Genomic DNA, 144,179 nt, shown 5'->3' with positions numbered 1-144,179 from the left:
ATTAATACTAGTTTATACAGAATGCAGAAATTTGGATTGAACTAGATTAAGAACAAGTTTGATGCCGTACCTTGGCAGTTAGAAAAAACTGCTAGATACACAGGAAAGCCAAGTTTCAGTCGCTCCTCAAATACACTGGTGCAAAGGGTCAAGAGAACTGTCACACTGGAGAAATCTTGGTTTTCCTCAAACTTTTTATTCTGATATATCTTACCTAAATCAGAACATGTAAAGTGTCTTAGCCTAAATATAAGCTGATCTGTGCAGTGGAGAGTGCTAAGATCTTGCTCTGTGACTCAGTCAGACTGAAGATGTGGTAGAAGGGCAGCAGGACTCCTTCACCTGCTTCATCCCATCCCTGGATAATGAAAAAGGGTAGAGATAATTTAGGTGCTTGCCTGGGGCTTGGCTCAGCTCAGAAGTAGATATCACCTCAGACACATTTGTAGTTGAAGAACTAGCATGAATTATGCTAAGAGAGAGCCTTTTATGTTGGACTTAAGTCTTGTTTAATAAATCATAGTATTGCATTTCTGTGCTTGTCTTTTGAGATGGGTGCCATTTAAAGCAGAGCATTTTTAGGCCTATTATTTTGCCCATACAAGTTATCTGTAAGAAGATAGCATTTATTTACAATGTTAGTACTTTATCCAGCACAGAGCTAGCTCATGCTGGTACCTTTTTCTTTAGCACTCTGAGTATTTCCAGCTGGTGACACCAAATAGCCTCCATTTCCTCATGTGGAACACTCACCAGTTGTTTTGCCCCCTCCTCCTTTCCTTTTTATTTTTGCTGCTGGAAGGATGTGGGTGATGATTTATAGAGCATGTCCAATTGGCTCTGTTTGTCTGTGCTGGCCTACTTCATGCACACTGAGGTCAGTACTGCATTTGTAGGTAGCCATCCAAGGAAAACACCTCACAGGAGGCAAAAATGCTAACTAAGTAAAACAAACTCAGGAATGTGATCATCTGTTTAGTGAAGTTTTCAGCAGTCTTTTCCATTACACTTAGCTTTCAGTCCAGTTCTACAAACTCAGAAGTGAACATGGCATTGAAATAGCTCAGACATCCTCAAATATGTAGGAGACTTGATTTGTTGAGAGTGTTTGACCGGGGGAACAGGAATAGTTCCTTTTGAAAGATGGGATTAGCAATACGTGTATTTTGGTCCAAAATGTCCAAAGAAGAAAAAAAGGGGGGGAAAAAAAAAAAAAAAAAGAAAAAGTTAATTGAAAGCTGTGGGGTTTATTAAAGTTTTAAAAAGCAGAACTATAATCATGGAACAAAATAATCTCCTGTTGCCCAATTGTTTAATGCATAGTGGCCCTCATTACCTACTTCTGATGTGATCCCTAAGAGAAATTCTGCCGACATCAAGTGAGATTTTGATCTCATCCACAAAGCCCCAAGCTGACCCCTCTTTCATGTTTTCTGCAGTTGTAAGGTCAAAAGTATTTTTCACCATGATTCAGTGCATAGGGAGTGCAAGAATCTCCACTTCTGCACAAGGCAAAATGCAATGGCAAGCCCTCCACCAGCAAGTGTGCAGAGACAAGCCTGTACAGATGACTGTGCAGAGAAGAGCATGCAGAGATGAGCGTGCAGAGGCTGCTACTTTGGGGAACACCAGAGTGGATGGGGGAAGAATTGAAGTCACAGTTACAGCTTGCTTGGTAGAGCAGGCTGACCACAGGCAGAGGAGCAGGCTGTGTTTTTCTAATGTGTGGTTTCCTTGAATGGGTATAAAAAAGAGCACATGGGAGGGTAATTATGTGGAAGCATGTGATGCACAAAGAGTTTCACAGCAGCCGATCCGCTGCTGAATCCCCACAGCATGGAGTTACTGGGCCAAGCGGTAGAAAGACTGACAAAAATGACAGGTAAACTGGAAGAGATACATACCCCTCTGAATATCAGGTGGCATATGCTGTGCTCTTTACAAATTGCCTCCCCCCGCCCAGTCAGGCTCCCAGCCCCTCTTTGAGGTCCGGAGTCACACTGTTCCCATCTGGCAGAGCCTGAGGCTGTGCCTGGCAGCTTGCTGTTGCGGTGGCTGCACTCGTGTTTGCCTTTGCAGTAATTGGTTTGTATCTGATTTCAGCTCATATGGAAGGGTAGAGGGACAGCAAATTACTTGCAAGTAGTTCATAGACTCTGTGAATGCTTTTTTTTTCTACTTTTTTGCCCAGCTCTGCTACCCAGCTGAGGATTTATGCCTTCAAAAACAGAGAGCTTTTTTAGTTTTTTTTCTGTAGAAATCTACAGCTGCGTATATTCCGCACCATTATCTCCATCCCCACCTCTGATTTTATACTCACTTCCACCCCTCAGTTTTCTCAGTACACTTGCTTCTGAGACAGGAAAGGCAACTGCATTTTCCCGGTTTTATAAAAGCTCCACTGTTTTTTGTGCAATGAAACGTTTTTGACAGATGAATCTGTACCGGCAAAACCATGTACCATCATTTGTAATTCAGAATATTGGTTGCAACAGTCTAATTCTTAAAACCCTTACACAAGGCAAATTCCCTCCTAATTTGGAGAGAAAACCACTTCAGATAATTCAGAGGAACTTGATCTGATCTGTTAATACCACACTTGTTTTTTATGGACATTCACAGAAAATGAATCTACCAGGTCCAACTCTGCAGGTATGTCAACATTATTCAGGTCCTGGTTATCACAGAGGTGAACTAATCTGGCCCAAGCCAAGGCAATGAGTTTTGCTTTACAGGAGACTGTAGACCTACATGATAATGGAAGGAAAAGCAGGAAATTGGTAGGTGCTGTCAGATCCCCCACAGTTTTCTGCATTAGCTAGTGCTTACACAAGGAGTCTTATTGCCCCTAAATGTGTCGATGTATCAGAATCAGGGGGTTACATCCTACTTTCAGGTTTTTCATGCCGTTCGTTCTTAGGCAGGTGACAGGCATCTGCTAGTGATCAAATGGCCTTTCAGAAGTGTTTCCATAATCCAATCAATTCCTTTGAAACTTCATTATTTTTGGCCATAGAACTGTAGGTGCTATTGTACTCCATGAGCCAAGTCTGTTAGCACTAGATAAGAAAGACATGGATCAAATTTGCATTTTTACATGTGCAAATGAGATGTCCCCAGCATCCCCTCCCCCTCTTTTTCTAATGCTTTTCCTTGTTTTTTTTCTTTTTTCCTTTTTCTTTTTTTTTTTCCCCTGAAATAGTTGCCAGGTGGTTAAAAAGCTTGCTTTTCTCTGTAAACACCATGAAATATAACACAATTCATTGCTTTATTTTCAATGATATACTGGTTTCTATGTATTTATAAAAATAGTTGTGAGGCCAGAAAAAGCATCTACATGCTGGTCATTTTCTCCAGATTTATTGCATATATTATACTTTTTCTACTTCAGTGGGCTTCTATCTCTGTGCTGAGCAGTGTGAGTGCCTATATGACAAAACCCCTCATTTTGCACACATGCACATACATATGAAACTGAAAACCTGCTTTTAATTAGCATAGCCAGCACAATGGAGGCGAGAGTGGAAGCAAGGAGAGAATTTGAGATTTATGGCATCAGACATCTCATGTGAATGAATGTTCATGCCTTAATGTAGCTAGTTGCAGATAGAAGATAAGCTTAGGACTGAAAAGAAAGCTGCTGTTCCATATTGTGAATATACACACTTACATTGAATTATTTTTGGGTAACTTCTTATTTCAATCTAATTTACTACTTACAGCACGAATCCCAAAGCACATTGAATCATTCACACTGAATGCAGATGTGCACACACCAAGCACACATGTGGAAAGGTAAAACTTCTATTATAGATGAGAGGGGCTTTGTCAGCATAATGGCTGCAGAGTTAAGGGCTCCAGGTTAATGCACAACACATACAGAAAGCCCTGCAGACATCTTACTCTGTTCACAAAAACTCTCTTTGATAACTTGTCTTCATACAAAAAAAATGCATTTTAACCATATATTTCCTCTCTATTTTATTTTAATTTTAGATGTCAACTAATAACAGAACAATATACTTAACAGGAAGAAAATTTTTAGTATTAAAAAAACTGAATATCATTAATATTTTTTTCACATTCAGCTAAAGAGTAATTTAGAGAATCTCCGATTTCTGCTGAGAAATTGAACCCAGATACGGTTCAGCTATCTGAGTACAGCATTAGTAGTCAATAATTCTTGAGGACTTTTTTTTCTTGTGCTGACTTTCCCTGGAACTGTGACCAGGTTGTTTCTCCTCTTTGTTCATAAATGTTTTTTATAATACAGTGGATTGCATCCACATGTTCTGAACATCTGTGCATTATAGGTATTAAGGAATTAGAGCCAGGCTGCATGCTAATGGGTCCAAGCTGATGAAATTCAATGAAATTCATTCAGGATTCAGTGGCATATCCATCATATTTAAGTTTTTCCCAATATTGGCAAAGCAGCTTTGAAGATATGTGTTGTTAAATATGATTCTTAGATGAGGCTTACAGGTCAGCCAATGACTATTCAGGTGAACCAAATTAATCACTGGGGTAAATACTATAGTTTTATTAGCAGCAGTTAACTTCGTTTAATAACTTTCAACGAATGAAAGTTATTGTGTGCTTTTCAAAACTGAATACAAATTTAGAAAAGAGAGAGAATTTTTGTATTTTTCACCCCAAGAGTCAGTGTTGTTAGGTTACCTGTTTTGGGTTCAATAGCTAGATTAAGAATTGTCTGTTGGACTCTTTCAAAGTTTTGCCACTACAATATTCTACAGTTGAGGCTCCTTAACTGCATTGCTTGTAGTCTGCAGCAGCCAGACCTCTCACAGTGAAGCATGAAGCAAGAACTAGTCTGTGTGGTGAACAAAACAAGTATAGTTTTGGCATATTAATATAACTGAGTAACATTTTTAGAAAACAGCAAATTCAGCCAAAAATAGATTATGCCCTATGAATGTGAGTTGATCTCTCAGCACGGCTCCAAGTGGCTGAAGCTTGGCTGGTTGACTTGCAGAAGTAGTGGAAGTGCAGCTCATGCAGGAGGTGGGAGCTTGAATCAGCTCCTTCCCTGGCTGTAGCCTGTGGCATCTTCTAAACCACCTCATGCTATAGCAACAATTTCTTTCCCTGAAACTTTTCTGCTTCTTACAAAACACTGGAGCTTACACTGAGTGTAACAGTGGCAGTGATGGTGGCCAAAAGCATCCTGTTGCTGCACAGCTGCTGCCAGCCCAAGGACCAGAGCACAGCCTCAGTGACGGGAGATGGGTATTCAAACTTCTCTGGAGCCAATGGGAAAGTTGAGCTTGAATTTTTTGTATCCTGAACTAAACATAGGGAAGCACTCTCTGTTTTCTGCTATCTGTTTTCTGTTTAGTTTTATGATTTTAGACTTTTTTTTTTTTTCTGAAACAAAATTGATATTTCCTGTTTCAGGTAGTCTGAAACATTTTTCTTGATTGATTTTAGGGGGAAGTGGGCATTAAGACAATAAAAATTGGTTTGATCTGATTTTTTTTTTTTCATTCAACAGCCATAGTGAAAACTCAATTATTTACACAGTGCAGAAGATTGGTGACCGTGATACGGATCCAAGGCTGGAGCAGAACAAGTGCAGAATATGGCGAAATCCTGTATTAGTTCATGTCATTTATCAACCACCTCCTGAATCTGTGACATAGAAATTGGGTCTTCATTGGTAGAGTATGCTACCCAGGTTCTCTCTTTTTTTTTTTTTTTTCACTATTGATCCTTGAATGAAAAAAAAACCAAAAAACAAAAAACAAAACCAGTAGAAGTGCAATATATTATTATTGCTATTACAATATTTATGTACCAGGCTCACGTTAATGTGTCTTTCTTCAATTTACCTACTCAGCTTCTCTCTATAAATAGGAATGGACTAGCCCTAGAAGCCTGGCAATTGGATTGGCAAAAAAGAACAGATTACTATGAACATGGAAAAAAAGATGATGTTCTCTTTCTTGTCCTCTTCATACTTTTTATTATAGCTCATGTATATAACTACAAAAGAAAGATATTCAGAAGATTTGAAGCAACAAGAGAAGAGAAAAGGGGGGCCAGGAAGGAATTCACTGGATCATGATTTCACGTGGTTTCGCAATACGCACATTTTATCAGAGAAAGGAGTAAGTTAAATGAAAACTATCTCCTAGATATGGCTACGTGGAAGACATTTCTATAAGGAGAATTAAAAAAAAAAAAGTGATTTATTTATAGAAAATTAAGACATCTCAAAGATGGAGTCACCTTGAAAAATTTCTAATCCTTCTTTTTAATAGAAATGTGTCATTTTACTGTTCATGATAATATTCCATTTTGATCTAGTTGTATCAATCAAGATCAGAAGCTTGTGACGGAGTTGGATAATCCTTCATCTCTTTTGTTTAAAAGGCCTCCTTTTTGTTTAGAAATAATGTTGAGAACAACTCTTTGCACTCAGACATGTCAAAAATCAAACAGCAGAAGGCATTTTCTGTAACCAGATTTCTAAACCTCTTCTAACTGACAGTTTGCCCCAAATCCCAACATAGCTACTCTTCAGTATCACATCACAGACATCTCCTAGGTGCTCTCTAGTCTTCTTTGACTTCCTTTGATCGTTCTGCTACACAGATACATAGCTGGACTCAACTCAGTCCCACTGGTTGTCCATTCGCTTGGATAGTACAGACTGTTCTTACCTGCATTTTGTCCTTGGAAAGTAGTTTTATTTTATTTCAGCTGTCACTAAACAAAATAACAGTTAGTTTTTCTATGATGTAGCCTCACCAGAAGTGGTTATAGCCCAGACTCAATCATGACATGAATAACCTTTTACTGCATAACCAAGGAAACATGCCCTTCTTTTATACTATAAGGCTGGAGAAACCTAACTGACACCTAAACCTAAGCATCTATTAATGTAATCCTTTTAAATATATGCATGTTATTCTCATGCAGTTTATGAGGTTTCTTGCATGTCTTTGAAGATTTTTAATCTGCCAAAGCTTAAGCAAAGTCAAACAAATGATTTCTTTTTTTTTTAAATTATATTTTTCTGGAGGCCTTCTGAGGCCTCCACCTCTTTCTGTTGACAATATAAGACACTGAAGTAGACACTTCAGAAGGATTGCTTCACTCAACACCTGAACTTGATGTGTAACCCAGGGATCTTTTTTAGGCATCTTGACTAAATATGTGGTTTCAGAGTCATATTTAAACTTGAACCATAGACTCACTGTAAGGAGTACTGAAAATTATCTCCAAAGTTTAAAATATGATTTTACAATATGGTTTGGTTATTTCAAGCGAAGGTTCCTACTTTGAAAAATGAAGCCCTGGCATTTGTAATTTGAAACTTTTAGTTCTATGGTATCTGTAACTGCAAATTAAAAAAGGATATTCAGCTTTCAGATCTGTCTTAGACTTTATTAATATGATGTTGCAGATAATAAGCTCTGCCAGATTAGTGCTAGCTCCCTATGTTTGGCTGCTGAAGTACAAAAAAAATCTCTCATGATTTATATCAAAATACTCAAGTAATTACCATATTTAGATATGACAACTAAAATGAATGTAGAAGAAAGGCAGAATGGCTAGTAGGAGAGGCAAGCCTCTGGTCTGCTAATGATTTAGGTTTTTTATTTTTCCCAATATGAAATTATTTCTGATGGATAGGGGAAAGAAGCATAATAGGACTTTAAAGAGTGCAAAAAGAGAACAGAGTAGAAAACTGGAAAGTCAGGATGGACCCGATGGTTGAGAGGTGACAGCTTTTCTCAGAGACCATTTGGCATGGCCTGATCCTTGTAGAAACCATGTCCTCAGGGTGCTTGACCAAATGGACTGGACGGGCTGCTGCTTCTTGTCTCATGAGCAGCACAGTGCACAACATATCACAGCAAAGTGCTCTTGATTACTGTTCTCATATAGCATAGTATCTTACAGGTAGTTACAATGGGCCCTGAGGTTCCTCAACACACTCCTGGCAGACACTGGTCTGTAGCTGAGGATGTGGCTGAATTCTTTGTGGAGACTGTAGTGACTGCATGAGGCTATGTATGCTTGGGCAGCAGGAATGAAGACGTCACAGGCAGCGAATGTGCTCTTGCATCAGTGATATGTCAGTGCTGGCAGAAGGACATTTCAGATCACCTCTAAACATATGAATGCTACCTGGGAGAACCAATGTCCAGGTCTGACACAGTGTCATCTTCAGCAACCAAAACTAGCAACCCAATGCTGAGGACAATCTGAACTCACCGGTGGCCACTTGTAGTATGCAGCAAAGCAGAATAGGTCTAGGATGAGCGGAGATGGCCTGTGAGAACTCTTGTTCTTAGAGGTGACTGGTGATGATACCAGTTGGTAGCAGCAGCGTCAGCTATTGCTGTTTAGCCTTTTCCAGACCTTTTCCACAGCTTGTCAGAAAAATCAAGGTGAATGCTGAAAGACACTGTGGTGGCAGGTCACAGGATATGTAAGGCGTACAGGCAGGGCCTTGCCATGACACTTCAAGGGCTTGCAGGCTGCCTGTTATTGCTGCAGGACCCCTATTCAGTAGACACTATGGGCATGGCCAGGGTATACTTTGGGAGCAGCCAAATGGATCAGTGCCAAAGTGCCCTTTATGCTGTTAGCACTGAATTTCCACCGGCAGTTACTTTTTCTGACTATCCTCAAAAGCTGCTCATTTTTGACAGGGCTGACTGATTTGATACCTCTGCCAATGTTAAGCCACCTCTGGATCCAGCAGCTGGGTGTTGTTTTTCCTAGCTGCCCTCAGGGGCTCCATCTGGTCAAGCTTCATCATCAGTTGAAATACATAAATTCCTTTGTAAGCATGGGCTAACTTGAAAGGCAGAGGTTCAACACTCCTCAGGCAGAAGGCAGAACTGAATGGAGGTTTCCTACATTTTCAGAGTGTGCTCACTACCATGTAAGATGGTAGATCCCTCTCTGAAAGAAAAACGTGAGCCCCACACTTCATTTGTAATAGTTGGTCAACTGTACTAAAGGCAGACTGAACTCTGAAAGGAAAGGTGCATTTTCTGCTTGAAAGCTGAGTTTTGGCTTTATGAATCTTGTTTTGAGGTGCCTGAGTTTTCTCAGGCTTTGCCTAGGAACCAAGGCTTTCACCCAGGGTGGTGGATGATGCCATTGGGGTTGCTGTTTATCAGCTGAAGTGTCGTGGTTCTTCAGATCCTTCTTTGATCTCAATCTGAGTCTGAGTCTCTTATTCATGAAACTTGAATTCACTGATTGATACAGCAATTTCCATTTAATCATTCACACTAAGGTATTTTGGGTGTCCTGATGTTTCATCCAGCTGAGAACAGAAAATAACTGTTACTGTGATGGGGTGATACAAGTAATAACTGTTGATAGATGTTGACATTAATAGCAGTGATAGGCTAGATTGTAAATTAATGGTCTGTGTTGAAAAAGTAACTGAGCCTCTGAAACAGATTAGGAGGGAGCCTGTGCTAAGTCATAGGCTGCCCTGAATGAGACACTTTTCAGAAATCATTTGTGCAACCTGACTTGATGGGGCATCAGCAGGGGTCTCATGAAAATCTGGCTCCTCTGATCATGCACAGAACTGTTGGTATTATACTGCCCATGGCCATAAATGAAGACACCTTAAGTACATTTGCATATCTGTATCATGTACATAAAATAATATTGCCTAATTTAATGACTTTATTCTAAGTCTTGTGAGGTAGGTCTTCTACTTGGGATCTACATAAGAATCTCACAGCGCATGTTTATAAAAAAATGAGTTGTGTTTATCAAAGTTGAAGAGAAAAGCTGGAAAAGCTTCATCTAGGTGATCAAATGCTGCAAGTTGATAAAACCTGGAAGAGAAGAAAAGCATTTTAAACCAGTTTCACAAATAGTGGAGACCAAATTAATAATATATGAATGTTTGAAATGACAATATGGATGCATAATGTTATCCGTAAAAAAAAATGCTAGATGTGTATATATTTTAATTTTTTAATACTTTGATTTTTTGTTTGTACCTACAATAAATACATACAGAATTTGAACTGTACATTCATTTTCATGTTAGAGCTAGGAGTCCACAAATAACTCCCCACAAACAGCTGGTCTTTTCTTATAGAATGAGGTTTGAATCAGTTTCCTCAGTGGAAATGCATCTGGTGTGCAATGATTTACCACATTCTACCTTTATTTAACCCTATTGATTTTGGGTTCAACTGCTGTTGCACAGTCCTTGTAGTATGGTATATTCTCCTTTGCAATTAAAGAACAGATCTTTCTTTTATATAGTTTTCCCCATTCCATAGTTGCAATTTGAGAAGAACAATTTTAAAGGTATTGAAATTATCCAGCAATTATTTCCAGTGGGTTTGTTTGCAAATTACTTGCTGTAGCTAGTCTGACAGGATCTACTGTTGTGATAGAGAACAAAAATACTTGGTTTTGAGGGTGCGTTTTTTGACAAGGTGGCAATGCTATCAGCCCCCTACAATTGCTGTCCAGTTTCTCATGCTCTTGGGAGTGGGCGGATCTGTCTTGCATGTGGCTTCTTAGAGATGAAACACACAACTGGCTGGTTGCATTTCGCATTTATTAAAGTCAAAGGTCCTAAACCAGCAGGAGCTATAAAACCCCCTTGTACTGGCGAGCAGTCTTCCAGTGGCAGGGCCACTTGGCTCCATTTACCTTTAACTACTGGACTGGGAGGGAACTGAGTCCTGCTGGTTGTTGCCCCCACCACTGAAGATAAGGCTGGCCAGCTGACTAGAGGTATCTCAGTGAGGCAGCAGATACTGAACTCTGATAGGTCAGTCTGACATAAAATCGGAATTTGTGGCTTCTCCGGGAGTTAATAGAGCCTTGTACCAATTACAGACATCAGACCTTTTCTGAGGGGGCAGCTATGCGTCCTCCTCAGCTCCTCGGAGCTGTTTGGTAGCCTGCTTCTTGCTGAGATTGGCATCATACCACATTATTCATGCACATGTATGGAGCCAGGTTTTCTGCTGGTTTACATCCTCTGTGCTTGCTTACCCCAGCACAGGGTGTAAGCTCCTCTGTATATTTCAATAGCCTTTAAAATTCTGCAGTAATATAAATGAGCACACAAGATTGAAGGCGATGACAAATTCAGCCTGAACTCTTTCAATGCATGCCTTTTAAGTTCACAGTTTTGAGTTTGACTGGACAATATTATTATTTTTTCTTTCTTTTTTGGTAAGCCCTTTCATTAACAGTAAAATAGCATAAGCAATTCCTTGAGGAATTCAGGGTTTACCAAAGCTCCTTTGAAAAATGACAAAGTAGTTTTGAATTTTAGAGCTGCAATTAGCTTCACAGATCAGTCATAAAGCTGATTTACACAAGTTCTAAGAACAGATAGCTCCTGTAAGCTGTAATTGGAGCCATGGGTTCTAGTCTGAAAAGTCAGTCCCTCAGTTTCTCTGTATTTTGAATATCTGGCTGGTAAAAATCCAAATGAGAGTATTAACATAATGTTTAGGATCATGTATTAATCAAACAATAGGGAGAAGCCAAAATACTTCCTCACACAAGGCAGAAATAAAAGCTAGGTATTATATTCCTTATGAAGATGTAAGAGCCCCCCAGTCCACTGCTTTTGACCCTCAAAACTATTTGAAATTAAACTTAAAATAGAACTGAAAGGAACTAAAATTAAAAAGCAACTAAAAGGTTTGAATCCCCTTGTTCACTCAGTTATTGCCTTCATAAATCAAAACTAGACAGCAAATGAATTGGCTGTACTTACATTGTTGTTTGCTTGCCATGCAATTATGGGCCATGGCAAAGCAAAACAAGATGGTCATTGTTTCAACCAGACCTAGAGCCTTTAGGCTTATCCCTCACTGCCTTTTCTAGCTTTCTGGTCAGACTAGTAAAAGCAAGAAGTAACATGTTATTTGGCTGCTGCTTTATTTTCCCTCACTCTCAGACCCCAAATTGACTTGACTGTGATGTAAAGGGATTCAGTTTTGTTGTGGCAGTTTTGGGAGAAAGTCACAGAGTGAATGGCACCCTGGCTGAAAATGGTAAATGCCACGAAAATCAGTTGTTTTAAGAGCAAAAATTTGCAGGTATTTTTGGAGTGAAATGTATTTTTAAACATTTTCAACACAAATAATAAAAGCAAGACTAGCAATTGGCACTGTTATGCCTTCTAGGACCTTTTTATGACTTTTACATAATGGTTGCTTGACACTTAGAGCTGAAATGAAAGATGACATGGGCAAGTTAAACATACAGGCAGATAAGATGGATTACCCTGTCAGTGTTCCTCTTCATCATCCCCAAACAGCTCTGCAATTAAAAAAAAAAAAAAAAAAAGCCATTGTTTACTTATGTGAATAAAAAAAGGAGAGACCTGACAACACCATGAAAAACTCTGGGTTTTGTTATGGCTCCAGCCTTCTGCCTTATCCACTCTCATGGGCCCTCGAAGTTTACTGAGCTCTAAGCACAAGATCAAGACCTCTCATGAGCTGCCCTTTCAATTGCTAGCACCAATACGTTTTCCCTTTTCTGTATTTTGGTCTCAGAAACATATGGATGGTTTTACTTTGCCAATAGTAAGACCCCACCCTGAATGTTAGTTCGCTATTGTCATAGCTGTCGACTTGCACAGAAAAATTCCCAAATGTCAAATTGTGACTACTAATGTAAATCAACAAATTGAAGCATATAGACTCTTCCCCATGCCTTGGCAGCCCTTCTAAAAACAGCTTTATTTATAATCTCTACTGCCTCAGTTGCTCTCCTTTCATGATTGCTTTAATTGATTTTATTGAGGTTGTGTTCCCAAAGAACACATAAAGAAATATGGAAAAAAATTCACCAACACCAAAAATCACTTTGGGGGTGCCTCAAGTCTTATCTCACTCATTGTGTGATTTCAATATTAAGCAAAATGTAATTTTCATAATTGGGCATCTTCAAGCAATGGAAGATGTCCTGAATAACTGAGGGAGTCACAGGACAGTGTTGTTATTTACTTATTTTAAAGTACAAAGTTAGAACGACATTTCAGGAGTAGGTTTGTCACCCTTAATATATGGTAAATAATGCCACTACCTTGAATGGATTCATTGTGGGTTTTCAGGTAGTTTAAGTGAAAACACATTTTTGCTTAGATATTAAAACATGCTCATTAAATTTGCTTTTTACTGTGTTTATACCTCTCCCTTTAGCAGTGCCGCAGTGTCTGGTGTGTCTTTTTTTCTCTCAAACAGCCAAACAGCTCTGAAAAGGCAGAAAGCAATTTTACTGTTCAAAACTCCATTATCCCTGAAAAAGAAAAATAAACAAAACTAAAGACAAACCCATTCCCTCTGCATTCAGTCACCATGATGAGAGAAAATGCACATTTTTGTAATCAAAGCTGTATGAAGCCTTCAAGTTCTGTGGCATGCAGATGGCAACAGATTACTGGGTCAATTCACATGATCTGTGTTGATATTACTCAGTGTGATATCGTGCAAACATGTTTTTCTAAATATTTCCACTCACCGCTTGGCAATTTTCACGGAGGTACCTGCCTATTTTCACCTGGTTGGAATTACCGTAGCAAAGGAATAAAACTCGCGTCATCTGGAGCCTGCAGCGGGAGCAGACATCCTCTTCTGCATCCAGCTACACAAGTGGTAGAGATTACCCTTTGTGTGAGGTAAGATCTGCTGGGCTTGCTCAGATCATTCATGGAAGCTCTGGGAGCTAAACCCTTCGATCTTGCCTGAAACAGATTAAGGAAGTCTAAGACCAACTGCTCTGCCAGCAAAACCATGGGGACAATAGTGCGGGCAGGCAGAAAATGAAGAGTAACTGGGAGGTACCAGGGAGAAGAAATCTCCCTTGCATGGCTGGACCCTGAGGAGGATATCTGCCAGCAAACTGAATGACTCCAGAGAAGAAGAGCAGCTCTGGTGTCGGGAGTGAGGGCTTTCCAGTGCTGTCCCGCTGTCCTTGTACAGACGGACAAGGAGCAGAACAGTCTTGTTCATTCCTGGTCTGAGACAATACCCATTGAAATATATGGAAATATTCCCAGTAACGCGGTTGTGCTGAGCAGCCTTTGGCTAATCCTCTAAGACTGTTGACAAGGGCCAGTAGTTAGTGTGGGATCTGCGGTTAAAGCTGAAATCCTTTCACTGGTTTCACTGGAGAGAGGCAGGGAGCAGGGCACAGCTGGTGCTGGATGCAGCTTTGGGCCTTGTGGATGGGATGAGGAGTTTCCCTTTGCTCCTGGGGGAGCCAAGTCCTGCGGGTGATGTGCAGCAGCTGTGGTCCCCTCGCACTCACTGAGCGGCTGGCACTGACTGGGGAAGGCAGCTGTAATCACTAGCACCTGACATGCACTAGGTTTAATTTCTGACTTGGAGGTGAAATGCAACACAATTACTGAATCTGGTTCAAATTATAACCCAGCCTGGTTACGGCCTGCAAAACACAGTCCTCTTTGCTAGGCATTTGTCCATGATAGCAAGAAACGCTTAAATAAAGTTGCTGCATTGAAGAAAGCCCAGCAACTGCCTGGGAAAATGCTGGAGTAAGGACAGCATAGAGCCCAGCTATGGCTTCCTCCCAAAAAAAACATGCTGAAAGGCAGTGGTCAGCTGGAGCCTTGGCTGGAGGAAGTGTCCTTCCCACCGTGCCTTCCACGGGGCAGCATGTGAAATCCTCCCCATGGGAAGAAGGCCCACAGGGGCACACACGGGCATAGGGCAGGGGCTGCCCACTGCCACCTCTGCCCTCCTGGCACAGAGACCCAGCCACCAGGGATCCTCTGGGGCCAGCTCTGCTGGGCACTGTGACAAGGCCAGGCAGCATGGGGGAAGCAGCCTCCCCTCCTCTTCCTCACTGTCTGGACTTTGTGCTTTTCCTCTCCAGGGCAGGTCGAGTGCTGTCAGAGTGTGGCAGCAACCTGAGGACAAGTGGCTGTGGCCCCTGGCCCTGGGGCCACGGCAGAGCCAGGTGGGACCCTTTGGCAGGGAGGCAAGATCAGGGAGCACTGGTGCATCAGCAGCGTTCTCTAAGTAAAACCCCCAAATCCCAGGCAGTATTTGCAAAGCCTGCCAAGAGGTGAGGCACAGCAGGGTGTTTATTCCCCACCACCGCCCTGCTGACTGCTGTTGGCGGGTACCATTTTGGGAAGGTACCCCAGCATCTTGCTGCTCCTTGATGGGAAGGCACAGAGGCACAGCTCTGCTCAAGGAGTAACTCTCTTTGTAGCAGAGGCCCCTCTGCTCTTGATTTCTAACCATTCAGCCCTGCTGTGGTGTATAAAGTAGGCTTAGCATGAGCCGTTTGCACCAGGGCTGGATTTATTCTCGGCGAGCATGGTTATGCCTGACATTAGAAACACATCTTGCATGGAATCTCATTTTTAACATCCGCTATAACATGCTTTATTATAGCACGTTCAACAAAGGATTTTTAGAAACAAACAAAAAATTAACCCAATATGTTACAGCAGCTTCTAATGTAGGATACCTGCAAAGCCAGAGCTCGCCATATGCTAAAAGTATCATATATTTCTTATACCTGTGGGAAAGATTTTTCTCTTATACATGAAATGGACTGTATTACAAACAGCTTGTTAAATGTGTGACAGATCAGCTTGAAACGATGGTTCTTGTACTCTACAGGCCTGCACATTTGCTAATAAACTGACTACATATACAAACAGTCTGTTCCAGGGTTTAAGCTCCTATTACACTGGTTCGTGTTTCAACATGCAGCCACTCTGTAGTTTGTGTTTTCAGCAGAACAAGTAAGTGGATGCATATGCATTACAATTCCAGACATCATTCCATACCAGATGTGGTGCCTTTATTTTTAGTACTGCAGGAGTGTCTGCTGACCCTTTCTCACCCCATGTCTAATGAAAGATTGACTGCTCTGGGTTTTCTTTTGGTGAATTATATATTAGAGGACAGTGGATTTAAAAATTAATTCAAGATTAATTTAAGGATGACTGCACATGGAATTATTTGGCCAACAGATGAAAAATGGAAATTTCACTACAAAGAAAAAAAAATTGTAGAAGTGTCAAATTTTAATCCAATTTTCTATAAAGAATGATCATGTTCTGAGACCCTTTGGAGGACTACAATTAATCAGTCAGAGTGATACCCCTTTTCCACTTGTTATGCAAGCTTCCCTCTGAGCCAAAACACCATCCGTGCTCCTCTGAAGCAGAGATTCATGTGCTCAGTCAGTAAAATAAATTAGCACTGTACCAAACGACTCCGAATTCAGGAAAACACAATGGCTGAAGCACACACTAAGGTGAAAGGAGGCACAGCTATTGCATGGACTAAAAGTGAAAAAAAATGTAGTACCACTTCTAGCCAGATTTACAGCTTCTACAAAAGCTTGTAACTTTGTAGGCAAATGAGAAATGAATCAAAAGCCAGAAAATGGATCTCTTTCATTTGAGGCTCTGTTAAATTTTAATGGCAGTGCTAGATGTAATACAGACACCCCTGCTTCACTAAATCAAAGGGAAAACACAAAATCAATGAAATTTTATCTTATATGTTTAACTGCTGTGGGATTTTTATATTAAATAAAATGAGAAGACCAGTGAAAAGCTGGATGGATGCTAGGAGCTCACCTTATTGAGTAAATAAACAAAGGTTGCAGAAAAGGAATAAATAATGCCTTTTAACTAGTAAAAGATTTTGGTTTAAACAAGACTATACTAAATAAAACCCTCCAGTCATCATGAGTTCAGTGATATGTTTATTCTCTTTCTGTCTAAGCATTTTAATAATACAGAGTTTTTAGTGTTTGTAGTAATTCTTCTTTCCTGGACATAGCATGCATGGAGGATGAAGACAGGAAACCAGAGAAAATGTACTGTTTTCTTCAGCTGTCAGAATGATTTCCAGAAATATTTTTTCTGTATTCTCATATCCACAATGTTTTGTTGTTATTATTGTTGTTTGTTTGTTTGTTCTGTTTTGTAGTTGTTTTTTTGTTTGTTTGGTTGGTTGCGGCTTTTTGTTTTTTATATCAGCTCTTAAAAATTAGCAGTGTCTATTTTTTAAAATGGTGAATGAACTGTAAAGAATGAAGCCTCATGCAAATGGAATTGTAAGCTTTAAAAAAAAAAAAAAAAAAAAAAAAAAAAATTGAAAGCACTTTCCATTGTGGAACATAGAAAATTCAAAAGTCTTGCTGCAACGTATGAATAGTACTGAACACATAGAATATGTTAACAGCAAATTAACTGGGTAGCCATGGATGCAGGATAAAAATTGTGTCAAATCAAGGACTGTAGCCTGCAGGAGCAGAGCATCTTATCTGCATAAGCTTTCCCTACCTCCCTGTCCATTTCTTACCTTTCACTGGCTTGTTACTTTATTAGAGAGGAAAACATTTAAAAAGGGACTCCTGCAGGCTGGATGATTTCTTGCTGAATCAGCCAGCTTGCTACTGAATTGATTTCTACATCTTTCACCTCATGAAATCTTGAAAATATTTTTAATTGAACATGCCCTTAATCTACAGGACATGCTGGTGCAGAAGAGAAATGGCTGAGACAGGCAACAAATGCATCGTGTGTCTGTGTACAACAATGATGATGAGATCTTTTATATATTGGAAATGAATGGTTATTTAATATGTGTTATTTACTAAAAGGCAATGTATATTCTGTTAAATGTATGTTAGAGAAGCATAAATGTGATAGCATTTAATTCTGAAAAATATATGGAATCGAATATGGGGGATGTATTGAATAGGGATGTGCTGTAAGTGAACGGTGAATAAGAATAAGGCCCTGTTGTTTCTATGATCAGACACTAATGATACTGGAAATTGTTTTGACAATGAGATCACTAGTTTTCAAATTGATCTGCTGAAGTTCAAATACGTGTATTTTCATTGTTGTAGGAGAAAAAAGGTAAATTTTCTATCTATCTCTGTTTTAATGGATTTTTTTTTTAGCTAAAAATTATAGCCAAAAGAAAGTCTTGATTGAGCTTTTAAGTGAAAAACATGTAACAAAAATAATGTCAGGTTGTACAAGATCTATAGGAGGTCAACTGTTTATAGTCTTATGGTAGTTTTGCTGAAATCAAGAGTTTCCCTATATATCCAAAGCAATTTCTACTGGGAGAGATTGTGTCCCATATTGTCCTAGTCCAAAGTTAACATAAATTTTAACCAGGAAGCCCTATAGTTTGGATCTATTAGTATGAAAATTAGCATCTTCTATAATTTTTGGAAGTTTAGTATTCTTGGATGAAAGCATAGGTACTTATTCAGGAATGTACTGACCTCTGCAAAGTACTCTGGAAAGAAAAAAAAAAAAAAAAGAAGTTTGAGTAAGTAGTCAGTCCTACAAAATTAGCGTTTACCACATCTTAAATGCTTTGAGACATAACATCATCGACTAAGATGAGCTCAGGGTGAGGAACCAGGAGTTCCCAAGTTTTATTCCAACCCTCGCTACCAGCCCACTGTGCAGCCTTGGGAAAGTTTGCAGCATGGGGGATAGTGATTACTGAGCTGTTGCCTCATTGACCTAAGTGTTTGTATTGCTTTCTTGCCTTTTCAGTTTTTACACCAATCTGTAAGTTTATGAGGCAAGGACAGTACCTGACTCCGTAAGTAAGCATTCTGGGAGGGATATAAATCTTAAGGCTTCAGGGCATAAGCCAACCTCTAATGCTAAACAAGGAAAACTTTGCTTCCAGGCAGATTATCTCCAAAGTGCCAGCTGTAGCATTTCTTTGTCTGGAGCAGCTGGTACTGACCACTCTTGGAGACAGAGTACTAGGAGAGATGGATCACTGGTTTGATCCAGTATGGCAATTCCCAGGCTCTTCTACAGTGCCAATTATATTACTGGCAGTCAATAACAATAATAAGATTACCGAGAGGAATTTAACTAATGAGATCAAATAAAGAATCAAAATTTGGTGGGGAAGGGAAGGTCATCATATTGCCAGATGTCCAAAACATCAAAACATATTGAATCAAAGGAGGTTGGGTTTTTTTGGTTTGCTTTTGTTGGTGTTTTTTTTGGTTTTTTTTTTTTTTTGGTTTGTTGGTTTGTTTGTTTGTTTTTTCCCCCATGGTAATTTTAAATACAGCTTTTAAAAGTTTCTGCTTTTGGAACCTTCTAACATAATTTTAGTGAGATCAGTGGTTGCATAAAATAAATCTTGAGAAGCAGTGTGACATGTAATTAATGGAAATGAGGGAGAAATGGGAGGAAGGAGTAAAAAGTTTGTGAAAGTTTTCAGGGTGGAAGTGTGGAAATTGGGAAGTGATAGGTAACACTGAATTGCATAAGAAGCAACAAATGAGACAGGAGAAAGAGGAAACCCTGCTGCACTGTCCTCAGAGTACATTACACAGTGTGTTTCCCAGTGACAGAGTCTGGGAATCAAAACGATGCCAACAATTAGCAACCAACAACTGAGAGCTGCAAAGCACCAAATTCTATCTGATAGGAGTGGACATTCAGAGGTTGTGAACACCAAGAAGATTTAAACTTTGATTAGGGGCAGTGGCTTTTGTTTCATTTCACTTTCCTAATAAGTTCTGTTTGTGGAAAAGATAGGAAGCCCTGGCTCTGTGAGAGCTGCATTAGTCCGTAGGTTAGAGTACTGCGATCCCAGATGGCTGAAACAACGCCAGCTGGTAGCACTTGGACAAAGAGTTCAGTCTGATGAAACACAGCCTGACAGCTGGTATCAGATGCTGGAGAACTGTAAGTTTCACTGAACGTGTTGCTATTGGAGTCATGACAGAAATTTCAAGGGAGGAGAAAAAAAATTAAATTTGAGAGACATTAGTAGATGATCTCGTCTGGTTTGAAAGGAGAGCTCAGACATGCTTTGCTGATCTTGCCAGCTGAGGAACTAGCCTGATGTTTCTAAGGGCCTGCTCACACTATTGTATACTAGGAATTTAGTATGATTTCTTGTTCAGAGCAATCACTGGCAGGTTCCAAAAACAAGCCTAAACTTGAGGCCATTAGCTCATTTGCTAAAAGCTGTATCCAATTGCATCACAGTATTATGGCAATGGTCCCTTATTTGCTTCCAGTTGTAGTGCTGAACCGACAAAAAGTCAGGATTGAAACTTTATAAAGATTTACAAATTAAAAGCTGACATCTTTGAGTGGACCCACAGGGTGACCAGAAGGGCAGGAAGCCTTGGCATAAAGGGAGTCCCCTGCTTAGGGATGCAGCTGCATTTTGTGGAAGCTGAATTTTGGGCCACCATCAGATGTAGACTTGAAAAAACTGCATTGTGGATAATGAAACTTAGACATGCCCAAGAGACAAAAGACAACTTTGAAAGATGATTCTCTTGACTAGGCACAGGTGGAAAAACAACCTCACATTGACTGCCACTGTGCCTTGATCATCAGCACTTCAGAATCCAGGGCACCCTCAGGTTACTTTCTCTGTCCAACTGTGTCAGTAGTATCTAGGTACCTCACACTTAGAGGTCCCCACCTCAGTGCCAATATTCCTGATTTTGGACATATCTTCAAAGATTCTCAGTCTTGCCTAAACATACTGTTGTATCTTCAAGCATATTGTGTATTCACAGATGTGGGGCTGGGATACTTCCCACATTATTTTTGCAGTCTAAAATTAGGCATCAAATCTGAGCTTGTCATGTGGGCTTTCTCAATAGCTAATGGAGACAGTAAAACATGATTGGAGTAGGTAGTATGAATTGTCATTGACTGATGTTAATTGCTCTCCTTTAGATATAGAAGAGAGTATAAATGGACTTCTCAGAGTAGATGTTAGTGTTTGTTTAGTTAAAGTCTGGGCAGGTCAATCCCATCATGTTTGAGATTTTAAGGCATATCCCCCTTGGCATGACTTGCTATGTAGGTTAGGTGTGTCCCCATTCATCACGTCATTGTGGTAACTCCTGTTTGCCAACAGCTACGTCTTTCCATGCATTGCAGGAAAACCAACATCTTAATTAGGACTGAGAAAATAGTGGCAGTTCTGAGCCCTGAGATATCTATGCCCTTTCAAACAAACAGGGCCTAGGAAGTAGTCAAACAAACAGGGCCTGGGAAGTCTTAGGGCAGATTAAAAGATTGGATGAAAAGGGAGCCATAAAAATGAGTGTCTATATTGATACACCAGTTGCTTCCCTGTCACACACGATGGTCTTACAGATAAACTCAGTAACAAAACCGTTTAAAAAAATTGAGTGTGGTGCATTAACCTTGGCCAAGGACCAGACACCCATTCAGCCACTCTCTAACTCCTCAGCCTCAACAGTGCAGGGGAAGAAAACAGGATGAGAAAGGCCTTCAGTCAAGATAAAGACAGAGGGATCACTTAAAAATTTCCATCATGGTCAAAACAGACTCAACCTGAGGGACAATAATATAATTTATAGCCAATTAAATTAGATTCAGGTAGCGAGAAACAAAGTCAAGCATTAAAACAACACCTTCCCTCCCATTTGTCAGGTTCAAGTCCAGATTCCTCTCTCTCACCCAAGGGTACAGGGTGGGTGGAAGGGTTTACAGTCAGTGCACAGCGATTCCTCTCTGCTGCTTCTTCCCTCTCCCACCTTTCCCCTGCTCCTGTGCAAGGGAAAACCTGCTCTAGCCTGGGCTTTCCATGGGCTGCAGCTTCCTTTGGGGCACATCCACCCTCTGTGGCATGTGATCCTCTGTGGTCCACAGTGGGTATCTGTTCCACCATGGTCCTCCATGGGCTTCAAGGAATTACCTGCCACTGAGTTCCTCCTCCTCCTCCTGGGCACCAACACCGAGTACAGGGAGCAAAAATGGAAAGACCTTCCACCTAGTAATTGCAAATACTTCTGTTTACATGTTTGGCTTTCAAAATTTCCCTTTTGAAAAGTTTTTTTTTCTAATTCATTCTTTCTCTGCTTTTTCATCTTTTCCATTTGGCCTCAAAAATAAAGGGTAGAAGACAAACGGCATACCACAAAAGGAGAAAAGTGGGCAACTTATAAAAATGGAAGCCTTCAAAAGCAAAGGGTTTTTTTACAGTTTTGTCTAAAAAAAAAAAAAAAAGTAATATTTTCCCAGAAAGTATTCTATATTAAAAAGGTTGATTTCAATGTGTTACTATAAAGAAGCCAGAAAACCAGCCTTACAAAACAGAATATTGGGGAACCTTTTATCTCCTACTTTAGTGTCGTCAGACCAAAAGGGCAACCTCATTCTTTTTCCAGAGCTGTAAGGACAAAGATGTTTTAATTTTCCTTTATGCCATCTAAAAACAATGAGATAATATCCAAAAGCCTATTTTAGAAAAGCAGCAGCTAAACACTTGCTCTCTTTTCTATCTATATTTTATCATTACTCAGAATTACTCTAGGTCAATAATCAATGCAATTTATTCCAGTGAAAACTATTTAATGTCGTAGAGCCATCAAGTTGTAACTCATTCACTAAGCTGCACGTATTTCATCTTTCCCCTGTCTCTCTCTCAGTTTGTCACATACACCTGCTGTGTAATGTTTCAAATTAAAAGGAGAAATTGAAGGTAGGAAGTGTGTTACTTGTACATCAGATTATTGAAACCCTTATTTTCATTGGTGCTTTTAAATGCTGTCTTGACTGGAATAAAGTACTCTAGCATAATTTTTGTTCACGTAAGGAAATGAAATATTTATTACTTTAATTACTGAAAGGAGTTATTTAACTTAATTTTCCTTATATTTCACCTTTTTTTCCTCTAGTGAAATATGTTTGTTTTGTTTTTAAATTTTATTTTATATTTTTGCTAGTCACAGTGAATACATGGAAATGCTTGTGTTATACTACTCAATTTTATCAGCACAGAAGCCTAGCTGAAAAAGCAGTAACAAAAAAAAAAGGTCCTAACACAGCAAATCTGCAGTTAACAGAGCTCCTTTATTCAGTGCAATCAAAACAGCCATAGTTTTTCTTACCGCTGCTTGGTGGTGGGCATCAAGCTGCCACTTGGAGAGTTGCCAACAGCACGCACTGTTGACTACCCTTCTAGCAGATGCGCAACTTACCAAGGTGCAGAACTGAATGAGGTGAAAATGGAAGCAAAAGCTGGGGAGACCAAGAGAAAATAGCATTCACCCTTTGCATTGCTGAAGTCCTAAGCAGAGAAAGGCAGGCAGGACCCCCAGATCTGCTGGGGAAGAGGGCAGGGAGCATGGCCCTCTGCAAGTGGATAATTGGAGAAAAGAGAGACTGCAAGCAGCAGCAGGAAAATCAGCTTCAGGAGATTTATGAGCAGTGGTGTCCAGAAACCCAGTGAGGAGCCTCTTGAACTGCAGAGCTCTGTTAGGAGAAGCTGATTCCCTCCCTCTTCCACAGCATGGGCACACTGGGCAGGTGCTAGGATGTTCCAATGTCGCGCCTTGATTTATTTATTCGATGAAAAATAATGAAAGGGATGATCCTCAAGAGTCCTTGGAGATTCCATTAACTCTGCAAATTGAGCATATTGATAAACGGGTGATTATTTTGAAATGAACTAGAGAAAAGAAAAGGAAAAATGCTTGTAGGAAGGGGCTGTTTAATGTGCAGAGGTTTTAAAGTGTAGGTAATATTTCAAGTGTATCAAAATACAGTAAAAAGACCAGGGGTTAATTATACTGGCATGATAGTTGGAACCATATTATTATAATTCTCTTGGAAAGCACTATGGAGCATATGGAGTGAATGAGGGGCCTATGTGTGTATAATAAGTTCTGTATGGGGATAAGGTGAAGGAGCAAGAGCTCTCTTGTGTGTAAGAGGCACTAAATAAGGGGTAGAAAATGATTTAACTACTTGATGGACTAACTTTGTACCTAGCAACATATTCAAGGTGGCCTATCCTTTAAGCAGCAATGTACATAAATTCCCTCACTGCCATGATTCATCTTCATCTCACACAGCAAATACTACAAATAGTCTGCAGAGCACATGCTGGAGGCTCGGCTGTTCACAGGCATGCTCACATTGCACAAGAAACTTGATACTTTGTGCTGTGCAGAACTGTTCAGTGTTTACATTACAAGTCTACTTTTCTGCTACTACATTTTTTCTTTGTTATTTCTGAATAGATTTTGATGTTTCCAGTTCTCAAGTCACTGGATATTTTGTGTGGGGATCCAACTGCCTCTTAGAGAATGATCTCAGTACCAGAGAGCAAGAGAAGACAAAGAATCCCCTTGAAGATACTCCTCAACCCCAAAAAATACTGATGGTGGCTTCAAAGAGTGAGTGTTTGCTCACTTAGCTGAAAACTGATTTTAATCACCCAACAATAACATAAAAAGAAGTTTAGACATCAAAATTAGACCAGGGGACTAATTTTCAGGCAGCTAGATAAGTGTAATGAATCCAACTCAGAAGACGGACACTTATTTAAAAGAGGAGAATTTACCTTGAAAAAATAATTCAGGGGGAATTCACAAGAAGACCAAACCAAACCAAACCAAACCAAACCAAACCAAACCAAACCAAACCAAACCAAAACCCCCACAAACAAACAAACAAACAAACAAACAAACAAACAAACAACACCAACCCCGTAAAAGTGAATCTTCTGCCTAAATTCCGCTTGCTATGGTCTGTGCTGAGAAGAACAGGGCTACTAATAAACGTGCTACTAAAAAACAGTAAATTACTCAGGAGATAAGAAAAGTAGCTCAGTTCTGTAGGTGGAGCTCTGAACTACAGTCCAGTTCTACTTTCAGTCCCGTGCACCTATTGGTTTTGAAATCTTTCTAATCTTTTTGGGGTGGGATCACACTATTAAATATCCCATGGTGTGAGATACAAAAGTGTGGAGTTAAGTCAACAAAGGCCACCTGTTATTTTTTTTTTTTTTCCTGTAGTGTGACTGGTATTGTTTATTTTATATTGTTTTAGCAGAATTGTTGTGTGCACTAACTAATTTGACTAAGGTGTAGAAAGACAGTAAATGCAGTGTTCGTTGAAAATATTCACTGAGATCTGACAAATGAATTTCTTGTGCCAAATTTTTTAGAATTTATAATACACTTGGGACTACATTTCCACTTTTCCTTTGATGTCTGCACTTGCTTTCAGCTTTAACCTCTAATGGATTCAAGGTACCGATATTGATACTTCAACTGGTAAAGTTCTTCCTTTATAGCATTTCTACTATGAATTAGAAAAAAGCCAAATACTTTAGAAACTAAAAGGTGGTACACAAAATCACTGTGTAGCTAATGTCAATTCCAGGAATCTTTTGGTGATGTTTATCTGTAACTGCCTTAATCATCTATTACAAAACAACCCAAACAAATAAACCCTAAACAAACAAAATGACAACAACAACAGCAACAAAAGCAATAAAGAACAAGAATTTGAAGTTGTTTATAAGAGTGTACCATATAAATAAGCCATTTTCAGCATTTTATCAAAGTTATATTTGGGCACATGATTCCAACAGCCATAAAAAGGCTATTTTGTTTTCTGAACTAGGTGGCACACATCCAATTCAGTAATAGGATTCTTCATAAAATCAGTCTCAACACAAGCAGTATATAGCCTTAAAAATATATTTATCAGAATGTAAAATAACAGTCACCTCTTGGTAGAAGACTTTCAAAGCTTAAGAACTAAAAATCTTCCACCAAACTCAGTCCTGTCTCTTGATGAGAGAACAGGGAAGCAGAAGATAAGGCATAAGGAATATATTTTAAAACATTAGGTACTTACAAGCATTTGAAAGCTCATCTCTGACCTAAAAGTTAATATTGTCTTTATATCAGCAGTTACAATAACGTATCATTATTTTGTGTGAATAAGTCATGACACCTAGAGTAATAGTTGCTGCATCACATCAATACTGAAATATGATGTCCACTGGAAATACTATAATGAATTCAGCAACAGATGGGCAAATAAATTGGAAAATAGGGGGTAAAAAAACTCAACCTGTTCAGCTAGATGAAGAGAAGGATGAAAAGTAACTTGATCACAGTGTATACATACTCATGCTTGGAAATGGGAAATAATTAGGCAAGGGCATTTCAGCCTTACTGACAAATGTATATTTATCTAACCTCAACTTTCAGCCAGTGTCTGGAAGCTGTTCGTTTTTCTAAGTCAGAAGGTTTTCAGTGATTGGAAGCTGAAGTTAAACAAATTAAGTCTTGAAATAAGATGTAATTTCTTAACAGAGAAAGTAATTAAAGATCAGAACATGCTGTTGCTTCACATGAAGATGGTGAATTCACCATTAGTTTAAATACTGCTGTAAAACAGGGACACATTAATCCAGCTTCTGAAAGAAATTGTGCAGCATGTGGGAAATGTTGAAGAGAGAGGCATATGCATTTACTACAGACTCTTCAATGGATTCCTTGTTATTGCAAGTATACAAGGCATTAATGGACAATTTATTCTATCTTGCTCCTCTGAACTACTTTCATCTTACTCAGGTTCTCAGGCTCAAGTAGATGGAGATAAGAGGATGAGACTCAGTGGCTTCAGAATATTGAAGTCACACTTGCGGGCAGTGGAATGACAGATGTGAGAGGTCTGCAGCAGCTTTATGCTGAGCCTTGGCACAGCTGCATGAGTACCCTGCTCCAGCAAGCCCACCAACCGTGGTGTGGCCAGATGTCACCTGGACCTTCCAGGTAGAACTGCATCCTGGAGTGCCTAAGTCTGTACCAGGTTTACAAGGAATTTAGAGACCTACCCTGTCTTTACCCTGTCCACCAACAGGCACCTCATGGGTGCCCAGACAGAAATAGTCACTCTAGAGGGTCAGGCAGGCACATTTTCCTAACCATGAAAACAAAGATACAAATAAAAGCAAGAGGCTGGAGAGGGGAAGCTGAAGTTTGTTCTATTGAAATAACTGGAGGCCAAAGGGGTGGCACCCTGTTACATACAGTGAGACTAGTTCTTAGATAAGCAAAGGAAACAGGGGAAGAAAACAGATATGAAGTGCCTTGCCCAAGATCATACAGCTGGCCATCTGGGAGCTCAGCCGACCAGCTGGGGCTCTCTCCGCTAGTCCAGAGCCTATGTATCCTCCAGCATCTCTGATGCAAGCCATCGAGTTGAAACATATTTATAGTTATGATTCTTGCAAACAGAAGTAGTCAAGGAGAAAATTTCATTGTTTCACTGTCTAGTTTCCATACCTGCATAAAACAACCATTACAGTCCTGAGGAAAGATACCTGACCATTATTAATTCACAATAATGATACAGTGATGACATAAACACAGGGAAATAATTTGCAGTATTTGTTAATATTAAAATTTTTCCCTCCCTACTCCCTCTCTCTGGCATTTTTTTGTTTGGCTTTTATTGTAAATAATTGTTTCTGTTGTCTAAAGCATATACACTATTTATTGGGTAGGAGTATAAAGCAAAACTCCAGATGTCAGATCAGGACCTCCTTGTCCTTCTCCATCACTGATTAGAGAAAACTGAAAAAAAAAGGCAATACCAACAAAAGAAGAATGCAACAGATAAAGCATGTTCAGTGATCTTCTATACCCATACTGTACACCCCTCCTCTGTACATCCCTACTGTAAGTTGCACACAAGAACATTTGTAACACATGCCCTTAGCCAAGGATAGTGACTGGCAGGCATTCCCAGTGTGCTGTAATGGGCTACAGCTCTCTGGAAAAGTGAGATTTCATCTTCACAGCTATGCTGAGCCAAAGCAAGAGCTGGAATCAGAAATGCTGTCAGCCACTCTGAACTCCTCTGCTTTGGCATGGTAACACACTAACTCAAAGTATTGTGAAAATATTACTTTTAAGTATAAAAGCTTGGTAAGCTGACTAGAGTAACAAGCAATATGACACTGTCTCACTGTCTCTTCTCTCATTATTTTTAGAAATCTCATTTTAGAAACCCAGGAAGACATATTTGACCTAAATTGTGAACATTCTGCTATACTGTCCTGTTCAGCACCCAAGCCTTAAAGACAGTCAGTTCCTTAGCTTTTCAGAGGTACATTTTAACTCTACTATTCAGCTTGAGTAAGGGGCCTCCATAACCACACAAAACCCAGCTAGGATTTGATCCATACAATCACCTTTGTCTGGGACAGAAGGAAGAGAGAAGTGTAAGGAACTAAACTCAGTGGTAGATGCCCCATTCCTGGCAACATTCAAGGCCAGGCTGGACAGGAATCTGAGCAACCTGCTCTAGTTGAAGATGTCCCTGCTCATTGCAGGGGGGTTGAACTAGATAAGCTTTGAAGGTCCCTTCCAACCCAAACTATTCTATGATTCTATTATTAATCTATAGCTTCTTGATTCCTATGGTCTCACCAATTTAATACTGAAGCACCCTTGATGCGCCTGGAGAAATGAGCTCTGCTTCCTAGAAACCACAGGGGCAGCTGTAGCAGCAATGTGGGAAGTGGACGGCAGTACCTCTGTGTTGCTGCCTGGGGTGCTCCTGCTTTGCTTTGCCCCAGATGGCTGGGCTGTTGTGTACTTAGGGGATAGAGGCTGCATTCCCCTGTACCCAACCCCTGCCCACCTGCTGTCCACCCACCGCATTGCAAGGCCCTGACGGGAACTCTGGAAAAGGTATTAATAGGCTATCTCGGAGTGAGGGTCAACAGAGGAGCACACATACTGCTTAAATTAGTGTGCTATATTTACAACAATAGTTGCAAGTTCCAGTCACTGAAAGACTCCTCAAATGTGGCCTCTATGCCCATGACAAATCATTATTTCTTTCCCTGAAGTTACAAGCATGGACAATCACAGTAATGAGCTATCAGACATTTTAAACTGGGATTACTTCTGTGCTTCTTTTTAAGGATGTGGTATAAACCCCTGACTGATCTCAGTAGGACATTAGCTAGAACAATGCAAAATATTCTAAAAATTCTGAATAAAGTCATCCCTCAGTCATGAATAAGCACATAAGCATGCCTAAGAGAGCAATTATTTTTTTCATAAATGTGATGGAAATAAATTGTGTTAAATGAAACAAGTGGAAATAGATGTAGCTAATGAGAATTCAGCATAGAAGTAATTTCAAACTTTCATTTTTCAGATTCCCACAGAAGCAAAAGTCTTCTAATCCTACTCTATTTTAAAACCTTAGAATCAATATTGGAATCTCAATGGGCCTTGTGGGTTTAAAATTAGCTAGAGGAGTGCAGGGTCTGCTCCTCATGCCAGGGCAAACCAGCATCCAAACTGGCAGGCATTGCTGCTCCCACAGCTCCCACAGCTCCCACAGCTGGGTGAAAATACCATGAACACAGGCATTTGCTTGTGAGTAGTTATTGTAGCTACAATTTTACAGATAAAGCCTCAGTATCACTCTTCTGTGCCTGTTTGATGACCAGCTCTGGAGGATATGTTTCTAGCCATAGAAAGAAGTGGTTTTTAGCTCACAGAGGAAAAGAAAAATAGATTACTTGGGAGAGTCTTTGACTCAATTTAAAGAATAGATAAAGGAGAACAAAAGAAAATTAAGGCAGAATTGTAAAAAACTTTCAGTTTGGAAAACTAAAGTTCTTTTTATTTTTACAGAGGTAAGCTGCCACCGGAATTTCATAAAATAACTTCTCAGTTCTCCAGCATTCTCCATCTGGGCATCTCAAACTTTTTCCATTTTATACTGTAAAAAGATAATACTGTCATCATTTCAAGGGGTGGTAAACTAAGCTCCAGAAACTCAGAAAAAGTTTTGGCAGGATGTGGAAACTGACATATAGTGCCCTTATGTGTAATTTCCTGCTTCTATAGCTTGGCCTTTCTCAATATAAACCAAATGAACACCAAGTCCAAATTTCCTCCCACTAAGGGATATGCATAAGCTTATCTGAGAGAAGACTATGCTGCTGTTCTTTTTATAAGAAATAGCTCGGGCCACACCTAAATACCAAGCAATGAACATTTGTGGCATTTGAGCAATTAATTTCCCAGACAGTATTTCTAATGGTGAATGGCAGAGGATGTTGCATGATTTTTTTTTCTCTCTCTCGTTTTTCCCCATCCCTGCTGTTGGTCTTGCTGCTGTGTCTTTATCATACATAGTACGATGGCATGTCTACTTTGGGAAATGATGATTCCAGTGTGGGTGGATGGAAAGAGATCTGCCAGAGGGTGCAAATTTCAAATTGCTGCCACGGATACACCCTTCTGTGCTGTCTTCTCAAGCTACCAGAAAAAGTCTCTAAGGAATGCCTGGGGCTTGACTCTTCGTTTAAAGATAGACTTCTACACAATGTGTTTTTCTTTCAATTATAAGGAAATAGACAGTGTAAATACAGCTAATGAATTCAAATTGACTTAATTACTTATTCATAGAGACGGTCATTATGAAATCCTTACTGGAAGTGGCGAAATATTTGTATATTTATCTTGCTGATCCCATTACTGAGCTCAGAAAATTGTATAAAAATCCTGCTTCCAAGTCCAGGTGACTCATCATTGGTGATCTGTACACTAAAGTCAGACTACATAATTTTAAAACATCGATAAGCACAATGTGTAAGAAGTATTTCAAAGTAGGGTGCAATGCTTACCACTGTAGAAATGAGACTTGGCTATGTGAAATATACAAGAAATAGAAACACCAAGGAAGTAAAATTTTGTGTCTAAAATCATGATAGTAATGTTGACATAGCATATCTACCTCAGCAAGTAATATGCTTTTCTCAGAAGAGACGAGTGCCTGTCTCTAGCTGGGTAAACTGATTATTCAGTTTCTGGTTCCCTGCATATCTGTCCTTATTAAAAGGAAGTGCACAAGTTCAGCTGGATATGTGCTGTAGCCTGTGCTCCTGACTCTGTCTGAGGAGCGAGGAGGGGGCGGGAGCTTTGTGGTAAAGTATCAACTCTAGAGTCTACATCCCTGTTTAAGGCCTTTATTCCCTTAGTGCGGTATACTGGCTGTTTCAAAAAGATGGACTCAATTTCAAAGATACAGTGATTTCAAATTGTGTCCATTTTTTTGAAACATCCTATAATACAAGCTCCCAAGTGGATGTTTCACTAGAGTTCTGAGTAACCTGCAATGTCTGCATGTATGTAATGTTTTGCACATTAAAACTGTTGGCTAATGTAACTATTTCATCTTCCTTGAAGTGTGACTAGACCAGAAGATCCAGTCTGCTTTCCACTAGCTTGTATATGTGTGTCACCTAACACAGTACCTATAAGAAAACTCAACTAAATCGTAGTTTCTGTTCATCAGAGCAAGATGTAAACAGCAAGGGAATAAGCAGGTCTGTCTGCTTATCCTGAACCCTATTGCACATTCAGGTTATGTCACTTACACCCATCAACCTTCTTCTTCATGGATACTAAATTGTGCCTTCCTCCCAACAGGCACACTTAATCACTGCATATACAAATTATTAAAAATCATGGGACTTCATAATACTAGATGGAGTTGCTTCCACAAATTATTGTTTGGAGTAGTGCATACCGGTCTAAATCAATGTACTTATGTGGTAAAGAAGAAGGCAAAAAAAAAAAGTGAATACATGATCTATGTGAGGGATTTAAAAATAACATTCTTCTATGAAGAAATGATAGAAATTAGATTTATAAAAGCTTAGACATCAGTGCTTTATGTTTGTTAGCTGAATTGGTGCTGTATGCTGGCTATTGAGAAAGGGAGAAACTGTATTATTTTCTTCTCCAAAGAACTCAAGGTTTTCCGATACCAGGACACTTTCAAGAATGTGTTAGGCTCCAGGAAGTCTCAAACAGGTGCAAAATTCATATTCATGTAAATATGGCGTTTCCCTCCCAAAACAAATATCCAGAGATTCTGATATTACAACTGGTATTACGTGAACAATATATTAGGCAGCTGTATGAAGTCTTAATGTTTTCCTGACACTTCTTTTTGCTTTACTTCTTTGACATAAGCATATTTATCCAGCTATAAATTCTTCTACAGTTTTTTTTTTTTTAAAAAAAAAGCACAGAAAAAAACAAACCCCAAACAAGAAAACTAGTGTGATGTGACTTATACAGTCATCCTTCTGTTTTTCATAGTTGTGAATGCAAAATTTTTGAGGTGTGGTCAAGCCTAATACAGTTATATGAGCTACTGGCATTGGCAGCAAAAGGGAAAAGAAAAAAATAAAAGGATAAGCAAAGAACTGATGAGGTGTTTATTCCCTTAGTGTGGTATACAGGGTGTTGCAAAAAGATGGACCCAATTTAAGTGATTACTTATTTGTGAGTTTGTACTAGTGAAAAGACATGATCTTATCAACATTATCTCAGCATTAACAAAGTTGTGTGTGTGTAGAAAGAATGTATCTTTTCATTCCGCAGATCTTTCACTTTTTGTGCCCATGCAATATATATGTAGGTAAAGATGTATAGAGTATGGTATCTCAGTTACTGTATGTTGACTCATATGGTTGTGACTATGTATATATATAAGAAAGAAATGTATATTTAAGTTGTTAGAATCAGATTTGACAGTGTCAGTGATACAACACAGGTGTTTTAAAGTGGTTAGCTCACCACTTATCTATTACAGCCAGCAACAACACCATTAGGAACATTATTATTGTATTATACTAGCTCTAGAGTTTCCAAGTAGGAAAAAAAATGGAAAAAGGGCAGACGCAACTATGTACTGCTTAGGAATGGCAAATTGGATTACAGTTTTTAAACATGACGGACTGAGCCTGAATTCTCAATGGGGCGAAGAGGCAAAGATACTGACTTTTCAGCATCCCAGTACAAATATCTGTAAAATATTTGTTTTCTGGAAACTATTTGTGGTCTTCACTGAATAGGCTGCGGTTAAAGTGTCCTGCTCCTTTTTCATGGAGATACATGAACCATGAAAGCAGCCCACTGCAATGTTGATGTTTCGATGTTTACGAGCTCTCACCTTGATAGACTCAGTTTTCAGGGTTTTGACACATATCCAAGTAAGCAGAATTTAGGAAAGTCAACCAGACAGTTCATTTGCATTTAGGGCCTTTTTGAAGGACTCCAGTATGTGTTCATGTTTTTTCTTACAAAAAACATCTACAAAGTCACCACCAGCAAATCAGACAGAATTTATGGAGTTAATAAAAGTTGATGGAGTTGAAATTAAACTGGTGGTTAAAAATATTTACTACTGACACAATAAAACACTACTTCTTCAAGCTGTCACTGGAATTTGGGATCCCTAAGCTTTACTACATCTCCCTGAACCTTAAGTTAGTGGTACATCTTCTTATGAGAACTTTAACCATGGTAAAATGTGAATCTGGCAGGAGCAATATGTCAAAGCACTTTTGAACCCTCATCTTCAGAAACTTGTGAATAATTAGATTGTCTCAAAGTCTTCTTACTGAGACTGAAATAAGTATAATACTCCAATATACTGATAAAATCAAACATACATAGTAGCATACGTTCTTACAAGTAATTCGGTAATCACAACTTGACAAATTATTGCTTATCAGATATCCACAACACATGAACCTATGAGAGCTGCTTGCCTAGTGCCTGCTGCACTTGTGAAATAAAATCTATTAGCATAAACTTCCTCTTTGGTTTCATTTTTTTTTATTTGCAAGGACAAGAAGCATGCAGATGAGCCATTATTGTAGCTCCCATGACAAGTGGTAGCTTGTTAAGTTCTGACAACTGGATCACTCACAATGACTTGAACACATTCTAGATATGTCTCTAACAAATCCTTTTATGCCACAAAATTTTATTTAAATCTTTATTTTAATTTTTTTGGTAGAGAATTAACTTCCTGAAATTGTAATCTTCTTCAGTAAGAATGACAGAAGGATTATTAACCTGTTAATAGAAGCATGCTAAGTATGATTTTTTTTTGTTTCACATGAAAGCAGAGCTTAAGAAAATAGATTTAGAAAATTTAGTGAGAAATCACAAACCCTATCAAAACAGAAAACTAATCAGTGAGATAGTCAGGACTCTGGTTCAGAGTTCATGCTCTGGCTGAAATCCAGTGACACAGCCACTTGTAGCACAACTAAGAGTTAGACATAGCACATTAAATTCTTCTTGCATTAGACAACTGCACACACTGACCTCAAGAATCTTCTCCACTGAAACATCTTCACTGAAACAGTGGCAGAAGTAAAGTATTACAAGAATGTCAGCTAGCTACTGAGTAAGACTTTGCCTTGATATTGAAACTGCCTGTTGTAGAGCAAGATATTCCACAATGGCTGTTATAGTATAGCCTGTTAGGCAAGTATTTGCCAGAGCACTGAGCCCATCAGGAGGCCCTGTGTTCTCATCCCCTCTGGCATGGTCATCTCTGATACCATGCAGCTGTGTAACACTGGAAAAAAGCTACGTGTGAAAAAGGGTTATGAGGAGCTCTCAGCTGATCTGGGTTATGTAATGGCCCTGTTCTGCTCACCTTGTCTGAGGGCTGTGAGATGGAGCCTGTGTCAGTGAATGACCTACCCAGTTGGTCTCACTGTCCTCCCAGGCTCCTGGTGCCTCTGCTCTTGTAGGAAAGCCCCGCTCCTACTGCTCTTGGACAGTACTGTCTTCTGGACTAAAAATCATTTTTATTCTGCTCTGCACTGTGAACAGAATAATTGTTCTGGAATAAAGTCATTGTGATGGGCAACTAATTTCTTCATGTAGACCAGACCTAAGTGAATTTCCTACTTTTAGGCCTGGAGATTTGATGGAGTTCACTGTCCGTAGCCTGGGAAATCCTTTGCAGTATGGAAATGACATGCAGAGAATTAGTAACAGAGTTATGTGAAGCACTTGCAATGAAGCCAGGCAGCACAAAATTGATCTCTTTGGGGATTTCATTATGAAGTCAAAAAAATAGGGCTGTGTTGCCAAGAGTTTTCCTCATGTTTGCTGGCATTATGGGTCAACCTTGCCACCTTGTGTTTTGCCTTGCAAGTCAAGCAGTATTTGCAATTTCTTGTGGCTTTTATGCAGTGTCAGATATAATGTGTTTTTACTACATTTTTGCTTTGCATTGCTGAACAGATTTCAAGCAAGCACTTGAGAAAGAAAAAGTGACTTTAAGTAGCTTGTAATTGAAGGAAATATTGGCAAGAGTTTCAGTGGAGAAATATCAGAGTGTTTCTCCTAAAAAGGACAAAAAGCAGTCAGTATTTTAACAAAGGGAGCAAGCAGGATAGCTCAGGTGACTACTAGTCCATTCCCTGATATCAGTGAGAGCAGAATAATGGAAACGGTTATATGGAATTCAATTAATAAAGAACTGAAGGATCAGAATATATTTAATACCAGCCAATATGATCTAATGGAAAATAGATCTTGTCACAAAAAACTGAATTCATTTTTGATGAGATTACAAGTTTGTTTGACAAAGAACCTGTGTAGACATAATTTGCTTAGAGTTATGCCAGGATTTTTTTCTTCCTGAGGTAAAAGAAATATAGCATTGAACTATGTCAAGAAGGCACTCAGTAAATTAATTTATAATTGGCTGAAATTTGAAAAAGTAGCTCTCTATGGCAAACCATCATCAAAGAGAGAGCTTACTGGTAGAGTTCTGCCAGGATCAGAGTCAAACTTGGTTCCATAGAACAACTTCACCAGTGATTCTAAATATATAGATGCTAATAATGAAGTTTTCCACAAAGATTAGTGGAGTAATAAATTACAATGAAAACAAGACACACAAACATAGGTATCTGCTCTGCAAGACTTATGGTTCTGAGTAGCTTATTGAAAGATTAAAGGTGCATTGATTTCATTGCAAATGAATCTTAATGGAAAGAAGACAATAAATCCTAAAAGATAGTTTTATCTACAGAAGAAAGGTAAAACAACACTCAATGATAGAATATTTGAAGTGAAACAATTTCAAATTAAAAAAAAATAAGCAGAGACTTCCAGTAGTCAGGTAGATTACCATTGAAATAAATTGGCCAGAGAAGTATGTTGTTCAAATACCTCTTCCTGGATTAAGTGTGCAAGTAATCCATAGTAGCTTGTAATATATAGGAAATAAGAAAAGATGTTCTAAAGTTTCCATAAACGCAGTAAATCTCAGAGGGTTGATCAATCGTACCTAAAATTGTATCTGTCTTAAAAACATCAGATGTGTTCTGAAACTCCATTGTGTAGATGGCAGATCAAATCTAAAGGGTTCATATTTTCCTCTTCCTGAACAACCTTCTCCAGGGAGAGAAGTGAGAATCCTTGGAGATGAGAATGAACAGTTGAGATAGATAGACCAGATAGATAGATAGTTTTCTGTGAAAAGAGTGGAAATATAGCCTAAAGCTGTTATCAGACATTCTTTAGTGTTCTAAATAGGACTTACATTATGTTTTTCTGTTCTTGTTTATGTATGCAATTTTTACTGGCAAAAGACTGTGAGTTCCTTTACCTGAGGTCACAGCTCAGGGCAGTCAACAGGAGGTTATGATCTTTAGATCAGAATCTCACCTAAGGAATAAAAGCAATATGTAATTAATCTGATATATTCTGACTCTAAAATACCATGAATTTACAAATACTTATCCATGAGCTTAACTTCACATACTTTAAGCACTCCCAGGCCTTTCAACAATGATAGAATTGCATAAATCTAAGTGTGATAACCAATTCCATCATTAAAATCTCAGAGAGTATCAAGATCCACATTGGAACCTAGTAAAAATATCCAAAAAAAGAACAACATAGTAAAAACCTAACCTGATAAGATGCCTGCAGACTTTCACAGAACACTGGAATGTAATATATACTTAAGATCAAGATGAACGCTTCATTGTTCTAGAGAGCATCAAGATAGAAAACTCTGTTCTTTACTGTGACTTTAGAAACTAAGTTAATGTGGTAGATGCCAAAATTGTAATTTTTAGCAGGAAGACACCGAATTCTGGTAAGCACCAACCCCATAGGGTGTTTCACAGACTGACTGTGTTGCACAATATCTTCTACTTTTAAATTTTATTTTCCCTGTTGTTTCTAATTTTCATAAGATCTCTGGAAATTAAGGAATACAGATCTATTGTCTAGTTTTTTTTATTCTGTATTACAACTTTTGTGTTTTAAATATGTCACTCCATTAATAAAAACACTGAAGAATGCAATCTTCATCTTTGGTCTTTCCATGCCTTTTAGGAAAGTCTGATAGACAGAGAGGCTGCAGCAGTTTACAGTTGGAACTTCTTTGACACATACACTGCAAAAAACGATCTCCAGGGGTTCCTTCCTAAATTCCTGTGCCTACACATGCTGATAGTAGGGTGCAGAAGAGTGTAAGGGACTATTAAAAAGCCAGGGAAACAGCTGGCTCTTCTCCGCAAGAAAACAGATATGATTTTTTTTGAGAACTGGTAGGGTGGCATGATTCCTAATGGATGGTCTTATATTGTATCTGAGGTAGAAGAAAGGTAAACTAAAGTCAAAAATTGCCAAAGCCTACTGGAAGCTAAAACCACAAAAATATTAGGATGGTTGTACTGGTACAGACCAAGGGCTCACATAATGCCACGTCCTGTGGAAGTCTCAGAAGACAGCAGTGCTCTCCTGACCACTGACTGCAGGCACCCCATGTCTGTGGCACTCAGCCTCTTTGCAAGGGGCTGCTCTAGTTGCTACACCCCTTTGTGCAGCAGCTGAGCTCCCGTGACTGTGTTGTCAGGGGAACCACAGGGAGCTTCAGGAGTGTCTCCAGGGCCTGGCCACTATAATACACAGGGTAAATAATTCCAGGATGTAGCACTTGAACTTCGTCTGTACTTGAAGAGATTGTTAAATGCAGGGACAGAGAAATGTTGGTGAAGAGCATCCTGGAGAACAAACAAAGTGTTAAAGGTTTCATTGTTGTCTGGCCAGAGGGGTAGTCCTTAGAAAGGTAGTGCTGTACGCAGTACCCAGCTATCCCCAGGGATCATCTTGCATGTGAAGCCTCTGAGGTGCCAGGTTGGTACCAGTGTTCAAAGCATCTCAGAGTATGGATGCTTGGAAAGCACTCACATCTTGGCACTGTGAGTCAATATGAACCTCCTTGTCTCAGACCAGAGATGGGATACATAAGAACTTGTCATGACATAAAAATCAACTGTCTCATGTTCAGATAGTTAAGACTGTGAAGTTGCCCAATGGCTGGATCTTACAGGACCAGGTATTCTCAATTATACTTTCCTCGGCATCAACTGCACTGGAGAGATTGGGTGTCTGATTTTCAGAGAACACAGAGCTTAATCCAAAGGTCAAAAAAATACAGTCTTTATTTATGCATATCTATGTATTTTTCTTCTAGTCTTGTTGACAACAAAAGTGATCAGCTACAGCTTCTAAACTAGGATTATTATAACAAAAATAATAATGACTACAAACATGTCTGAGGAGCAGTAAGATCAGGAACAAGAACAAAAGTAAGAATAAGAACAAAAGAAAGACCGAGTCTACACAAATCTTCCTGTTAATATTATCCTGGCTTCTGACTACTCTTAAATTTAGGGAGTGTCTTGAGTCCACTGTAGTTTGCCTATTTTGTTACCCTCAACTGATCTTTCTTCCAAGTATTTGTTCAGTCTCCTTCTGAAATCCTGTAAGCTACTTGGATCCATAGCACTGTTCAGAGAGGAGTGCCATGAGTCTGCTACTTGTGGAACAAAGAGATGACACCCAGAGCTTCCTCGAAAGAAGGAAGAAAAAAGCCACTGAAAACTGAAAGTGTCTGAAAGTACATCTGCATGACTCATTTGAAATTTGATGACATAGGCATTCCTGTTCCTTTTGTTTATATATATATATATTTTATATATATATATATATATAAGAAAACCAACATGAATTATTTTTAACATGTAATGCAGCATTTGTGACAGCACCAGGACTTCATTTGTTTAGTAGACTGCCTTAATTATAAATCTTCAGGAAGTGAATCATCTGTGAAGCTTTTCTAGCACCTTACAGCCATCTTCACATTCAGCTTGGCCAACGGACATGGTTTTAATCAGAGTGCTGTTTACAGCCAGTTATGCCACCCTTTCACATGCTCTTGCTTGTCTCAGCCTGCTACAAGGATATGCAGCATCTTGAGAAATATTGATAGAAACCTTGGTTTAAAATGTTGTTTCAGCTTTGTTGAGCGCTCTTTTGTCTCACATTGATGTAATTGTTTTCGTTCTGCTACCAGTGATGAAAATATGTTAAAATAAAATTTAAGAAGATTGACTTTGAAATTCTTGACAGCTAGATAAGGACTTTGACACAGCACCTGTAGATGTTAATTTTTCTTTATTAATTTTTAAACAAGATATTATTTCCTTTGGGAATACATGAGGACACATGAAGTCTTGTCTTCAAGACCTTGAAAAAAAGTGAATGTTGGGTCTCATTAGTGCTGTCAGACAGCAAGATAATGATTTGAGAAATGGCTCACGAATGGGAATCTTTTTAAAGTAATTCCTTTGTTTCATATTTTAAAGGTTATTCTGAACAAAGAAAATGTGCAAACTCTGTCTTTCACAAAATATATCAATATTAGAATAGGAGACTGCTTTGCAATTTAAACTAGAATAAATTGGTCTTCCAGCCCAAGAGGCCAAAGTAGAGACCTAGTCTCAGCTCAACTTTTATTGAATCCTGGTTTCTTACCTGGAAAGAAGACCTCAAATTCAATATTGATTGCCTTTCAATAACCTTTGGACCCCCAAGTCTCTTCAGGTCAGGAATACAGTATATTACTGGGTAGAATGAAAGAGTCAGTACAGAGAGAAAGTGTTCCCTCTCCTGTCACTGCTGCTCTGCTCAGTTGTGTCTTGAGACAGTGGGGAAATGTGCCCTTTGATTATTAGTTCAGATGCATCATCATAAAAACATGATCAAAATGATTGTTTGCTCTTTTGAAACATTATGGAAATTTTTCATTTTTTTATTTCATCTCTACCAACTATAAGGAAAAAAACACTAATATCTGAACTGAACAAAAGCCAAGCTATGTGTTGAGAGCCTATGATGTGTTAAAAACCAACTAGTAATTTTGCTAGACTAACATAATGCCCCTTAAAGCAACCTAATCTTCAAATGCATGTTACTAAGTTTGGTCTGAAACACACGAGGCCTTACAGTCTGTTCTCTGTAGACTCCAAAATGGAAGTAATCAGAATTTCTAGCAATCCTGAAAATGTAGGTCAAGATGTTTATATCATATGAAGTTGTGTGTTCATTCTTAGCTCTTGATAATAATCATTATTAGTCAGGATAATGAAATAATTGAGATGTGTGATCTTATAATATTTGTTGAATAAGGCAGTTTAGAAATACCACCATCTGTTATTATGTACTACAGTGATTAGAGACAGGCAAAACTGAAGTCCTCCTTTTCAGCAGTTTGGAGATCATGAAAGTAAGTCATCAAAACATACTGAGCAAAAAGCCTGCATTAATAGGAAAAAAACCTGCTATGTTCAAGCAAACAACTGTATAGCATCTCAACATAAAGTAACTAAGACCAAACAGCTCCAGAATATAAACCAGAATCTAATGAACAAAGCTCTCACTTATGACACTGCTATACAGACTTATGCGAGTTATGGGGAGTTATAATAGCAACATGTTGTTTAAAAAAAAAAAGTCGAAAAAAAGTTTGTTTTCCTGCAAACTACTCAAAGTTTTTCCCTCACCTATTTACCTGGACTTAGTTCTCTTTTAATTAAACTGTGATATATCTGAATGTGAGAATGGATGCATTTCTATTTTAAATTTCAGCCAAGGGAAGGTAGAGCCTGCAGTCAGGTTTCTCCCCCAAGATATTTTTCAGCTTCACCAGGGTGGGGGTTCCTGGCTAATGCTCAGCCTAGCCCTGGGGTAGACTTTGGGATAAACTTAGGACTAGGAGGGAGATCAAGCCTAGAGCCCCAATGGGAGTGGGGCTGCCTAAGTGTCACCTGCAATCTATTTTCTAGGAGTGCACACGTCCTTTCTTACAACATCACAGCTCATCCCACAGACTGAAGCTCAGCAAGTCAGTCCCATGTCTGCAGAATAAGGCTTGACCCCGCAGCAGCACCGTGTCCCCTGTGCCCAGGGGTGTTAATTGTGCCCAGTGGTGTTAAAGGTGCCCAGTGCTAACCCTTTCTTTCACCACTGACTCCTGGCAGAGACAGAGCAGCACAGCAGATCATTACCCACAATTTTTGTTCACGTGAAGGATTGCACAGGTTGGAATACCGGCAAACTACTAATTTTGCACTCCAGGCCTGTTTCTCCCATCATTCACACTGACTACCATGGGAACTCGAGTGCAGTTACTGCATCAGCATGGTCCTATTAAGCACTGAAGACTAAACCTGAACCAAATACATTGCATGGTGGAATGAAAGGAGCAAACCTTAACATATTTGGAAAATCTTTCTTATATATATTTATTGTCAATAACTCAAACTTTCAGAGCAAGATAATTTCTTATAAAAATAGTATGGTTTTGGAAACACCTTTTCATTTTGAAATGTCACCTGTTCCGAAATGCAGCCTTTTCCTATTTAAAAATAAACTTACTAGAAATTCTCCACATGACAATATTTTAGTACCTTCTGGGAGACTTTGGTTCTGGAATAAGGCTAAACTCTATCTACACACAAGGTTTTGGGGTAAACATAAAAAATTATATCCGGCTTATTGTCCTAGTTTATGCAGTCCTCAAAAAACAGACTCACTGTGCTCAGTTTAAATAAGGAGTCTCTACCTGTTTGGCAAGACCCTATTATGTTCCAAATACATTGTTGGCCTGGTCATAGTCTCTTGATAATGAACTGCATAAAACAAGGATTAATTCATTGTTAACTGCTTTATCTCAAACTATGCAGACATTGCAAATTCATTTGCATTTCAAAGCCGGGATTTACTCAAAATATTCAGATTGGCTTGAGAACACCTGCTTTTCAGTTGCAGCAAATAACATATACATACTGTTTCTGAAAGGCAAGCTTCAATGTTATTAAATTCAGCATATCAGAAACTGAAGGACGGAAAAAAGCAATAGTAAACAAAATCAGTTTTGAAATGGGTAAGCAGCATTCTAGAGATCTTTTTTTTTCTCTATACTAATGCACAGGCATATATTGGAGGTTGAGATTTTTGCCAGGCGTTTCTGTTTCTTTCAGTCACCTCAGCAGTGGAATAGAAGCACCAGCACGAGGGAAGTAGTGTGGGGTTTGCAGTGCTCTCGCACATGACTGGCATCTCATTGTGGAGCCACACAAAGAGCAGCTGCAGAGGAAAGCAAGCGTGCTGCCTCCCAGCTCCTCAGCTAGCACATACATGAAGACAGCACATTAAAGGAATATGAAAGAAAGAAAAAAATGCAAACACAGTATTTCAAGCAGTGCCGGCTGAAATGTAAAAACCAGATGAAAACCTTAAAGCCTTCTACATAGTATGCACAGGAAGCACAGAGGGGAGGTATGCCAGGGGAATTGGACGTGATCTGGCTGAATTTTTAACAGCATGTAAGTAACCATCAGGAAATGTTTAACTCTAAAATGCAGAATGACACAGTGGGTATTGCATTTTTCAGGGATTCAGAAAACTTAAACTCTGTCTTTTCTGAGGGGTTTATCTGACTGAACGTTGATATCTATAATGGAGGCTTCTGAGTTTGTTATCTTAGCAATGGAAAGAAATAGGTATTTTTTTTGTTGTGATTAATTTGATTTAATCTGGATATGGGTATTGGGAGGTAATGACTCACCATCAAAAGCTGACCGTATCTCTGATATTTGGACAGATGTCTTCTTGAGACAATGCTAGCCTATTGCAGTTAACCCTAACATGCTTCAGACATCCCATGCTGAAATTGGGATATTTAATCTGTTTCGAGAAGAAGAACAAAGCTTAACCTTTTCTTTTTAAGGAATACTTGGATAGAAGGTATTACATGTATGTACAGTTCTGTGACTATAGAGTTGACACCTCTTTTTAATTAAAAATATTCTCTGCCAACCGAAAGAAGCTACCCACGATGCAGCTGGAAAGACATACAAGCGTTCATACATTTGATGACATAATCCTTTGGAATAACTTTATCGAATTAAAGATAGATGTCTCCAATAGCTCTTCTGCATTTCACATGAAAATCATTAATTATTTGATGTTAACAACTTAAATACTTTGTGTGTAAAGTCATAACACTTTTGGGGAAACTTCTGCCTTTAACCTGATTGATCAAATCTAAGATGATTCAAGAGTCGTTTCAGCTTATGCCTGGTCAGAAATTTGAAGGGAATTTAAGAACTGGGCTCAGCTATCAGGAAAATTTCCCTCACAGGGAAATTCCTTGTGCGTCTCATTCATTTGCACCTAGAGCTTCCACTTGGAACACAAGCTGTCATGGTACTTGCACCAGGAGAAAGGCTGCGACTGTAAGTTACCTTTGTCCCACCAAAATCCAGGCCAAAGGCTAAGGCCCGTGTGCTGCCATGAGAGCCAAGCTTGGCTCTCTGGAAGCCACAGGTCAGTGGTAGTTCTGCATGGCCTTCTGGAAGAACTTGTTTCCTCAGGTACAAGACAGAGAGATCATGGTGACCATTTCCCATGTTAATCCACCCCACTGAAGGGCCCAAATTTTAATTTAGTATTTCCAAACCTAAATTTTCATAGGTAATCCCACAACCACTCTAACCTTCTTAATTCCAAGGCACGTTAACAGACAAACACGAAAACAAATATTTCTTCAGTCTTTGTATTCTAAGGCAACAAGAGATTGGTTTGTTAATTTTTTTCTTTAATCACAGATATTCAAACAGTGAGTTGTAGAGACCTTCCTGAGGTTCCTACTAAACTAAATTATTCTGTGATTATCTCTTTCTATTAATAAATGCTAGAACTAAAGTTCTCAAACATATCTTTCTGTCTTGTGAGGGAAAAACTAAATTTAAAAGAAAAAACTTAGTCACAAAAGCTCTGACTAAAAGTCAAAGGCTTGGTTTTGTTTGTTAGATGATATGTATGAAATAATGTAGGATTGCTTAAGAAGCCCAATGAAATTAAAACTTTTTATTTTTTAAGGTTTTCAAGGTAAACTGGTAGTGTTCAGCATTTTTTTAAACCAATTGTCTTTGTATTTTTTCAACATAAGTTGCCTTTTGATTGGCATTAAAAGAATTTTCTACTGCCTGAAACTGGAAGAGGTTTTTGCTGCAAGGAGGTAGACTGTCCCTCACATGGACCTTTCACATCCAGATTGGAGAATTCTCTGAAAGACAGAGTGCAGTTTAAGCAGGCATTGGTGCCAAAGAAGGAGTTACTGGGCGAAATTGTATTGACTGAGTCCAGCAGGAAGTCAAAACACCTAATCATAATGATACCTCTGGCCTTAAAAATCTATCTGTTCGTGCATAAATAATGCATCAGGCATTATACATGGTATGCGAAAATGATATGATTAATTAGATCTGATTTTCATTATATGCACAGCTGTTAGTCTATACTTACCAAAGTTACTCCTTTATAAATGTATGATATTTGAGAAATTGAGGATATCAAGAAAAATGTGAGCCAATATGTTGCACAGAGTTCACATTCATGAGCTGGTTAATAATCTTCTGTGTGTCTTGCCTTATCTTTTTCAGTTATTCTTATCCTTTTCTTTTTCCTGGTTACTGCTAAGTAGAAACTAGAATCAACCAATAGAAATTTGTCTGTATAGAAATTGTTTGTTTTCCTCTCTGCCAATCATTCTCCAAGTTCTTAAAGGGACTTAGCGTTTACCTACCAATGTGATTATCCACATCTTCAAGAGAGTTCAGAGCTCATTCAATCATGAAACACAAGAGTAAGACTTTCAAAAATGTTCGCTTTGTGTAACTCATGTTTTGAAATTCTTATATTTATAGGCACATCTGTGCTTTGACTCTGGCAAGTGTAAGGATTAGAAAGACCGGAATTCAAAGTGTAGATGAAATACCACTACCAAGAGATAATTGTTTGAAGGTAGGGGAGGAGGAAATTTCTGCAGCAAGACCACCTCACCAGGAGACTCAAATGCAGGAGCTGGGAGATACGAAATGCATGGGCAGGAGCACCCCAGGAAGCCTTGTGGAGGCTGCTGGGAGCGCACAGGCTTCTCTGAGGGCTCGTTTTTATGGAAATAAAGTGAACAGCATTTCAGAAGCATTCTCCAAACTTTTCCAATATGGCAAAGCCACATTTAGCATTATTATTGCAGATGACAAACTAAGCTACAAAGAAAGGCTAGTCAAAAGTCGGAACTGAAAACCAATGGTTTCCAGTAAAGCTGCTGGCAAAGGCTTGGCAGAGTTCAGTAGGAAGACAGGATGTCAGTGCTCATAATATTTCCATATGTACTTCAACAGAAATAACCTCTTCCAAAAGTTATTTTAATAGAAAATATCTGAAGCCAAGCAGAAATACCTGCACCAAAATTAACCCAGAAAATTCAGGCAAAAAAAAGAGTACAATACGATTTTTTTTTCATTTTAATATCAGTTCACAGCAGAAAAACTTCTGTTTCTGCTAGAAAAGTATAGAATACCCTCTCTCAGAAAAACAAACACACAAACAAAAAACCAAAATAACAACAAACCACTACCACAACAACAGCAACCACCAGCCAAACAAAAAACACCTCAGCAAAACAAAACCAAACCAAACCCCATCAAAAACAAAAAAGAAAGAAGAAGCAGACCATGCTGCCAGGACATTTTAGGAGTTACAGCTGAAATCTTTAAAACAGTCAAGACAATGTTTGATGTATCAGAAAAGGGTGTTACATGGCATCTGGTGTGTGACCTTCTGTGAAAATGAAGGTGTCATCCTGCTTCAGGCTGATACTGATTTCAGTGGGAGTCTGGTAAAAAAGCAAGGTCCAGACCTCCCCTGTTCCACCCACATGATTTAGACACTTCTTTCCATTTAATGTCACAAAAAGCCAAAAGCTTCCCTCCAATATCACCTAACTCTGGAGATGTCTAAAACTTATTGGGACCTTCCTGAAAATTCCCAAGGTGCCTCAGCTTGTGTTCCTACATGTTGTAAGGAGCACCTGGCTGCAGAGCTGGCACCAACTGCTGCTTCAGGGCCATGGTGATGAAAAGTTCAGATGGAGAAGTGCCTGGGGCTGCAGGTTCATATAGTTTTTTGTTTTATTTGCTGGTGCAGCTAGCTGATGAGATTTCTCCCCTTTGTTCCCACCCCCACATCACAGCTTGCTTATTCCTCAGTTGTGCTCTTGCAACTGTCTGTGGGACTTTGCTGGAAATGGGACTTTTAAAATGAGCCATCTTCGGAAAAAACTTTAGAAAATTACTGTGTTTCAGTACAACTGACTCTTGTGGTCTGGCTTACAGCTTCGCTCCATGTGCAATTACATCAGAAAAACTGAGCAGGCAAAAATCTGTGATGCTAAAACAGGAACAAGATTGGAGGAGGAATACAAAGGTGGTGAGCAGGCTTTGCTGTGGGAGGGAATTGCAGCACAGGTTCCCTGAGGAATGCAGCCCACCAGCTGTGTTCTGAGCATGCTGAATTCCTGCTGACAAAACTGTGGTCATTTCAACCCAGGTCTACTTTTTGTGCAATAGCCATGAGGACTGATTTTGCAACCAAGATGTATCCATATGTGGATTTTAGACCTTGCCTGACATGATGGGACTTAAGACATGCATTTTGAAGACTACCAGAACAACCAGGTAGAAGGGCAGATCCAATTTGTTGAAGAACTGGCCATCTTATTGCTTCTATTTTTTAATAATGACTATGCAGGGCAAAAGGAGAGTAACAAATATCAGTCATGTAGTCAAATCCCACTGTAACTGCAAAGGCTTGAATACTGAGGTCAAGATAATTTAGCTGGGTGAAATTAAACAAACAAACAAACAAACAAACATAAGATTCACCTCATTAAACAAACTGCTTTCTGAGCTATTTTCTCCCTGTGGAACTGCATTAACAGTAAAATTTAAGGCAACACTATGAGCAGAATTGCTATTTTTTAGGTCTGGAATATGAAACTCATGATATTTAAAAAATTAAGCTAATTAGTGTAATTCTGCTCTTGCTGTGGATGCCAGGGATCATAACAGCAGTAAAATATAAGACTGCATGTAAGGCCTTCCTCAGTGAAAACTCAAAAATTGCTTATCATAGTGTGGCACAAGAAGTGGGAAGCATGGAAAAGAAGTTGCTGTGGCAGTGCCTGAAGTCAAGTTCTCTGGTGAGTTGCCCTGTGCTAAATGCAGTCTGTAAATCCCTTGCAGCAGACTGATTTGACTGTTTTCATGCACTACTGACTTCCAGGTGAATACTTTCTGGCAAGAAAGTAGGTTAGAAATAAAACAGATTTGAGGAGCATGGCCTGTGTGTTGAGCTGCACAGTTAAACATGCCAAGCTTTGCTTTCAGGCAAGTATTTTCAGCTCCCAGTTTGGTTCACTTGAAGTGGAGACGCATTTGCAATTGGCACAGCAGATGCTGGCACAAGGCAGTAAGTGGCAGCCAGGAATGAAGTCAGGAATTTGTTAGCAGAGCCAGAAGCACATCACTGAAGAAAAGCGTTCACCTTAAGGACCAGAGAATTAATGTGATTGACCAGACACTGCAATGCTGTGTATCTCTGACAGTTATCTCCTGCGCTACGCAATCGAGACTCATGCAAACATCTCTGAATGTCACCCTGCTCGTTTTTTTCCTATGGTGCTTGCCTAAGATATATTATGTGGGTCGAGAGCAGAGAAAGAGAGAAATCACCCAGCTTTTGAAATCACTGGAAATCTCCGAAGCACTTCAGGATATTGGGTGATGTTATCCATGTGTGTTTTTCTGGGGGGTGGTTGTTTTTCTCAGAGGAAGCAGTGAAGTTAATTAGACTCTACTGAAGTAACAATGAAGATTTAAATCTAGGTCTTTCACTATTCACGAGCAAATAGACTAAAGATGGTTGTACCTGATCTGGCTGGGGCACCTCATACATGTATCTGGTGGCTTTTACTGCAGCAAGCCTTTCCTAGTTAAGGTTTTCAAAAGTCTTTCAGAGCCTACTACTCATCTGGATAATCTAAATATTTAATTATGTGTACGTATATGTACTTAAAAAATAATTGATTGATGGGATGACTTGTATTCTACAGACATATTATGGTATTTTGGTTTTATTTATTTCAGAGTGGCATCACATATTAAAAAACATCCAACCAAAATAGAAAATACTGTATGTTATTTTATTATTTTCTTTCACTTCTTATAGTGCAGAATTTGATTCTAGCAGGGGAAGGGGTTCATGGGTGACCTGTGCAGCATTTTCCATGGGACAACAACCTGAGTCACGACATGAAGGTGACAGAAAAGGCTGCTGCATCACAGAGGAGCAGTAAAACAAGTGAATTTGCCTTGATTTCAAGCTAGGGTGCTTTGCTAACCACTGAAGTCCTGCTTCACATATTCATTATCTGGAGGACAAACTGTCACCCAATGTACAAATTACCTTTTTCTCTAGCTGATACACACAAAGATAAACACTGCTGGCTTGGAAAAGCTTGTTATTGATGCTCATGTTAGTAACTGTCCAGTCAGAAATTTTTCAGGGAAATGTTTTTATGTCAGAAAAATGCTGATGCACTGAACTGGAGCCTCTAACAGGGAAATGCTGAGCTAGACAGAAATTTTGGTGAGAAAGGATGCTCAGGTGCACTCCGTAGTGTCTTGTCAAACCTTTGTCCCTTTACCCTTCCCTGCCACCAGGCCACAGGCTGGCCCATGCAAGCCCCTGGGCCTTTCCTGGACACTGGAAACAGGGACAAAGTGGGGCCCCAGGATGCAGCAGCACTTTACTTTCTCTGTTGTTCTGCAGGGTCGGGCTGAGGTTGTTCCTCCCTGACCAGTAGCTGGGTGAGGCCCCAGGCACTGACCTCGCTGGGGAGCCTGGGCACTGAGACCCCAGGCACTGACCTCGCTGGGGAGCCTGGACGCTGAGACCCCAGGCACTGACCTCGCTGGGGAGCCTGGACACTGAGACCCCAGGCACTGACCCCGCTGGGGAGCCTGGACACTGAGACCCCAGGCACTGACCTCGCTGGGGAGCCTGGACACTGAGACCCCAGGCACTGACCCCGCTGGGGAGCCTGGCAGCGCCTGTGCAAAAACACCCTGGATGCAGCATAAGAAGGAAACCCTCAATTTTTCCAGAATATTTATAGAACGGGGAAACTGATTCTTTTTCAGTTGTTACCCATAATTTATGGGACAGATTAGCCACTGCAGTTGGTATGAGACAACCCCTCCTGTGACATCCTGCTATGCAATAACACTTAGTACTGCCTCACATTTGATGAACGTTTTGCATGGGGCTTCTGAGGCAAGCTAGACTTTTAAAATTGGACTTTCAGTCCACACAGCAAGTTGAATAATTCATTTTGATTCTACACAAATGGCAGTTTACTAATTTCAGTTCCTGAACTTGACTGTCGTTAGGAACCTTCTGGACCATTTCTCAGCAGTCCTTCCCCACAGAGCTCTGTGGAGGCACAAAACTTCCCTTTCCCAACTACAACCCTCACAGCCATTTCTTATATATATGTGCCTGTGTATTAATATAGACATACAGTGCACAGGCAGGCACACTTCACTACACAAGAACAGCTTGGCACACTGCATGCGGGTGGGGAGTTAAAGTAGCAAAGGGATGGTATGAATATACAATTTAGATCCTTCAGGAATATTTTATAGTAACAGTTTTAAATACAGTGCCTGGCTGTGATTTCCATTTAATTAATTTCTTAATTATTACCACACCTCTAGAAGGTAATAAAGACTCACAAATAAAAAAAAAAAAATCAGGAAGGTGTGTTTTGTTAGAAAATGGCAACTTGATACTCTTCATTGATATGTCCTACATTCAACATGATTTTTCCAAAGCTGTAGAGCCTGTACAACAAAGGCTTTTTCACATCTCCTTCTCACAAAGGACTTATTTGCTCTGAGATCTGCAGTGTTGTGACATGGACTTGCAACTGGGTCACTGGTAAATTCTCTCTACACTCAGGACCTTGAGGCAGCATGAGATGCAAACTTGATAATTTATGAGCCCCAGATCTGACTTGATTGTAGCTCCTAGAACTCCAGCAAGAAGGTTAAACCCCCAGGAATCTCCAGGCTGAATTAGGGCAGTTGGGATTTTATAGTCTCTGCTTTTTTTTCAAGTTTTTCAATCTTCTTCCTACATTGGAAATCTTGGGTCAGTCTTCCTAAGTTTACAATTCCAGGGTAAATCTGGCAGGAAGATTCCCTCTCTGTGGGAATATTAGGGCTTTCAGACCAGCTGATTCTTGCCTTTAGTAATAGCAAAACTAGAAATGCAGTTTGCAGCAAGGTTTCAGCACCATGCATTCCTTCAGAACAAACAGGTACTTTGGAAATTTAGCTGTTACTGTGGGATTTGTTTGTTTGTTTATTTTGGTTTTTTTTTTAGTTTTGTTTGTTTGTTTGTTTGTTTGTTTGTTTTGTAAGGTGGCTGAAAATAAACACATTGAAATTGCCTAGTTGCAGGTTCAACTGACTGGGCTGCATCACTGATAACAAGCTGGTATGGAGCAGTGAGGTTTTGAAGTGAAACCCCTGATCAGCTCCACGCAGTGCACACTGGTTCTGTTTCCAGAGCAAGCCCAGGAAATTCCTTTGGGAGGAAAGGACACAAGGGGCCCTGGTGGAGATATGCACCAGGCCTGTTCCAACTTCTGATGGGTCATAAGGGTCCAAAGTAGTGACTGGGTCTTTGAACAGCTTCAAACCATATGTGTAGTGGTGATATTCAACCTAGACTAAATTCAGTCCAAAGTAAAGCCCCTGAACCACATGTGGTGCAGATGTAGGCGTTTCAGCAGCAAGGGCTTTGATCCACTCATCTACTTTTATTGTGCTGAAATGCAAACAAATATAGGTAAAACCTTTAAGTATTAAAACTTAGCCTGCATTGAAAATCTTCAGGTTTGGCAAATCTTATCAGTCACAATCTATCAGTCTTTCAAAACTCATTCACGAAGTGTAGCAGAGAGTTCACATCTTTGAAAAAAAAAAAATTAATGTGATTTTTATAACCCGTAACGTAATTTATTTTTTTCTGTATGTCAGATGACTAAAAAGGGTCATTTTCCTAGTGACAGTGTTATCCAATGAGATAAATCAGATCCAGATTCTGTCTAACTTCAGATATAAAACTTCTGGTCTCGTTTTTTTTATTTCAATTTAAATTAAAATACTCACCTATCATCTTGGTTAAAAGGACACATTTCTTAGCAGAAAATGTGTGAAAATCCCTTTGCAAAATGCCTGATTTCTTGTATTTATAATGAACTATATTGGCAAAATTAGTTTGGTTCATTAGCTTTGGGGCATCGCATTGTTCATGCACTGTACTTGTTATTCTTAATTTGCAATCCCTCTATTTTAAGCGCTTCATCGTCTGCTTAAGAAGTGCAAACAAATGCATGTGACTCAAACTGGAGACTGTACCCCTTTGAAGGATTAAATTAAATGAATAAAGAAAGGAAGGGAAAGGCAAGTTCCACAATACTTCGATGCGCACTCAGGTTCAAGGGGGTGGCAGCGGCTGGTAGAATTGCTAAGCTCATGCCATGAGTTACTGATTTTCCTCCATCCTTACTTCTCATGCAGGATGCTTTGTGTAGTCCAGATACTTGGTCATGCCATTCTCCAGAGAGATGGCTGAGACAGGGGCTGCAATAACTGAGGCCATGATCCTACTGCGACTGTGTGCTGGGAAAGTGCTGTGTCCCCTCCCTGGTCCTCTGGCAAAAGTCATTGACAGAGGCAAGTCTAGTGTGCATGGCCAGGCCCGTTTTCCTGCCTGGGGCCTGCTGTGTGTCTGATGCTCTGTGTGACTGCATCTTCCAGTTACTTTCAAGGCCACTGAAGAGATCTCCATCCTCTGGTGGAGGCAGTGGGCGCAGGGACCGCGAGACTTCCCCAGGCTGTTGTTACCTCCAAGGTTTGCACTGAGTGCGCCAGGCCATTCTCAGATCTGTAGGATATGAGGAAAAATGATTAAGTGCTGCCTTGAGATAACTGGCAAGTAAATGAACCACTTACCTGAGTTGTGAATGAATTAAAAAAAAAAAAAAAAAGTTTGAAGAGAATTCATAATTTGCAAATTGTTTTTCCAAAGTCATCACTACATATTTCTGAATAGCAAAAATTTAAAAAAAATATTTAGAACTCTCAGAAGTTATTCACACAACTCCAAATTCATCCATATTATTAAAGAATATTACTTCAACGGCTACTTTAGTCATCTGAATTGATCATTAAAGCAGTTTGTAAACATACACAGTGATAAAAATTTTGCAGTATGGGAACAAGTACAAACAAATATAACATGGATGAGGTCAGCTAAAATGTTAGTAATATGATTTGGTCTCTGAACTCATGACAGCTTGGAGAGCTTTCCAACAGAAGACCATGCAAAACATAATAAATCTTTCTTATCTGAATTAAAACACAGGGAAAAAATACTTCAGGGAAAGATGAGAACAATTAACCAGGAAACTTTTAGCATCATGATGTTGTGAACAAAACCAGTGTTATACCAGTGTGTATAAACAGAAGCCTACAAAGTCTGTAAGACAGATGATTTCCTCATGATGATCACCGCAGAACTGCTAACACTTCAATCAAGCAACTATTCAGTTTTGTCCACAGGATCACAAGAAAGCAAGGTGTCCATCACAGACAGTTCAGGTGGCAGCAGCAGAAATTATGAGAGTGATGACTATGTTGCATGATGTACAACTCTTTCCTGAAAGAAATGGGACTGTTTAATCTGAAAAAGACCTGCTCTTTTCAAACATATGATAGGCTGCTGTGAAAAGAAAGAGGAAAATTCATTTCTTTGTGTCCTTGGAAAACATGGTAAAAGGGATATAAGGTTAAGCATTTGGAAAATCTTTCTGGGAACAGTGCAGCATTAGAAGTGATAGGCTGGAAAAATTAAAGAATGCACACCCAGCAAAGGATTTGAACAATACCTTAGGCAAGGAGTGATATGAGAATGTCATCCTGCCTTGGGACAGGTGAATTGGCTAGATGATTTCTCGAGACCCTCTGCAGAATCCCTGTCTATGATTGTATCTTTCCTTGATTCTTTTCCTTAAGTCCACTGTAATCAATGTTTGCTATTTCCTCTATCAAGTGTTAATATATTTGCACTAGCTGCAGTCCAAAGTATAATAAAATCATCAGAAAGGTGACAGCATTAGTGCAGCAGTATTTGTGATTTGAGTCCTGTAGAACAAAAATCCTCAGGCACACATATAACATTTTGCAGGATGTTTTTACCATGAGAACTGAAAAGTGTGTGGTTTCATTTTTAAGTCCTAATCTTCTTACTTCTGTATCTTGTAGAGAAACAAGTCTAAAACAACATTTGCTGTTTTGTTTCCCTCTTTGGGAAAGGAAACTTGAAAGCTTAACTTGATACTGAAGCTTTCAGGTGAGTTTTTGGTTCTGTGCAACTCTTGACTTGAAAGCTTTGGGAAGAACACTTGACTTCAAAACAGGTTTATTGTCATCCAGCTACTAGGTGAAACGTTTAGTGTAGCTGTGCATAATGCACAGCACTGAAACCTTTGATCTTTTGTATTTCAGTTCACATTTACAGTTGTGGAAGTTATAACTTATTTCAAATGCTTCTGAAACCATTTCCTTCAGCCTTCAGGGATGTTATATTTTCCTAATTGCGAATGTATTCATTTGTTGCCATATTTTTAGATTTAAAATTGTTTTCCACGGACTGTCTCTGAAAAATAACAAGCATCCACATTTTATTATTAAAATAACCCATACCCATTACAATTGGCAATGGAGGTTAGTGTCAGGGTGTTCTGACCGACAGTAATGTGTGAATTCATAACAAGATGTAATACAGCCAGATTTTAGCATCCTGTCAAACATGTACATGGAATTTAATATACTCAAATCCCTGTTTTACAGTGCTCAAGTTTACAAGCTTATTAGCATTGATGGTATGGTTATATAAATGTTTTCAGCTATTTGTACAGTAAAATAGTGAGTAAAATTATTGGATAATTAATTGCATATTCTTTCAAAAAGCTCTCCATCTATTTCCATTTCCTTTCTCCCTCTGCTTCTGGAAAAGATTAATTTCTTTTTTTTCTGTGCATTATTATAATTCCGTTCCTACTACATTACTACTACCACCACCAGTTACACTGAACAGCTGAACTCAAATATGAAGTGACAAATTTTTTCCATATAGGTAAGAATGCAACTGCAATTAAGCTTTCTTGAAGGGTAAATACAGTCTGTCCACTTCCTTCACCAGCTTTGTGGATGTTCAGGTAGTAAATGTTGACAAGTTTGTTTCTTTAAATAATGTGCTACTTCATGAAAACTGCAGCTTTTCCTGTAAAATGTGGAGCTTGTGACATGTTTTTATTGCCTCAGATATGGATTATTATAATATGCTGTCCTGGTGCTTAGTGTAAGAACATTTGAAAATGGCATTTCTCATTGGATAAGGCTCCTTTCTTATAATATGCTGTACAGGGACAACATGTTTTATCTCTGCTTCATGATATGTACTGCCATCAAGATGATTTTTGACTAGAGTCTAAGATGACAGCTTTGGTCTGTTGTATTCAGTCCTGGCTATCTGAAAGATTAATTTATTTCTGTGCAATAAGTTAATACTGTCACCAATGTACATGAAGTTACATTCCTTTGTTTAAATGAGAACTATTCTTCAGTCGGGGTCCTGAAGCCTGGAATGCTTTTTTTTGTTGTGTTCCAACTTTTTGGGTGATCAGAAGTTTTTGCATATTTTTAAAGGGAAGCCTAGGAAGAATACTGAATATCCTTTGTGGCAAAAGGAAGCACAGAAACTTACGTGGTGATGGGATTAGGTCCTTCACAGATATTTGGACCTGGTGTTCGAGAATTTAACTTTCCAGACATCTGAGATTGACCTGAGCAGCCTCTGTTGCACTTAAAATGTAATTTAGCAGATTTCAAGTCCAGGTGAATCTTTCTGAAAAATGGCTTAGAAAGGAAAGGCGCTCTGCTGTTATGCTCGTAAAGTCGTCCTCTATTTTGGGACACTTTTAAAACTGAAGAGTGATTTGTTCTAAGGTACAGAAGGAAAATATTCCATGCAAAGAGTCATCAAGAATCGTGTTCTCCAGAGTGACAATTATTACACTGGAAGGGCTGGGAATAGTACTGTCCCTGCTTCAGCCTGTTCAGATCCAGCAAGGCTAGGGTTATGTCCCTTTATATGATTAATGTTCTGTGCTTGCAGTACCAGATTGACTGTTTTGATAAACACAGCAAAATCAATCAATCTCTCAATCTCTCTTCCTTACACTTTAGATTTATTACACCTAAATAGGAACTAAAATAAAATGCTTTTCTGTATTAATGAATGAATAAATCAGGCCTACCTGAAAATCTTAAAATTGGGGGATTTAGGAAAGAAACTATTTTACAGAGAAACTACTTGGATCTTTTCAATTTCCATATCTTCTAACGATAGTTAAGATATCTAATTTTCTCTATAAAACCAGACATTTATTTGCATTATTGTTTTCAATAGGCATGAATGCACAGAATGCAGGAATTACAGATAATTTTGAATAATTTATTATTTTAAAGGAAACTCCATTCCCATTTCAAGATACTACTTAATTTTGATCACTGAAACAAGCTCACAGTCACACTTCTTCAAATACTTTGCAGAAAAGTTGCGAGCAAATCTCATGATTAACGAGCAGCTTTTTTTCTGCGTCTACCCACTGGCTACATCTCAACCCTTGTAGTTTCTCCTCATTTGTCATTCAGTGAGATGTGCTTCAGTAACACTCAGACCAACAGGTCACTGGGGTAAAACGAATTTGCTGACAAATAGTTAGGGCTGGTAGCTCTAAGGGAGGGGATGAATTGGTTGCATCCTTCCCAGGTTTACAACTGTCACGGTTGCAGAAGCTGCTGCATAAAGTGGTCATGGAGCAAAACAGCTTTTACAGGCTGAAGTAAGTTAAACAGTAACAACTAAATGTATCATATGATAGACAAGAATTACCTTACCTAAGGGACTCTTAGCATGTAAGTGGGGGGGGAAGAAATTAATTTAAAAGAATGCAGTGAGTCATTGTATATATGACTAGCAGAAGCTCAGCTCTATTGATCGGTGTGAGCAGATTCTAGCTAGAAAAAAAGGAGCAGTGCGAATGTCACTAACGATATTTTTGACCTGAATTGACTATATCAGTGATATGAATTTCTAAAACTAGAAAATTTATTTTTGTCCACAGCAAATTTGGAGATCAGGGCTTCAGAACTGTAAAATAGTTTACACCGGCAAAGACTCATCCTAGAATAAACTGATGATTTGTGTTTCTTAGCACTGTTCTGGTTCTCAGCTTCTTCAACTGCATGACATTTTTCTACTTCACAGAGTTAGAGAAATTAGATGTTTGAAAGACCTTGTAGATCACTTCATCCACCCCATCACAGTGCAGAATTGTCCCCATAGAATATTTATTAGTGCATAGTCCAATCTAGTTTTAAATGTCACAACTGATGGAGCTGTTCCATTTCCCTTGGGATATTGTTACATAGTCTAACAGCTTCTGCTTTCAGGAAGTTTTACTTAGGATTCAGTCTTAATTTTCCCTTACTCAACTTGATTCTAGCTGTAAAATCTTGTAACAAAAAAATTAAAATCTTTCCACCTCTTTGTAAAAGTGAGAAAAAGGAAAACAGGGTAATAAAATGATGGTGCTTAATATAAAAATAATTTTCTTACAGTTGATCTAGAAGAAAAAATAAAGTGCATATTTGCATATGCCTTTTTATCCCAACTATTCTGAAATCCAAGGGATTTTTGGCTATTCGTTTAAATTGGGTCAGGGTGTAATGACATGCATATTTAGAGCTCCACAATAAGGAGAGAAAGGGCTTCAAAATGTTCACTTGTGTATATCACAGAATCACACAGAATGTTAGGGACTGGAAGGAACCTTGAAAGACCACATAGTCCAATCTCCCCACCGGAGCAGGAACACCCAGATGAGGTTACACAGGAACATGTCCGTGTGAGTTCTGAATGTCTCCAGAGAAGGAGACTCCACAACCCCCCTGGGCAGCCTGTTCCAGTGTTCTGTCACCCTCATCATGAAGAAGTTTCTCCTCCTATTTAAGTGGAACCTCCTGTGTTCCAGTTTACACCCATTGCCCCTTGTCTTATCATTGGTTGTCACCAAGAAGAGCCTGGCTCCATCCTCGTGACACTCACCCTTTACATATTTATAGACATCAATGAGGTCACCCCTCACTCTCCTCTTCTCCAAGCTCAAGAGACCCAGTTCCCTCACCCTTTCCTCATAAGGGAGATGTTCCACTCCCTTAATCATATCTCTTGCCCTGCACTGGACTCTCTCCAGGAGTTCCCTGTCCTTGTTGAACTGAGGAGCCCAGAACTGGACACAATATTCCAGGTGTGGTCTCACCAGGGCAGAGTAGAGGGGAAGGAGAACCTCTCTCCACCTATTAACCACCCCCCTTCTAATACACCCCAGGATGCCATTGGCCTTCTTGGCCACAAGGGCACAGTGCTGGCTCATGGTCATCCTGGTGTCCACCAGGACCCCTAGGCCACATCCCTACAGATGCTTAGAATTTGGAAAAATAATGAGCAAGACTCATCTGGAAGTCTGTCATGCTTGTAATCCTTGTGGTCCTTGACAATTTCAGGCTGCTCAATTGGTCATCACCAGAGACAAAATGTGAGCAACAGTGGTGGGGAGAAGAAATCTCCCAGCCTTTCTCATCCTCCAATGGATGAGAAAGTGGATGAGGCTGGATGAAGCTCCACCTCAAAATTTTCACTTTCTATCTGTGTCCAAGAACATCCATGAAGGACCATGACCCTCTTAGGAACAGCCCATCTCCTGCCCTTTCCTGTTTCTTAAATGCTCAGCTCAGCCCGGTCCATTATGCTCACCAGTGATTACTGAGAAAGCTTAACTGAGGACTCCTCTGTTATTTCCCTTCATTTCCTTAATTTTACTCACACCCTCTATTTTACATCTTGAGTGAAGACAAAAAAAGGTAGGTACAATCTTTTCCTGTCTTTTTTTTTTTTTTTTTAATGTTTTTTCTGCATTAGTTTCGTCTCATTTTTCCCTACCTCAGGTTATCTTCTGGTTTGGTTTCAGCTTTCCTATTTCCTGCTGAACCAGGAGAGAACTGCACTCCCTTGGACAAGAATCTGAAACAGAAGTTGGTGGAAATGGGAAAAACTGGCCTGCTTTTATATATTTATTTCTTAATGAACCAGCTTAAAAGCTGGGGATATGTTTATTCCCAAACAGAATGATATCAGAGAAACAGGAGGAATTTTGTGGAGTTGTTTTATGTTTGTTTATTATACCCAGGATTTCCTTAAAATTTTTTTTCCCCTTAAAATGAGATTGAAAGATTTTTTTCTTGAAAGAACACCTTTTTGATACGCAGATTTTACTGGATATATGTGAGAAAAAACAATACCTTAAATGGAAAAGAGGAAGGAAAATACCTATTTGCAAAATGTATTTTCTGTCAAAACCAGATTTTGATGGGACAATTACATTGTTTCATCTTAACCTAACAGAAATATTTTAGTGCTGCTGATGTACTTAAACGCTGCTGATTTATATCTGCTAATATTATCTGTGAAAAGAAAGAAAAGCTTGGAAGAATGGCTGGTAGGAGACATTTTTGCACATCTACATTTATTACTTTACTTTATTGGTGATTTAATTGATGTATTCTAGCTTTCTAAAACTTTCTGAAGAACATCAGCTAAGCCTTACAAAGGCCTCAGGCTCTCAGTATACTGCACCGAACTTCTGGACTGAGGATTTCCACCACATCACTTTCCCTCCAAATCACATTAAGACAATAATCCCTTTGCTAGGAATATTTACCGTCAAGATTCATACCAGTAAGGTATCTGTAATGTGGATCCAACAGCAGAAGTTTACCTTTGCAGCCAGGTTAACTGATACAAAGTGAATGTGAAATTTCAGAAGTGGAGGCACATGAAGTCTTGTTTTAATTTTGACTGGAGTACTCTGCTGTCCACTTTGAGGGATTTGGTAATGTGGAGCTCACAAAGAAGGTTAAGTACAGAATGAGTTTTCAGAAATGAAGCAAGATGCATCATTTTGGGGAGAAGATGGAAGCGGTTTGCTGGGTTTTTTTAGTCCATGCAAAGATAGTATCTTTCTGGAATATAAACCCCCGGAAAGGTTGTCTGAATCATAATATATTGTGCCTCTCATGTTCAAAGGAATGAAACAGTTTTAATAAAAATTGGCAGCACACAGGCATTGCAACCAGCTATCTGCGGAAGCTGAAGTGAGCTTCACCTAAAGCTGAACAGCACAATCTTTCTTAAAGTGCCCATCTAAATATGTTGTTTGGACAGGTTTGGGGTTTTCCTTTGAACACACTTTGAAACCCCCATGACATGTGATAGTACTTTGCTCAGAGGCACATTCTCACAGGAAACTTACATTACATATTTTACATGCGTAATATAATAATCAGGCCAAAAATTATACATGGGAGCAAGAAGCTTGACCACACAAATGTTGCGTTTTCAGTGCACAGTGTTGTTCCTGACAGAGCCAAATAGGGAGAGGAAATCGCGGGAGTGCTGAGCTGAATTTCTGAAAGAGATTGAGATTAATCCTGGATCATAGTCGGTTACAAGTGAGTTGCAACCTCTGTGTAGCTGCTAGTGGTCTGTCGGAGGCTGCAGCTTGAGGACTGCCTGCAGGGCTGCCACGCTTTTTCTATTGCTAATTTATGGTTGACAGAGAACTTTTGTTATGGCCACGTGTTATTTTATTTTTTTGTAAAATCCAAGAGGAAAGCAGGAGCTAGTGTGTGCTTTGTAAAATCTCTGCCATCGGGCTGAACTGGAGAGAGGATGTGTCTAATAATCACCAGCTTTGACGGAAAGGGGAAAAAGGAAGAATATCATTGTGGTTTTTAACTATGAATATCAGTGGCGAAACTCTCCAGCTAGACTAGATAAAACCAGAAACAAAAGGAAACCGGAGTTACACTGGCAGCAGCTTAATAGCTGCAATTATCAGCTGGGCTACCAGTTAGAGTTCCCACCCATCGGAGCTCGAGGTAAAAGATGTCAGGGGGACAGAGTGAAAGGCCTGCCTGCAAATGCAAAACCACAGAGCATTCACTTGCTAAAAGACTTGGATGAGCTACTCGTTCTGGTCTTTGTGCTCTTTTAAATACAGCTATCTAGTTGTCTTGGAGACAGGCACGTGGAAAAAAAAAAAGCCACTCAATATTCCTATCCCTTACTATAATCCCCAGTTATGGATCAGCTAAGTAATAGTCTAAATACAAAATGTATAAAATATTAACCTGACAAACTGTTCTGCTTAAGTCAATGACATGTGGATGTGGGTAATGAGGTTTATTAAAATGCTCTGGTTCAGTTGCAGCAGGAATGACAGAATAAAAGCATGACTTGTAAAACAGAAAGGGTAGAGAGATATTAGCACTGAAGTGCAGTTGAGTAAATTTTCCTGGAAATCTCAGAGAAGCAAGCAGCAAATGAGGTTGATTAAAATTACTATAATTGTGGTGACAAGTTGTATGCCACTTGAACACCTTACTGTACATAGTACCAGATGCAAATTCGGGCTCTAATTTGCCTGTCCTTGAAGACAGTGATAAAACTCCTGTTGACTTTAAAGAAGAGCAGAAACAGTCTCTTCATTTCATATGAAAGAAATTCATGTCTGGCTTTAACATGTAAGATCAGCAGCCCTGAAATATATGTTGAAAGCATCACTGGATTTTGTTGATGATAACCTCATATTACCTGCTTTTAAGATCTTCAAATAAAATCGGAAAACTTGAGTTACTGCTTGTTGAATATGGTAAGCTTGAATCTGTGTAACTAAATAACAGAAAACATTCATATAATACTTTTCTGGAATAACCAGGGTAAGATCAGCATTTTCACAGGTTGTTGCTCAAGCACAGTGCTCAGCTTCAGATATGTTAAGAGGGAGTTACTCTCACACTGAGCTCTCACCTTTAGAAAGCAGTCCTTTGATAGGATTTAAAACAAAGCACTTAGAAGTCATCCAGAACCATTAATCATTTCTAAAAATCTTGGCAAAAGCATTTGTTTTACCAATTTATGCTAATGATGTCATGCTGTGTCTATGTTAATGTATTTAATTTTGAGACAGTCACTGTATGCTTCCCATCCATAAGTGAATGCATCTTCTCCTCCCTGAAGAGGACAAATAGGTCTTAACATCTGGGTAACTGAGGGAGAATTAATGGGGATGTTTTGGCCCTAGCTCATACTATCAGAATTGAGTCCAGCTTTGTTACCATCAACTACTAGGATATCTTTCTCCTTTATACCCTCCTCCCACAGAAGCTGTGTGCATTGCCCCAGCGTTTTAGTGTTGTCAAAATAACTGTCTATAGTCTGCAACCTGTCAAAGTTCTCTTAACAAAAAAAAATAAATAAATAAGTATTTGCCAGGATATTTAACTATCATCTACTATCAGAAGTGATTGCATTGGTTACAAAAGTTTTCATTGTCAAAGCTGTGCCAAAATGGAAGAAAAGAAACTGCAGTTAGGTTACCACTTCTGGATCATATTTGTGCCTAATCTATTCACTACTCGCAGTGCTTTGAAATTAGTGCACTTCTCTGAGATGTCATGGCACAACAGGCTGTTTATCCCAGTTCAAGTCCACTGAAATTAGTGGTGATGCAGAGTGTTGATTTCTTTTTTATTTTTGTGATCCATGAACGACATAAGCAATCTTAATCGTGTAGAATGAGTAATAAATTCAGCAAGGCTTATGAGGTTTGAATGCTATGAAAATATGCTTACAAGGACTGTGTTTTTTTTTAAAAAAAAGCCTGATTGCTAATGAAAAATAGGCCTGAACACAGCTGAAGAGGTATTCAAGCTTGTGGTTAGGTTGATGCCAGATGTTGATGCAGAGGAAAGGGAAGTTGAGGAAATAGGTACATGAACCCTTAGGATATTGGGTTACCAGCCAGCTGGGAGACACCTGGAAAGTGGCTATTTAAATCTGTTTGAAGTAAGGGTCTCTTGTAGAGGGATTGGCCAGAATGTCTGGAGAGCAGAGAAGGCAGAGCTGAAGCCCTTTCTGTTCCTCCTAAAGCCTCCTGCCTCCTTCAGCCTGCAAGGGGCAACTTCAAGCCTGCAAGGGGCAACTTCAAGCCTGCAAGGGGACAGGGGCAGCTCTGGAGGCAGAGGGTCCTGCACAGGCTGCCCAAGGGCCTGGCAGGAGGGTTGGGATGGAGCATTTGCAGAGAGGTGGAGGGACAGAGACAGGGGTCAATTTTATTGACTGCAAACAACTTTTTTTTTTTTTTTTTTCATTTTCTTTACATCAACACAAAAGTATTCTTGTGATGAGTTGTGGATTAGTTGGCATTTATTTCTGTAATTACCCCAAATGTAATTTAATTCACCTATATCTGAAAGACTCCTGCTGCTTGAATTGTAACCTCGCATAAGAATATAACTATTATATATATATATAAAAAATAGTTATAATAATAATAATATATATAACATTAACTATGCATGCTGTATGTGATATATGATGTATATTGATATATTATAGTCATTATATATATCTAGATCTGCTGGTTTTCAGAATTGCATAGAAAACATTGAAAATAGAAAGTGAATGCATTCTAAGGGCTATAAAAATGAGAGGGCAAATAAAAATCCATTATTTATTATTTACAGAATTGACCCAAATTCTGTGACCTTAAACAAATGCAGTACTCAAGTAGGATTTACTTTATCCCTGCCAGAGATAGTCATGAAGCATAAGAAGGTCAGTCAGTGTTTAGGGCACTTTTTGAAGACTTTGCCTCTCCAGGGCACTCATTCTTGTTTTGATCACAGGCTCCTCCTGTCGCAGTTTTCCACCTGTGAAATGGGGATATCCATCTTTTCTCTGCCTGGCATGAGGTGCTCTGAGGAAAGGTGCCTTCAAGGATATTTGAATATGAGTGGAAGTAATCTGTATAAACTTTTCCAAAATGGGCAAACAGAACAATACAAAGTTGAAGCGCATTAAATGATTACTTTCCTCTTTTCTTTGTAGTTTTACTTTTTGTGTTTGCTTCTTGCTTCTGTCTGTAATTTTGCTGAAGGGGTATGTTTCTAATTAATAAGCAGCTGAGTTTTCTGGTTGTGGCTCAACATTTTAAGCCTGATTCTTGCTCTTACTATTGTTGTTCAGAAGCGAGCTACAGCCCCTTGGGGAAAAATGTAATTCAGACTTTAAATAGACAGTTCAGGCAGAGTTCATTTTAGCTTAACTAATTTTGGCCACTTCTTCATGAGAAGGGCTTGGCAGTATCAAGTGAAGGACCCCAAACAACGTAACACAGCAATGAGTGGAGCGCTCACTGCACCAGCATCATCGGCTTTGGGAAGAGGATGTTCAGACCACAACAGTCTCTCCCTGACTCCTTGTTGCTATTCATGCTTACCTTCCTTAAGGACATAAGTATTCAGAGGTAGCAGGAGATACCAGGTAATGCAGTTTTGGGATGCTCTGTTAAAAGGGCTTTTGGTTTTGGAAGTCTCTGTACCCTCTCCCAGTGAATATTGCCATTTCTTTAAACACCTTCCTTAATCTGGGCCTTAAACACATGTATGAGCACTGCAAAACGCCATGTTTGAACCATCCTTCCTGCTTCAAGACCCACTGGCCCCTTCACAAACTTTTTTGCCTTATACACCAAATATATGCTCTGTCCTCAAAAAAGACCTCCATGTGCTGAGTCTCCAAGCTTGGCAGTAAGACATTTATGGTATAATTGAGATAGCATCACGTTTTTATACTAATGCAAGGAATGAAACCTCATTTTTAGTCTTTCTTTTTCTTACGTTGGAATTTGTGTAGGTAACAGAAACCATGTTGCACTTCATTCTCTACAGGAAGTATTTTAAAAAATATTCTATAGCTGATTATATCTGCTTTCTGTGAGCCTTCCTGATGTACACTAAAGGAAGATGTGGCTCTGCTGTAAAGTGATACAGTTTTGAAAAAGAGCACTCTGATATTAGTACATTTTAACACCGCTTAATGGGTTTATAATTGTATTCAGCATTTTAACTGGAAAGCTGGAATAGGAAGTAGGTGGGAAAATATGCCCATGAAACCCTCCCTCTTATTGATCATTATGCACCAAAACTCTGAATATGAGGAGAGAGGTGGGGGATCTGATGTTTGTGGACAGGTAGGGCACAGTGGCACATTAATGATCATTCAAGACTTCCATTTTGAAAGCAAAACGGCTGTGAATCCATTGAAAAGACTGAATATTTTAACACACATATTCTGCTCATAAAAACACTCTTGCCAGTGCTGCCATTTTATCTACATTAACAAAAAACATTATGAATAGAAGTCAAATGGGCTATTGCAATAAATGAAAATGGCAATTCAATTCATTTAATTGGCAGGTACCCAATATCTTTTTATTCTTACAATGAAACAGCTGGGATCTTGTAGAAAGTAACAACTACTGTGTAATAGCTGCTACACGATATCACGGCCTTCATAAGACAGAGATTCACCTGACAGAAAAGAGATGGCTAAAATGCGCATCATTAAAATATAAAGTAAAAATCGACAATATTTTTTGTTCTTTGTAATCTTTGGGGAATAAATTTCTGGGTATCAGAGTCATTATTTGAAGTATTCACTCCAAGATCCATTCCACCGCTGTTAGTACTGATGAATTATATGTGTTCCATAAATAGCCTCACTGATAGAGTCTAGGGTCTTTAGTCCTTTCGCTTTTCATAGTGGCTCATTATTCATTACAAAAAAATACCTTATTGATCAAAGACTTTTTTTGTGGGGTAAAATAGCAAGTAGTGTATTATAATCTGTTTGCATTGGTTAATAACTTTGTGTATTCAGGTCCCCAAGCTTCATGACCCTGCTTCTGGGTTTTGGTGGGATAACTAGAACTATTTTTAGCAAGATGGCAAGGAAGCAAGAATAGCAAACACTACATAATTAAAGATACTGGTGTGCAGATAAATGCAATGTATTTTAATGTCATTCTTCATCTCCCAGCCTCACCTCTCCCCGCCCCCAATCCTTCAAGAAGGAAGGATTATCAGGTTACAGGGAAGGCATGAAGCACAGACTAAAAAAAGTCCTGGAAGCTTTTTCCCCAAAGACTTGTAGTGTTTCAGACAGCTGATGAGATATGTACCATGGCATTTGTCCTGTCTCACCACATCTTCTTTCTTGATTTGAAACCTCTCCAGGGCAGGGACTACGCATTTGGGGGTCTCTGTGACAACAAGGCTCTGGTTGAGGCATTTGTGTATCCCCATAAGTAGCATCATTGACAGCAGTAGGTAACATCATAGTGCTTTCTAAATAGCCAGCCAGAGTCAGTACTGCAAACGCTGCTTGCCACTTTATTTCTGTTGATATCAGGACAGTTTTGACTGTTCTCTGGAAATGGTTATTCACCCCTGGATATTTTTGTCCCACCTGTAGAATTCCAGGCACATGTGTGTAAACAACAATAGTATAAAGACAAGTGATATTTAAAATACATTCATAACTTTTAAGACCAGAGATTGTAAGGTTATATGGTCTGATTTCCTATGCACTAGCAGCCATAATGTTTCTCTCATAAAATTCCCTTTGTGGTCATTTGTGTGTGGACAAAGCATATTTTTATACTTAATTTTTTCCTTGCCTTTTGTAGCCATATCTGCAAAGCCAGGCTGATATTTTTTATTATTATTATCTAATTTTGACATTTACAGTTGGAAACCAAAACACATAAAATGTTGACTTCTTCAGTCATTAACAAATGTTGCAGTCAAGCAGGACAGTATTTGTAGAGCATAACAGATGGTGCAGAGAACCCTGCATCTGTCCCATACACATTTTGGGGAAGGATACTTTGGACTAACTCTAATCAGGTTGTGTGAATACCCCTGGATCTCACGGCACCAGAGGTGTGCTGGTCCACCACATCTTCCAGGTTAATCTTGTCTTGTGTAAAAGAGGACAAGTTTTGAACTCTGAGACTTTCCCACAATATAAGCCAAAGTACAGTAAGTGCAGGCGATTTGCTTCAAAAATGCACTTGTGAAGTGAAGTAGAGGGAAAGTGATTGAAGTGTTGAGCTCTAAGACAAGTATTCAGCCACATGACTCTATAAAGGAGATTTTGAGAACAGAGGAAAAAGAAGTAGGTTGCCAAGTTACCTAATGCCTGAGCCTCCTGTTCAGATTTGCATTAGTATAACTGGGTTGGAGCATAGAGGTTAATCACAGAATCACAGAATGGGATTGGGGTTGAAAGGGACCTCTGGAGATCATCTAGTCCAACCCATGTGGTAAGCCAGGTTCAACCAGAGCATGTCAACAGAAATGCATCTAGGTGGGTTTTAAATGTCTCCAGAGAAGGAGACTCCACAACCTCTCTGGGCAGCCTGTTCCAGGGCTCTGGCACCCTCAAAGTAGTGGAGTTTCTCCTCATATTCAGATAGAATCTCCTGTACTTCAGTCTGTGCCCATTGCACCTCCTCCTATTGTTGGGCACCACTGAAAGGAATCTGGTCCCATCCGCTTGACACACACCCTTGAGATATTTATAAACATAAGTAAGACGGACAGTCATTTAGGTATGATCCCAAACATTGTGTGGAAAGAAAGCACAAGAAAAAAGTTAATTATCCTACTGCTGGTGTGATAATTTTGCTTATTTTAGTGTTAGGTTGTCTGTCTATTTTTCAATGACATGAAAGGCTCCAAAACCAAAACTGAATGGAGTGGGCTATAGCAATCCATACTCAATATTCAGCAAGTGTTTTTAAATCCTGTACCTCTGAATGTGAGCATTCAACTCAAATTTTAAAAAACAAGGGCTCACAACTCATGGAAATATCTCAGAACTTGGACAAGCAATTAGGTTAACATTTGCCAAAGTCAACAAAATAAATGGAATATCTTCCAGAACTAGATAACCACACAAATAGTAGCAAAACCAGAGAGCTGCTTTGATGGGAAAAATGGATGTTTAACTGCAAATGACTTTTATCAGAGGGTACTGGACACCCTGACAATTTGTATATTCCCAGCTGAGGTTAACTAAATAGCCTGTCAGATCTACTCTACTGACAGAAATTGTACTAAATATCCATAGTGCTGCAAATACCCCCCCCCCCCCCCCCTTTTTTAGTTCAGACACAAAATTGAGTTAAGGAGGTAAAACAAGTTGTCAGCTGGTGGATGATAACCACAACTGCTCATAAATGTCTGTATCGGTTTTAGTCAGTTTTATTTGTGATGTAACCAGCCTTTATCTAAACTTCAGAGAAAGAGGCTAAATTACATTAATGTTCATTTGTCCAGGGTAAGAGCACAGAGACAGAAATTCACTGCAGTGTGTTTCATGGCAGTAAAGCCTCTGTAATGCTGTCTTCTGCATTCTCCCCTGTTGTGGAGAAAAAATCCTCATATAAAAATTGCTGTACTGTATAGCTACTGAAATAGCTTATTCCCACAGGATGGAAAAAGGCTAAACTGTTGTTAACAAAACAAAGGTAAGAAACCTGTTAACAGTGTACAAAATCAATGAGAAGCAGAAATGTCTGTGTAAAGAAGGCAGGTGATCCATGAGCTGGAGAGATGTTTTCCTTATGCACATCCAGCCACGCAGGCTTGACAAGGGTAGGATTCAGCACAACGTCTGTTTGATCATGAGAGATGCCAATGCCGTTTTGGGAAAGTCTCTTGTACAAAAAACTGTAAGAAACTGTGAGAAAGCAGTCAGAAGAGACTCAACACTTGGAAGAGACAGACCTGACTGATGTGACTTTCATGGGGGAAGCATCTTAAGCCCAAGAGGAAAAGATTGAAGCCCTGTGGAGGCTGTGGTGTATGCAGGTAAGCACTGCAGACCCAGCTGGGCAGCTGGGGAGAAAATCATACAGAATCACAGAATGCTTGGGATTGAAAGGAACCTCAAGAGATCATCTAGTCCAATTCCCTGCTGGAGCCTGAACACCTAGATCAGGTTACACAGGAATGTGTCCAGGCAGGTTTTGAATGTCTTCAGAGAAGGAGACTCCACAACCTCCCTGGGCAGCCTGTTCCAGTGTTCTGTCACTCTCACCATGAAGAAGTTTCTTCTTGTATTTAAGTGGAACCTCCTATGTTCCAGTTTACAGCCATTGCCCCTTGTCTTATCATTGGTTGTCACCAAGAAGAGCCTGGCTTCATCCTCGTGACACTCACCCTTTATATATCTGTAAACATTAATTAGGTCACCCCGTCAGTCTCCTCCAAGTTAAAGAAACCCGGCTCCCTCAGCCTTTCCTCATAAGAGAGATGCTCCATTCCCTTAATCATCTTTGTTGCCCTACGCTGGACCCTCTCCAGCAGTTCCCTGTCCTTGAACTGAGGGGCCCAGAACTGGACACAATATTCCAGATCCAGGGCAGAGTAGAGGGGAAGGAGAACCTCTCTCGATCTACTAATCACTCCCCGTCTAATGCACCCCAGGATGCCACTGGCCTTCCTGGCCACAAGGGCACAGTGCTGGCTCATGGTCATCCTGCTGTCCACCAGGACCCCCAGGTCCCTTTCCCCTACTCTGCTCTCTAATAGGTCATTCCCCAACTTATACTGGAACCTGGAGTTGTTCCTGCCCAGATGCAAGACTCTACACTTGCCCTTGTTATATTTTGTTAAATTTCTCCCCACCCAACTCTCCAGCCTGTCCAGGTCTCGCTGGATGGCAGCACAGCCTTCTGGTGTGTCAGCCACTCCTCCCAGCTTGGTGTCATCAGCAAACTTTCTGGCAATACACTCTATTCTCTCATCCAAAATATCCAGCCTAAGCAGGGATGGGGCAACCTGCAGCTGGGATGTCTGAGGAAAAGCACTACTATCAGACTCTTGCTGGTCAGGGACTGTCCTTCTTCCCCCAAACAGAAGAAATGCTGCATATTTGCAGATATGTAACACCGCAGCACCTGATACCACCCCATGAAGGGTGGCAAACATGCACGGTAGTAGCAGATGCTAACGCAGCTCCCAGCAGGAGCAGGGGCAGGTTCCTGTTGCAGCACTCACGAGCTCTGTTTCTTTCTACTAGTTGCTCTGACCTGTCATTTTGTCACTCAGAATTTGCACCTCATGTATCTTTATTGTTTTCCTAAAATAACGGGACAACAGTGCATTAATGAGAGAAATATGAACTTTTTTAAATTGTATTTGTAGCTTGAAATTTTGCGTTTACCAATATTTGATTTCTCTGATACCAATGCCTAGTTATAATGTTGCCTGAGATCTTTGTTCATTCTTTCAGCTTACACTTAAGAGACAAAGTAGTTTCTCATCTCAAAAACTAAAGTAAAAGCAACCAAACAAGACTTGTCAACTTATTTTTTCTTATATTATTTTCTCATTCAAAAGAAAAAAAAAAAGGAAAAAGGATCCCTGCCCTCTCAATAAAAGATAGCAGGCAACTGTAAAAAAGTGAAACATTTTATTTAAAAATATATCAAAATGAAGTTTCAGCTTTTCAGGAGTTATTCTCAATTTACTTTTACTTAAAAATTTGAAATAAAGTAATTTTACTCTAATTTTGACAAGCTCTTCATTTACTGAGTGTTGATATAGTTTTTCTCATTATTATCTTTTAGATGTGTTTCTGACAACATTACATTTATAAAGTAAGTAAACTGAGAGACTTTTTTTCTGAGACCATGTTGTGGAATAAAATTTAACCTTGTGCAAGTTAGATAGCTACAGTTCTTTTATCTGGTTTAATTATTGGACTGCCTTAGAAAAGACACAGCATAAGGAAATGGAGTTGCCCTGCCTACTATATCCCAGTAACCTCTTGTATCAGCTGGGAAATGGAAAGTGAACTCCACATGTAGATTACCAAAAAAATATTACAAAAAAAAAAAAAAAAAGCTGAAAAAGAAAACACTCTGCAAGATAAAAACTTAGAAGGTGAAGTGCAAATGAGATGGGACACCAGTCCACAGACAGCAACCACACTGATTTTCAATGATATTTTCATTGTAAAACAGTTGCCTAAGTCTACTGTAGTCTGCAAAATCAATTGCTAGATCAGAGTGGTGTGTAAAAGATTAATTGCAGACCATGTTCCAGTTTGGGGAACAGTGCAGGAAGAGCAGGCAGGTTTGAGAGCAGCCCTGGAGCTCTGAGACGGGAAGGTTCATCCTGCTGCTCGTCCTTCACTCCTGGTGGCCTTTTCCTGTGCCAGGACAGGTCAGTGCTGCCGGGACACTGTGCTGGTGTTGCTGGCACATAGTCGAGGCAGCCCTGATGATAAAGAGTGATGCTACTTCCTTCCGTTGCTGTGGGTCGCACCCCCACGCTGTGTCATACCATGACTCCCCATTTCCCATTAAGGTCCCAATTTTTAAGCTGAAAATAAAGGGCTACATAGACATATGCTCACCCTGGCCTCTGCACAGTTTTGCTGCTTCTCCCTGCCTGACTGCCTCTCAGATGAAACCACTTATTTCTGGACTTAACATATGCAGCATTTCAAGACCTAGTGTTACAGAGAGGTACGTCAACTTCACATTCTTAAGCAAAAGTGGACACTTTTTCTTGTCTTTCAGTTCAGCTACCTACCTATACATAAACATTCAGAAAAATAAAATTAAAAAACCAAACCATAATCCCCTCCCTTCCTCCTTCCAGCTTTTGAAAAGCCCAAACTTGGGCTGTTTGAAAGGAAAGGACATGTTGACAGAAGCACAGCCAAGAAATAGCTGTGCCAAGAAGGGGGACGTCACAGTATGATGATTTCATTACTGCAAACTTAAAGGTACATAGGTGGAAATGCTTCAGGATAACTGAGGAACCCCTCTGAGGAGGTATCTGGGCTGGATGGCAGGGTCTCTAGAAGATGCAGGCATCCTGCAGAGAGGGCAAATCATCTGGGCTGAGGTGCTCACAGGCAAATCTGACCTTGATGAGATGAGATGTGTTATAGGAAAAGTAAATAGGTCAAAAGCAGAGGAAACGCTGTCTGTATCTCCAGTTTTCATTCTATTATAAATGTAGTTACCATGGCAGCAGCAAGCAGTTTTGGGATTTGGGTTTCTCTACAGACATACAGGTGTCTTTTGAACTTCCCTCTTTTTTCACTGCCATATCTGTCCCCAGGAATACAGGCTGAAAACTCACTCATGTTTGTTTCCGTGAGCAATGTATTAGTAATGAGAACAACAGCAACAGAAGTAGTATAAAGCCTGCCCAAAAACATAATTATAGTGTTTTCATCTTCCATAACATCCAACCCAACTCTCCCACTTCAGCACTCCAGATCTCATCAGCAACAGAATGGTTTCTGCACAGTTTCTGCTACATCCCCTCAGGATATTTTTCTTCTTGCTTATTTTTAGAACAAAAAGACAAACCCATCAACATTCATTCATATCTTTCTTAATTCACATAATTTAACTATTTTTATCACCCAGTAGCCCTCTTCTTTGGACTTCTGTTTGGACACAGCATAACTCAAGACCTTCTAACTCTTATGGGTTGGGATGTGCTGAAGGAAAATGCTGGATGAGAAGAATGACAACCTTGTCTGTATATAGAGACTAGGGAATTAGATGCTGGAGACCAGCCCCCTGGAGAGGGATCTGCGGCTTCTGGTCAATGGTAAGTTGAACATGAGCCAACAGTGTGCCCTGGCAGCCAAGAGGGCAACTGTGTCCTGGGTGTATCAAGCACAGCACTGCCAGCCAGGTGAGGGAGGTGATTGTCCCACTCTGCTTTGCACTGGTGCGGCCTCACCTGCAGTGCTGTGTGCAGTTCTGGGCGCCACAGGTTAAAAAGGATATAAAATGTCCAGAGGAGGGCCACAAAATTCACGAAAGGTTTAGAGCAGAAGCTGTATGAGGATAGGCTAAAGTGACTTGGTTTATTCAGCCTGGAGAAGAAGAGACCTCAATGTGGTCTACAGCTTCCTCATAAAGGAAGGAGGAGGGGCAGGCACCAAACTCTTCTCTCTGGTGACTCGTGAGGGAATGTCAGGAAGATGTGCCAGAGGAGGTTTAGGTTGGACATTGGGAAAAGGTTCTTCACTCAGAGGGTGGTGGAGCACTGGAACAGGCTCCCCAGGGAGGTGTCACAGCCTGATAGTGTTCAAGACGAGACTGGACAGTGCCCTCAGACACATGGTGTGAGCTGTGGGGTTGTCATATGCAGGGACAGGAGCTGGACTGAGTGATTTTTGTGACTCCCTTCCAACTCAGGACACTCTATGTTTCTATGATTCTATGAAGAGAAATTCACGTATTGAGGGGAATATGCCTGTTCGAACCCAGCTCCTGTCAGGAGAAGCTGAGCTTTCACATTAAGCCACCCTATCATTCTGGTTACCAGCTGGCTGTGGCTGTGAGATGTGGGTGTGAATCCCAAATTTAATACTTAACAGCAAGAATCACTGTTGCTTAGTTGCCCCTAAAGAATCACTCTTCCAGGGTAAAATCAAAGAATTGTAGTCCCAGATGCTTTTGTCTGAGTGTGAGTTGAGAGAGCAGCAAAGGAGAAGTAAAATGTGACAGAGTCTGCTTTCTTTTGTGCTACATTTGAACTGACTACAAGATAATACAATAAACAAGATAATAAGATGAAAGAGAGCTTGAGAGGGCCTTTTTTCCATTCCCCAGTCCCAAAGGAGAATCAATTCTTTCTAAACCATCCTTGAAAGACGTTGGACTAATCTGATCTTTAATGTGGATGCCTGGCTATTCTCCTCACTACACCTATGGTTTCTAGGTAATTGTAAGAGGGTTCTAGGCAAGTAAAAGAAAACACCAACATAAGAAAGTCAGAATATACTGAGGACAGTTCAAAGTTGGCAAGTATTTTATTTACTTAGGGCTATACCTAATTTTCATTATGCTCTCAGTTGACTTATTTAGTAACCAGTATGGCGTATTAGGGCCATGGTGTTATCCTTGCCTTATGCTGAATTGTAACTTTCCAGGGTTTACTCAATTGTTCTCAGGAAAAATTGTTTTTCAGCAAAGTCGACTCAAGAAAGCAATGTGTCTTTTTTTTTTGAAGATTCATTTTGATGTTGAATCATTTTATTTATTTGCTTTACAGATGAACAACATCTTATAACTTACATCATTGGTAAAATGCAATTTGGAGTCAAGAATAGCCAGTGGCTGGAGCTACTAGAAGCCACCATGTCCCAAAAGTGCAACCTAAATGAGTGAGTGGATTTACAGCATCCTAGAAACTGGATACCAGCTACTAGGTGAGCTTTTATTATGTAGCAGAGGAAGATGACTAACTCCACTTTTAAGGTCATGCAAACTGGTTTCACAGTGAGCGCACAGCCATGCTCCTCCTGCACAAGAGGAATGTTTATCTGACACTTAATATGGATCCCTTTCTACACTACTGAGTGCTAATTTCTCTTGATACACACACTCTCAGAATCCGATCACTATTAAATAACTGTAAATTAGTAACTTTAATTGCTAAGGACTTGAGCATTGTAGTTCTCAGCATGTTTAAAGGAAAAGAAGCGAAAAAAGTAAACCAACTCTCCTGAGGTCTCCCCTTCCCAGTCAACAATGTCAAGTTTTCAGGAAAAGGAAGTGTGGCATTTTCAGACTCAATTAAATCAGCACAGTTGGAATTCCTTATCAAGGTGGTATGTACTTCTGGGGCTGCAACTCATTTTGGGAAATCACTGTGGACTGAGAGGAATACTCACAGTGCTATTTTACAATATACTGATGGTAAGGATCCAAATGTAACTTCAGGGTAACTGTAGTTGGAAGGCTGGTAGTGTCCTTTAAATTGTATGTATCTGTGTGTCACATCAAATGATTTACGGCTGTTGCATGAAGCATACATGCTCACTGTATTGTTCTTCTGTGATCAAAATATTTTTGCCTCACAGTTTTACGAAGTATTTCCACGTCTGAAAAAGGAGGTCAGATATCTTGTGATGTCCTGCTCCTGTGCTCTTCTAACTGTACTTCTGGGTTAGTAGTCACCTAAAGACTTTTGCATCAGATTGGTTGTACATGTATTAATACAATAGCTATGACATATAACTGAGGCCATTTTTGTCTTTCTGACAACTGTCTAAATCTCATTCTTCTTCATCTTACTATTTTGCTCCTTCTCTCTGTATAAGTATTTTGAAGATAAAAACTTTTGAGCTTATTTCCTCCCATGGAGATGAGTTAGATGATGCTTTTAATGAAGGCATCCAACCCATGGATGCTGCAAGTTCTCAGCTTCTAAAAGGAAGAGAAATGTGGCAAGCAGTGTTTCAACAGCATTGGCATCAAGCCAAAAATAATATGTCCATAGTTCCCAGTAATCTCTCAGTGAGCTACAAACTAAGATATGTTCCTCTCTGTATGCAGTCTTGACAAACAATGCAAAGGAAAGGCAGGGGTTTAACTTTGGGAAAGACCTTGTAAATTAAAGGTGCAATAGAGGCTACTTACTTAACATTTGCTTCACAGGCTTGTGGTAGAACCGACATTTAGAAGATGAGGTAAAGCGGGGGCAGAAATTGTGGGCTGGTATTTGAACATTGCCTCTAACTTTGCAACTTTACACAGCCTTTAATCATCTTCTGGAGTGCAGGGAAGTGTTCAGTGGATGGTGTGAGTGAACTGTGCTTTCTGTATTAAACATTTATTGCATGAGTCTGCAAGCAGCTAGATCAATGATTTAAGCTATCCCCACCAGATCTATGTTTCTTTTGACTGTCTTTCTCTCCCCCCCTCCTCCCCCACAAGATATCTGAACCATGGTTTCAATTAGGGGAGAATTCTGATGGAAAATGAATTAGGAAAACTAAAATGCCAATGTGTAAGGGCAACCCCTATTCTGACAGAGGGAAAGAGCCATGGACAATACTAAACATGAGAGAAACCTGCATTGTTCTGCGAACTTTACACAAAATGATCTTTTTGAAACAAAATTTAATGTTTTTAGTAAAAATAAATTAGTTTGAAGTGTCATCACCTGCCTTGGGCTTGTCTTCCTCTCTGTCTGCTAGGACAAAGTGGTCACACAGCTCAGTGTTGCTGTTGTCCTGGACATCACTGCACCATGGTAGTCATTGAGCACAGTAGTAGGATCTCAGAATTAGGCAGTTGATTCCACAAATATCCCCGTTGTTCAGGCACTGCTCTTTTCCACTGGAGAGCAGCTACCTTCTGTCTATTTTTCCCTCTGCTCCTTCACTGAGCTGACAGAGGTGTCTCCATATCCTGTGGCTGGAGCTCAGCTGCATTGATGATGCAGATTTTCTCAGTGAGCCAGGATGTCAGAGATCTCAGTGTGACATCATACTGATGCATGATGCACGAGCAATCAGTTAACAGCCAGGAGAATGATGGGATGTACAAATTTCATGTATGTTGCAGTCACACAGGAGAGTGCATGGTTGCAGGCCAACATCTGGATGAGGCTCCTGCACCTGGTCAGGATGGCCCCAAAGCAGGAGCAAACAGACAACCTAGTTACCTGGCAAAGGAGCATGAGGTGCCAGCAGAAGGGCTTGACAGATGCATTCTCGTTCCTTCATGGTAGGGATGCATATCTGTATGTATCAGTTAGGCTATGGGTGAAGACATTTGGCACCTCAGAAACCTCATTCCAAAGAAGATTTGAGTGTCACATGAGTCACGACCAACATTGGTTGGGGAAGCATGGCATCCTAACACAAAACATCTCCAGTTAACCTTTCAACAAGTACCAAAAGTAGGGGACTCTTTAAACATAATGTCTAGCCACCTTCTTCAGAAAAAAGACAAAGCTACATGACAGAATATCACAAATGTAAATGACAAAAAGATACTGAACTTTCCAAAAGAGGAAAAATGCACAACAAAATTAAAGCTTCCTGCAAGAAGTTGAGTGTATTTATTATTATAAATGGCAGCATGCTTTTCCTGAAAACATCTCCAGACTTCAGCTATCTTTGATAACCATTATATGTCTATTCACATGTCTATTTATACGTCTATTATATGTCTACTCTAGGTGAACCTGCTTTTAGCAGGTAGGTTGGACTAGATGATCTTCCAGAGGTCCCTTCCAACCGCAACAATCCTGTAATTTTTAAATAAGAAAACAAGAAAACTATGTGAAATAACAAGAGGTTGGACTAGATGATCTTCCAGAGGTCCCTTCCAACCGCAACAATCCTGTGATTTTTAAATAAGAAAACAAGAAAACTATGTGAAATAACAAGAAAGGTAACTACAGACCTGGCTAACTGATTTTTATGTCAATGATAACACCTATATTAGCCAACATGTAAGTGTCCCCCCACTTTTCTTGAACTTCAGTGATCTTCTTATAATGCGTAAATCCTGTTAGCACTTTCCCAGGACTCACAAAGACATCCCTGCCCATATCCTCCCTGTATCAGACAGCTCAGACAGTCGGCAGCTGCATAACAAAAAGGAAATGAAATTTTCCTGTTTAGCAGCCTCCTCCAACTCAGGGAAACAGGGACAGGCACTGAATTTGTCTGCAGTACTCTCATATGTTAAAAGTACTTTCTTGGAGGAAGTGGTTAAATGTGGCTCTTAGTACATGGGTGAACCATAATTCAGGCTATGTGGTTAGATCCTTAATATATTCTTTTTGTCTCCTTTAGATTTTTTTTTTTTTTTTTTTTTTTTTTTTTTTTTTTGTTATATTCAGGTCACTATTGCTAATTGTAAAGATACAGGAAAAGGATGCATTTGCTGGAGTTCAACCACTACAGAAATAATCTATAAGACCAAGTGATCAAAAGCAACATGATTTTGAAGTATACTTGTACATTTCAGAAAAAAATAATCAATTGCTCCATGCTAGGATGACACTTTTGATATTAAACTTTGAATAATTCAATTAAATGACAACACAATGATAGTTCAAAATAATTTGTAACAGAAAGGAGAGTTTAACATTGTCATTTAAATTAAGAAATGTATAAGACAAAAATGAAATGCAAACCACTGGAGTGTGGGTTTTTGAGGACTTGGATAATTAATAAATTATTTATGCAACCAAGTCTTCTTTGGATCTCACTGAGGAAAATACTAGCGACTTCCAAACTACTTATTTCCTTCCTATCTTATCTATTTAATCTGTCCTGGGTTAAAACAGCCTGGTTTAAAGTTGGGTCATGATCCTGAATACATCTGCAAAAATGCAGTTCTGGAATATTTCATTTGAACTCCTTGAAGTTATTATGAATTTACTTCAGATCAAATGAGACCAAGATCTGTAATGATAACTTAAGTCCATTGATAATGTAAATTGAATTGATTATATGATGCTGTGATTACACCACTCATGACAGTCTAATCCTTGATATAACTAAAAATTGAGTTACAAACAAAATTAAGCATGGCTTATATGCAGATTTGAATGCAGATGCTGCCCTACTATGTCTGCCCACTGGAAATATATTCTGGATCTGGGGTTTGTTAAAATATATTCCTTTTTCCACAACCATTTAGTCTAGTCGTAAATCAACTCCAAAAGTGCCAGTCACCTATAGAGAAGAAGAAAGGAGATGATCTTTTTTGTTTTAATGATGTGCTTCCTCGTCTACAGTGATTTCATAATCTTTCACATTCACCCTCCACGTTTTCAGATTGCACATAAGATATCACTAACTAATCCTGTAAAATTTTTCAGGGTAGCATTTTAAGAAGGCAAAATTGTGACATTGTGGCTTCAGGCTGTGCTAAGGGTCTGCGTAATCCTGTTTTGCAAGGCTTCTGCCTTCCCTATGAATGACAGGAGGAAAGGGGAAACCAGGTAAGATCCAGAATTTCTTCAAAGATTAAAGCTCTAGAAAGCAAGAGGTAATCCAACATCTGTTGCTTTGGTCCTGGAGCTGTGGAACTGTGCTGCTGTTGTGCCATCTGCCAGGCAGCCCCAGAGGAAGGGAGACTGTTCTTCCACCAGTCCCTGTGATTGCGGTTGTCTATGTGTTTGTGTTTGTATGCAGTGTGGAAAAAAAATTGATTGCACACTTTGTGCTTGAGTAATGCCATGGGTACAATGTGGCAGAGAGGAGAACGTGGGTCACTTTACCTGCTTGCATCTGGACAAAGCAAAGGGCATAAACAGGAAAAGCAAAAGGCCACACAGTTATTAACATACAAATAGTATCTATGCTTCATGTGCAATTCACACAGAAGTCACACTCTGTTCTGATTTTATACTGGCAGGTGACCAAAGCACAATTAATTCTCTGCAGAGCTTTAAGGAAATTTTGGTTTGCTCAGCAGGAGTGATACAGACCACCACACCTCCAGAAGATGTTCAAACTCAGAGGGAGGCATGAGGTCTTCATGCAGGTTACCAGGCTTCAGCCCAGGAAGATTAGTGGTGATTTCTGTACCTTTTTTTTTTTTTTTTTTTTCTGTGTATAATATTAAGGCATAGCCTGTTTCAGCTTCACCACTGTCAACACATGCTGCCTATGTCTGTATTGACTGTCCACACACTGACTGTGAATTGACTGTCCCTGATTTAGACTTACTCTGGCAGTAGCTGTGTACCTGAACCACAAAATGAGTAGGTACTAGAAATAATGTAGGGCATCTCACACAGATATTCACTTGTATAGGGGATGTGGTAGTTGCTCTCCAGAATTGGTGAGAGACAGTTCCTGCCCCAAATAACTGCCATCTAGACAAGAAGTACTGAGTTGCCCAAGTTATAGGCACTTCCACAAAGGGAACTGGCACCAGACCTGATTTCCAAAGTGTCTTTGGCATAAACCTTTAATTTAACATCAGAAAGAATCAATGGGTTCCCTCTGGGTATCCACCCAAGATGTACAGAACTGGGTTAACTTCTCTCTTCTTGAAGAAAAGGATTTTAAACTTTCAGATATTATTGGATCACGTATGTAAATTGTTGCACACCAGAATTAAATAATTTTAGATTTTCCTCAAAACAGATGTTTAAATCTTTAAGGAACTTTCTCCAAAAGTTTTGGCAATTCCAGTAACTGGACACCTGAATCAGCGATCTGAGCTTCTGTGCCTGGGAGGCTGACATGACAACTGGAGGGGACACTGGGCTGTTTGCACTGCAGCTCGGACATGCAATTGCACCTCATGGAAACATTCACAAGCTGGTTAGATCCAGGACCCGTTGTAACATAGGGATGATAAATAACGCATCATGTTCCTCTAGGACACCAGTTGCATGTTGCTGGGCTGGAGAGAAGACTATGCTGAGACTGGTTCTTGAAGTTGCTAGTTTAACACTGTTGCAGCCACATCTATAAAGCTGGGATTATTAGTGGATTCTGAAGTTTGTGCAGTCAGAAGCACCTGCACACATCAGACTGAACTGTTTTTATCAGGGCTACAGAGATTAACAATCTGGTTTGTGGCAAGTGAAGGTGGAAAGTGCCCTCACAAGTAGATGTGGTGGGTGGCATCTCTCTGTTGTTTTATCACACGAGAAAAACAGAAAATGTGGCAAGGTCTAATTTGCAGTTTTTCTCTTTCTTTTCTTTTGAGTTGAATCACCAGTACACCCTTCATGTGCTGGCTCACTGTTTTTGTGTGTGCAGCCATATGCTCTGGTGTCGAGGAATGAAGTTTTGAAAGTCCAGCTTCTCCTGCCGATGGGTTCTCTTCCTATGGCGTATCAGGTGAGCAGGCAGGATCCTACCTCCTCCTGCCATTTGCTGGCTGGCATCAGGAAGGGGCAAAGAGCAGAATAAAATGAGATGACTTTCTCCCTTCTGTGACTGAGAGCCCTGACAATCTGGCCCTATACTTAAAGAAACACAAGGCATTCAATTGTATGTCATTTTGAGGTTTCTGAATAGCATCTCTCTGGAGATGAAATAGTAATCATCACCAGAGCTACAGATTAGCAACAGATAGAAAAAATAGGCATATCATTAAGCTCACATACTCCCTTGTTATCTCACCACTTCTCATTCAATCGTTGTCTGCAAACAGAAGGGAATCACTGCACGGCTACACTGCTGGGTTTGCATATAATCAGGTGTCGATGCCTGCCTTACTTAGACCTTTTGTTCGGCTGCCGTCCCTACTGGATTTTTTTTCCTAAGATTTCTGCTTTCACCCCTGGATAATAATATAACAAATAGCTCTTTGTATCTTCAGGTTTGTTCATATAACTTGTATTAATATATTGACAATGTAATAAAAGAGGCATACAAAGAATGCTTTTGTCTTCCCCAACCACAGTAAAAGCTGTGGCAATTATTGCTGATGTGAAGCACAATCTAAGACTCCAGCAGATAAATATGAAAAAATGCAATTTTGAAACTCAGCTGTAGAAACAAAATAAACACCAGTTTAGACTTATGAGGATTTGCTTCATGTTTAGTAAATCCCTCTTTATTAGGGCATTTATCAGAAGATCTAGTGGTTAAAATGAATATTTTTAAAAGTATGTTGAATACAGCAGTGATGACATCTTCAAAAACTGAACAAAACATAATCCACTTCCAGTAAGTATTTAACTGGAGCTGGATTGTAAAAATAGCATATTTGAACGTTTCAGACGTGCCTATTGAAAAGCCTGATGTTATGTTTTTTAATTTATTTATTTTGTGTAGGGGAACTTCAGTCTGGATTTTGAGGACAGCTCTATTCTTTAAATCTTCCAGAGTCATATCATGCAGCTAGTCAAAATCCAGGGTCTTTTATGCTGCTGCAAGTAAGAAGAAAAAAAGTGATGAAGTCAAGTCTTAGTATCTTCTGCTCACAGGACGTGAGCCTTCAGTGCAGCACAGAATGTTCCTTCTGCCATCTGATGAAGAAACTATCTCTCCTCTTCCTCTCCTCTTCTGTTTCTTCCACTCATATTCTGTCAGCAGCTAGATCTTACTACATCAAAGGTGATAGTGTTGACATACTACAGTTCATATTCCTTTTTAATGAGGGAATCCGGAATTCAGTTGTTCGGAGCTCTGTTTCTGGTTCTGTTGTAGACTCATGATCCAGGACAGTTTTCACAAGCTCTGAAAGACCTAAATCGTATTTATCTGGATCTCAAAAATATGTGAAACACAGTCACTGCTTTGGAATGCTTTCAGAGCCACAAATGGAACTCCTGTCTGAAAAAGAATGAAAGCATAAGGACTAAATTTCAGTAAGTTTCTGATTTTGCTAAAACTGGTAGGAAGTTTGCCATTGAGTTTGTGGGGTTAAAACTTACCCCTTTGGCTGCTTTGATAGTTGAGGATGAGAACAGAATTTGGTCACTAATTGGTACTATCGTGCAAGGCATGTGAAGAGTTTAAGGGAGTTAGAGGCCTCTAGGGTTAGTGCTGTGAATGGGAACTTCTGAAATGCCAAGATTTGTGTTTTCTCTCCCAGATGTATCTTATCATGAAGCAAAATTATTATTGGAGACAAATTCCAGGGAAGTCAGCTTGCACAACTAGCATTTGTGCATCAAACACCTTTAAAAAAACGATCGGAGGATGGACTGGAGAATGCTATATGTATTACCTTGATGCTTCATGTAATTTTAAAAATTCAGTATTACTGGTCTTGATAGTTCTTTATTTTGTTTCATACAATTTCACCTATTACTTAGTTTTTAGTCTGTTAAGTGATCCATTACTTTTGTTTTTAAAATACTTCAGGAAGATGTTTACCTTAAAAAATACCTATGAAAACCCCTAAGAGTTATACAAGCCCAGTTCACTTTCCTCCTTGTTATATTGGCATCATTCAATGAGAATAAACTCAACAGCTTGCCAGTTTAACATTCACATGTCAATCCTTAAATTAAATCTCTAGTACATTGTCACTGATTATCATTACAGAATCACAGAATGTTAGGGATTGGAAGGGACCTTGAAAGATCACCTAGTCCAATCCCCCTGCCAGAACAGGAACACCTAGCTGAGGTTACACAGGAAGGCGTCCAGGCGGGTTTTGAATGTCTCCAGAGATGGAGACTCCACAACCTCCCTGGGCAGCCTGTTCAGTGCTCTGTCACCCTCACTGAGAAGAAGTTTCTTCTCAAATTTCAGTGGAACCTCTTGTGTTCCAGTTTGAACCCATTATTCCTTGTCCTATAATTGGTTGTCACCGAGAAGAGCCTGGCTCCATCTTCATGACACTCACCCTTTACATGCATCATGGATAGATTTGTAGATTCCAAAACAAAAAAACAAAGCAAAACTGAAAAACAAAAAATCTCAAGGTTTGAGATAATATGAGTATTACGTAGAGACCAAGTGTTGTTGATCATGCAGAAAATTTTAAAGTTAATTCAGTTTTTCAGTATTCTGAAAAATCCTACTCTTTTGTTTTCAGAATTTTGAGAGTTTCAATAAAGCCTTTGGAAAAAACAGAAAGACTTAAGGTAATGTTTATAAGCTCTGCTTATCTCTAAAAAAAATTAATTAGAACCAGGCATTTATTAGTGTTTGTTGTTTGCTTGTTTGTTTTTTAAGCAGCAGCAAATTCCTTGAAACTTCAGCTAGATATGGATTCCCTCAATTTTCATTTGACATGAATTCATTTAAATGGCTTCAATAGAAAAAAAAATAAATACCAGGACATAATCAACAAACCTTGTGAATCCCTGTGTTTTTATCTAACTCTCAGGAAGCTTGGGGACCCACAGAGTTCATGGTGGTATTGGAGGAGAGGCACAGCCTTTCATCTTGGAGGTGACCTGAACAGAGGCATCGGTAGCTGATGCTGCTCCATGGAGTTGAAGTTCGCATCTGCTGGCTTAAGGTCCCATTGACCTACCTGGTGCCTGCCGGGTCTGATTGAACTTCCAAGACATGGTGATGGCTTCTTCACTCTCTTCCAGTGGTATTGTCCAGCTTCTAGGCAACACTTAGGTATTTACCAGGTCAAATGAGTCTTCTCTGGGAGCAAAGGTTGCACAGGCACTTTCCCAGACCATGGGGGGAGGCAAAAACTGGGCTCTTGACAGCATTTTGAGAGAAAGCACCTGCTATTTTTGATTAGTATGTCAGATCTCATAACTGTGCTTTATTTAATTAATTTTGGCAGCTAACAGAAATGACTAAATTAAAAAGAGGGTAAATCAACACATCATTTTTGCAAATCTATTGACTGATTAACATGGGTAAATGAGTTGCAAAGTGAATTTCAGCCTCAGGGATGACATGTTAGCTGCCTCTCACACTTCATAATTCAAACTGAAACTCTAGTTGTAGTATATACATTTCTTTTTGAAGCAGAGATAAGCATTTAATATTTTTTTCAGTTGTTTATAGTCTTTATGAACAGAAGAACAGGTTTCCTAGAGATCTTGCGGTGCCTCCATCCTTGGAGTTATTAAAAATGAGACAGAACATGGACTTAAGCAACCTGCCCTAGCTGGCCCTGCTAAATAGCCTCCAGACGTCCCTTCCAATCTCAGCTTTTCTATGATTCAGCAATTCCCAAGCACTCTTTGAGAAGAGATAAAATTAAACTAAAGATCCTGAGTGCATTTTTAATATGACAATTACAGCAGTAAGAAAGCAGCTGGCAGGCCAAAATTCGTATATTTAATATTCCAAATAGAGAACATATAGCTATTACCTGAGTCAGAGCTGTCCAGTGCTCTGCCAGTGTATGTAGAAGCAGTCACTGGTGATTTCCCTACATCCTACTGCTAAATAAACCTCTTTACCAAACAGTTTCTTCAGACATGGTTTCTTGTTGTTATTAATGGGATGTGGCTTTTATGAGCCTGACCACGCAAAGAATTTAATGTTCTCATTGAACCCAGAGCACACTCAGGCCATGAGTTGATTTCAGCAGTTTTGTAATGTTTTACCACATTGTTAATTCAATGCTATTAACGATAACCTTTTGCTCTAGGTCCCAATAAGATCCTGGATGGCTTGTTCAGCATTTGTAAAAACAACATAAATGCAAGTGGGTGCTTGACAGGGAGAGTACTGTCAATAATGCAGTGTTGACTTGTAACATCAAATAACATTTCCCTTTCCATAGAGAGATTTTGAGTCTTGTTACTAACATTTTTTCCCTTTCAGTTTTGTCAGTGAAAATAGTTATTGCAAAAGAATATGTGTTCTCATTTTTGATACTAGGTTTCATGCCTTGGTATAATGTCTCTATCACATCTCAATTCAAATGTCTGATTTGTTCCTTTCAAATTTGGGGTGAAGATGGAGTGACCTTGAAGGCAAAAAGTTATCACCAGGAAAATATAACTCACCAAGGGGTGTATGTTTCTGCAAAATAGGCAATTCTACTAAGGTGAGATTCATCTTTCTCAGTTCAAGAATCAGAAAACTGGTTGCATGTAGCTCTTATATTGCTACTGGAGAGAAACAGGTGCTCATTTCAGCTCATGTTAAGCATGAGAGGTGATAAAATTTAATTCTGGAGATGCTTCTTCCTCTTCACTGATTGAAAGAATGTCCAGTTTAGAGATGGAAACTATTCTTAAGTGTGTTAAGTTGAATGAGGTAAAATCCACCTGTGGAGAATAAAACAATCATTTTCAGCCTTTGCAGAATTTCATACCAAAACAAGACTCATGTCTTCATGACTTTAAACACAATTATAGAATCATAGAAAAATTTAAACTGCAAGGGGCCTCTGGATTTTGCCTGGTGCAACCCTCTTCTCACAGTAAGGCCAATGTCAAAGTTAAATCAGGATTTGTAGTAAGACCGAGACATGTGTTGTTAAGATAAACAAGATAACATAGGTACTAATAGGGATTCCCTTCCCTTCCCTTCCCTTCCCTTCCCTTCCCTTCCCTTCCCTTCCCTTCCCTTCCCTTCCCTTCCCTTCCCTTCCCTTCCCTTCCCTTCCCTTCCCTTCCCTTCCCTTCCCTTCCCTTCCCTTCCCTTCCCTTCCCTTCCCTTCCCTTCCCTTCCCTTCCCTTCCCTTCCCATCCTTGAGTAGGAGGCGGCCCACAAGGATCATCAAGCATATCCCTGCACACGACAACCCCACAGCTCACATCATATGTCTGAGGGTGTTGTCCAGCCTCTTCTTACATACTGCCAGGCTTGGAGCCACGACACCTCCCTGGGGAGCCTGTTCCAGTGCTCCACCACTCTGGTTGAAGAACCTTTTCCTAAAGTTTAGCCTAAACCTCCCCCGGCACATCTTCCTGCCATTCCCTCATGTCATTGGTCACTAAAGAGAAGAGTTCGGTGCCTACCATTCCTCCTCCACTTGTGAGGAAACTGAAGCCATGATGAGGTCTCCTCTCAGTCCCCACTTCTCCAGGCTGAACGAACCAAGTGACTTCAGCCACTCCTCATATGGCTTCCTCTCCAAATCCTTCACCTAATTCGTAGCTCTCTTCTGGATACTCTCTAGTAGCTTAGTGTCTTTTTTATCTTGTGTCACCCAGAACTGCACACAGTGCTCCAGGTGAGGCCGCACCAGTGCAGAGCAGAGTGGAACAATCACCTCCCTCGCCCAGCTGGCAATGCTGTGCTTGATGCATCCAGGACACGGGTGGCCCTCTTGGCTGCCAGGGCACACTGTTGGCTGATGTTCAACTTGCTGTTGACCAGAATCCCCAGATCCCTTTCTGCAGAGCTGCTTTCCAGCATCACATCCCTCAGTCTGTGAAGTCCAAAGCCTGAGGAAGGGCAGCTGGCATCAGTGAGGAACTGTGGTGCTCGTGGACCAGGGCAATACAGCGCAGCATCTACATGTCAGAGTGGGGCACCTGCACCCCCAAAGTGTTCTGGTCCCACAGCAGAGCAGGGAGACTTGGTCCCAGCTAGGTACCTTTCTTCTGGGAGAGATATGAGTGAAACTGATACTTCATAGTATGTAACTCTAAGGGTAGAGTTGAGATCTTCAAATGTAATGAATTTGAGATCCTGAGAATGCATAAAAGAAAAAATATTTGCTGTTAAACATCTTCTTCAAGGATATAATTTTATCTGTTTCCAGGAGAATCAAGTGAAAACAAAGGAATGATTACATCCATACAGAAATACACACTTTTATGGAAACTACGGAGAATATCCTGCCTTAAATTATTAGTTGAAAAATCACTAGAAGGGTATGGAGTGAAATAAAGTCAGCCATTTAACTTCTTTTTGGCACAGTGAAACTGTGATTTCCTATGGATAGTGTCAGCTAGAAAGATAATCATCTCAGTTAAATATCATCTAATGAAACCTCTTGGTAGGATAGGAATACTGATGGTGTTGTGAAAAGCTGGCTTTCTTTTCCCTATATGATTTCTTATGTTATATTCATTAATGCTTCAGTCTCGCAGGGAGTACATACCCACCCCCACTCATCTCATCCCCACATCTCACAGCTTCAATGAGACTTGAATACTGCATCTAGATCTTGAAGTGACTTGATGACAAAAATAAACTGAATGCTGGTAACTAATCTGCATTTTATTCTGCTTTCCAATGTTTACATTATTAAAAAAAAACACACTGAAAATAACACTGGTATTTCTGTGGAGGTGGAGATGAAATTTAGCATTGGCCAGGCTTTGCATATCTGGGTATTCAGGACCAGGATGCTCTATAGAAATTGTAACTTTTGTGGAACTGCCACAATGAGAGGGAGACTGTACTAAAATATTTTTCATTCTTAAACCACTCCCACAAAACCAACCAACAATCAAATGCTTATGATATTGACCTACTTGTGAAGCGCTTTGGGATATGTATTATTATTCAAATGCTGTGTTGTTATTATTTTTATTTCATTTTAATTGCATTATGTCATGTGCAAAACTTTTAAAGCATCTATCTTCTTTGCATAACAGCTCCCCGCTTGTTCTCTGCACTTGATTTTTGTACACGTAGAGCAAAATATTTTCAGTCACTTCTGAGTCAGAAGATAACAAAATATACTCACAGTAAACTAAAGTATCTTTTTTTCCTCATTGTTAAAGCTAGCTGTGATCATATGGCTTGAAAAGACACAGAGTAAAACTTGTGAAAATTGACCTGGGAATAATTCCCATTATGATGCTACACCTTTGCTTGAGCTCGGCAAGGGGAAAACAAGGTTATAGGTGCTCAATTGCATCAGCTAAAATCCGAGTAGAATCTCTTCAAAACACTTGCTGTGCATTACATGATAATCAGGGTTAGCTGGTTTTCATTAATTAGAGGTTTGGGCAAGGACTGGGGCTTGCTCTTGGAACAATTTGCGCAAAAGACACAGTAAATGACTCATATTCATAATTCTCTAAGGGCTGAAGCCCTGTCTAAACATAGAGTTTGTACTGCTTTAAATATGCAGGTTCATTTAAAGTAGTCAAACTGCAAGTCACATCCCATCTTCCCCTTTTCTAACACTGCTGTAATGATATAAAGTGATTATATCAGGATAGTTTATTCCAATATAGAAAGGGAAAAGAACAAGCTGTACTGGTTTTATCATATATATAATGGTATGATTCTACCTACACCAAAGGTTCAAATGGTCTTGTGCATAATGTTTAAAAATAAATCACATTCTTAACTGAAGCTGTTGAACTGATAGGAAAGCAGTTTTGATAGGAAATCCATTTTAGGCTCAGCTTTCTTTGCCTGCACATCACCACTAGCACAGTGGAGAGGATCAAATACGGGAGTATTACAATACCATTGGTACTTCAGGTGAATATATCACTGATTTTAAACTTTGAAAATACTTTGAAAAGGTTTAAACAAAACAAAAAGATACCTCTCTGCCTTCCTGACTGCCCAAACAGTAAAGATTATCTACTAGTGCTACCTTTAAGAACAGAAGCAGGTATTCTGATTTTTTTCATAGCCTCCGTGTATGTAGTATTTAACTTACTAACCTATTTCAGTCACTCCAGACAGGTTCAATATTATGAGGAGTTGTGATAATTTCTCAGCACAAAAGGTATCGCAGTAAATTTTTGGAAATCATATTGCCACTGATCCTTGAAACACCTAAAGAATGTGTATTACATTTACTGTTTTGATAGATCATGATCAGCCAACATGACCTTCTACAGGCCACAGGTCAGAGAATTTCATCCTTGCCATGCCTTTTTTCTCGTTCAGAAGTTTCTTCTTCATTAGAGAGCATTGTGAGACAATGAAATAGTTCCAGAAAAGTGGTAGAATAACAGACGAGCCTGAGGCAAGCCAACAGCAGAAGCATCATCAGATCCTCAGGTCTATTTTCCTATTTTCAGTCCAAGAGGCTATGTAGTTTGTAAAGGTACCACAATATCTTCCTCCAGTTATTTTTGCAAATTCCGACTGCAATTGATTCAAGAAAAAAACTGTTGTCTTCCTTTGAATTAAAGGAAATTGTAGTGTACTAGTAGTATATGTAGTGTAGTAGTTTGTATGTTTCCATATTTATCTCCCTAATATTTTTCTTTATCTTTTCTTTTAGCCTCTGAAATGTGGTGAAAGGCTAACTTGTGTGTGTGCTTATTATGAGCAATTTGCACTGGTATAAAGAACTGCTCAAATTTTAATAGAAAACTTGTCATTTGTCTTGATTTTTTAAACACTTCTTTCACAAGTGCTTCTTTTCTGAGGATGTTTCTGTGCCTGTTTTTCTATGGAGGTACGTTATTAATAATTTTTCTGTCTAATGAAATCAAGTTACTGTGTCTGATAGAACCAGACAGACAAATCCTGATCTTTTTTGTAATGACTCTACAGACTCTAATGAAATTTCCTTGAATTTGCACTATGAGAACGGGGAACAGCCTGTTTCCTGGTCTTGCTGCTCAAGTGTGTGCCCTCTCAACATGAGGTGGACAAAGATTTAATCAACTATTAGACTTGGTGTTTTGGTCATCGTGTCGTCTATCCCATCCCTAATCTGTTTAATTTGCTTTTGTTTTCTTTTATTTATTCTGTTCATCTGATTTAATGATTGTATTTTTCTTCAAACCTTCTTCTCCAGCTACTATGAAATAAATGCATGGAGGTATTGCAGCTGAACAGTTTCCTCCTTTGTAAACCTGAAGAAATAGATTAATGTCATGAAAACCTCTGATTAAAAAATTGTTCTAGCCTTGCTTTTCCTAAAAAGATTCTCTCATCTGCATCTTCTAATAATAGTCCTAGCTTTTCCATCATACCTTCTTACTATTCCCACCTTTGATCTTGTATACATGTACGCTTTTCATGCTGAGAGATGGGACTGAATGAGCATTGACACATCTGTGCAAAATATTTTTTTTTCATAACAAAGCAAAACAAAAAATTCATGCAGAACTACTTGAGGAGGTGGTAGAAGGACAAATCTACGTCTTGCATTATAATCCTCAAACACAGGGACATTTCTTATTGTCTGTAATAATCTTATTGAAAATCTCGAGTTTCCCATGTAACCAGGATTATATGATCTGACCTCGAATAAGTTAAAACATCAGGGTACATGGTATTTTACCATTTCAAATATACCGCTGTGTACTAACAAAATGTACTTTTTACAAATACTAAACCCAACAGATAAAATGTATGGGACAACTATTCAAATGACAGTTTTTCTACTGTTTGACTTTAAAAATGTCAAAGTAAAAGACATCTACAAAGCATACATTTTTACTTTACATTTTTAATGCATCTTGCTGGCTGCATGTTGCACATCTTGTGATAGCACTTGCATTAAAATCAATACAATGAAATGTGACGTGTCAGATCAATGAAATGACCAGCACCTCTCCATGTGTAAATTGAAAGGGCATGCAGAAAGTTTATGCAGAAAGAATTGACAAAACAGATAAATTATATTGTCTAGGCTATCTTTTTCTGTCACAGATAACAAAAGATTTGGATGGGGCATTAAAATGTAACATATCTTTTTATTTCTTGGTCATTTTTACATCTTGCAGTAATCATTACAAAAAAAAAAAAATTCTTAGCACAATAAAGGATTTTGTCTTTCTGTAGTCTAGGTTTTTTTTATAACTGTTTGGCATGTTATTCTTGTTTTCTTGCACTGTTTTCTGCATCAGAAAGTACATTCCAAACATAAACGCTGACTTTGGTTTTGTCTGTTAAAATGAAATGGTAATTCCATTTAATCTATTAACCACATTTGTTTGCAATTATAAGATATATATTGCATACTTTCTTGCCTTAAAACCACTTCACAATCTGTTACCTTCCATTTACAGAAATGGAAGTGCTATAGTTATTCTTACTTTCTGCTTACATAGGATTCCTCAAAATATCTCTAGTGACATCACACTTTCAAACAAAAATAATGATTTATTAGCAATTTTTAGCTGGATATTGTTGTTGTTTTGCCATCTCATATTAAATGTGCTTCTTCCTTGGAACACTAAAAGAACATCATGTAAATTAATCAAAGCATACGAGCATATTGTCGCTTAAGGCCTTGAAAGCTATTCTATACATCCTTCATACTTGAGAAAAAAACAAGTAATTAAATGGTTCACTCCTTCAAACTAAGCTAGTCTTTAAGAAAAACAAAAAATCACAAAACCACAGCCCACTCTCTCACAGTAGTCTTTTATGCCTGTGCACAAATACAGAACTAAACACTTTAAAAAATACTCCTTCCTGGAGAAGGCACATTGGGATTTAATATTTGCCCCCAACAACGGGTTCACTTGGCTAAGCATCACTGAGCATCAATGTATAAATTGTGCACTCTCATTCAGAGCCAATGCATTTCCACAATATAAGTGCATGAGACCACATGCTGGTATTCTCCACAAAAGTCACTTGTTATTTAAATCAGAACTACAAACCTGCTCCCTCACCTCCCCCTCTCCAGCCCCTAGAGGGGCATATTCTCATTAACATTCTTAATGTTAATTGGAATTACATGTGCACATCAAGAGGAGAATACACCTCCAGATGCGATATTTGCAAGCTTCATATTAAGCCAGGCTGTGTTGAAATAAAACACGTCATTGAACATAAAGTCCTATCTCGATTTTGAACAGAAATATATGGTTTTTTATATACAAACCACGTCTTAGACACAGACAAAAATGAATTCAGTATGATACAACCACAGCCTCCATTACTGTAGGATCTGATCTTGCCGTTTCTCACTCATGTGAAAAATCCTACTGTCTACGAGGTACTTATAGGCTTATGATACAGCACATTTTTCTGTAATGGAAATTAGTTGAAGATCTGCACAATTTTAAAATGGTGACAAGAGAGCATGACTTAGACTCACTTGTTCAGAAAAGAAGCTATACAGTTCAGTGCAAAAATTAATTTCAAAAAATTACAAGTTTAGTGCCCATATTTTCTAACCTCATAAAAATAATACATTTATTTAAATAAAATATGTCAGCTTTCAAAATATAATCCTCTCAGAAATAAGCTTGCTAAAGTATAAAAAATAACCAACACTAAATGCACTTTCCAACACTCTTTTTAAATTCACTGTAATTTTACAGTTTTAATAATGTTTACACTAAGTTTTTTTACAATTTCTGTTTGCAAAATGTAAATGGAGAGTAGATTAGAAAACAGTGCAATCTGAAATCTGGAAAGCCCAAATAGATTAGTTTAATCTGCAGAAAATTCATGCTGGAATAATGTTTTCTTCATTGAGCCTTTCCACTTCGATATATTTTCTATTGTTATTTTTAAGAAATTCGCTCAACAAATCATAAGCATCTCCAACATAATTAGATAAAAGCTCAGTCCCAGAAGCAAGGGGCAGTTTTGACTCAACAGGCATAAATTGAGGTTTCATTCCTTTGAAGAAACTCTCTTAATATTGTTACAGAAACATACATTGAAATAATGTCAAATTCTACTAGAAATCATAATAAATAAAATCATATGCTGAAATATCTCAGCTAGAGTTCTCCAAAGCTGTAAAACATACACATGCAAGTCAGACAATATCAAGGAAAATGGGGTTCGAGCTAAGGAAGATATTTAGTAACGATCTTTCTCCATGTAATGACATGCTAGGTTTAAGCCCCTGACATCCTGGAAGTGCTCGTGTAAAATCTCATTTGCCTATTCTTACTTGCTAGCAAAGATGGTCATCAAAACAAGACTTGTTTGGGAATCAGTAAGGCAAATGTCACATCTATCTTGCTAGTATTAGAAGAATACAGAAGACATGTATGTTAGAACATTTTTAAAAAAGGAAAAAACATTCCCCTTCCCACACTAAAATAATATACTGAATGCCAGCTTTCAGGTATGTGCAGTCACAAATGCATAGAAATGAGAGAGAAAAAAAAAAGAGAAGCCTTTCTAGGTCATCTATTCCATCCATCTGCTGGAGTAAGATCACTCTCTACAATATACATGCTAGAGCTTTTCTCAGTCATATTTTAAATGTCTGGTTTCCATCTGTTCAATTTGACCTTACCTATTTCATCTTGGGTAGTTAAAAAGGCTGCTGTACAGTGCAATAATTCAGGGCAACATCTAAAAAAATTTAAAAATCAGCATGTAAAAGTCCTCTTATCCTTAGTGCAGCTAATTTTAAAGATAATGTTCACCCACAAAAGATCAAACTGGACAAACGGTGCCTATAAGACCATGTCGTCTGCGTGCGAAGCGTCATCTTTTACTGTATCATATGGATTAGATCCTGAGCTAATCAGTCAGATTCAGAGCTGAACTGCTTTGGGTCCATCTTACAATGCAAATATTGGGGGGTGGGGAATGTTCAACTAAAGTCTTCTGCATTTAATGAGTTGCCTTTTCCATTCTTATTAACTAAAATACTTTAACCACTTCGTTTTTTTTAAACTTAAATAATTATATTAGATGTAATCATTATTTTATTAACATTTTTCTCCAAGGATTTTTCTTTCTGATTATGAGTACTTTGCAATTTCAGACAGTATGATGGATGCTACTCTTCTATGACAAGAATTTTAACAGCCCTTCTTCAGCACTCAATGCACACCCAATTATGCGTCTGAGCTAGTAACCTTGAATTTATGTTGCCATGGCGACAAACTGGTCATGCATTATGGATTATCATTGAAATTCTACACCCCTACCTAGCATAATGAGAGTTGGGGACTTAATCAAATCAGCCATTCTGTGTGACACAAAGTGAAGAACTAGCTCTTATTGTTCAGCCTGGAGAAAGGAAGCAGGCCTGATGGAGTGGCAGCTGCAGTGCCGCAGCCTGATAGATTGCCCTTATATACATTTGTGAATGTATAGACAGATGGTTTTCAATGCCTGGAATTTCTGGCTTAGGAAGCAGCTGTTCGGGTAACCTCTGCCGTCTCACCTTGTTGTCATGGAGCGTTGCACTGAGACTGAGAATGCGGACGGGTACATTCGCAATCTGACCGAATTTAGGCGACATGGCACCCCTCTTTCGTCCTGGGGAGGCAGGGCTGGGGGGAGGCAGAGCTGAGAGGGGGAGCGCTCCCGCAGGCTGAGCAGGGTGCATCCTCCAGCCCTCTCCTGCCCTGCCTGTGCAGAAAGGGACAGGCAAAATTGTTCTGGTAAGTCATTCCTGGGGATTTAACCTAGTTTGCGTGTCTTCCACTGTCTTGAAATCATGGTGTGACGTGCTGTATGCGCGCAGTTCAGGCATCAGTAAAGGCACCCAGGCTTCAGGTTACCATACTGTATTTTGTTTGTGTCTGAGAGAGAACATCAGCTAAGCTAAGGTCAGAGCTGAAGAAGGTTCATTGCCAGAATGAAAATCAAACCAAGTGGATATGAAAAATCTACAACCACTATGCACTTCTTACTTGCCAGACTCCCTCCTTATCACTGAAATTTCTGTCTCTAGTCTGAGGTATTGTAGGAAGCTACAGAAACTGCTGGGAAATCATTACCTTCCTTTTTAATAAAATAATAGTAAAACTGTAGAAATTTCTAGAAGAATTGGGCCGTAATAAACATTTATAAAGCTTTACATCTGTTTAGTGTAAGTTCCTGAGTATTATGTCCTACAACAAAAGGAAGATCTACATAGTATCACCCATTTGTTCTTATGGTTATTTTTTCCTATTTTAGCCATAAACATCATTATTTTTCTCTGCTTTGTCCTCCATCCCTCAAAGCTTTAAAAGCTTTAATGCTTCAAATCTTCTGATTCCTCATATATATTTATTAAAAAATCCTTACTTTCCCAAAATATTCATTAGCCAATTATTTTGTTTCATCCTTATTTTTTCCAAGTCTAGCTGTTTTTCTGTAATATAGTTCATTTCCTCATTCATATGCATAAGGTGACCATCACCATGGTTTCTGCATAGGGAGCGCTATGTGTCTGTCAGCCTTGCCATTGCAGATTCTCTAGACCTGTGATTTCAGAGCATGCAACATTGTACCAGAATAAAATCTCACATGACAATAAAGTTTCAGAGAAATACTTTATTTCATATCTAGCTGCTTCATTAATACCACTTTTCTTCCCATCAAACTCTCTGTGTTTGTTTTGATGTATAAAGTGTAGAGCATGAACATGCTATAATGATATTTAATTTTCAATGAATGTGCAGGAAATTAATATTTCAGCAGGTTTTTAAAACAAATCAATATACAGGTTTTTCAGGAGCTTTGAGTAATCTAGTTCTCTCTCTCTCTCTCTCTTGCTCTCTCTCTCTACCTCTACCTACACAAGTAAAAACAGTCCCTCACCTTCTGTGCACCTTTTTACTTCAAGAAGAGCCACCACTCTCCTGCGTTGACCCAAGAGATTGCAGTAGCTTCCTAGAAGGTTTTGCAGTTTATCCACCAACAATTTGTGAACTGAAATGTCCCAGGAAAGCTCGGGCATGAGAGGCTGCACCCACATGGGGTCTGATTCTGCAAGATCTCTTCCAGCTGGAGCCAAGGAACATGTTCGTGCCGATCTCTGGGGGTTCATTCTCCCAGGTAAGGATCCTGTCATGTCAATAAATTTGTCCTTTAAGCACACTCCAATCTTTACATTAGCAGCTTTCAATTACTGTTTCGTTACTAGAGAACATCAGGGGACTTTCAGAATTTCTTGAATTATTATCCTTTTTTATTTTTTTTTTTCAAATGTGCTTCACAAAAATTTTTCATTCACACGAAAGTGTCTTTGACAACACTACCTGTTTGACTTAGAGTAAGGAAGGAAATTCAGAGCTAGGGATGGATGGGATAAATAAATAGACATATCATTCTAATCTTTCTCAATGAAAGAATCAATGAACCTTCTTCAACTTTAATTTACAGTGCCTGTAATTTCCTTGTGTTTCTAAATTTAAGCCAAACCCTTAAAGCTAATGTTAATGTCAACTTTACATTACTTAAATTAAATTTTTTATGGTTGAGCAGTTTTTATTGTGTGGGCATTTTGGAAAAGGATGTTACAGTTGGATCTAGCAGAGTGAGCCAAAAAAATAACAGGGCATGCTTTAAATTAAAACCTATAGAGAAAAATAAGAAATAAAAGATTACTAACATGGACAAAGGGAACTAAGTGCCTTCTTCTGTTTAAAGATATTCCACAAGAAAGGAGATAAGTTTTTCCGAACGTTTTTCATCAAATGTTTTAAAGAAACAATTTTAGTAGGGTAGGCTGATTTCAAAACCAGAGCAACAGGATGGTAAGGAAAACTACATCTGGGCAAGCACAAATACTTGGGCCCAAGTATTTAATGTATGATCAGATTGTATACCTCAAGGAATAAAGAAGTGTGTACAATTCTGTTCCTAATTGTAGGAACAGCAAGGAAATAACTAAATTTAGAGCATATTTTTACAGCCTTTATTTAGGCTAAGTAGAAGTTTTCCAAGGAATTACATCTGTTGGTCTCAGTAAAATTAGTATCAGGAGTAAATTTTTATTTAGCATAACTTATGCTCCCAGAGCAGAATCTGAATATGAAAAAGTATTTAAAGTTTCTGAAACATAATGTTGCCATTAGAAGGAAAAGCTGGGAAAGACATATTACTTCTGAGTTATTGTCACTTTATTTTTATGCTAATTTGTGTCAGGCATTATTGACAAAGGCTGTATCTGGAAATAAGCATTTATCTGGAAACTTTAACCCTGTCAGATTTAAAATAATGTCTCTTGATCTTCTTAATCAAAGAATCATCCAGCTCCCACCTCCTTCCCTCCCCACTCCCCCCGCCTCCAGCACCAAGTAATCAAGCATTAACTGTTTCCTTGATAAAATAACCCTAAAACAACCATTTTGTGGGTTGCAGAGCAACTAATTTTTCTCTTTCAATTTACAAAAATGAGAGACAACTGTAAATTTTCGTTTACTACTTTTATTTTTTCCCCATGTTATTCATGCACTTTCTTGCAAGGGTAAGTCCATATAAATGAATATTGGGTAGGATTTTTCTGTCATGTGTGAGTGTAGTGGTTGCAGTTCACCTCTGCACTGTTTGATGTCCTTGGCTGTCGGTCTTCACTCACCATAAGGAGGCAGAAGAAATGATGCACTTCTCACCTAGCTCCTGCTCACTTTACTGTGGTGACAGCCAAATTGTTAGCATTTTAGGGACTCAAAATATAACTTACCAAATTCTTAAAATTTGCAGACTTTTTTAAGAAATAAGGGGGGAAAGCTGCATTTTAGTCATTTTGGAATGAGGAGATCAGAGCTGAAGAGCTGTGCAGGGTGATACAAGATACAGGTAGTGTTGTAATTTCAGAGTTTGAGCAAAGTACTGTCTCCATGTCTAAAAGGCCATGACAGTTAGTGTACCAGTAATTGCAGGTTTGCTTAAAGATACTACCTCAGTCTTAGTATGTAAGCCCTCTTATTTTGCTTAAATTCACCCATTTTGTCACAACCAGTGGAGCCAGATGATATGTTTCCCTTCACTGTGAAATGCATTTAATCAGAAGAGTGGAATGCCTGTGTAGTGAGAACATTTTTATAATCCACTGTACCAGCTTGCTCACTTCCGGGATCTCACTGATATGCTTATGAAATCTTTCTACTGTCACACTGAGATGTTTCATTTCTAACTGGAGCTAAGCTGATGAGAAACACCAGAGTTTACGATTATACTGACAGCAGGACTCTCACAAAAATATAATTAAAATTGCCTTATTTTGTGCATTTGTGCATGTGTGCGAGACTTTTAAGACGGTCACATGAAAAGCCCATCCTCCCCATGCCTTTTGAAGGGCAATTTGAAAGCTAAGTATTTACTGGTATGATTCAAATGGATCCTATGAGTCTCTTATATTGCATTTTGCTTGGGTATTTGCTCAAAGTTGTGTACAGTCAGAATCCTCAAGGCCCCAAAAAGCCCAACCAGTTCTGACCAGCCTCCCCACACCCTGCCTATGGCCCCAGGACCAGCCTTGTTGCTGTCAGTCCCAGCCCCAGCAGCATTTGGTTCTGGCCCCCACCGCTCCCGGAAAGTCCACAAGCCCACTCTCCCACAGCTCAGCATTCATAGAGATACAGACCAATAAAACCTTTTTTTTAGTTTAACAGAATCCTTTAATATCTATATGAAGTTCTACTTTGCATATTTACTCACCATTAGTTTATATGGAAGTATGGTGAATAGAGACACAAGAAATTGTATTTAGATACCATGTACCAGTTTGGGCATCCTGTGCATGAATGTGTGTATGCACATCTCACTGATACACATAGATGCTCTTTTGGACACTTCCTCTGTGAATACTCAATCTTGCATTTCATATAAATATTAGGGAGCATTGTTCTTTTTCTTTTTTTTTTTTTTTTTAAGGCAGCCATGCTTAAGGTGCATATATATATGTATATACGTATATATATATATACATATATAAAATATATATATATGTAGTTACATACACCATAAGGAGCTCCAATAAAAGCAAGTGCACAGAGAAAAAATGTCAAGAAGGAGATTCTCTTCCACAGTGTGCCACTGCCTGAGCACTGGGCATGTGTCATGTGTAAACACTTCTGCCTCCACCATCGGGGTCTGCCTAATGCCACTGGTTCAGGTCTAGTCACCTCCACCGATTTACACCAGCTTTGCTTTTGATCCAGAAGGTCAAAAGCTGATTTTCAGAGAGAAGGTATCGGATAGGAGCTAGAGCGTTTGCAGCTTAGCAGGCAACCTCCAGAGACAAGAGGTTGCTCTTCATTAAAAAAAAAAAAAAAAAAAAAAAAGTAATTATTGGGAATAAATTTGTGGCAAACAAGTTTTCTGGTACCAGAGTACATGTGATAAGCTAGATAGCAGCATGTGCACAGAACAGACAGTATGTCCAGAGACAGGTCCTGCACGTTTAATGATGCTAATTGGGGTAGCTGAAATCCCACAATGATGATGCAGAAAAAGAACGTCTTGGGATGGTCATTTAATCTGGAAATAGCTTTAAAAACTGGAAGACATATGTCCCTGAGGACAGCCTCTGACAGATTAACCGCCTGGGCTCTGCAGCCCTCTCAAGGCAGTGTTATTGTTTTACTTTAAAACTTGTAAGAGAAAGGCAGGCAGGACAAGCCCAGGACATTCTGGTGCAAATACTTTACAATAGAAGATAAAATGAAGGCACAAGAACAGTGTAAGCAACTCTACTTTTCACTTTAAGGTCCTCATCTACTGTTAGGAAAATTAGACACACAATTATTTGACTGTGGTTCTTTAGAAACTTTCCTCATGTTACAGAGTAATTTGATAGGAAACACCTATTTCAACTGTCATCAAAACTTTTATTCTTAGGTGAACTTTCTTTAAATGAAAAAAAGGACAAACTTTCAAAATCACTCCTAACTGGGCACAGATATAGAGTCTAGCCAGTTATAGCATTAGTACATACCACTGTGTAATTCACTAGCATACAAGCACACAGATAAATACATTGACATTGCTAAGGTTCAGTGTGCAACAAAAGATACCCCTTTAGCACACTAATTACAAATAAAGCTGAGTGGCATTAAACATGTCACTTCTACCAGAGCTCAGCATGTGATACCCGTACACATTCCTTTTCAGACCACATTATTATCCCTTCTTCCCTGGCAAAGCCTCTCCCAAACAGATGTTAAGTCAAATGATGAAGATACTTTCATATCTCTGCAAAGTGTAAAGCAAACATTAAGAAAATGAAAATAACATAGATGGCTGAATAAGAATTACATGGTAGACTAGATTTTAAACATCAGATTTATACAAAAGCATTATTGTTTCATGTGAATATGCAGCTAAATACGGTGATGCAATGAATGAACAAATGTAGATACTGGACTTTTATGCACTCTCACTCCTACCTCACTATATATGTAATGTGATACAATAAAAGCTTTCATTTTGTATACAATGACAGAGCTTAAATAAGCAGGCCAGTTTTTTCTTATAGACAGCTCTCACTGAGATAAAGTTTGGAAACAGATACACAGAGCTTTTCTTGGGGAGATAAAACAAGGAAGGTTTTGGGAACATCTGTGAGAGACAATTTTTCTCTTTCTAAGTAAAATAAATTAAAATTTCTCACAGATATAAACATGTTAAGTGTCTCTTCTTTCCATAGGTATGGATTTCCTCTAAGAACAGGTAAAAATAAATAAACCAAACATTGCCTCTTTTATACAATTCAGTGTTTCAGAAAATTAGTAGAGATGAGCCTTTACAGTGAGAAGGAGGAATTTCTGATGTTGTGGTGTTCAGAAACTGACTGAGCTCTTTATCGAGGCAGGAGTCACCAGGAAGAGCTGGATCATGGACAATCCTATACCTGCAGACAATGGGCCAATAAGAGAATAAGGAGTTAATAATTCTCATATTCCAGCTACTTACACTACAAAACACAGACCTAGATAATATGGGAAAGGGCTTTTGAGTGCTAAAAGAAAGCGTAGCTAAAACTTCTTACCCAATATGCTGGGCAGCACTAGAAAGTATATGGACTACTTAGTGAAAAGGAGATACAAGATTCAGCCACTCTGAAAACGTGAGAGAAACAAGAGCCCAGACTTTTCCCATAATGTGCAAACCAGAGCAAGGGCTGGCCCAGAAAAATGATAGTGTTGCATATGTAGGAATCATGGCAGTGAACCAGCAAGTTAAAAATTTAGATTCAGATTTTACTCTTCTGTATACAAATTATGTGCAGAAAGTCTGTCCAAAGCAGCCCCACATATTAGAAATATTTGAACTAGTTGGAATCTACATCAATGTCTTGCTTAAATCCTTGAGGTATGCTGTTTTTGAAAGCATAGTAATACACAGGAATATAAAGTCCCCTCAACAGGGCTATGAAATGCAACCTGTCATGGGGTAAATCTACAGGGCAAGCCTAACACTGCTGAAAATGCCTCAGATTTGCTGCAGGACTACAGTGTATGACTATCATGAGCATGTGAGCTACTGGATGGAATGTGCAGGGTAAAGAACATGTGCACAGCCACCACATTGAGAATCCACAGAACTTTTAGGACTTTTCACCAAGAATAAGAGTACTACATATGAGGAAATCCTGACAAATTTCTCAAGATTTATCCAGTGTACATCTCGGGGGGGAAAACAGATACTTCAACAAAACCAAACCAAACCAAAAAGAAAAAAAAAAAAAGGCAGTCAAGCAATAATCTTACTTCTCTAGCTGGTAAGTAAGTCAGGTTTTGTGTGGTTTTCCAGAAGAGAAAACCATTAAGTGTTTGAACATTTTATGCTTTTATATCATAAGTGTGACAAAATAAAGAACCCATAAAATGAAAGAATGAAGCTTGAGAGATATCATGCTAATCTTTCTTGGGAACGGGTTGCCTGTGACTGGGCCCATCAGTGGTGCCACTACCTGGGTGGTGGGTATGGGTCTCCTTCATCAACAGTGACAGAGACACGGCAACAACTTGAGTGTAGAGATGCTGAAGCAGAATGTGTGCAAACCTGGCTTAGAGGGATGTGCACAGGGAGGAAGGGTCGACCCAGGCTTCACTATCAAGCTTTAAGCTGCTTTTCCTAAATTCTAGGTGGAGTAATATTTATATTTTGCAACAGCTGTGTACCCTACATAAATAAAACTCCATTTCACACTCAGTTGTCCTTTGGGAGAATGGAGGGAGGAACCACAGGCCTTGGTGGAAACAGCTTATGGCAGGTTCAGGCCAGGACTCTATAAAAAAGATAAGTGGACAATACCTTCAGGAGCTATCTTTGCTTGCACAAGGAAAGAAGTACATGTTTACATGCCATATTAGCTTCCTGAGTTGTTTTTTTTTTTTTTAAATAGCCATCAGAACCATGGGATTTCTTATTTCCTTACAAATAGGAAAAGCAGCACATAAAAAAACAGATTTAAAAAATGTACTTTGTTTGTACACTTCAGTTAAATGCTATTTATCCTCTCCTGCGAGGAAAAATGTCATTCTACAGCCTCTTTCCACAGTGTTTAACCTCAATATAAATATGTGCAGTCCTCATGTTCGAGTTTTTTTTCCTTAGCCAGAAACAGTCGGCTGGAGCATAAATTGATTTTTTTGAAGACATGATATAACATTATGTGTGATTATACAGTAAAATAATTGGTTTGTGTCTCCTGTTTTATGTTCTTTAGATCAGGACCATCTTACTGCCTCAGTGAGTTTGTCTCACTGTGTGACCTGTTTAGCTGTAATCATACCTTGGAGTCTTTGATTACAGTAAAAGCTGATGCCACGGTGAAATTTCCTTTAATATTTGCATTGTGAGACCTGTTGAAATGATGCAATGTCCTTCTCTGAAGTGCATTACCTCAGTGTGTCTGTGAATCAGCATCATTAGATCTGCATGAGTTCATCCTTAAAAAGGATTAAAAAAATATTCCCTGTTCTGGAAATGGGGGGAAAAACACTACTAATAGCAATTCTCATTTTATTCAGAGTTTATGGCATTTCTGTCCTTGTTCTGCTCTTCCTTTCACTTTGGATATTTAACAGTTGAGAGTAAAACTGGTAATTAGGCAATAGATGGACAGAGATTTTGGTGTACACTGCTGCTTATCTGCAAGAAATTATTCAAAATACTCTATGCAGAGGAGAGTCTGGAGCATTTATCTATCTATCTATCTATCTATCTATCTATCTATCTATCTATCTATCTATCTATCTATCTATCATCTGTTAAATATTTATCCCCCCCACCCATGGTCCTTTCTTATCAAAACTTCTTGGACTGATTTACTTTTGTCTGATGTCTGAATGTCCAGGATGTTCTGCTTACTAAAAGGCAACACAGGAGAGCAAAAGAATAGTAACATCTGGCATGTTACAGGAGTCCCACTAATAATTCTAGATAAATCTCTGTTGGAGTTTGTACTGAAACAGAAATTTAATTTTTTGTTGCATTTAACACATATTATTCAGTTTATAATATTTTACTTGGGGTAACAGCAAATGAATATAATGTAATTTCAACTGCAAATGACAAAAACAAACTTGTACATTTTCCTGGGATTGCTATGATACAATATATAGAAAGGCTTTCTTTGTGAATCAGAGTCTGAAACAAGTTTTATGCCCACATTTAAATTTATTGTTACTGGTCACTGTGGATGAGCCCAAGAAAGGAAATGTGTGCTATTCTTTACACGAGCCCTAAAACTCTTGCCAGTGCAAATTGTATGAATAGCTCTAAATTATTGTCTCATGATGATCAAGATAACAAGAACCAATGAAGCTTGAAGCATTTTGATGAGGTTTTATTTCTTTCAATCAACGTTTTTCTTCATATTCTTTCACTTCGATTACCAGTTTTGCCAACATATTGGAGTTTTGGTGATCAAAAATACTAGAGCTTCAGAATTTCTCTGAAGATGAGAATTTTTCAAAAAACATTGCTATTATTGTCAATTTTTCAATTAATAAAAAAAATCCTAATATGACAATGTTTTGTCAGAATTCATATGACTGTGTTATACAGTAAATGCATTTGCGTCAGGCAGAATGTTAAGAAATAGATATATTCACCAATTTCCATCAGTTTCAACTTCAGATTTCACATAGACATCATAATTATTGTACATATAATCTATTCTGAAACAATTTAAAAGATTGAAAAGAAAAACAATCAAAGAAACTTTAAAAAAATACTTTTGGCTATAATGTCTAGGCATAGGTTTTGATTCAGGAGTACTTTTTCTCAAAATCAAGTTATACCCTATTGAACTGGGTACTTCAACATTTGCTGTTTGACATTATCACATGCAACCTCATTCACATTATTGTGAGACTGATAATGTCACTTTCCTGGACTGGCTGGTACTGTAGTGGAAATCCAATGAAACTACTTGTGGAAGCTATTTAGGAAGAGAAAACTGCACCAGCAGTCTGCATAAAACATCATACATACTGGACACATATATACATGCATACAGACGTATGTTTACCTTTACTGAGTTTTGCATCAGTTCTGTTACCATCAGTAATTTTTTCCCCACTAAAGATTCAAAGTGAAATATAAAAATGTAGCCATGTAAGTGAGAATTTTTACTGTACAAGGTATGCATTTCTTAAAAGTGGAGTTACACGTGCACAGAAAAATGCAGAAAATATATGTAAACAATACTTGTATCCACTACACCCCATTCCTCCTCCCAATACAGTGTTTGAGCTGTTAATGATGTAAGAACACAACCTTTAGGCTAACCAGTATTTTATTTCACCTCTATTTATGTCTGTAAGTCACTCGTCTGTCATATTTAGATGTGAACTCCCTGGGGCAGAAACCATCTTTTTGCTCTATGCTTGAATAGAGCATTTTATATTGGAGCTGTGCTCTGTGGTAAGATCTCTATGCACTGATACATAAACATAGTATCATTACAAGGCATTTTGAAGCTAACAAGATCAAAATGGCATTATGAATGTTCTAGACTTCTTGGCAATTAATGGTGATTGATACAGGTTCAGACAGCTGTCCACTGGCTCTTTAGAATTTTATCTAGGAATTATCACAGCTAGAGCAGCTTCCAAGAACCATCTCCTTAGAGCAAAGGAGAATCCAATGCCAAGACACCTTTAAAAAAGTCTGAGGGACAGATACTGAAGCCTTCACTCCCATGACACAGTACTAGATTTTACGTCTGATCTCATTTCTTCTGCTAGAAATGAGATCTCACTGCTGGCAGTGCACGCCTAGTGAACTTGTCTAGAAAGAGGAGCAGAATCGAGTCCTGAGCTGTGTACATCCATTCTCCACCAAGACAGTAGAAAACACTGTAACCTGCATGTCTTACTGATCATACAGAAAATCCAGAGAAATATAATAGGGAAACAAGTGATTTGCTTTAAAACATAATGGTACAAAAAAGCTAGTAAAAGACAGAGTTTTCTTTAGTGTTTCTCCCCAGTGTATTAGCACAGATATCAGTTGATCCACATGGAGCTTGAATAAACTGAAAGAAACTTCTGTGCAAGTTTTCAATGAGGAGCGCAAGGTTTTTTATTCTTCCTTCAAGAAGCTATATTATTCATTCCAGGGACTTACTAAATCAGGTATTTAAACTTGGTCATGCTATATAAACATGACATGAGAGAAAGCAATTACTTATTATAATATAGTCTAGCTAAAATTAGACACTGATCCTTCAGTATCTATTTAGCATAGGCCATTAATTTTTAAGAACTGTTTTCAGCTTGATGTTGGATGGCAATAAGAAGAAAATGTCACTTCCAGAACAAGTATTACAAATGTAAGGCCTTATATTTAATAATTACAGAGCTGTATATCTTCTGTGTGAAAATGCTGTATAAACTCTTTAATGGTCCCAGAAAACAAGATGTTATATTCCTGCTTTTTCATTCAAGAAGACTGAAGCACAATGACTCTAAAGTTCTCACCAAAGTAAATCAGAGAGGCACACGGGATGAGTGCTATTTGGAAAAATTCCTTGGATGGCAAAATGTAAATTAATTGAAGACAAACTTCCTTTAGGAATTTGACAAGTTTTGATGGTCTTCTTATTTGGAAAGACTGTTTAAAGGTGATGGCACTGTACAATAGCAACCAGTTGGAATATCTACCTGGAAAGTTGGAAAGGAGCATAAGAACAAGTCAAACTTGAAAGTGTTTTCCTGCCTGGATTTCCATGGGTGAAAGGCAGCTGGATCATTCACCACAGGTAATGTCCAGAGCTATTCTCTTTAATGGGAATTGTTTCTAACTCCACAGTCACTGGGGAACTGGAGGTAACCTGACCTTTTTGACTTCTTTTATCAGTTATCATTAGGGTTAATTGTAGATATAAAGTAGGCAATTGCCTGCTTGTGGTAAATACCACAACTTCTCCCTGGAAAAACAAACAAAGAAACATCCCCTTCCTCCCCCACCATGTTCCAAGTGCATTTGGAGACTCTCAGAAGGTGTGTTAGCCCAGGAAGGATATGTGTGTTAATTTACCTGACTGAACTGCTTGCATAAAGAAACATCAATTGGCAACATCCCCAAAGCAGTGTTTCTTTCCCAAGAAGATATCCATGCTGTCAAATTGGAATTAATTCAATAGACAGACAGAAAACATCTTCACGACAATGGTGGATAAGAGACACAACGTGTTAGGAAATTGGTCATGCACAACACCAGGAAGAGTTCAAAACACCGAAGAAGAAAGTGAGTTGCAAAGATGCAAGGAAAGCCTTTTGAGTGACATCTGTGAAAATACTTTCCTGTTAGTATTGCTCTCCTGCTCTCATTCCCTCCAAGACAGTGAAGATTCATTCTAAGCCTAGATTTGTGCTTACATGTTTGCTGTGGAGGCCAAGAACACTACCATATCTGGAGCTAGAGTCTATGGTACGAAAAGACTCAGGTACATGCTTGTACTTTAGGCTATCCTGAGTCTGATACAAAAAAAATCCATTTTTTTGGCCAATGTGCTGCCATGCTGCATTCTAGTGGATCTCCATATTGCTACAGCTGGGGGGGACATGCTGAAGAGAAGACCTTTTCTGCTAGATAGATATGAATGCTCTAAAACAGACCACGGTCTATAGCTCTTCAGAATGCAAGGACCGTTAATCTGCCTAACACCCTCCTGGCTGTGAGCTATTCTGAAAGGTACTGAAGGTGTGGTAATCAGGAATGGGTAATGGTGCACAATTAACAAACTGACATATAGGAATTGCACCTTTAACTCAGAAAAACATATAGCTCTTCTTCATTGTTACTCTTCTGTCAGAAAACACTGGATACTTTTCAGGTGTCCTTTTGCCTGAAACGAGCTCCTCTGAAGCCAAACAGAAGTCTGTACTGATCCTATTCTTAGTGTTGAAGAAATTGTCTACATAGACTTATTTTCCATATTCAAACAGAAAATAAAAACGAAACAAAACAAAACAACAACAAACCCCCACACTTTTCTGCAGCTGAAGTTTCCTTCTCAGTATGTAATTGATTGGAAAAAGGAAAAAAAAAAAAAAAAAAGGACTGAAAACATTAAAAGCATCACTTTACCAGGCTCTTCAAGGGATAAGAAATGTTCAAGTGCTTGCAGCTTCCACACTGGGAGCAGGGATAGAAGTAAGAGTTGTTCTGTGGTGCTTTTGTGCCTTGGCTGGCTCGTTTTCCCTTTGCTCTGTTCCATCGCCCTGTGTGTTCACTGTGACTTCCTCAGCAGCTGAAGTGGTAGAGAGCTTAGCAGGCTTCAGGAAAGGGGCTGAGCTCCCCCACCAGCACCACTTTCCACGGTCACAAGTTCACAAGCATTGCTAGAGTTTCAGACTCCAAACTGAACGTCTGTGGGACCTAAAAACAATTTCCCTGTCTGCTTCTGCCGGCTGCTCCCACTCGTTGATTTACGCTTGCAATGCTCAGAGCTGCAGCATAAATCTGGTTATGTAATAGAAACTTGATAACAGAGAAAGTCAATACAGGAGGGCAATGGAGCTGAAATTACACACTGGCACTACTTTTCATTAACCCCTTCATAGTTCACCTCAGCTGCTTCTCACAGACAAGTTGCCTGAATTTAATGAGAGGATTTTCTCTCTATTTGTAGCAGCACCATGCTGACCACTCTTCCCTCGGTCTTGCTGGAGCCAAACAGAATAATTTTCCAGAAACACTATCCTTTTGTAACAAAAAGCTCTTTATATATTTGCTTCAGTCAATTGTATAGTGAAAAATGGCCAATTCTTTTATATCAGGAGGAATATTTTTATAAATATGTTGTTTAAAAAAATAGATATTTCATATAATCAGAGTGTTTCCAACTTGGACAGGTTTTCTGAGGGAAAGCTTCTTTGTCAGTTTTTTTTGTTTGCTTGTTTGATTTTTGTGGCACTTGGTTAATCTCTTTGCCACAATTTCACAGCGGAGACCCAGGCTCTGTGAAAGCAGGAGGTTTGGCAGGTCCACAGAAGAACTTCTGACAGGTACAGTCTGCATCATTCCCCATTTCAAGCAATAAAGAAAACTTTAGGTTTTAGTTCTTTAAACCATTCACAAATGAAACTTTCACTTTTTGTTCTCATAATCTGATTCCTGCTGTTATTAGAAACCTCACTGTTATCAGAAACTCATTTATCACAAATCTTTATATTCATGGCTTCATTATTTGAACTCCTGATGGTGATACAATTTCAGTTTCTCTTTTTTTCTTGACTGAAGCTAGGGGATTTGCATATTTGATATCTGGGATTTAGGGAGAAACATGGAGATGAATATGAATAAAATCATTATCTGTTCTTCAAGGTGAGCTTCACTTCTCATGAATATAAGTAAAATACATTTGATTTTAAATGCATATGTTCTTTATGAAATTCAGGTAATAACACAATCCTTATGTTACTCAGCATAAAATGACTTGAATCATCAATAACTGAAATATATGTGAAAGACATTAACAGAGTTGATATAAAGCAATATTTCATTAGTGTCCCAAGAGCAGTATTACGAAATATGAAACTAACACTCTTATAAAAACTTGTCTGGAAACCATTACTAGAAGACTGGAAGAAGTCTAAAAATCCCACTTTGTCCAGGTACTCCTGAAGTTGCTTAGCAACTGCCTCCTTAATCATCTTCTGCAAAAAGGGAGGTTTGACAGAGGATAGTAATTAGATGGTTTCTTGAGGAGGGTCAAGACCTCAGCATACCGTAGCCGGGATGCCATTTTGCCCTTCAAAAAGAGGTGTTAATGAAATGCCCATCCACTGGGAAAGTGCTACCTTACTGACTTTCATAAGCCCCGTGGTTTCCTCATTGGGGTTCATTGTCTGGTCCTGGGACAAGGCACTGTCAAAATCAGCCCTGGGTATGTTCATGACCTCTTCTTCTGACATCCCTGGTTGATGGCTGACAGTTTCAGATGTGAATGATTTTGCCCATCAAAAAAATGAAGATGAATTCACTAATTTCCTGTTTCAGAGAAACAAAACTGACAGGGAACCCAACCCTCCTTGGTAACTTTGTCAAGCAGCTCTTAACTGTGTGCATCACAAATGTAAATAACTATTCAGATAGGAAATTAAGGTAAAGGAATTGTAATGAAGTATATAAGGATCACTATTTGTGAAGTTAATACTTTTGAAAAGAGTTTTCTGTCACCACAGGAAATTCCAAACTGCAATTTTACTATTGAAAACACAAATATTGTCTTTGATCCCATGAACATGAAAAAAAATAATGAAGTCTTCTTTAATAGTTGGAGAAGACTGAAGCAGAGGGGACACTGAGTTGCTTGGCCTTATCTGTCTCCCTTGGCACTGAATCATCCTTCCCATTGAGCAACAGTCCCAAACTTTCCTTGTTCAGTTTTTTGCTACTGATGTACAAGCTCTTCTTCTTTTGTACCACCAAGTCTCAAGTCCACTTGAGCTTTGGCTTTCCTGACACCTCTCTACACGTCCAGACAATGTCTCTGAATTCCTCCTAGGTACTGTGTCCTCCCTCCCACCTCTTGCTTTTTTGCACTGTGTTGAACTAGATATGGACAAACCTTTGTATCAGGTCTAGGAAGGGACACCAAGTCAGTCTGACAAGGTTAATTTTTAGCGGTGTACTATGTGTCTGCTCATCAAAGAGTCTTTTAAAAATTACCCTTGTTGTTGCTTGTTTGTTTGTTTGTTTTTAAATAATCAGTTACCTTATAAGTGACCAATTTCTATCAGTTTTGTAAAAAAAGTTGGCCCTGGCATTAAGTTATTTATTACTGTATTTTCCTGTCATGATGTATTCATTCTTGCACGTGTGCATACACACCTACAGAAACTGTTGTTCTATATTCCCTTATATCTTTTTTAATTTTGTTTTTTTAAAAAAAGAAGTTAATTTTTAATATGCAGAGTTTAGTTCACGATGTTTTTTTCTTTGCTCCACTTCTGCTTAAGACCATATATAATTTTTTTACAGAATTTCTTTATTTAGTTAACTCTTTATTAATAAAAAATAATATCTATTTCTTGGTCACTCATAATATTTGAGAGTTTAAATGTATTACAAAATACACTCTTTTTACATGTATGCTGAAAAAACTTTCAGATTATCGCAGAATATTACTAATATACCTCCAGATTTTAACAAAGACACTTTACAGTTTACTTGAGGCCTTAAACTTTCACATCTTTCTCATATTGCAGTTGTATTTGTACATGATTCCTCTCTCCCAGCCTTTAACTTCTCATTTCATTTAGATAAATAAGTATTTGCAAAATGTTTTTCTGGTCTAGGTCAGAAATGTATTTTTATCTTGAGTAGCACTATAGTAGAAACTAAAATATTTGTAACAGTGTGCAAAGTAAGGCCCTAATCTGACAAAAAGGAAGGAAAATGTCATTTTCAAAGTTGGATCTGCTTGCATTTTTTATTCTGGACATGTGTGTTTATGTCGATCAAACCTAGAAAATAATAAAAATAGTCAATAGATCTAAAGCTACCATTTTTCATTGTAAAACTCTTGTTTGTTCATTGCTTAAACTCATGTTTAAACTCTTTCCCACTTTACCAAGTAAATGACTGATCTGATCTCAGATACATGTAAAACTGAAAGTTTCAAAATAGACCTGCAAGATAATATTAATTATCTTTATTTTTACTACTGCAACCTCCTCCTTTCCTCATTCCTGACTGTAAAACCCCTTGGAACAGATAAGCATTGGGAAGAGGATTAATCTCCTCTGCTTGAGTAGAAAGGTTGTTCTGTAGCAAAGTCAGAGTCTAGAGCTGGAGCTCCAAGAAGCCTGTCTCATGAAGCAATCAAAATCCTTGAAAGTTATTTCACAAGGGTGCTTCTATAACCGGAGTCAGGACCGTGATTCTCAAAGGGAAATGTTTACTGAGTTTAAAAAAAAAAAAAAAAGGTGAATGTTTCAATGCTTTGTGTGATTTAGGATATAATTGTTTACATTAAATTAAAAAGTCCTCTATATGCATTGGTATATCACTGCAGAGCATTAACTTATTTAATGTGTACAATTAAATGTAATCAAAATGCCAGTTCAATTAATCAAGAGAAAGAATAATATGTACACTAATCAGAGTTCTTTACAGAAAATGTTTGTCATTGTTGATGGTGTTATTTGGGATCTTTTGAATGGAAGTTGATTTTATAGTTTTGTAGAGATTTTGTTGTTATGTGAAAATTGTTTTATGTCTCTTTTCATTTTCTGTTTTTGGTAGTTGGTTGGTTATTTTGTTGCTGTTTTTGTTTTTTTGCTTTTGTTATATTTCTTGCTGTCTGGAAATGCTGTATTCCCTTATTTGGGACTTTTGAAAAAAATTATTTCATTTTTGCTTGTGAAAGTACTAAGCTTATGACAAAGTCTTATGAAACTGAAGCTGAGGCAGGCACAGAGCAGAAGAGCAAGCAACACTGGAAATGTTTTATCTACTAGTTAATTATTAAGAAAATATTAAAAGAAATCAAGTAAACAGCTTTCTCAATTAATTTCCTTTCTGTCCTTTTAAGCACTGAAGATTTTTAATGGCATTGCAAGGATTGCAGTAGTAGGTTATGGCTGACAGTTCCTTCTGGGCATAAGAATTTATGTCTAGTTAAGAGAAAATAAATGGGAAAGAGGCTCTGGACATTCATCATTTACCCAACCTCAGTAGAAAAAATACAGTTATTTTCCTATGTATCCTTCGTCCTCTCAGTGTCCCCTTAAAAATCACCAATAGTTAGTATTTTTCATGGGACTTGATGGGATTTCCAGCATCTGCTGGAGACAGAGGACTTTCCTACACATGACCACAGTCTTTTGCAAAACTCAGGTAGTTTACAGACTGTATTTTAGGGGTCTCTGTCTGTTGCTCTTCAGGAAAGGTGTGCAGCTGGATTCAATGTGTTTTGCATTTAAGCCCTGTGTATTGGATCACTTAGTATTGCATCAGGAATCTAATATTGGAATGATTGATTATGTGGATAAGTATCGTTCACTCATTCCTACCAGCCTGGTCACGATACCCTGAAATGGCAAGCACCTGAGTCAAGGCAGGGTTTCTATTTTAAACTTCAACATTTCCAAGGTGCCTAAAGTGCACAAGCTCACCCACTGCAGCTCTCACCCCACAGAGGGACTTGAGCTCTCTGCAAGGCTGAGGATGAGGTAAAGGCCTTTGGACTAGTTTCTGGAGACATCTTTTTCTCTACATTGACTGAATGCCCGAACATCTAAAATAGGTGCCCTGATCTGCCTTGTTGAGATTACTCATTCATTGGGGTATTTAATTGAATCTCCCACCATTAAAAATATGGTCTTGAATCTCCTAGTCTTAGACACCGTATATTGGAGTTGGATTATTCCTAAGGAAGTTAGGAACTACTACTTACAAGACTACAAGTATGCTGTTTTTCTTCATTCTGATCTTCATTAAGAGCATCAGTAGGCAGACCTATCAGCCTCAGGAGGTAATCTTTCATGATAATAATCTAATCAAGACATACACACATCTCTTCAGGCTAAAAATGTAAAATCTGTCTTTTATTATCCCAGCTTTTCAAAGTACAATATACTGTATATGTATTCAATTTTGTTAATAATTGTAAGGGATTTTGTTGGATAACATGTTTACCAGTAGTAATTAATAATAGATCATAATTTTGATTATGAATATGATAATATTTTTCAAGTTAGAATTAATTCCCAGGAAATACTGGGAGTACTGTAATTACACACATACATGGGTACACATTTTGTAATGAGTATCTACAAAACCTCAAAGGTCTTATATTTCTATTGCATTATTATTATTTTGCTTCATTTGTGGAAAAGCAGTATGTTCTAATTATCTGATAATTATCTCACACAGAAAAACATATATTGGAACATACAACCCTTACATTTTATTCAAATTTAAGGCTCATCAAAAACATTGTTTTTGTATAAGTTTGAGAGTTTCTTTTGGGATAAAAATTACTTTGTGGTATCCCAGAGTAAAAATTACCAGTGTTTCAGTTGCTCTTTATTAAATGCTTGAATACTGAGACTATAGGTTTATTATACAAAGAGAATATGCAAGTGATCAGACACTATTGAGTAACTGACTGACAGTCTATGAATGCATAATGTTGTCTGCCCTTTTGTGACTTTTTATGTGTCCCTAGGCTTATTCAAAGGTACATTTAACAGCATGATTAACTTTATAAGTGCCTACAATTCAGTGAAGTTAATGAAAGCAAGTATAAATGTAAATTCATTGTGTTCAAGCACACAAAACTTGATACAATGGTGAAGGAAGTTATTGTTGACTTATTGAAAGTAGTACAGCAGACCTAAACTGCAAAAGCAACTAAATGGAAAAAAAAAAAAAGGTTTAAAAAAAAAAAAAAGAAAAAAATAGAAATAAAACAGGTCAATGTTGTGGACATAATGAAAAGGCAACAAAGAACAATACATGTTGTGCTCACCTCTTTAAAATTCCTCAGCTCTTAATAGCAGAACTATATGCTCCACACCATCTGCCAGCTGTGAACAGAAATAAAATCACACATACAGGTACTGTAAAGTATAATCTAATTAGTGTACTAAAGCTTAATATATTTGAGATTTTTTTTTTAATATAAAAACAATTATAATAGAACAAATCTACTCCCATGACAATATAATGAAGAGGCTTAAGCTTCTGTAATGAAATGTTTCATTATTCTGCATCATTCCTTACTGAATATATTATATAGTCTCATGTACAGCAATTAAAATGGTAATATAAAGGAGCAGACACACAGAACCTCAATCACTATAGAGTACAGAGCAGACTACCAAGATTTACTGTCTTTTCATAGATTTATGACTCTGAGGTGTAACTTTCTTGACCTTTGTGACTTTAGATAAGACCCTTCAACAACAAAAGCAAGCAGCAAAACTTCAATGTATTTAGCAGTAATTGTTTCTTCAAATTATATATTTACATACATTTATTTATTTATTTATTTATTTATTCATTCATTTATTTATTTATTTGTATTATGTATTTACATGTATGAACAAAGGTATTATTTTTCCAAAATTTAGACCATCCACTCTACAGGCTTGAGGACAGACCTGCAAAGTTATGACAAGGAAACAGCAGTGATGCAGAACAGCTATGTGAAGCACTGAATTTTCTTGCACAGGTTTCATGCACAAAACCACAACTTTGAAGGATCAACTTTTCTCCCTTGGCCATTCAGGAATTATGAGAAACCCTGTGGGATGATTCAGCTCATTCGGGAGTCAGCCAACAGGCACCTTTATGAGAAGGACTACACGTAAGCATGATTCAGACTCCACGTTAAGAAGCATCATCCACTCACTGCTGTAGATCAGCAGGAACAATGGTTCTCCTTCTGTGTAGTGGTCCAGTGCAGTGTTTCTGAAATTTCTTGAGAATGGAACTTTCCCCTGGACATTTGTTGTATCCTTTAAGTTCTCTTGCTTAAGGATGGTAAAACCCAGCTATAACTGCTTAAGGGAAATTATTACTTGTAACCTCTTGTTTCAGATGAAATGTACCCTTGCTGTCAATTAAACATAGCTAGTGACTGTCACACTGTCTGCAGCACACAGCTAGATGCAGCAGCAGAAAGCCACTTGGACTTGATGATCTTGAAGGTCTTTTCCAACCTAAATGATTATATAAATAAGCAAGAAGGACCATGGGTCTGGTGTCCAGTGGTTAGGTTGTCAGCCAGCACAAAGCATGCCTTGGTTTCACTTAAGTGTTTCTGGTTTTTTTGAGAGAAAAATATATAAACAGTCCAAGGAGCCATAACCAGAAACACACCTCAGAGTACCATATTGTGAAAGTCACATTTGGGACATGCTGTAAAACGAGTAACAAGAAGTTCTAGAGGAAAGTCTTTCCAATGGAGAATTGCTTGACCCCAAGAGAAGAGCAACAATCCAGTTTCCTGGAGCTGATTTTTTAATAACCGCTTCAGGATCAGACCAAATTGCCTTTACAATTACTATTACAATTATTTGGGGGTTTGGAACCTAGTCATAAAATGTAAACAATTTCGGCAGCCCTGCTGAGGTAAAGGGACTAGGTTTCTACTGCATCTGACTTCGGTCTCTCTTGTAAATCATCTGGATTGTTCCCTGCATGTTCTGCTCTCTTGATGCCAAGAGATACAATGGTGTATCTGCTGAGATGACAGAGACCGCACATTGCATACCGCTCCTGTGAAGCATTTGCTTTGGAATTTAATCTTGACTACTTGGGCAGTCATAGTAACACAGCAATACAAAGCATGTTGTATTTTAAACAACACTCACCACAGCTGGTAATGAAGTAGCAGGATTACCATACCTGTTTGCACAACACACTGTATGAGCAACCTTCTGATTACCCCAAAGCAACAAAGAACACTATGTATCATAAGTCATACTACGTATGTTATGGCCCTAGTGACCAATATGAGACTGAAGCCACTGAAAGAATAAATGAAACACATTCATAGTCATAATTAAAATAAAACACTACCATTGTTTTGCTATAGACCCAGTGCTTATAAAGTCAGTCATGGTTCTCCTGACAGCCACCTCTGGGATATATCATGCGGTCATGCCACGTTGTTCTTGTTGGTGCATAGCATGCTTTGCTATGGGTTTATTTTCTTTTACTTTCCTTTTTAAGTACCCCGAAAATGTACATTTGAATGTCAATACATCCTTGATGCTGTTATAGAGGATATCTAGTACAGGGTTTGAGACTGTAAGAAACTTTTCAGCTGCTCATGCCTGCCGTACTTGCCAGCTGCCCCAGAACAAAACAGTTTCCCCATAAATTATTTATGTTACCTCACTACTAATTACTGCAAATCAATTTTCTGCAAAAATTTCATTCCAAATCAGAAAAGAATTTTTAAAGGTTTCACAAATTCCTTGTCATTACTCTCTGGGGAAGCATCTTTTTTTAACTCTTTACAGGTACAAACTATCAATGATTTGATTAATTTGTTGAGAAATGTTTTTAATGTGCTACCTAATATTAAAAACATTCCCTAGAGGATTGTTGGGAAAAGAGGCATGGAGAGAAAAAAATGTTATAGAAATATATATAGAGGGACCATTTTCTCATTCCCAAAATTGGGCAATGCTGAAGATGCTTCTGTGAGTGTCTTACAGTGTTAGCAGTCATTGATCAACAGGACAGGGACAGTGACATTAAAATAGGAATAAAATAGAGAGGAAATACGGGGTTTGAATGATGAGAGGTGTCTGGGAAGGACACAAGCTGAGATCACGTAGAGGTGGTGGGAAGACACAGGTACTACACAGGTACTACACAGGTACTACACAGGTACTAAAAGAAAAATAGAAGGGTTGGGAAAGATCATAGAATAACAGGTTGGAAGGGACCTCAGGGATCATCTGGTCCAACCTTTCTTGGCAAAAGCAAGAAGATGAGCCTGGATCAAAATTAATGTTTTCCCTCTGTGAAGTGCATAATATTTTCTACGGTGACTGTTCCCTCCTACTGTCAGATCTATTCCCAAACTCGTTGTCTCTACTTTCCATGCAAATGTAACACTGTATATATGCACAAACCTATGGATTTACTACGAGTTCTGTTTCAGTAACTTTTTGTGAGGTCTATTTAAGAATTTTTTTTTTTTCCTAAAAGATATAGCAACCTGGTTACACCACTACCACCCTCAACATCACCATCAAAGCTTCCCTTGGGGAATTATCAGGATGTAGACTTCTTTAGAAGACTTTTGAAATGTGTTACTTTTGAGAATTCTGTTGAAAAAGTCTCCACACATTCTGTAAATTAAAAAATTATATGGAACATGAATACTCATTTTCAGAAAAAAAAAAAATGTTTGAGATGTTGCTGTTGTTCTTGTGCTTGTGAAATTTGGTACAGATCAAGAAGACAAACTTGTCTTTTCTCGAAATTTAACTAGATATAGGTCATTTGAAAATATGCAGACAAATGTACATTATATTAAAATACACAAAGTCTTTGTATGGACAGGTTAAATTGTCTTAGTGTATTGAAAGTGGCTTAAGTGTATTGGAGTGTGAAAATAAAAAGTAAACAAAAACAGAATAGACAGGACTCTGTTTCTTCCTAAAAATAAACAAGACTGTAATACACAGCTTGGGGTGAAAGAAGACAGGATAGTGGTTAGGGAGAGTGATCACAAGGCTTTTGTGCAAATGAGGTCCACCAGAGTATGTTAGAAGAGATCCAGAGCATAATAAACTCGTTACTCAGTTTCTCCCATTCCCCTCTACAGACAAGCATTACAAGACGTCTCATCTTGCAGCCATTGTGGCTTGAATACTTTCCCATCTTCGATACGTTCCAAATTATTATGAATTCAGTTTCCCATATAAAAGTCAGAGCAATGTAACATGCTTTTGGTGTGAGACTGAAAGCAGACATAGCTACATCCCAGCTGGTGGAAATGTGGTAATGAATTTCAAATAAATTTCAAACATTTGTTAAACTCTTCCTGAACAGTTTTACTTGCTACCAGTAAAATATAGATGCCATAAATGAGCACTCATACTGAAGATTTTAATTAGACTTAGACTGAAAATAGTGTATAATATTGAAATAGTCTATCTTCTGTTCCACTAGCCTTCTGCCCTTAAGAATTTCAGAGTAGACTTTGTTTCTCTACTTTCACTATTTCTGACTTAATTTACTATTAAAACCTACAGTTTCACAGTGGCTATTTAAAATAGTCTAATTTGCATCTGAGGATTTGTCTCAGAACTTAAAGACCTACATATATTTGAATAACTCCTTTGTTTTTCTTTTAGAAATCTCTAGGTAGATTTCTCTGAAAAACAGATTTCACCAAATCTGTTTTCATAGATTTATGCAATTCATTAGACTGTCTTCCTGACTCATGTTAATAAAAAAAATAAATAAACATGTGAGGATCAAACAAGAACTGTGTAGCAGAAAAGGGCCTGCCATGTCAGCTCAGTTTTTAAGAGTGGGTCAGGAACTCAACTCCTTTCACTTCAGTGGAATTCAGCCAGTTCCTCCCAAAGGAGCTTTTCCCTCTGCCTAGTCAGAGCAAAGTAACTATCTTAGTAGTTTGTAATTACACCAAGTCTAATTACATATAAAGTAAGGGAGCTGAAACATCTGATTTTAACTTGTAGAAATAGAACAAACATGTCCTATTTTCAGTTGTCTATTTAAGTTTTTTGCTTCTTTCCTTCTTCTCCTGAAAGGAAGGATACTCCATCCAACATCCGTTGGCACAGAAGGAGTGGAAGGTGTGGTAATGTACATTATACATTCTGAAAGTAAGTAAATTGCACTAGCTGCCAGTGAGCACAGAAAAGATTCTGCTTTTCATTGCTTCCATCTGCTGGTTTCCTTTTGTGTTGAACTGGCAAGATGAGCAGCATTTTATCACGTGAAATTGGTGAAAGTCTATCTAACAAGAAAACAGCAGTTTCCTCTTTTACATCATAACCTGCTGTATTTTGTCACTCTGTGAGGTTAATGTAAAGCAACACACAAAGACAATTACACAACATTTTAAGTTGCTACCTCATGTTTAGAATGTAAGTTTACTAACATTTAGCATGGTATTTTTTTCACAGATTCCCCAAATTTGTTAGCTAAGGACCCCTACATAGGAACCTAATGGATTTGCTTGGTTTTCAAAAGTGTGCTTAAAAGCTTTTGCAGTATTTGTGTATAGTCAACATTAAAAACAAACAAACAAACAAACAAAACAAAACAAAACAAAACAAAAACTTTATTACATTAATTAGTTGATTAACTTTAGGCATCCAAGTATGAGATACTGTGGCATTTTCTAACAGTTGCAAAAAGTATTTTACTGAATGTGCAAACACACCAACATTTTAATGGAAACCCATTATTTATTTAAATAATTTTTTGGCTGCCTGGAACCATTTCCATGTGAATAGTTTTCTCTCACGTTGCAATGTATATGATTAACCAATTTCAAATGTTAGTTTTTAGAAGTTATTATTTAGTGCTAAAAAATCCACTCTTTTGAGACTATGCAATATTCTTAGTATGCAGACATTTGAATGATTGAGGTATTCTCTTTAGATGAAGCTTATAAAACTTGAATGTCTGAATGTCAATTGGATATGATGTCTATCCATAAATAGCCAAGATTAGTTACCCTATAAATTGGCCACTCTGGGATGCCTCTCTCCCGCTCCTTTTCTGCATTAATTTCATAAAGAATAATAGCAGATTCTAAATCATCCACATTTTTTTAAAAATCGCCCATAACACATAAAATGCAATTAATTTGAACTAACTATAAATGTTTATAATGTAGACATCTACATCTGAGATGCTACATTTCTTCACATGTAATGGGAGGAAAACACTTTTGGAGAAAAATTCATCTTAACTGTTTTAGATACTCATTTTAAGGTGAAAAGAACTTTTTGGAATAACGCCACGTTCTCTATATTATCTGTAGAGATGTTGTAGACAACTAGCTCTGATGCTCTCACCTAACTTTCCAGCATCTGAATTTGGAGAGGCATGTCTCATTCTTTGGATGTAAACAAAGTGATGTCTGTTAAATCTTCTGTCATTGCTGACAGTGATGACAAATGGAAAACCAACCACGCATGCCCTTTAAAATGTCTGGATTTTGAGAAGACAGCACAGTAAATGGGTCATACGCACAACTGCAAATAAAGATGGTAGCAGTTTTTCAGCAAGCTTTGCTTTCACATTTTGATAAAAGCATACCTCTGTCTGGGCCCGGAGATATTTAAAGTTGTCAACCACAGGAGAACAAAGATAATGTTTAGACATATTACATAGCTTAATCAATTAACTGACCCCAAAAACTTTCAGGACTTAACACTGGGATAAAGCATTCTTTTATCTTCTTTTTCATTAAAGATATTAATCTCCAATTTAATTTCCAAAAATTAAACTACATTCAGTATTCTAATGTTATAAAAAACAAACAAGCAAACAAAATAGGAACAGAAATTCCTAGAAAAAGAAATGGAAATATGTTACCAAGGCCACTCATATTTCTTCCCGTTCCTTCCACAAATATTTATATTTAATTTAATTATATCACAGAATCACAGAATGTTTGGGATTGGAAGGGACCTCGAAAGATCACCCAGTCCAATCCCCCTGCTGGAGCAGGAACACCTAGATTAGGTTACACATGAATGTGTCCAGGTGGGTTTTGAATGTCTCCAGAGAAGGAGACACTACAACCTCCCTGGGCAGCCTGTTCCAGTGTTCTGGTACCCTCACTGAGAAGTTTCTTCTCATATTTAAGTGGAACCTCCTATGTTCCACTTCGCACCCATTGCTCCTTGTCCTGTCATTGTTTGTCACTGGGAAGAGCCTGGCTCCATCCCATGACACTCACTCTATGATCTCGACCTGTTATTCACTTCAGCTTTATCTGAGATAGTTATGGTTCTAAACTAAACAACAGATAATAAATCTCAGTGAACAGGTGTACCAAAAGCCTTCGTGAAGGTCTGGTCATCCTCAAACTACCTTGCATTGTGGAATCCATAATCTCTTGCCTCATTATATGAGGGGAAGAAGTACTATCCTCATGAATTCACAAGAACTTACCTTTAAACAGGCTGTGATGGGGAGAGAATAACCCTGACAGTCTGAACAACTGACAGCAGTCATTATACTGTGCCAAAACTCTTCCTGGATCCTCAGAACCCCAGAGGGACATTATCACAACTCAAGAAGCCTGATATGAATATTTAATCTCCTAAAATTGGATGATTATGCAGATACTGTGCATCTGGGAGAGCTGTTCGCCCAGGGGCTTATAAAAATAAATACTACATCTAAAATGTAACAGCCAAAATGCATGTGGTGAATTGTCTCCCTGTCGCTTACTTGCAGCTCTGCTTGGCTCGTCCTGATGGGCCACTCAAACAAATGGACCTTCTCTGAAAAAGAATTGTCAAGGCACATACACCATCTACAAGGGATGAAGGGGTTCATCACTGGAATATGAGGTGTTTCTCCAAGCCATCTACTACTGTATGGTTGATTGGTTTGATAATACAGAGAATAGTTTATAGGATTTCTTTTTAGTGTGTGGTATATTAGACTCTCACATTTTAATGAATTCCATAAATAAAAAATGATGAAATGCCAATGTTTTGCAAACTACATGCAGTTAGTTTAATCTTGAAATCTGGCTACATAAACAAAGCTATAACCAATATTTTTTACCCTATCTTCTGTGTTGATGTTCTTGGAATTACTAGTTCAACAACAATGGATCATTTTCGTTACCAAAAATAAAATATTGAGCCAGCATGAGTCTGTTTTCTGTACTTTCACCTCAGCTCCATCAGTCACACTGAGAGCAATTGATCTGTTCTAGGTAATGGAGACCCGTCTTCACGTGGCAAGTGATTTGTTGTTCTAGCTGAGGCCTTTGGCACATTTTGCTGCAGTGCTCTAAAAGAGTACCTGAACTCGGGACATTAGGCTCTGAGCCAGTCATCTGGTCATCTTCTCAACAGCGTTTGGTATTAGACTTTGTAAAGTTTACACTGGAGAACAGAGGAACGGAGACGTAGACAAGCCTGAAACACGAGGGTTCTAATAGGGTGATGTAAAAGAGTGTAAACTCTCCTGGAAATGACCTTTTTTTTCATCCTTTTTTTCATCCTTTCTGGATGAAAACAGTAATGAAACATTCATCAGAGATTCTGGTTCCGCCAGGAACAAACAGTAGTTTGATGAGCTTCTACAACTGCTCTTCATGCACATACCCTGAGGAAAAACAGAGAATTAATAGTTTATTTGCTTTTCTTAGTGAGAGAGAAGATAGTGTTTGGAAGAGAATATTTCAGTTAGAGAAATTGCTAATAAATACATAATTTCTTGCTTATTTTTAGAAAAAAGTCAACTCTGACTACAGATAGATAGACTGATCTTTGCCAGACATAAAACCATGCAATGTGTAAAGGCTGCTCTTGGTGGTAGAGGAGCTTAATTTCATTTAAAAAATAAGCCTGTGCTGCAGAAGCATTCAGCGTATTGCCATGGAGAGGGTAGAAAGCTTGAACAGTTTTCATTCCCTTCAGGTGGCTGGGCTGGAGCACAGTGTCGCACCGCTGATCAAAAGCAGAGTATTTGTTCTCTAACCTCTCTGCACCCATCCCCAGTCAAAGAAGCAAAGGTTACAGAGCAGAGAGGTTACCCTATCTGCCACCCCAGCCCAGCAACTAAGCCTCTAGCAAACACATTAGTGTTTAATTTGTCATCCCTGATGGTGTGGCACCAGTGTTTGGTCTCCCACCCCTCCCTGCCAGCACGCTGAGGGGCTTTGTGCAGGCAGCGAAGCGAGGAGGAGATGTGCTGGCCAGGAAACACATTAACGCTGGGGCTGGGTCCACATTCTTTGAGTTTGTTGCCTTACCTTGAACACGGGATTTTCATACACAGCTTGAGAGGCAGCTGGGAAGGGATGGGAAGGCAGCAGCCACACCAGTGAGTGGCAACACTGTTTCTCCAAACATCTCCCCCTCTCCCCTCGCCTCCATCCTCCACTGCTCTGCAAACAAAGACTGTTTTGATTGCTTGGATGACAGCACAGGAATTTGCCTTTTCAAAAGCACTCGCTATATATGTATACAACCTAAGTACTATAACCAGAAGCACCTTTAAAAGCCATCATGGGGAATGGAAGCTGTGGCAGTGACCGGTTTCATTCTGAACGGGAGTTTCTAATGAACACATAAAACACAAAGACAAGTCTGCACATTAGTCCAACAGCATGATGGACAACAGTCAGTAAAAAATGATTTAATAGGTTGGCAGAATAGTTTCTATTGCTTTTGGTTATGTTTGATTCCCTCCAGTCTCTCTGTTTACAAAGTCCTATGTTTACAAATCTGTCTCAAATACACCATTTAAATTCATTGCATAATGCACAAAAATCAATTTTCTTGTTCAGCAGCCAAAGGGCAGGAGAACTAATTTTTGTGCACTACAGCATCATTTCAAACTGGACCATTTGTGACAGATTTTCAAATGTACTTTCTGCCAAGTTAGATGAAAGGCACTACAGGGTGATTACATACATTAAGGGTAACTGGGGAGGTAGTCATCATAGCTTTACAAAAAGGAGAAAAGATTTCTGGGAAGTCTGAGGAGCGTGAAGGCATCTGAAAAAAATCTGTGTGCTGCAGAACTGCTCAGTTTACATGGAATTCTAAAAATTAAACTGTGTTTTACAAAATTCGTCTCCCTTGAGTACAAATGCTTTTTAGCTTGCCCACCTCCTATTCTATATGAAGGCCTTGTCTCTGATGTACTCAGGTTTTTCCATTGTAGAGTTTCCCTAATCCTGGTGCTCTCATGTTCTGCCTCTCTATTCACTTGTTAAACTTGTTTTTCAGTCTGTCAATCATTCTGACTTTAACCTGTTCTAAACTTAACTCCTGCTCACCCAGTACTCCAGCTTCTGAGGTGCTACTGCCCAGAGCTCTTCCTCAGTCTTCATCTGACCCTATGGGCTCTTTGATCCACCTTGCTATTCATTGCTCTGCTCTCTTTCTTAGCTCTGTGGGCATCACCTACTCTTACTCTTGTTCTTCTGAATGATCTGGAGAAAATTCCTGAACTCTATGAAGTCTTTATGAACACAACTTTTACAATTTCATCTCTCATCCAGTATAGTTCTTCAGGTTTCATTTATGTCATCTCCCAACTCTTGTTTTCAACAGCTCTTTGCAACTTTCAGTTTTCCTCTCCTTTCTCTATTGACATTTCAAGAAATAAAACTAACAGGCTCATGCACAACCTATCTGTGCCTTTTTATTTGTGTCTCTTTACCACTGCTTCTCTTTACGACATCCTGTTCGGTTTCTGGTGCCATTCCCAAATGCCTCAGCTCAAGCCCACCTTCTTGTTTCTCAGTTCAGACTGCTTTCTTTTTTCCTGACACATTATCAACCACTTCCTTTATCTATTAATTCTTCCTTCCCTATCCATACCTGGTTGGGGTCTTTGTGATTGCTGCAACTCATCCATCTCTCTTTGTCCCCTGTCCTTCTCTCTCTGTCCTCACTGCAAATGGGATCTCTGTGCCTGAGGATATGACATGATGCTCTCTGACTCTTTCCTTATTCCCCTCTAGCCTTGATTCTAATCTATGCACTATATTGTATTTACCTTTATAAAATTAAAAAGTTCTTATCTACCAGTCTTTTCTATTATGATTATCTTCAATCTTTTTCCTGAGTTCACTCCCTGGTTCTTCTTAACTCAATTTTGGTGGAGTAAGTACCTTTTCAGGTTTTTCCTACTTAACATCACATTTATTGACTTTTCCTCCCTCTCTTTGTTCTCACTACTCTGCAGGTGATACTGGCTTACTCTTTCATTTATACGGGTTGCTTTCAGACAGTGAGGTCTTACTTATGACATTTTTTATAGTTGTTCTCATGTATTGCTTAGTATCCACAAACTCTTCCTGGCTCCTCAATGTCTTCTCATAAAATATCTCACCTCTTACTGAAATTAGGGTATGCATGACAAAACCTGAACATCTTATTTTCATCTTCTTCCATTCCTTTTCTTGATTTACCGGTATTTTTTTTTTTTTTTTTTTAATTCCTAATTTCAGAATACCTCTCAACTCTCTCTTTCCTTCTGCCCCATTCACACAGATTTCAGCAAAATTTATATGATTGCTATTAATAAAACGTGAAAAACCCCTTCCTCTCTCTTCCCCTTTGAACACACTTTTCCAGTGCTCTATTAGTTTTAGACCACATGTAGTGATGCCCGTTAGATCGGCAGAAGTAAACTGAGCCATGGAGTTTAGGTATCTGACTCTCTTCATTGTGTGTCTTAAGAGGAAGAGAGACATTAAATGTGTCAGCCTCTTGCAAAATAGCCCATGGTTAGAAAGGGTCTGCAACTAGAAATATGAGTAACAGAAGAAGATTAGATGAGAAGGACTTCAAATTATATAGAGGGATTCCGGGTCTTGTAATATGTGCAAAGGTCACATCAAGTGCTCCAGGTCTTCTGCCTCCTTTCATCAGGATGTAGGTTAAGCCTCTGTCCTATCTGCTTTTATTTTCATTCTTTGATTCTTGCAATCATGGATAGCTAGAGAGCACTTTTGTTTGGAATGTCACTTAGTGGTTACGTTTTTTTGCATGCAAATCTCACCTAAATTTCTACATTTCCAGTCTGGAAAGAGCACGGAATCAGGGCTCTCTTCTTTCTGTATCAGTACGATAAATTATGATGCAGTCAGTGATGTTAACCATAGACTCAAGCATAAAAGCTGAAATCTGGGCCACCAAAGAGCTCTGAGGCTGTGGTAGATCCCTATCTCTGCACGGTTGCCACATAGGCGTGAAAGCATAAAGACAGGCACTTAGAACATAGGCAACATCAGGACGTACACAGTGAGTTTAGGGTTGTACAGTATTGGGTAGCTGTGGACAGCAGGTTGCATGAATTATTATGTGGGACTGCATGGATTATTATCTGGGAGTTGTTTCAGTCCCACTGTGAGAGCTGGGGACAGTAGATTGATCTATGTGGCTCTTTCATCCTAAATGTTACTGTTTGTTTAAATAGTCACCTCTGTGTCCATTTGTTTTTCCTCTTATAAGTTAACTGTCTGCTGCAGTAATGTTATGTCTCAGGTCCTGACCATTAAGAAAAGTTACAATAGCATTCCTGTTCTGCAGGTGGATGTCTTAATCTTAAAGCCAAACACTAAAGCCAGGATCCTACGTGCTGCTTCTTCCTGAGCACTAGACAAATAGCAGACAGCTAAAAATCTTTTTTATTTTGGCCCTACACTGGAAGAAACCAATAGCAGACTAAGAAACAGTCCAGGTACTTTTGAGATCAAAGATGGTATGGCAGACACTAAAAGGGCCTCCACTTGTGTATTGTGTTTCTCCAGTTTTGATTGCAAAATTTATTCTGTATTTTCAAAATGTATTAACAATATCATTATAAGATAACAATGCTGAAAGGACAATAAGACTTTATTTCATTGAGTGAAAAAAAGACTCTCAAGAGTGTCAAGAATTTAAAAGTGTTTATTCCCCTTTATGGGACTTCTTTTAGATGGGCACATAAACATTGGAGTGTTACTTGATTCTTTGCAAAAGAGATACCATCACATCTCTTTGACCATCAGAATGTAAGCTGGTGTCAATTTACCCTATTCAGATCACATTCAAAGCCCTAATTACCCTTCTGTAAGAACTTTATAGTCATTCAAGATACTGATCACAGCACAAGTTTACTGTATATACCGATTTTATCCTATAACTATTTTAATAAAAAGGAAACCTGTACTAACAGCTTGACTTTCTTGATACTGTTAGTGCTGCTTAACTGTTTTATTGATATTAGAAGCCAAATAACATGAAATATTTTTACTATATCATTTGTTGGGTCTTAGGCTATTATTATATGATAAAGAATGTGCTGTAATCATTTGTGAATGAGATTTGGTGGTACACCAGTATTATGGTTTGTTACACAGTCACCCACATGCAGATAAAACTAGTTTAGTTAGTAGAAGGTCAAAACTGAGAAGATATAAAATCTTTGCTATGAAACTCTGGTGGCTTAATTAACAGACAAATTCTGATTTCATCCTGCTGTTTCAAAATGAAAATGCTTTTATCCTAAACTAATTTCTTGCCCACCATAAATAATAATTTAAATTTCCTGCTAATCTTACATAGATAGCAATCTAGCCTTTCAGTTGGCATTTGGAGGATAAGGACATCTCATGTTTATAAATGGTTTGCTGTTTTTTAAAATATTAATCTTTTTGGAAGGACTATATAGCTTGCCAGCAGGATATTGAAAGACGGTTTGGGGGATGTTTTGTAATCGTTCCTGTGCAACATTCGTGTTTCATTCTCCCCATGATTTCTTTGAGCTTAACAAAAAACAGAGTTTAGAAGATTTGTTTGGTGTTTAACTTGATTATTTAAATAAGAGATAAGCAATTGCCATTACAGCAGCTAGGCAATAATTTCCTGGGGTCAGAGTCTCTTCTGTCCAGCATACACCCCTATTGTTAATGGAACTGAACATGCACACACACATTTTTAGAAGGGAATGTTAAACAGTCCCCATTTATTTTACAGTGCAAACACTTCCATGACAAAACACAGACAGACTTCAGGAGTCAGGCCGAAGACCTTAAAAAAAAAAAAAAAAGAGCTTGAAGAACAAAGAGATTTAACTACCTAACTATTGCATTTCCATCCTAAGTTCAAACTTCAGAACTGCAAAACCTTACTTAACCATCATAACCCCACTGAGCCATCACCTAATCCCAGTGAGGTAGGGCTAGGGCCCAGATACCAACATTTTACTCAGCATTTCTTCAGTGGACTAGCTGAGCTCTTCTTTCAGAAACATAGTACATCTCACTAATTGTAGAGGGAGCCTAGGTACAGGTGCCTACCAACCAAAAATTCACTGTCATTCTAAAATTCTTAAACAGGTTTCTGGTTCAGTTGGATGAGTATCTGCAGTAGTATTAAGTGTTAGGGGTCAAATTGTGACTAATCAAGCACTTACGCAGGGTGCAGTGAGAGCCCAAGAGCAGGAGTCTGTATCAGTCAGAACTCTACCATTATATCGCTACATGATATGATGATTTTTTCTCTTTACTACTGGTGTATGGCTCTGGTTGGCTTTTAGCTATCTTTCAATGAGCACAAAAATGTACATTCCCTCACTTTTCTTGACTGGGCTGGTTTCAGCAGCTATCACTGAGCCAAAAGTCAAAGTGCAGCAGGTGGTGTATACTGTTAGCAATCCAGAGCACCACTGAATCCCAGGACTGAAAGTCTCCCACCCCACACTATGGTCACCTCTTCAACCAGAACAATAAACCTGACTGAAGGATTTATTACCTGTGCCCGAGGCCTCACTTAGTATAGTGTTTTCCGTATATCACTCCCCCTCTCTCAGGTCAGGAGCAGCCTAGCCCTTTTACTGCTGGGTAAAAAAAATGAAAAGGTGGTTTGATTAGTTCTGAAGGTAACTTTTACATTTTTAACACCTGTATTTCCTAGGCCAGGATTTTTTTTTTTTTCTTCAGACGGAGTTGGTTTGCAAGTTGCAGTAACTGAGTACCTAAAATATGCTTTCCAGGCAGTTCTTCAAAGTTCTGTGACCACAGCAGAAGGAGCTTTCCCAAGGGAGTCAACCTTACAATTGCTTTATAAAGAAAGAATATTGCCATCTTGACATTTATTAGTAGTAAAAAGTATTTTTCAGGGAGGAAAATATTATGACAGAGTTCAATCCTTTCAGCATTCAAATGACAAAGATTTTACAGGTGTTCCCTGTTTATTAAGAGTAAAGTTCCTGTAGACTTTAAGAAGACTTACATTGCTAAATATTTGAGTAGCTCTTGGAAATTTCACCTTCCCAATTCTTGAGGATAGCCCTTGTGAGAAATTGCTTCTAGAGAGTAGTATTCATGACTAATCCAAGACGATTGCTTGTTCCTGCTCCTAATCATTCTCTTCAGCTACTGCCCAGAAGATGTACAAGCTCCTGGAAAGCATGGCTGTAGAACTGCCTGTGAATGGCAAAAACCCAAGCCAGATTGATCCCTTATTTCTATTTTGTTTCTTCTTACAGTTCCAGAGAAATCTGTGTACAGACATGAGAATGAGCTGTGTGGCTTGGAAAGAAATATAAAAGTAATGATACTTGGTAAGCAACCATGAGGTACTTGCTACAAGGATATGGGAGGCTCTGTGTCAGATTCAGTGGTCTTGTTTATTTTTAATGACAATCTAGAAGAAGGAACAATATGCTAATGGAATTTCAGGTGACACCATATGTGAAGATGCTCCCCTGTGAACTGCCTGAACTAAATAGTTTCTTCTGTAGTGGTAAGCAAGCATATAAAGATATAGTAGCACAAGTGCCTCGGGGCATTGCCCCTTTCTTAGAATGCCAAAGCTTGAATTCCTAAAATGAAAGCATGTTAAAAGTAAAAAAAGTATCAAAGGAGCACAAACTTCCAACAATCGTCCTTGAAAAAGCTGGTATTCAAGAGATACAGCATATGAAGACAAAAAGACTTTGCAGAAGCTGTGCTTCACCCACAGAGAATGCATATTGTCAGCTACAAAGTGTCATATACGTCAAACTTTACTGTAAAGTTTCTTACCATGAATACAGAGATGTTCATCCTGTTATTGGATGACTTGTTAAGATGCATGAAGTTGTCACTCCAGCGAGAACAAAGAGATATGTTTCATGTTGCATATAGAATATGTTTAAAAAGAACAGTGAGGTTGCTTTATTTAACCATTAAAATTGGTCTAGAAACTGTGTTGAAGTCCTTTGTGTATTTGTGAATGGATTATCTCAATCTGTGGACAGATTTTTGTGTAAGAATTGATATAAAACTTTTCCACAGATACTTTTTTTTTAGATATTCCAAGCTCCCCTCCCAATATGTGAGAATTGCATTTAAAGTTATGAAGTTTTCCAAGCAAAGAAGTTCAATGAATAGGGTGCAAAACATATGAGTGTATTTTGCTTGGTATCTATAGCCCATTGTCTGAAAGATCTTATGTCTTTGACATAATAGACAATGAACTTCCTTCTGCTTTTAGTTACAGTCATATAAATCTGCAGCAACACCTTTGGAATCCGAGATGAGTTCTGCTTCAAACTCTCTCTTTTTAGATGCTGGACGATAGCCAAGCTTTTCACTTTGAATAACTGCCTCCATTGCTGTGATTCTATTCACAAGTAACCCATAGGAGGAACATTAGAAAATACAGCTCTAAACTCAGGGAAACACTGGGCAATTAAAGTCTGTACCACATAAATCCAAAGTCTAGCCTGTAAGTTTCAGGAAATGTATCTGACCATGTGTCACATGCACGCAGCTGAGAGCAGGCGTGCCCACACAGGCTCTGCAGCCAGCACACTGGCTGGAATGTGAGGCTGCTCCCACTTTGCAAAGGCGGGCAGGATCTCTCCGCTCTTCCCTTTTCACGTGCCTTTCATTTATCTGTTTGTATTGTACTTCCTTAAGTAAAATTAAAAAACGTGTCACCATCCCATTGTCACAAGCATATAGAGCTTTAGGTGGCCTTGCATGTCACTGCAAGTTGTTGCGCGTTACATTCGTTCATGCATTTATTCTGCTGAAAGGTGACGCTACCACAGTTTTCACACATCGATTAGTTTTGCTGCTTTTGAAACCATAATGCAGAACAGTTTAATAGAAGAGCCTGTGTTAATATGAATGTAAACAACTTACTAGAAAAAAAAAAGTTTTGGAGTTGTCAATTTCCTGCCAAATTATGTCTTGTGATATATTTGCTTAAATTATTATAGAATTCTCTGTTTTGCAACCAATTATTTGAGAAATATCTATGATGTAGAAATCCATTGATATCTGCAAGTCTAATACTAAGCTAAAGAAAACTGACTACATAGGGATCCAGTGGTTCAGCTCTTCATGTCAGGTTCAGAAGCATCCTTCTGCCTTTACTTGGACATGCGTGCGGATGTGTATACACACGGTTTCTCTCCATCATAGTTTATTTTTTATGTAGGAAAAAAATCACACAACAGCAACATTTTCTGACCACACAAATTTTGACTAATTTTATATTTTGTAAGGAATACTTCCTGTCTTGTACGCAAATTCTTAAACATCTTTTATTGTATTTAACAGACAAGAGTACTGCATCTCCAGCTACTTAACAACTCATGTGTAATGTGTTTCTCATTTCAACAATTCCCACCACTCAGCTCACAGTTTCATTAATTTTTCAGGTGAAGTTTTGCTGATATGTGGTTAAGGAATTGAAAACATGGAAATCCATTACACTGTATTTCTTTGCTACAAGCTGACCTTGGAGTAATTTACTTAGTGCTAGTACAACATCACACCACTCTGTCAAAACCTGAACAAAAAAAATAATCACACTTCTGAAGACAAGAGCTGGTAAATCAGTTTTGCACTAGCTCAGACAGATTTTTCCAATAATAAACCTATCAATAACATTAAAAATTACATGCATTAAATGATCTGCAAATGTTATTTTTGCGAAAGCAACTGACAGCATAGTGAGCTTGTTTCTGAGAGAAAAGGGCAAAAAGTGGGATAATAAAACTGGAAATGTTATTTTTCAATTAATAATGATAGAAAAAGAAGTAGAAGACTTTCTAGTGTCCGAATCATGCTAAAGCAAGGCATGAAAAAATCTGAAGTCATGCAGACAGAGAGGGCTGTCTTGCAGCACAGGGCAGTGGTCTCGACAGAGACAGACTACCAGCCTGGCTGGCCAGTTGGCCTGGCCTGGTCTGAAGCATTTACCTGGAACTAGAAGTCACTGCAACTTTATATAGCACATTTTAAAACAAAAGTTATTATTTATGAGGTAAACTATGTCATCAGTCCTTCTAGGCTAGTCAGAATCACTGGATCGAGTTCTGGTATCCATACATATCTTAATTCATACAATATTGTGAAGGAACTGAGGAAAGAAAAGAGCTTTAGCCCCAAAATGTTACCTTAAGTCTTAAACAACCCCATGATCTTAGATCAAATATCTCTGAAGTGAACTGACATATCTACTTACTTCATTGTGTTCTAGATGAGGTCCAAAGGGCTGTAAAATTTAAGTGTAAGAGTAGGCCTTTATTTTACACCATATGTGCACCTGTTGTGGAAACGTGGGTTACTTCCAGTTAAGGCAGGAGCTCCCAGAACACTATCAAATAACAGAAAACTTGCAAATCAGCCATTCATGGCATTCAGACTAGTGCTTGTAAGGGATGGAGAAACGCCTGGATTAAATATGCTGGGACCAATGCTATGCATATGGCATAAAGGGAGGGCTGAGATTTCCAACACGTTACAATCAAGAAAAGTGGTGGATATCTGGTTTTGCACCCAATGTGCTTAAACCTTGAATAAATTCTTGATGCAAAGACTACTAACCGACTTAATTATGTACCCTGTGTACCAAAGATTTTGCTGTCTGTAGAGCTTGCAATGAGGAAAAAATTCCAGACTATTCAATTTAAAATATTGTTGAGATGTAATTTAACAAAGAAATCTCAACTGGGATAGTCCATAAAATGCTTAATATTGGAAGTTTTTTATTTTTTCTTTTAATATAAAAACCAGGGCTGAATGACAGATGTTATGTGTGTGCCTTGGCAACAGGATTAAAATCTTTCACTGAGTATAGGGAGGTTTTCAATTTCAAGGTGGGTCTGGCTTCCCTTAGGCCTTTCCTAACTCTTCCCGGGTAAAGCCATCCCTGACCACCTGGGAAGCCGCTGCAGGGCCACCCTCCTCCTGTGCCCGGGGAGAGAGGCAGGGCTGGTGCACAGATGGGGACTGCTGGATGCTAAAAAGGCACCATTACCTGCCCAAGTCACAGTGCAGCCCCAATTATTGCAGGGCACTGGGTTCATTGTCAATTAGAGTGGCAACAACAGCAAGCAGCAGCTGTGACAGATGGCGGGGCTCCAACCACCTCGTGACAATGGGATCAGAGCCAACTCAAATCTTTTCTTCCCCCTTAAAAAAAAAGAAGAAAAAGAAAAAAAAGAAAATGACCCTCAAATCCCAATACATAGTTGTCAGTTAGTTGCAACATATGAGAGTGAAGTATCATATCTACAAAGGCATCATTTATCTGTTCCCTATTAACCCTTACTTTCAGCTTTTTGAAGTAAAGATTTTGATTATTTATTACTTCAAACATGTTTTAACAGGATGTTCAACCCAGAAGGCAGTTTACATTAAACCTTTGTTCTGAGGGGAACTTACAAGTTACTTTTCTCATAACTGAAGAAATTTCACCCAGTTGTTCGCATTTTAAATAGAAAAATCTTTCTCTCAGAACTGTACAGGCTCCATTGCTGAATAAACCACATTAAAATAAATCCAAATCTGAACCTGTTGTCTTTGGTGAAATTCGATTCCATTTATTGCCTTTAGATTATATTTACTGTCTGTTAAAAACTGGAGTCACAACACTCTTCTCAGTCTCACATAGGCAAGATTCAAGGTGCTGTCTGAAGGGCTTTCATTACTTTTATTTCCAGGTGATTTGGACTGTTGGGCATCCCTCTGTTCTTCTCTAGGTTCACTCAGCCGTTGTCAGCCTAAACCTGTTCTTGTAGACACCAAAGAATGCTTCAAAATCTGTCCAAGTACCCAGTGTGGAGCAATCAACAAAAATGTAGCCAACATGGACGACATCTTGACAGCATTCTGCACCAAATTAAACTTCCTGAAATATTCAAGCCTTTGACTACAGAGTACAACACTGATAATCTGGTCAGATATGTACTTGAGGCTTATTAATACCATGTGGGCCACAGCATTAACGAAAGCGTAGCTTTCTGTGGTGTAATATTGATGCTCTGTAAGGAGATGAGAGAGAATATGCAAACAGGGATCGTGGGATCCCATCAGAGGAAGTTCTCCTCTTATCTCATCAGTTGCCAGTTTCAAAACACAAATGAAGAATAATCTAGAAATTGAGTGAAGGGAGATTGTTTGATGTTGCATAAAAGGTGTTGACAGGAATTAGGTATAAATCAAAGAAGGAAACATATTGAGATACTTTGTGAACTAAATCAGTGATTCTTTGAGAAAGAAAAAGCTAGAGGAAAGCAAAGAAAGGACTGGGTTATATTCATGCTGACTTTAAACTTGTCTTTCTGCAAGTTCTAGGACAAAGGCTTTTTCCTTCAAGATTCAAGCAGCTCAACAGAGATTTTAAACCAAAAGCCCATAATATTTTCAACTATCCAGAATAAAGAAAATCTCTTTTCATAGAGGAGAAAAGTTTGGGCAGGCTAAACATAAACAGAGCTAACAGGATCTGGGCACGCAAAATTAGAACAATCTGTCACAAATGGAAGACTGCAAGACAGACTTTCACCAAATTCTGAAACAGAGAAGGAAAGGAAAAATTGAAGCAGAGAAAGTCCCAGCAGCATTATTAATTACTATGTATTTTGTTACTTATGTTATAATAGTGTCTTGAGGCCCTTACCTCGAGTTAAAATTTAAGCTTGAGATATGAGCTGTTGTGTATCTGGTTGGTTAATGTCCCCAAGGGGGTGAGAGAATTGAAAGAAAACTTAATATCTCATTGTTAATATTGTTGGCAATTAAGTACAGTCTTAGGACAACACAAAGGCTTTTTTTTTTGGTTGTTGTTATTGTTAATTTGAGCTTTATGATAATTTTTTTTAGTAATAAGAAAAAATTTCCTTAAGCTGAATTCAACAGTGAAAAAGGGGCTTAATGAACTGTTACTGCTTAATGTTTGTGCTGCAAACGTTTGATTGACTTACTCAACATTCTCCTCATTCATTAAATAAATAAATGAAATCAAACGAAGTTGTTACTCTGTTGTGCTGGAGCTTTTGTTCTTTGCCTATGGAGAAAGAAAAAGCTTTTCCTTTGTGTAACCTTTGGTGCAGAGGTTGTTTTTTAGATGATGGCAGGACAAGAGACCGTCCTTTCTTCTCAAGTATGTTTACAATTCAGCTCAATGTCAAAACCATAACTATAGCTGGTAAATGTTCAGCAATCTGAAACCAGTGTTGCATGTAGAATAGATATTCCCTTCTAGCTTTATTTTTGTCTTTCTGTGGACTGTTCTACTCAACTTTGCGAACTGTGACCAGCCACTGTTCCTTTTCTCAAAAACTGAAAAGAGTGCTATTTTTTTCAGGTTCCTTTCAGGCATCCTGATAATAGAATCAGCTCTCATATTTTGAAGGACACGCATGTCAAACTAGGGAGGAAGAGATGCAAGGTCTTTAAAAAGAAGCGAGTATTTGCGTTTATTTGTAAGGACTTTGGCCCATATCTCATCAAGATATTAATAAAATTATTTGAACAAAAATAATTTACTGATGAAAATAAAGCATTCTAAAACACAAAGCTTACTGACTAGCTTTGGATGCAGTTATCCAGAGAGATGAAAACTGCCTCAGGAACCCTTTCTTTCCCTCAAAATAACTATCCTTGCTCTGTATTTCAGTGGAATCATGAAAGACTCTTGAATATATTATTTTGAAAAGCATTGTTAAAAATAGCAACACATTGTTTGATAATTATTGTTCAATCTACTCTGTAATAAAATTTTGAAATTGTGCTTTGAAATAATTTTAAATGTATCAAAGAAGTTATCCCTTCACCAACTATATCACATCTGCAGTTTCAGGCAGAACAGAAATTGAGATCTCTGCAAAGGTTAAAGTCAGATTTAAAATGAAAAGATACTTTCAACATTAAGCAGGTGAATAACTTTATACATGAGAACCATTCCATTTGATACTATCCATGTGTATAGTCTCATGTCATTACACTGGAGTTTAATTCTGTTGATCCTTATTTTGGGCTGGGTCACACTGCTGATTTTTAAAAGACTGTTCATCTATTTCAGTGCATATTTCTGGTTATGATGCAAAAGAGCTCTTTCATTTAAAAATATTTGCAAGAAAAAAAATCTCTGAGAAGTAGCCCCTCCCTTTGACACTAAAGTTTTTGTTTTCACTATCAATAGGTAAAGATAATTCAGTAGTTAATTGATACAGATGGCATGCAAATGAATAACCACAGTTTGCAGCAAGGAAAAAAAATAGATAAGGCAGCTTTTTTATACAAGGACACCTTGTTGCTCTTTATTAACTTGCAGCCTCTGCAATATCTTGTATACTGTTGACATTCCTTAGCCTGGGTTAACAGTAACTTGCATACAATGCTGCCATCACACCCTTCACTTGCTCGGTCAGCCCTATTCATGTGTTACACACCTGTGCATATTTGCAGTCCATTTAACTGTGGTGTGAGAAATATTAGCTTTTGAGATGGACTCTATATAAAGATGTTTCCTCCCCTCTTTGTACTTCACAAGCACTAAAGGAATAGTTGGGAAGTCACGGGCCCTACATGTTGCAGAATTCCTATGTTTGATGCTGTTGTGATCTTGTATCAGTTTCACATTGTCAAATAGGGGTAGAAGTCCGTCTACAGAAATGCCATTACACAGTACTTTGTTCTTCTCTCAACTGTACTAGATGGTCCAATGACAGACAAAGTTTTTTCCCCTTGTATCTAAGATGATTACACATATTAAATTGTCACTACCCTAAAAGCTTAAATCATATAAAACTATCTCAATGCCTTGGAGATGCAAGAATTTAAATGTTTCTACACTGCTAGATTGTACCAGAAACCATGGTGTATCTTTTAAGGAAATGATGAGATTATTAATGACAGTAATTTAATAATTTATACCAAATTTTTACAGTCATTTCAGATATCTGTGTTTGGTTATTGTGGACAAAATGCATTGTATTTATCTTGCCACGCTGAAGTCCTGATCTACATGGAGGACTCAGTAGATGAAGGGGATGTGACTATCTGCAATCTGTTGCAGTACAAAAGACTCATATTCCTAAATGCCTGGGTCTCCTGCATTAAAATATGGCAGTGCTGGAAATGTTTGTGTATAATTCAGATAAAATTTAGTCCCAGGGGTGAAATGAGATTGGGGATGGCCTGAGGTCTATCATCTGACTGCTACAGTTCTAGCCTCTTCCATCATTAACAGATGATTTCTGCTTGACCTGAATGAGGACACCACAATTCCAAATTACCTGGGAAGTCACCCCAGCCAGAGAATACATAAAAATTATTCTTTAATAAAAGCTACTTTCTATTCATCAGGGGAAGTAACTGTCATAATTGCTCAGGACTAAAAGAAAGTTAATGAACGGGTAAGATATTTATTTACAAAAATCTTTTATGTAATATACTCATATGTAGTAAAAATGCTGTTTGGGTATCAATGCTGGAGGACATAAAATTTCACCTTAAGCTTTGGGTAAAATGATAAGTTAAAATGACTTTGAAAAAACAAAATAATGAACAATAGGTAGTATCCTGTCTCAAGTATTTGGTGAATTCTCCTTTCTTATGTTTATTTTCATATGGTTCAAGGATGTATGCTGCAGCTCCTGAAGATAGGCAAAAGCCATAATTCATGTTTCAAAGGTTTGTCCTCACCTTTTTCCTGATTTACCCTTGTGTTTAAAGCCCTTTTAGTATATCTTACTGCACCATCAGGGGATGCTGTGAATGGGTTTTGTGTTGAATTACTAAAAGTGGGAAATTAAAAAGGTCTAAATGCTGCATGACAAGCATGGAGAACAGCCATAAGGTAGCAGCTTGTGAATGGTGAATACACTTCCCCTTTTCTTCAGTTCTTTCAAATAACTTTCCAAGAAAGCAGGGAAATGCATAGTTTAAAGACTTTTGAAACAAGGTCTTTATAATTTTTAAATGAGTGGACAAAACATTAGAAGAGAGATTATAGACACAAATTCATCACAAGCAAGTATTTTGCTGAGTGAATAGATAAATCTTTTAGTATTGCAATTTCACTGAATCACGCCATAAAGTCATCATCAGAATTGTCAGATGTCTTTGGTAGAGGATTCTACTGGGGAGGTGATGACACTTGAGGCTATGATGTTATGATTCTGCCTGCCTTAACTTTTACAAAGAGAGTAATTGAACATAAGATAATAAATATGTATCTGTGACATTTCAGGGAGCATTAAACCACTGCTCTGGGAAGGAGAAAAACAAAAAAAACCAAAAAAAACAAAAAAACAAAAACAAAAAAACCCACCAAAAAAAACCCCACAAAACAAAACCTCAAAAAAACCCCGATACAAAATGAAAGATTTGCATGAAAAAAAACCCCTTCGTTTTGCTTTGAATTGGTAAAACGTTTATGAACCTCAGAATGAAAAAAATAGTACAGAAGTACTAGGTAATTTCTTCCAAGATCCTTACCAAAATGCATCCAGATCTGAGAGTAGTGGTTCTCCAATCATGCAAAGGAGAATCATATTTCAACACTTCTTTCTCTAGACCACTTATTTCTGTTAGTGAGATGATGAAAATGAACCCAAAGAACCAATTTGAAAATGATTAATTTCCACATTGCAAATTTTAACATTACCTTAAAGATGCAGAAAGCATAGAAGCTTAAAAAATGAAATATTCAGTTGTGTCTAGTTAAGTTTACATGGTACTAATAAGAATTTTTACAGACTTTTTAAACAGAAAAAGTCTGTGTTCCAGTTTTGAACAAATCTGAGATCTCAGGATATATTATTTTTAACTATTTTTAAGTAAGATATTGTAACTCAGCCACTGGGAAGATTTTATATTTGTGTTGACTTAAGCTAAGTACAAAGAGCAAAAGTGTAATGTGGTCAAATAATTCACAGATTAGTATAGCATGCACCTATGTGAGACTACACCATCCTCAGATGCTTTCCTTCAGGCTCACTGATGTTAACTGAGTATATCCTTATGAAATCAATACAGAACTGCTAGTTATGCTAGTTAGGAGTTTGTCTGATATGTTTAATATTTTTTTAATGAAATTGAAGTATTTTTACAGTAGAATTTTAAAGCCATTTTCCTGTGATCTAAAACATATAGTTAATTGCTGTAAATCAAGGAGTACATCAGAATTACTTCTAAAAAACATAAATAAATTGAACAGTCACATTTTGAAGGTTTCACAGGATTTTATATATCTTTAAAGGCTGTTGTGTTTGATAGCGTAAGTCGCAAATCTGACTTCAATAAAAGCACCTTTACAGTAGTAATTGCTGCAATAATTACAATGTGTAAACTTAGAAACATGATGCAGGATTTATGGTCACTTTATATTATATTTATCATGTGGGAGTATACACCAGTGATAGTCACCTGAAGATTCTTCTGCAGGCAATGGTTTTGGGACAACATCAGATTCATTAAGTATAGGTGTCTATTTTAGGGTAAGACAAACTATATCTTGGGATCCATTTATTGTGTTGACTCGATCTCCAGTTGCCACTTCAGTAGCCTAAGATGATTAACTCATGTTTTGTTGCCTATTTTGTGAGCAACCACTATTAGTGATATGAATCTCACCACTACTATCTATACTTATTTCTGTTTAAATCATTGGTAAATTTGCCATTAAAACTGAGTTCTTTGAATTACATCCACACAGAAGCAAACAAAACCATTCATTTTTTTTTACACCTTTAATGTTAGAAGCAGAAATCTATTGAAAAGTGTCTGTCTTCCTGCTTGAGTGTATATACTTTCCTACAGAAATTCCCAGCTACTTTGATTTCCTGGTCCCATCATCACTTAAACCAAGTGTTACTTCAGGCTGCAATTGGAACTCCATGTCTCTTGAACTTCAGTAAAGCATTTAATCTCTGATTTCAAATGTCTTCATTTCATGCAAGTTTATTGTTCTCTTGCCAGCTAGGATCATAAATTCTAATTTATTCCAACGTTAAACAGATCCATTAGTCTCTCAGTTAAGCAAGGTGGCAAAACACAGAAGGAAAAGAAAATCGCTGAAAATCGTGTTGTTAAACTGGCAGGAAACCCAAACAGCTCTAAGCATGTGATGCTGTGAAATGAAAGAGAAGAACGACATAATTCACAATGGGCCTGCTCCAGCAAGACTGAATTTAACAGAATTATTGACATCTGCAGGAGAATCAAGCCTCCTATAATGATAATATTTAGATAAATGGTACAAAAGCACCTGCCTAGATTTTAAGAATGCCTTTGATATAATTTCAAGAGAAATCCATGTGTAACAATTTAAGATAAATTATTCATTTTGCTCTAAGTAGTTCCGAAGTATCAGACTAAGAAAAGCCCTGTTAGGTCAGAGTAAATGTCTTCAAATCCTGCCTTAGCAAGAGGCCAAAAGCAAGGGAAGAGATTTAGACAGGGAAAACCTGCAGCAATGCTTTTGCAGCAATTTACAGCTCAGGGGCCTCCTGAGGGAAAGGTGTCTTTGCATTTAAAAATTTCCAATAGCTATTATTTCCTTTAATATACGCAAGTATTTTTTGATCCTTTTATTTTAGCCTTTTAGCAGCTACAGCGTACTGTAGCAAGCAAATCTAAACAATGTGAAATGAACAAACTTTTTTTGTTAGTTTCGAGTATACGATCTACAAGTTTTATCTGATACTTCCTAATTTTCTTTCTTTTTACTTTGAGAAAAATGGAAAGCAACTGTTCTATACTGAATGTCTCCAGGCCACTCATGATTTTATATTTCTTCTGTCATATTTCTCTTTTAGCCATTTCTTTCTTTTCCTCATAGGTCTCATTCCACTTAGTCTTTCCTTATACAGAAGCCAGTGCATAATTTTCACTTTTTTTTAAGTCCTTTTCTGAACCTTTTCCAGTTAAACTATATACTTTTTTGAGTCAAAGGAACCACTCATTAAAAAAAATACTTGTAACTGTAGCCATACACTAGACTTATTTGCTGTTTTGCTATTTCTCTCCTAATAATTTCTAGCATTTGGTTAGAGTTTATTTGGCCATTGCTGAGCAATGATCTGATTGATGTCTTCAGAGATTTATTATTAAGTATACATATATAGCATACAAATATCTACAGCAATATTTGCTGATGCTTCTTATTTTACTTGCCTGTTTTCAATGCCCTGATAGCATTTTGCAGCATTTATTTTAATCTTGTGTTTTGTTTTTTTTTTTTTCCTTAGCCAAAGCAGAAAGGTAGATATTCCTATGGAGTAATCCAGAGCAGAGACTAAAACCACCTCTTTCTCTCTACCAGCTGCAGAAGGAATTGAGTGAGACTAAACCACTAATTTAGCTGATGTCTAAAACTATGTAACATGAAAACCTCTTTAGACCCTGGTGTACTGTTGGGTGAAGATCGCTTTGTTTGTTAGCTGGAAAAGCACTTCCATACTTCTTACAGCTTTTCTTCAGCTTAAGAATTATATCAAACTGAGATAAAGAGTAAGCACAAAACCTTTGATGACTCTCTGAGTAGTTTACACACAGTCATACAATTGCGGGGTTCAACTTCTTCTCTCCTTCTCAGATGAAGGGATACAGGTTGACCTCAATCCCTCGTTAACATTTAAAACACTTTGCCTTACTTCTCTGAGGCATCTAATACAGTTCTCTTTGACCTATTGGCTGGCCTCATCCATACCAAATATTGTTCTTGCTGCTTGAGTGTTCTTATTCAAATCAAGGAAGGTAAAGGTGGCATAATCTGCCTATCAATTGAAGATGTCCTTACATATTAAATGCTCTGTTATGTTGGCTACATAAACTTATTCTCAGTTCACAAAGAAGTTACGAATGCATTTTAGTGGAAATCCCCTGGAAGAGCCAGTTTGGTCTGTAAATTAAAGTATTATCCATAAAAACAAGTAGTTCTCTTGATATCTATCACATGTACAAATATATGGTATAATACATCACCTCTATTAAGTTTCAACTTCTTATTGATACTTCAAGATCTCTGATTATTGCTTCCAAGATATGTCAGGGTGCATTTGAACTCAGTTCATTATGTTACACTTTGAAGTACTTTCAACTGTAGTGACAGCCAGGACTGAAAAGGAACTGCCTGGAATCCATGCAGGGTCAGATTTCCTTGCTAGGAATCAGTTTTTTAAATCATATAAAACATATAGAGATGTGCTCCTGGCTGAGAGATTTTTACTATTTCTTTATTACTAGCTGAAATTATTTTTGCTCTATAACCTACACTTTATGCCAGAATGCCTTTTTTTTTTTTTTTTTATGAGAAAGTGCCACCTCTCAGAAGTCAAGAAAGCATCTAGAAAAAAGGTGATAATTTTACGGCTGTGTTATGAAAAGGCACATGTTTGATGAAGTCAGCTGGAGTAGGTAGAACCAGTTATAGCAAAGGTGCCACAACCTGGCAAAAAAAAAAAAAAAAAAAAAAAAAAAAGTGAAACCCTTAGAAAAGTCTCTCAAATAAGCTGAGTTCAATGGTTAACTGAAACGTCGAGACTGAGATCATGTAGCCTGCAATAAAATAGATTGTGCTGTTCCAAAGGGCAGCAAGAAACTGTTCTGGTCTTACCAAACTAAACCCACTGTTCCTGTGACACAGTAAACAATTAGAAGAGAATTATGAAGGCAAGAAGTGGTTGATTCAGGGGTCTCGGTACATTCTTCAACTGATGTTCTTCTTCAGTTGACTTTCATGGAGTCACAAGAATTCCAATAAAAGGCCGAGGTATTGCATAAGGCACTCAAGAGAGCAAGAGTCCCTATTTCCTCCAGGTCAGGATGAATCTCAACTTTGCTAAAGTTTTGCTTCAACAAAAGCAGTGGGGTTTTGGGGTGTTTTTTGATCCTACAGGCAAGGAGCAGCGTGAAGGAGCAGTGACAGCACTGGATGGCATAAACCTTAGAGCAAAATAAGCCACAAGACTCTACTGAACACTCTTTTTCTGTCTTCTCTCTGTTTTTTATCCATTTCCTCAATTCTCATGAGCCCCAAAGCTGTTTTCCTGTTTGCATGCTTGACAGAGAAAAAATGCCAAACCTGTTGAAGAAAATTTACAATACCTTGGATTGAACCTACTACTTACCTATCCCTGTTTTCTCTGAAAGAAACATAGGGATATGAATCAATCCATTGTTCCCAGGATACCCTCAAGGAGAAGTGGCTCAGCTTGCTGTAAAATCCTGCGCTAACAACAGCAAAATTAAATTAGCAGCCACATGCCTGTCCCAGGCAGGAATGAAAAACATCTGAGATAGGAGTGGAAGTATCTGGGACACTGGCATAACACAGGGATGGGAAGATCACTGTGATTGTGGTCACCTGCACAGAGCTACTGGGTGACCTTCAGGTGTTGGGAATGCTTTGTATGAATAAGTGAAAACCTGGCTCTTTGTGTCTTAAACGAAGTTCACAATATTCCCAAATAAGGTTTTGCTAGCTATGCTTACTTCATGAAGATGGTGCAATGCGTTACATAAGAAAAGAATAGTTATACATTTTACAAATTACTCATTTAATTTACATTACATTTGTACATACATGTACAGATTGTTTTGGCAGAGTAACAGTAGTTATATCTCATAGAGAGAGCAGGTGGAAAGACTTGTTATATGTGTGTGACACATCAAGAACAACAATCCCTCTCTCAGTGGGATCCTCTTAGGGCTACTCTCAAAGAAATAATACCAATAAGAGATATTTGATTATATAGAAAGGGGGTTTTCTGTGTGTGTTGTGGTCGATAGATCAATAACGATGAACCAATTCTTCAGTTGGATGAGGAATATTCAGTTGCATTTTATACAATGAGCTTGTTCATATCAAATTTCAGTGTAGCTGTTTGAAACATAAGAAGTTTATGTTATGTTTATAATTAATAACTGCTCCAGTGATTTCACTGTTTGGGAGACAAATCTTACTTGAAGATTTTTGATTAACATCTCAGATCCATCCCAGACTCTTTATATCTGTTTTAAATAGTGACAACACTATTTCAAATAAGTGGATAATATTAGAGGGCAACACAGATTAAAGTTTCTTAAGTCATTGTCCCATGAGATTATTTACGGTTGACTGTTCCATGAGATTATTTACGGTTGACTCTTTCCTGAAAATTTTTTGGAGGAGAACAAAACTGTGTCAGACAAACTATTTGCTCTACAAGGTTGTAAAACTAATAATTCCCTCTGGACCTTAGCAGTGTCTGGTTGGATCTTAGATATAAGGCCTGGCTTTCATTTTATGACAATGAACTAGCTTTGAAGTTCTTCAGCTTCCTGCCAGGACACACTTTCACTGGTAACATAATTACTTATTTACTTTCTCCTCCCAGTCTGCTATTTCTGAAGGTAATGGTAACATACTTTCAACTCCAGCACCAGCTTTGAGTTTTCTTTACAAAGAAAGTAGGAACAGCCATTAATGGCACAGACGAAAAAGCTGCAAGCCTGCAGCATACCTGGCCTTAAGTAGAAAATCAGTCCTGGTTATCTCATAAGTGAAATTGAATTAGAAACATTTTCTGTACTCTGTTTTAAGTACACCTGACTGTTATCAGAAGATCAGATACTGAAAACTTGCATAGTGGATTTGACAATAACTAGGGATCTGCTTTTCAAGAATTACTTTTTGAAGCAGATGTGAGGAGTTCTGGCCTTTGCTGATCAAAATTGAGGCTGGTAAGGCATGTTTTGAACACCAAGACATTGGTTGTCTTAGCACATGTATCAGCCTAAAGCTGCAGGATCTTTCTGTAACTCTAAGTATTAAGATCAAAAACATATTTACAAATATATACATTCATGATCCAGCCACTACACCTTTAATACGTTTCTTAGTTCTTGCTCCTTTTCATCATCATTCTGGTTTTTAATATGTTTGAAACCAAAGCCACATCCAGGAAGTCTAGAAAACGGTCTTTCTAAGAAAATACTTTAATCTGCAGTCAGGCATGTGAAATTAAGAACGCTCAAATTTACCCGATGAATGCTCCACCTTATCCGGTATCTTGCCTCCAGACATGGCTGGTAAAGATAATTCACAGGAAGAGAAAAAATGTCTTGAGAACTAAATGAAACTTTCAGTTCTACTCTGAATGAAAGACAGTACCTGTTCTTCATTCTGTATCTATGTCTTGTTGCATTTTGCTTAAATCATGATTTAGCCTTGAAAATAAGCTTATTTAGTTCATTGCCTCAGTGTGTTAATTACATCTAATTCAGAATAGGAGGATGTAATGAAAAATTTCTATTTCTCTCTTTGAAGAAGGTCAGCAGTTCACTTCAGCTTAAACAGAGTAAACATTTTAAGGCTCACGGAGGCCAACAGAATGCAAATGAATCATGCAGCTGACATTATCTCTCACTGCCCCAGCAAAAATTACTCACTGACAGTGGGGTAGGGGACAAGGAGGTGAGA

The 144,179-nt window shown here is 38.4% G+C and overlaps 2 long non-coding RNA genes across 3 annotated transcripts; one reads left to right on the top strand and one right to left on the bottom strand.

The window, feature by feature from the left end:
• The first annotated feature begins 42,121 nt into the window (after positions 1-42,121).
• Positions 42,122-116,378, top strand: LOC139827634 (uncharacterized). Of its 2 annotated transcripts, XR_011738514.1 has the most exons (5): positions 42,122-42,392; positions 73,185-73,341; positions 94,613-94,866; positions 107,222-107,282; positions 113,361-116,378. It is a non-coding gene; the product is annotated as an uncharacterized lncRNA (long non-coding RNA). The 2 variants fall into 2 exon arrangements; XR_011738513.1 differs by lacking the exon at positions 107,222-107,282.
• LOC139827633 (uncharacterized) lies at positions 80,018-85,922 on the bottom strand. The gene is made up of 3 exons (XR_011738512.1): positions 85,251-85,922; positions 82,841-84,554; positions 80,018-81,183 (listed from the first exon to the last, which is right to left on the bottom strand). It is a non-coding gene; the product is annotated as an uncharacterized lncRNA (long non-coding RNA).
• Positions 116,379-144,179: the final 27,801 nt, after the last annotated feature.

Source organism: Patagioenas fasciata, chromosome 3, assembly GCF_037038585.1.
Source record: "Patagioenas fasciata isolate bPatFas1 chromosome 3, bPatFas1.hap1, whole genome shotgun sequence".
Classification (NCBI taxonomy): Eukaryota; Metazoa; Chordata; class Aves; order Columbiformes; family Columbidae; genus Patagioenas; species Patagioenas fasciata.
This window is presented reverse-complemented; position numbering and strand designations above follow the sequence as displayed.